The sequence below is a fragment of the Coregonus clupeaformis genome, chromosome 7, assembly GCF_020615455.1.
Source record: "Coregonus clupeaformis isolate EN_2021a chromosome 7, ASM2061545v1, whole genome shotgun sequence".
NCBI lineage: Eukaryota > Metazoa > Chordata > Actinopteri > Salmoniformes > Salmonidae > Coregonus > Coregonus clupeaformis.
In genome coordinates this window covers 4,652,971-4,797,149 of record NC_059198.1, presented here as the reverse complement: position 1 = coordinate 4,797,149, position 144,179 = coordinate 4,652,971, and positions in this window count along the sequence as shown.

The window sequence follows — 144,179 nt, the reverse complement described above, 5'->3', positions numbered from 1 at the left end:
TTCAGCAAGAGCTAGCCTGGCACCTAAGCACTCGGATTTGCATCCCAAATGGCACCCTTTTCCCTAGTGCACTACTTCCATAGGGCTCTGGTCAAAAGTAGTACACTATGTAGGGAATAGGGTGCCATTTGTGATGCAAACAGAGACATCAGAGGATTGAATGAATAACCGCTTAAGTGCCTTGGAGTTTATTCAATCTGCCAATTATAGGCCTTTTGACTGGTTAAATATACAACACACTCCTCATGCAGAAAATCTATTTACCTCATCATGTGCCACACAGGTTCAACCGTGTCGGACGCAGAGCACAGTGTACACGTGTGTGTACACTGTGCTTCTAAAGGCACCACTAACTGGGACAGAATTGAAGAGTTTCACTTGGCTTCTGTCTCTTGTCCCAGAGGCATTTGTGTTCAAGTTCATGCCCCTGCCAGATTTGCGCATCTAAATAAATAAAAGAGGATCTTAAAGCTAACAAGCAAACAAATTGTTCTCCCCAAAGGCGAGCCTGCTGTCCCAATTCATCTTGTGTTTCCAGACAAAACAATTTGGCATGAACAGACGTCTGAGAATCCACTGATGCTAAGCTCTAAGTGTAAAGGTAGTCAATGCCCCAGCTCGCATCAATATGCAATTGACTCTGACTGAGAGAAATAGAGAGAGGGAAATATGTAATGTTTTATTACATCTGAGAAACAATGCTCATTTCAAAGCAGTAGGAACCAGTCTGAACATGTCGTTTTTGAGGACATACATAGTTGATTTCAGCCCTGTACACTTTCTGCATACAAATGGAAGAGAAAATAAAATGTCAAGAATAAAGGGCATTATAATACTTCATAATGCTTCATTTGGCCTTACACAGCCTGTTCATAATGCTTAATTTGGCATTACACAGCCTGCTCATGATGCTTTATGCATGTAGTTACAGGGTTATGAGCAGTTATTAAAGCCTATGTTGTGCATTATAATGCATTATGCATCGCTAATAAGGCGTAATATATGGCATACTTATAATACATGGCATAAGGCATACTTATAATGCATTATGACGAGGGTATTCATCATATGAAGAGTAACTACCATTCCCATTGTTCAGCACAGTCTACCTCTGTTATAAAGATAACAAAAGCCCATGTACTGGAATCTGATAGTTTAAAAGGACAAAGCTATTGTCTGTTGTATGAATATCTTTATTGATGGCCAGGTACTAATGTCAAGCAAGCAACAAAGGATTTGGGTAATATGAATCATGAGATTTTAAAGGGGCAATCTGTGATTCAAGCAACAATAAAGCGAACACCCCGCCACTTGTTTTGGTTAAGAGTTGATGGATGGGGCTGGATAAATGTAACCACTCTCAAATTCATAGGCGGAGCTATAGATTCAAGGATCCATGAAATTAAAATGTAAAAGTAAAAACATTGATGTGCCAACCCCAGATTATCAGTTTAATAAAAGGGTAGAGACTGAAGTCATGAGAGGAGGCAGAAGAACATCAGAGGTACATTTTAAAAGTCTTAAATCTCTTAAAATACATGATGGCTGCCAGTGTGATTTATAGGAAGTGGCATTCATTATTTCACTCAGCTAGGCAGACACCCACTGGGCAGGTATAGAAATGGCATCTATAATAAACTGTAATCACCATCACCCTCGGGCTATTAACGCCAGGACCATGATTTTATTTCAAAAACTTTAGATCTGGTGTACTGACCACTGATTATAATGCTGTGCCATTTACTTAGAAAGAAAGCACACACGTTTTTCTCACACTGAGAGATAGCAGTCGTTCAGACCACTGATTATAATGCTATGCCATTTACTTAGAAAGGAAGCACACACGTTTTTTTCTGTGCCATTTACCTAACCCTAAACCTAATTCTAACCCTAACAATAATTCGAACCTTAACCCTAAACCCCCTAGAAATACCATTTGACCTTGTGAGGACCAACAAAATGTCCCCTGTTGGTCAAATTTCTCTTGGTTTACTATTCTTGTGGGGACTTCTGGTCCCCACAAGTATAGTTAAACATGTCCACACACACACACACACACACACACACACACACACACACACACTCTCTCACACACACACACACACACACACACACACACACACACACACACACACACACACACACACACACACACACACACACACACACACACACACACACACACACACACACACACACCTTGACTTTTTCCACATTTTGTTGTCTTACAGCCTGAATTTAAAATGGATGGTGAAGTTATTCATTACACTTTGGATGGTGTATCAATACACCCAGTCACTACAAAGATACAAGCGTCATTCCTAACTCAGTTACCGGAGAGGAAGGAAACCGCTCAGGGATTTCACCATGAGGCAAATGGTGACTTTAAAACAGTTACAGAGTTTAATGGCTGTGATAGGAGAAAACTGAGGATGGATCAACAACATTGTAGTTACTCCACAATACTAACCTAAATGACAGAGTGAAAAGAAAGAAGCCTGTACAGAATAAAAATATTACAAAGCATGCATGTTTGCAACAAGGCAAAGCAATTCACTTTTTGTCATGAATACAAAGTGTTATGTTTGGGGCAAATCCAATACAACACATTACCTAGTACCACTCTCCATATATTCAAGCATAGTGGTGGCTGCATCATGTTATGGGTATGCTTGTAATCGTTAAGGACTGTGGAATTTTTCACGATAAAAAGAAACGGAATGGAGCTAAGCAAAGGCAAAATCCTAGAGGAAAACCTGGTTCAGTCTTCTTTCCACCAGACACTGGGAGATTAATTCACCTTTCAGCAAGACAATAACCTAAAACACAAGGCGAAATCTACTAGAGCTGCTTACCAAGAAGACAGTGAATGTTCCTGAGTGGCCGAGTTACAGTTTTGACTGAAATCTGCTTGAAAATCTATGGCAAGACCTGAAAATGGTTGTCTAGCAATGATAAACAACAAATTTGACAACTAGAACAATTTTGAAAATAATAATAGCAAATATTACACAATCCAGGTGTGGAAAGCTCTTACCCAGAAAACTCACAGCTGTAATTGCTGCCAAAAGTGCTTCTACAAAGTATTGACTCAGGGGTGTGAATACTTATGTTCATTAGATATTTATGTATTTCATTTTTGATGATTTAGCAAAAAATTCTAAAAACATGTTTTCACTCTGTCATTATGGGGTATTGTGTGTAAATGGGTGAGAGAAAAAAATATATTTAATCAATTTTAAATTCAGGTTGTAACACAACAAAGTGTGGAATAAGTAAAGGAAATTGAATACTTTCTGAAGGCACTGTATATAACCAGTACTCATTTTAAAGTATAGAGTGTACAGTAGTAACACATTATGAATAATAAGGAAAAATTCAGTTTGCAAATTAGCCTTTGAGGGTGGCTCGCACCGGTTGTGAGGATGATCAGCCAACACAACTGGTCTTGAGAATAATAACTAGGGCTTACTGTCACGAGTGTTGAGAGACGGGTCGGACCAAAGTGCAGCGTGAAAAGCGTACATGTTTATTATATAGAATAAACATACAAAAACAACAAAACAAAACAACGTGACGTGACGTGACGTGACGTGACGTGACGTGAAAGTCCTATGGGCTATACAACAACCAGTCTACACGGAACAAGATCCCACAAACAAGGACTGCAACCAGGCTACTTAAGTATGATCCCCAATCAGAGACAACGAGCGACAGCTGCCTCTGATTGGGAATCATACCCAGCCAAACATAGAAGTATAACAACTAGAATCTAAACATAGATATACAACAACCTAGAACTAAACATGCACACCCTGACCAAACTATCTAGAGTTCTATAGGTCAGGGCGTGACACTTACATTTAATTTGATTACAATGCCTGTGGAGGCATCCATCCCTATTTAGCCCAGGTAAACAACACCGACAACACCACGTCAATGTGAAGTTCACCATGGTTAGATTTACCATATTACTATATCGCCCAGACTCTCTCCTCTTCGTGAGTCAGATTTATACCCTCACTGTTGCCCTATGTTGGTAACCCTTGACTCCTAAGAGACGGGGTGAACTCAGACAGGTGTAGTTACCCTCGGCGGGACTGGAATTATTCACACCATTGATTGGTTGGAGCTGAAGAGCTGGAGGACTCAATCTCTCTCAGTTTCTGTACAAAATAAGAGAATAAGGGAGGGAACACACAAACACACTCTTTTTCTGTACAAAATAGAAAATAAAAGAAGGGAGAAATCGATGCATATTCCAGATTCTAGACATTGGTCTGTCAAACAGTGGCTTTTAAAAGGTAGGACTGAGCGCGAGGTTATTTGCGAGCGTACTTATATAGTTTTCTGAACCAAGTTTTTTTTTTTTTGTGTCTGTGTGTGTGTGTGTTGTGTGTGTGTGTGCGTGCATGGGGGTCTGTCCGTCCGTCCGCTTCCTGTGTCTGCTTTACTGTGGGTCGATGATAGGTGGTGTATTCTGTTCATTCTGCTAACCTCTGAAACAGCTCCCATTCAACAAGCTGAACACATCAGTCTGTAGAGGTGTCTGTAGAGCATTCACTGCAATATGAAATAATTCATAAGAAATGACACAGTGTCTGAGGTAAATATGATGCATATTGCAATCCTCAAAGAGGTTGGTAAAGAAAAGACAGAAAGACAGAAAAGAGTCCATCTATTATGTGTCTTCTGATAACAGTCTGAAGGGGACCTTGGAGGAGTGAGGACGACAGTGTCTGTCTGCTACCCAGGGCATTGTGGGTATGATGGATGCATGAGGCATCTCCACCCCAACTCTCAGCTAGAGATGATAGACAGATCTGGATGGATGACAGAAGTGATGTGTTATTGGCATGTGTTGTCTTGTGTGTTTTGTGTGTGTGTGCATGTGTGTCCGCGCACACCTGTGTGTGTGTGTGTGTGTGTGTGTGTGTGTGTGTGTGCATTGCGCTGAGCTATGTCACTCTACCTGTAGGAACCAACGCCTTGCACATGCTTGAAGAGAACCAATGACATCACACCCTAGTTCCCCCTCACATACTAGCCATGCACGTCATGCAATATTCAGAGCAATTCTATAATTACAAAGAACATAACCCAGAGAGTGGTTGTCTTTAGCTATAGTTCCATACCATTTAATCTGCTGCAATTAATGGTCTTTGTGCTGTGCAGACCTATAGAATGACATGTTAAGAATGTGGGCTGATGTATAGAAGGTCTGCGTCCCAAATGGCACCCTATACCCTATAAAACGCATTACTTTTGACCAGAGCCTTATGGGCCAATGGGAATAGGGTTCAGTTTGGGATGCACACAATGTTTCCAAAGTAATGTACAGCGCAGACAAACTAATTAATCTCAACAATTATATATATATATATATATATATATATATAAAAACATTTTAAGTGAGAAGTAGGCATTTACTTGAAGCCGAAAAAGAAAGGAAACTCACATGAGCACCACAATGCCTACTCCACCCATGCTCTACCAAGGTTTTCCAGCACACAGCTTTGACCTACTACAGTAGCTATGTTGGTCTACAGGATTCAAACAGGATTCAAACCTTCTCAAACATTCTAATTCATACTCTTAGAGGAGGTGCTCCCACAATAATGTGATTTATACCGCATACAAGTTCAAGTATTGGATTCTTCACACACCACACTAATCCCATTCCACTAATCCTTTTCTACCTTTTTTTTATTATATGAAAGCAAGCTTTGCTTTTATCCTTACAAGACCAGCATGCTTGATTGAGTGAGCTGTTTTGTCTTGTAGTAATGTGGTGCCTGCCTGTATTTCCTTAATACCTTTATGTTAGCAATACATGTCATTGAGAAAATATATATTTCATAACATATTTTTTTGGTCAGTAGGAGGTGTGTTAGACACAGACACTCATACTATATATAGAGCTCTATAGAGCCTGTCTCCATTCCTAATTTCTGTAACCATTAGCTTACCTGTGTAATATTGATATAAGCTCAGAAACACTTGTTTTGCAAAGATGGTCCTGTTTTATCAATTGCTGTGCTGATCAATGGGCAGTTCATTACATGAATATGTAGCTCAAAGTTGTGTGTATTTGCATTTATTTTTGCAATAAAGATGGTGACGCTACAATAATTATTATTCAGACCGCTTCACTTTTTGTTACGTTACAGCCTTATTCTAAAATTGATGAAATTGTTTTTTCCCTCATCAATCTACACACAATACCCCATAATGACAAAGCAAAAACAGGTTTCTAGAAATGTTTGCAAAAAAACCAAAAAAAACTGAAATATCAAATTTACATAAGTTTCAGACCCTTTACTCAGTACTTTGTTGAAGCACCTTTGGCAGTGATTGCAGCCTTGAGTCTTCTTGGGTATGACGCTACAAGCTTGGCACACCTGTATTTGGGGAGTTTCTCCCATTCTTCTCTGCAGATCCTCTCAAGCTCTGTCAGGTTGGATGGGGAGCGTCGCTGCACAACTATTTCCAGGTCTCTCCAGAGTGGTTCGATCGGGTTCATGTCCGGGCTCTGGCTGGGCCACTCAAGGACTTTCAGAGACTTGTCCCAAAGCCACACCTGGGTTGTATTGACAGTGTGCTTAGGGTCATTGTCCTGTTGGAAGGTGAACCTTTGCCCCAGTCTGCGGTCCTGAGCCCTCTGGAGCAGGTTTTCATCAAGGATCTCACTGTACTTTGCTCCGTTAATCTTTCCCTCGATCCTGACTAGTCTCCCAGTCCCTGCCGCTGAAAAACATCCCCACAGCTGCCACCACCATTCTTCACCGTAGAGATGGTATTAGCCAGGTGATGAGCGGTGCCTGGTTTTCTCCAGACGTGACGCTTGGCAGTCAGGTCAAAGAGTTCTTGGTTCTTGGTTCAATCTTGGTTTCATCAGACCAGAGAATCTTGTTTCTCATGGTCTGAGAGTCCTTTAGGTGCCTTTTGGCAAACTCCAAGCGGGCTGTCATGTGCCTTTTACTGAGGAGTGGCTTCCGTCTGGCCACTCTACCATAAAGGCCTGATTGGTGGAGAGCGGCAGAGATGGTTGTCCTTCTGGAAGGTTCTCCCATCTCCACAAAGGAACTCTGGAGCTCTGTCAGAGTGACCATCAGGTTCTTGGTCACCTCCCTGACTAAGGCCCTTCTCCCCCGATTGCTCGGTTTGGCCGGGCGGTCAACACTAGGAAGAGTCTATGTGGTTCCAAACTTCTTCCATTTAAGAATGATGGAGGCCACTGTGTTCTTGGGGACCTTCAATGCGGCAGAAATGTTTTGGTACACTTCCCCAGATCTGTGCCTCCACACAATCCTGTCTCGGAGCTGTACGGACAATTCCTTCGACCTCATGGCTTGGTTTTTGCTCTGACATATAGACAGGTGTGTACCTTTCCAAATCATGTCCAATCAATTGAATTTACCACAGGTGGACTCCAATCAAGTTGTAGAAACATCTGAAGGATGATCAATGGTAACAGGATGAACCTGAGCTCAATTTCAAGTCTCATATCAAAGCGTCTGAATACTGTAATACTGTAAATAAGGTATTTCTGTTTTTAACATTTAATACATTTGCAAACATTTCTAAAAACCTGTTTTTGCTTTGTCATTATGGGGTATTGTGTGTAGATTGGTGAGAAAATGTTTTAATTTAATCCATTTTAGAATAAGGCTGTAACGTCAAAAAATTTGGAAAAAGGGACATATATCAGTGGTGATATAAAATCTTGACATTTAACCATTGTAATTATATGTCACACAGGCTGACATAGGTGTATGTAGTTAATAAGTAATTAGTTGATAAGATTTAGGCTATTAGAGAAATTATATTATCACACACACTCTCCTCTACCCTCTTACGAGATACCAAGTCCCCATTCCAAGCTAAAAGACTATAATCAATCAAAGCAATAATCCCAATTAAAAACACTACTTCTCAGTTTCACCCCCGGTTCTCATTTGTCACTAACGAGCAATCGAGCTGGTTAATGAAGGTCAAAAGTCCTCCTCACCTACTGATTGCACTTACCCCCATCCCCCTTTCCTCCCTCTCCACATCTCCCTTTCCCCCTCCATCCCTCGCATTGTGAGTGACAGTGACCCTCCTCCACCCCTCCATCTCTGCCATGTAAATCTGAAGGACCAGAGGAGATACTGTCTGACCCAGGCTCTCAGCCTCTTCCTAATCCCTGAAAGAGACAACCCTGAGCAGGGACAGACACACATTTTTACACAACACCAGGCTTATCTACAGCCAGCCCCTACCTACTCTATGCTGTAGCCACGGTGATATTGGAACAGAACAAATCCTCGGCTGTCACAGTGCTATCAGAGAGAGAGAAAGAGAGAAAGAGATAAAGAGCGAGGCCCCCTCCTCCTCCTCCTTCTGACAAGATATTGTCCTCTCACATGGCGTCCGTATCAGTGGCTCATGTCAATGGCCGATAGAGATAAGGGAGCACTGAGGGTGGTTTGATCATTTGGGTGGCTCCCAGGCAATAAAACTGTGTGTGTGTAATGTAATGTAACTCTTAGTAAATTACACGTTAAATGACATGTGGCCTCCACAATAGTATAGGCATTGGTTGAAGCGCAGTGTTAAATTCAAATCTCCCTGTCATTATATCGAAACCAATATGACACCAATCTCGATAGAAATTCGCAAATCAACTTGATTGGAGGTACACAACACACTTCCCGCCTCTCCTCATGAGCCGTCCGGCCGTTACAGAGAACCACATACAAGATGTTTTAACAGGGTCGTTAGCAATTGAGTTTTAAGTGTATTTTCTGTGCCTTCCTAGCTTCTATTCTAGACGTCGGATTAAAACGGGACTATAGCGTCCATAAAGTGACCATTGGACTTAAAAAATGTCATATTGACTAAGTTTGTAGGTGCAACAGTTTTTATCAAATTGATCATTTATCGCTCTCACATGCTCATTTCTGTCCAGTAAGCAAAATTACGTATCAAATACTTATTTTCCCAGATGTTGAAGTTGGCTTCATTTGAGGTTCTGTATGAAATGTGAAAATATGTATTTTCCGGATGTTGAAAATTGGGTTTTTTCTCGGACGTTGAAAATACGTATTTTCCGGACATTGAAAATACATATTTTCCAGATGTTGAAATCAGGTTCATTTTCAGTTCTGAATGAATGTTGAAAATACTTTCTCTACTTTTTTTTACTGGGAGACTATTCAGGAACAGAGTAAAGTACAGAGAGATCTTTGATAAAAACCTGCTCCAGAGCTCTCAGGACCTCAGACTGGGGCGAAGGTTCACCTTCCAACAGGACAATGACCATAAGCACACAGCCAAGACAATGCAGGAGTGGCTTCGGGACAAGAAAAAATAAAAAAATAAAAAAAATATAAAAAATAAAAAAAATATTATAATATGTAAAAAAAATTAATTTAAACAAAATTTTACGTATATATATAGAGAACAAATGAAAATAAAAAATATACTCAAAAAATAAATATATATATATAGGAGAAAAAAATAATAATAATAATAAAACTGAAATAAAAACATAGGAAAATAAATTAATAAAATATGTAAATTAATAAATAAAAAAATTTGTAAAGTGGTTGTCCCACTAGCTATCATAAGGTGAATGCACCAATTTGTAAGTCGCTCTGGATAAGAGCGTCTGCTAAATGACGTAAATGTAAATGTAAGTCTCTGAATGTCCTTGAGTGTCCCAGCCATAGCCCTGACTTGAACCCGATCGAACATCTCTGGAGAGACCTCGAAATAGCTGTGCAGCGACGCTCCCCATCCAACCTGACAGAGCATGAGAGGATTTGCAGAGAAGAATAGGAGAGACTCCCCAAATACAGGTGTGCCAAGCTTGTAGCGTCATACCCAAGAAGACACAAGGCTGTAATCGCTGCCAAAGGTGCTTCAACGAAGTACTGAGTAAAGGGTCTGAATACTTATGTAAATATGATATTTCAGTTTTTTATATGTAATACATTTGCAAAAATGTCTAAAACCTGTTTTTGCTTTGTCATTATGGGCTATTGTGTGTAGATTGATGAGGAAAAAAACAACATTTAGTCCATTTTAGAATAAGGCTGTAACGTAACAAAATGTGGAAAAAGTCAAGGGGTCTGAATACTTTCCGAATGCACTGTATCTCAGTCATAGTAGGTACATTTTTTCAATAAAGTAGCTATCAGCAAAGTCAGTGCTAGTATGGGGAGGGGGGATGTTGAGTGCATATAACTACAATGATAGAATGTCACGATTTTGACATATTCAAATTAGACCGTGTTGTTCTATTATCATCATCGAAGGGGAGCTGAAGATATCCCCAATAAATCAATAGGCTTACAGAGGGTTAAATTGCCAGCTTGTCAACGGCGAGGGTTAAAATGTCAGCCAGTCAAAGTAACGATACAATAACACAGGGTGGAGGGGTGGGTCCTTTCAGTCCACTAGGGCTGAGTCTGAGGATGAGAAGAGTTATTGGGAAGCCCTGTGGTTCTCTGTCATATTAGGAAATAGGGTGCCATTTGGGACACATGTCAGTCGCTTCCCTGGAAAGCAGCAGATCTAGGATGACATCCAGGGAAGCGACTGACATGTGTCTCAAATGGCACCCTATTTCCTATGGGCTCTAGTCAAAAGCAGTGCACTATATAGGGAAAAGAGTGCCATTTGGGACACAATCGTTGAGCCGTTTCTCCAGCAAGAGGGATATTGGATCAATGTGCACCCAAACAAAAGTAACGTGTGCAGACAGATAGGTGATATTGCCAGTAAGATATCATAAAGTATGTCCTGTAATAGATATTTGGGATATTGCCCTGAGACATCAACAAACTGTATTTGATAATAGTATTCCTACCATGGTGTGTTTGGATGTGGTAAAGTGATGCATTTCTATAGCCTGGTCCCAGATCTGTTTGTGCTGTCTTACCGACTCGTAAAGTTATAGTCATGACATGCCAAATATTGACAATGGCTTGACAATGACCATAGTAGATGGCAAGACAGCACAAATAGATATAAGACCAGGCCAGTATTGCTATGCATAAAAAAGCAAATAATTAATCAATAATTATATAAATCTACAGCTAATAAATGGTCAAAGGGTACCATTGAGCGTCACAACACTATCTCATATAGCTCTGGGGTGCTTTCCCTTATCGTAACCTCAACCATTAGTGGGGAAAATGCAAAACTGACCCAAGATCAGCCTCTAGGGGCAACGTCTTCACCCCACTCCATCTCATATACAGTTGAAGTTGGAAGTTTACATACACCTTAGCCAAATACATTTAAACTCAGTTTTTCACAATTCCTGACATTTAATCCTAGTAAAAATGCCCTGTCTCAGGTCAGTTAGGATCACCACTTTATTTTAAGAATGTGAAATGTCAGAATAATAGTAGAGTGAATGATTTATTTAAGCTTTTATTTCTTTCATCAAATTCCCAGTGGGTCAGAAGTTTACATACACTCAGTTAGTATTTGGTAGCATTGCCTTTAAATTGTTTAACTTGGGTCAAACATTTCGGGTAGCGTCCCACAAGCTTCCCACAATAAGTTGGGTGAATTTTGGCCCATTCCTCCTGACAGAGCTGGTGTAACTGAGTCAGGTTTGTAGGCCTCCTTGCTCGCACACGCTTTTTTAGTTCTGCTCACAAATGTTCTATAGGATTGAGGTCAGGGCTTTGTGATGGCCACTCCAATACCTTGACTTTGTTGTCCTTAAGCCATTTTGCCACAACTTCGGAAGTATGCTTGGGGTCATTGTACATTTGGAAGACCCATTTGCGACCAAGCTTTAACTTCCTGACTGATGTCTTGAGATGTTGCTTCAATATATCCACATAATTTTCCTTCCTCATTTTGCCATCTATTTTGTGAAGTGCACCAGTCCCTCCTGCAGCAAAGCACCCCCACAGCATGATGCTGCCACCCCCGTGCTTCACGGTTGGGATGGTGTTCTTCGGCTTGCAATGACCCCCTTTTTCCTCCAAACATAACGATGGTCATTATGGCCAAACAGTTCTATTTTTGTTTCATCAGACTAGAGGACATTTCTCCAAAAGTACGATCTTTGTCCCCATGTGCAGTTGCAAACCTGTCTGGCTTTTTTATGGTGGTTTTGGAGCAGTGGCTTCTTCCTTGCTGAGTGGCCTTTCAGGTTATGTCGATATAGGACTCGTTTTACTGTGGATATAGATACTTTTGTACCTGTTTCCTCCAGCATCTTCACAAGGTCCTTTGCTGTTGTTCTGGGATTGATTTGCACTTTTCGCACCAAAGTACGTTCATCTCTGGTAGACAGAACGCGTCTCCTTCCTGAGCGGTATGATGGCTGCGTGGTCCCATGGTGTTTATACTTGCGTACTATTGTTTGTACAGATGAACGTGGTACCTTCAGGCGTTTGAAAATTGCTCCCATGGATGAACCAGACTTGTGGAGGTCTACAATTTTCTTTCTGAGGTCTTGGCTGATTTATTTTGATTTTCCCATGATGAAAGCAAAGAGGCACTGAGTTTGAAGGTAGGCCTTGAAATACATCCACATGTACACCTCCCTTTGACTCAAATGATGTCAATTAGCCTATCAGAAGCTTCTAAAGCCATGACATCATTTTTTGGAATTTTCCAAGCTGTTTAAAGGCACAGTCAACTTAGTGTATGTAAACTTCTGACCCACTGGAATTGTGATACAGTGAATCATAAGTGAAATAATCTGTCTGTAAACAATTGTTGGAAAAATTACTTGTGTCATGCACAAAGTAGATGTCCTAACCCACTTGCCAAAACTATAGTTTGTTAACAAGAAATTTGTGGAGTGGTTGTGGAATTAATTATTCCTGCCTGGTCCCCTGTCTTGTAACACATTGGTCAGTTTAGGGCAGCTACGTCCACACAGACGCACGCACATGCGCGCGCGCACATACACACACCACTGGAGGCTGGTGGGAGGATCTATAGGAGGAAAGGCTCAAAAGTGGTTTCCATATGTTTGATGTGTTTGATACCATTCCATTTATTCCATTCCAGCCATTACAATGAGCCCGTCCTCATATAGCTGCTCCCACCAGCCTCCACTGACATACACAGCATGTTACAGCTCAGCCTGGATGCTGAAAGAGAAACAGCCAGCCAGGGGGAGAGGGTGTGTGTTTGACCCAGGAACAGGAGCAGTCTGTGTGGCTGTGACTCTGCCTCTCACTGCCTGGTGTTGTGTTTGGCCCTGGCTCTCCTTCCTGAAAGACCATAAGTAGGCCTGCTGGCTGGATGACTGGATGATGACACTCTGGAAGGATGTGGTTACGGATGTGTGTGAGTGTGTGTCTGCGTGCATGTAGGCTATCGGTCTGTTTGCTCTGTGGTTTTGTTTCCATGGGGATGACGACAGTTGTAGGCCGATGAGAGCAGATGAGGGCGGATGACACCCCCATTGGACCAAATTATACATTTCCTCTGATTAAAGGAACTGATCAGCATTGATCCTACGGGGAAGAGATGGGAATTTGAGTTTAATTACATTTGAATAATTCAACATTGATGATTGAAGAGTCTGGTGGCATCCCTGCAGAGAAGCACTAAAGCATGTCAATAACATCAACTGCTATTTCTGCCTGATAGTCAATAACTAGTGTCACTCAAAGAGAAAATGATTGCAATTACCGCTAATGAGTTGTGAAAAACATAAACTACCCATTTAATGAAACAAATCAATCTTATGTGTTTTCTTAAGGTGGCTCTTTCATAATGCGTGGCTTCCAGGCAGTAATACATGTGTGTTTGTGTTTATGTGTGTGTGTGTGTGTTTCTATGAGCTTGCGTGCATGCATGTTTTTGTGTGTGTATGTAAGTGTTTGTGTTTGTTTGTGTGTGTATGTATGTGTTTGTGTGTGTGTGTGTGTGTGTGTGTGTGTGGCGATGTTTGTGTGTATGTGTTTGTGTGTGTGTATTTGTGTGTTTGTGTGTTTGTATGTGTGTATGTATGTGTTTGTGTGTGTGTTTGTGTGTGTGTGTGTGTGTGTGTGTGTGTGTGTGTGTGTATGTGTGATGTTTGTGTTTGTTTGTGGATGTTTGCACCCCTGTCTGTGCCACACTACAGACGTGTTTCTGTGTGATGTCGCTGAAATCTGGCAGGTATGCAGATGGCCCTTCTCTGTCTCCCTATGTGACACCCAATATATAATCTAGCCTAGCCCCAGATCTGTTTGTGCTGTCTTGAGGAGTTGGCAGGACAGCATACACAGATCTGGGACCATGGTTGGCAGGACAGCACAAACAGATCTGGGACCAGGGTTGGCAGGACAGCACAAACAGATCTGGGACCAGGGTTGGCAGGACAGCACAAACAGATCTGGACCAGGGTTGGCAGGACAGCACAAACAGATCTGGGACCAGGGTTGGCAGGACAGCACAAACAGATCTGGACCAGGGTTGGCAGGACAGCACAAACAGATCTGGGACCAGGGTTGGCAGGACAGCACAAACAGATCTGGGACCAGGGTTGACAGGACAGCACAAACAGATCTGGGACCAGGGTTGGCAGGACAGCACAAACAGATCTGGGACCAGGGTTGGCAGGACAGCTCAAACAGATCTGGGACCAGGGTTGGCAGGACAGCACAAACAGATCTGGGACCAGGGTTGGCAGGACAGCACAAACAGATCTGGGACCAGGCTATATAATATAAACACATCTTGACCTAACCCATCTCTGATGAGTTTGTCCCTCCATATTGTCCAAGCTGAAGTTAGTTCCTGCGCCAGTCGATCCCAACACTTATAGAACCTCCAGCTTTGCCAATACAAGCCAAATAAGGTTGGAGTTGATCCTGATTGATGATGAGTTGCCTGACGACCTTCATGTCACTGCGGGCAACGTTATGCCACGATGGGTAACCTCCGTGCATCGACAGGTTTTGGGGTTTGGCATCTGTGTGTGCTGGGCCGGTGGCATTCTATATGGACCATGGAGTCAACTGATCGTCTACTCTCCCCTAAAGGAATAATGTATACAGTACCAGTCAAAAGTTTGGACACACCTACTCATTCCAGGGTTTTTCTTTATTTTTTACTATTTTCTACATTGTAGAATAATAGTGAAGACATCAAAACTATGAAATAACACATATGGAATCATGTAGTAACCAAAAAAGTGTTAAACAAATCAAAAAATATTTTATATAGGAGATTCTTCAAATAGCCACCCTTTGTCTTGATGACAGCTTTGCACACTCTTGGCATTCTCTCAACTAGCTTCATGTAGTCACCTGGAATGCATTTCAATTAACAGGTGTGCCTTCTTAAAAGTTAATTTGTGGAATATATTTCCTTCTTAATGTGTTTGAGCCAATCAGTTGTGTTGTCACAAGGTGGTGTGTGTGTGTGTGGGGGGGGTATACAGAAGATAGCCCTATTTGGTAAAATACCAAGTCCATATTATGGCAAGAACAGCTCAAATATGCAAAGAGAAACTACATTCCATAATTACTTTAAGACATGAAGGTCAGTCAATACGGAACATTTCAAGAACTTTTAAAGTTTCTTCAAGTGCAGTTGCAAAAACCATCAAGCGCTATGATGAAACTGGCTCTCATGAGGACCACCACAGGAATGGAAGACCCAGAGTTACCTCTGCTGCAGAGGATAAGTTCATTAGAGTTACCAGCCTCAGAAATTGCAGCCCAAATAAATGCTTCACAGAGTTCAAGTAACAGACACATCTCAACATCAACTGTTCAGAGGGGATTGTGTGAATCAGGCCTTCATGGTCGAATTGCTGCAAAGAAACCACTACTAAAGGACACCAATAAGAAGAAGAGACCTGCTTAGGCCAAGAAACATGAGCAATGGACATTAGACCGGTGGAAATGTGTCCTTTGGTCTGGATTCCAAATTTGAGATTTTTGGTTCCAACCGCTTTGTCTTTGTGAGACGCGGTGTGGGTGAACGGATGATCTCCCCATGTGTATTTCCCACCATAAAGCACGGAGGAGGAGGTGTTTGTCACGATCGTCTTGAAGCGAAGTAGACCAATACGCAGCGTGTTGCACGAACATGGTGATCTTTATTATCTTTAGAGATAACCTATACACAAAACAATAAACGACTCGTGAAGTCCACGGTGACAAAGACCGACAAGGAACAAAAACCCACAAACACAAAGTGAAACACAGACAGTTAAATATGGCTCCCAATCAGAGACAACCAGCCAAACAGCTGACACTCGTTGCCTCTGATTGGGAGTCACTCAGGCAAACATAGAAACAGACTAACTAGAACCCCCAACATAGACATATACCACATAGAACAAACACACTCTGGCTCAACAAATAGAGTCCATTAGCCAGGGTGTGACAGGGGAGGGCTGGGTGGGCACACCTCCTCGGCGGCGGTTCTGGCTCCGGGCTTGCCCACCACCCTCCAATAAACCCCCCATAGCGCCCCTGGTCCGGTCTGGTCCCGCTGGCTGGAGCTGACCTGGACGTAGCAGGAGCGGCTAGCTTCAGCTCCGTTGTGGAGCCGTTGACCCGTACCTGGTTAGGCACCGGTGACCCAGGCACGGGTTATGCCGGACAGACGACTCGCACCCCTGGCTTGGTGCGTGGAGCAGCAACGGGCCGGACCGGGCTGACGATGCGCACCCCTGGCTTGGTGCGTGGAGCCGGAACGGAACTCACCGGACTGACGACTCGCACCCCTGGCTTGGTGCGAGTGGCAGGAACGGGCTGGACCAGGCTGACGACTCGCACCCCTGGCTTGGTGCGAGTAGCAGGAACGGGCCTCACCGGACTGACGACTCGCACCCCTGGCTTGGTGCGAGTGGCAGGAACGGGCTGGACCAGACTGACGACTCGCACCCCTGGCTTGGTGCGAGTAGCAGGAACAGGCTGGACCAGGCTGACGACTCGCACCCCCTGGCTTGTCCAACAGCCGCGTGGCGACGCGCACCGTAGGCTTGGTGCGTGGAGCAGGGACAGGCCGGCTGGGCTGGCGACGCACACCGTAGGCTTGGTGCGTGGAGCAGGGACAGGCCGGACAGGGCTGGCGACGCACACCGTAGGCTTGGTGCGTGGAGCAGGAACAGGCCGGGCAGGGCTGGCGACGCACACCGTAGGCTTGGTGCGTGGAGCAGGGACAGGCCGGGCTGGGCTGGCGGCGCACACCGTAGGCTTGGTGCGTGGATCAGGGACAGGCCGGTCAGGGCTGGCGACGCACACCGTAGGCTTGGTGCGTGGAGCAGGGACAGGCCGGGCTGGGCTGGCGACGCACACCGTAGGCTTGGTGCGTGGAGCAGGGACAGGCCGGACAGGGCTGGCGACGCACACCGTAGGCTTGGTGCGAGGAGCAGGAACGGGTTGGACCAGGCTGACGACTCGCAGCGTAGGCTTGGTGCGAGGGGCAGGAACATGCCGGGCTGGGCTGGTGGCGTGCACCTTACACTTAGTGCGGGAAGCAGGAACGGGCCGGACCGGACTGGTGACGCACACCACTTGCTTGGTGTGAGGAGCGGGACTGGGTTTCGTCATAACCCCCCGCTCCCTCAGCTGCCTACCGAGTTCCTCTCGCCGTGCCTCCTTTCTCACCCTTTCCTTTATCGCCTCCAAATGCTCCATCCTCTGCAACACTACCTCCTGCTCCCTCGTCGCCCCTGCCGTGTGCCCCCCCCTAAAATTTTTTGGGGGTTGCCTCTCGCCTGTCCGACGTTGACCCTGCTGACGCCGCTGCTCCTCTCTCCGTCGCCTCTCCACCGTCTCAATCCATGGCCGGCGATCCATCCCGGCCAGGATCTCCTCCCAGGTCCAGGACCCTTTCCCATCTAATATCTCCTCCCATGACCAGGCTGCCTGCTCCTGGACACGCTGCTTGGTCCTGGTATGGTGGGTTTTTCTGTCACGATCGTCTTGAAGCGAAGTAGACCAATACGCAGCGTGTTGCACGAACATGGTGATCTTTATTATCTTTAGAGATAACCTATACAATACACAAAACAATAAACGACTCGTGAAGTCCACGGTGACAAAGACCGACAAGGAACAAAAACCCACAAACACAAAGTGAAACACAGACAGTTAAATATGGCTCCCAATCAGAGACAACCAGCCAAACAGCTGACACTCGTTGCCTCTGATTGGGAGTCACTCAGGCAAACATAGAAACAGACTAACTAGAACCCCCAACATAGACATATACCACATAGAACAAACACACTCTGGCTCAACAAATAGAGTCCATTAGCCAGGGTGTGACAGTGTTATAGTGTGGGGGTGCTTTGCTGGTGACATTGTCTGTGATTTATTTAGAATTCAAGGCACACTTAACCAGCATGGCTACCACAGCATTCTACAGCGATACGCCATCCCATCTGGTTTGGGCTTAGTGGGACTATCTCTTGTTTTTCAACAGGACAATGACCCAACACACCTCCAGGCTGTGTAAGGGCTATTTTACCAAGAAGGAGAGTGATGGTGTGCTGCATCAGATGACCTGGCCTCCACAATCCCTTGACCTCAACCCAATTGAAATGGTTTGGGATGAGTCGGACCGCAGAGTGAAGGAAAAGCAGCCAACAAGTGCTCAGCATATGTGGGAACTCCTTCAAGGCTGTTGGAAAGGCTGTGAAGCTGGTTGAGAGAATGCCAAGAGTGTTGAAAGCTGTCATCAAGGCAAAGAGTGGCTATTTGAAGAATCTCACATATAAAATATATTTTGATTTGTTTAGCACTTTTTTGTTATATTCAACTTTACACTAACCAAACCCCTCCCTCCCTCCCTCCTGACCAGGGAACAGTATCATAATGGCGGGTAAGGCTCTGAATGTCAACCTGGCCTTGGGTCACTGTGGCCTGGATATTAACATGGGAGTTCAGGGTAAACAAGTGGTTTTAGTCAGAGGGCGGTTCCTCAGAGCATTCACCCCACAATTCGAGGGTTAGGTTAGGCTAGGTCAGCCAGTATGTCAGCATGTCTGTATGTGGGCATGGAGAGCTTTGGAAAGGCCCACTGCAGGCTAAATCATCAAGCATTTCAGACTGCTAATGACTGATTCTTGTGTGTGTACAGTACCAGTCATTTTTATTATTTTCTACATTGTAGAATAATAGTGAAGAGATCAAAACTATGAAATAACACATATGGAACCAAAAAAAGTGTTAAACAAATGAAAATATATTTTATATTTGAGATTCTTCAAATAGCCACCCTTTGCCTTGATGACAGCTTTGCACACTCTTGGCATATATATTTTGAGTTGTTTAACACTTTTTTGGTTACTACATAATGTGTTATTTCATAGTTTTGATGTCTTCACTATTATTCTACAATGTAGAAAATAGTAAAAAAATAAAGAAAAACCATTGAATGATTAGGTGTGTCCAAACTTTTGACTGGTACTGTACACACACAGTCATTAGCAGTCTGAAATGCTTGATGATTTAGCCTGCAGTGGGCCTTTCCAAAGCTCTCCATGCCCACATACAGACAGGCTGACATACTGGCTGACCTAGCCTAACCTAACCCTCGAATTGTGGGGTGAATGCTCTGAGGAACCGCCCTCTGACTAAAACCACTTGTTTACCCTGAACTCCCATGTTAATATCCAGGCCACAGTGACCCAAGGCCAGGTTGACGTTCAGAGCCTTACCCGCCATTATGATACTGTTCCCTGGTCAGGAGGGAGGGAGGGAGGGGTTTGGTTAGTGTAAAGCTGAATATAGTCTAGTATATAATTATAAATTGAGATTAAATGCAGTCAGCAAATACAAACATGCATATATATTGTTCTGCTGGAGTTGACATGATATATTGTGTAAATATTGTGCGTATATCCCTTAATAATTATACATATACACTACCAGTCAAAAGTTTGGACACACCTACTCATTCAAGGGTTTGTCTTTATTTTTACTATATTTGACATTTTAGAATAATAGTGAAGATATCAAAACTATGAAACAACACATATGGAATCACTTTTTTGGTTACTACATGATTCCATATGTGTTATTTCATAGTTTTGATGTCTTCACTATTATTCTAGTAAAATAAAGAAAAACTCTTGAATAAGTAGGTGTGTCCAAACTTTTGACTGTATGTCAAATCCTTTTACTTAGAAGATCCTCTGTTTGTTCTAATTAAATATATATTGGACTGTTCTGCTGTCTATACTACAGGAACATCTGTAAAAACATATCTCGTCATGTTTTTCTTTTTAGATTGACGTTGGGCTTGCACTTACTTGTGTGCCGTTGGATGGAATTATGTTGTGTTACATCTGACTGTCCACCCTGCGTGGTTATAGCCTGGTTAAACCAGACAGAATGCTTTCCTCAATGGCAAGCACAGTGTTCAGTCTCATTTACCAGGCTAGCATACTCATGACCATACATAATAACAGTGAAAAGAGACATAATTAGCTTGATATAATATGCTTAGCATGACAGTTACAAGTTATGGAATGATGATGATTTGATTTGAATGACGTGACTTCTTTACATGGAATCATTTTGATTGATGGCGATCTGACCGCTCAAACGCGATTTAGCAAAAATGCAATAACCATCACACCAAATGAACATGACAACATTAGGCCATGTCATGTCTCATCCACTCACACACACAATGGCAACGGTGATGATGAACTATGGATGCCCTGGTCCCTTATTGTAATGATATGCTCCGCTACAAGTATGACTGTGTGATGGACCCACTTTGACTGCTGCTGTAGGGTTGGGCAGAGCAGCAGCAATGAGAAAGGATGGATAGGTCCAGAATCAATATCATATACTGTATATGACCCACTGTCAAACAGAGGCTAATGTTGAGAAAATAAATCACACATTGAGGTTGTTATTATACTAGACTAGACTCGACTAGACTATAATATACTATTCTATACTATATTAAACTATATTATACTATACTATACTCTAGTATAATGTAATATACTATAATATACTATTCTATACTATACTATATTCTACTATACTATATACTACTATACCATATTTTACTATACTATAATATACTACATCACACTATATTATACTATAATATAATATACAATACTATATTATACTATACACTACTATACTGTACTATACTATAATATACCATAATATACTATTCTATACCATATTCTACTATACTGTATTCTACTACACTGTATTCTACTATACTATAATATATTCTACTATACTATATTCTACTATACTGTACTATATTATACTATATTATACTGTCCTGTATTATAATATACTATATTATTACAATATACTATATTCTACTATACTATACTATATTATACTGTACTATATTATAATATACTATATTATACTATGCTATACTATATTATAATATACTATGCCATACCATACTATACAACATCCTCTATGTATGTGTGATGAGGTGGTGTTGAAGGAGTCAGGCGCAGGAGGGTAAATCACAGAATAACAGGCTTTAATCCACAAAATACAGGTTTACGCAGAAATGTGTGAAACACACTCCAGGGCACAAAACAGGCGCACTGGAAAATACAAGGCACATGGGAAAATATGATAAATGGATCGGCAGTAGCTAGTAAGCCAGTGACGCCAAATGCCGAAACCTGTTCGAACAAGGAGGGGAGGCAGCCTCGGCGGAAGTCGTGACAGTACCCCCCCCTTGACGCGCGGCTCCAGCAGCGCGCCGACCCCGGCCTTGGGGACGGACAGGAGGACGTGGAGCAGGGCGAGCCGGAATGGCGACGGTGGAAATCCCGTAACATGGAGGGATCGAGGATATCCCTCACGGGACCCAGCACCGTTCCTCCTGAAGGCCCCCCACCCGACGCCTCGAATCCAGGATGGAATGGACAGAGTACGCCGGGCCCCCTCGATGTCCAGAGGAGGTGGAGGGACCTCCCGCACCTCAGACACCTGGAGTGGACCAGCTACCACCGGCCTGAGGAGAGACACATGAAACGACGGGTTAATACGGTAATCAGGGGGAAGTAATAACCTATAAGTGACCTCGTTGACTCTCCTCAGGACTTTGAACAGCCCCACAAACTGCGGGCTCAGCTTCCGGCAGGGCAGGCGGAGGGGCGATTACGGGTTGAGAGCCAGACCTGATCCCCCGGTACAAAGACGGGGGCCTCACTACGGTGGCGGTCAGTGTTGGCCTTCTGACGATGCACGGCGCATTGGAGGTGAACGTGGGCAGCATCCCACGTCTTCTCCACGCGCCGAAACCAGTCATCCACCGCAGGAGCCTCGGTCTGGCTCTGGTGCCACGGTGCCAGAACCGGTTGGTAACCTAGAACACACTGGAAAGGCGTTAGGTTAGTGGAGGAGTGGCGGAGAGAATTCTGGGCATATTCTGCCCATGGCAAGAACACCGACCAGTCCCCCGGCCGGTCCTGGCAGTAGGACAACAGGAACCTACCCACGTCCTGATTTACCCGTTCCACCTGCCCATTACTCTCGGGGTGGAACCCAGAGGTTAGGCTGACCGAGACCCCCAGATGTTACATGAACGCCTTCCAGACCTTGGACGTGAACTGGGGACCTCGGTCAGACACTATATCCTCTGGTACCCCGTAGTGCCGGAAGACGTGTGTAAACAGGGCCTCCGCAGTTTGCAGAGCCATGGGGAGACCGGGCAGAGGAAGGAGGCGGCAGGCTTTAGAAAAGCGGTCCACAACGACCAGGATGGTGGTGTTAACTTGGAAGAGGGGAAGATCAGTTAGAAAATCATGCGTAAAATGCGTAATGCCTGTTCTATATCCGCGTCCATTGCCCATACTACCGGCGCCACAATGCAGGAGGCCGGCAGTATGGGGGTGTTGTCGCTGGGCCTCTCTGCCGTGTCATACAGCTGGGACAGTGCATCTGCCTTCACGTTCTTCGTACCCGGGATGTATGATAGAGTGAAATCAAACCGGGTGAAGAATAGGGCCCACCTGGCCTGGCGAGGATTCAGCCTCCTCACTGCCCGGATGTACTCCAGGTTACGGTGGTCCGTCCAGACGAGGAAAGGGTGTTTCGCCCCCTCGAGCCAATGCCTCCAAATGGTCAAGGCTCGGACAACAGCCAACAGCTCCCGATCACCAACGCCGTAGTTCTGCTCCGCCGGGCTGAGCCTCTTTGAGAAGAACGCACAGGGGCGGCGCTTGGGTGGCGTACCTGAGCGTTGAGACAGGACAGCTCCTATCCCAACCTCGGAAGCATCCACCTCCACTACGAACAGTAGTGATGAATCGAGGTGGGCCAGTACTGGGGCTGAAGTGAACAGACCCCGCAGTTTGCTGAAGGCCAGGTCAGCCTCAGCAGACCAGCGGAGCCTGGACGGCCTACCCTTCAACAGGGAGGTAATGGGAGCTGCGACCTTGCCAAAGCCCCTGATAAACCTCCGATAGTAGTTGGCAAAGCCAAGGAAGCGCTGCACCTCCTTAACCGTGGTTGGAGTCGGCCAATTACGCACGGCTGAAATGCGATCTCCCTCCATCTCCACACCTGAGGTGGAAATGCGGTATCCAAGGAAGGAGACGGACTGCTGGAAAAACATACACTTCTCTGCCTTAGCATAAAGGTAATTTTCCAACAGTCGGGCCAGCACCTTGCGAACCAGGGACACAAGCTCTGCGCGCGTAGCGGAATACACCAGGATGTCATCGATGTAGACCACTACACTGTGACCAATCATGTTCTGAAACACCTCGTTCACAAAGGACTGGAAAACTGAGGGAGCATTCATCAAACCATAGGGCATCACCAGGTATTCATAATGCCCCGTGGTTGTGCTGAATGCTGTCTTCCACTTACCTCCTTCTCGGATACGTACCAGGTTGTACGCACTCCTGAGATCTAATTTGGTGAAGAAACGCGCCCCATGCATTGATTCAATCACTGAAGGAATGAGGGGGAGAGGATAACTAAATCTTATCGTCTCCCTGTTCAGTGGTCGATAATCAATGTACGGGTGCAGACCTGCGTCCTTCTTCTTCACAAAGAAGAAACTCGAGGAGGTGGGTGATGTGGAAGGATGTATATACCCCTGACCTATGTCTCCATAGCCACCGTTTCAGCCTGTGACAGGGGGTATACGACTCCTGGGAGGTACAGCGTCTACCCGGTGGTTTATCGCGCAATCCCCCGCCCGATGAGGTGGTAACTTAGTCGCCTGCGTTTTAGAGAACGCTTACGCCAAATCGAGGTATTCAGGGGGAATGCGCACAGTGGAGGTACTGTCTGGACTTTCCACCGTGGTGGCACCAACGGAAACACCTAGACACCTACCCTGACACTCTCGCGACCACCCCGTGAGAACCCTCTGCGGCCATGAGAAGGTGGGGTTGTGGAGTGCTAGCCAAGGGATACCTAATACCACAGGGAAAGCAGGAGACTCAATAATGAAAAAGTAACCTGCTCACAATGCGTCTCCTGGGTAATCATGGTGACTGGTGCAATAACTTCCTTAACCAACCCGGACTCTAATGGTCGACTATCAAGTGCTCTGATGGGGCGTGGAATGGATAAGGGAATCAATGGACTACCTATACGGTGTGCGAATGCCCTGTCCATAAAGTTCCCAGCTGCGCCTGAATCGACTAGCGCCTTACACTGGGGAACTACCATGTGCTCAGGAAAGGAGATGTGTATTTTACAGTGCGCAGCAGAGGGCTCTGAACGAGTGTGGATGTTTGATACCTGGGGTGATGCGAGAGTGCCCTGCCTGCCGCCTCCAAACCCAGAAGAGCGTTGACGAAAACGTGTGGTGAAATGTCCCTTCGCGCCACCAGTGTGGCACTGGCGCTGTCGTCCTCCGCTCTCTCGGCTAGCGGTTCCACCCATCTCCATCGGTTCTGGATCCGAGTCGGCCGGGATGGAAATGGGCAGACCTCCTCCAGGACGTCCTCTGGTTGCCAGCAGGTTATCCAAACAAATGGCCATGTCCACCAGTTGCGAGAAGGACAACATGGTGTCACGGCAGGCTAGCTCCCGTCGGACGTCCTCTCGCAGATGGTCGATCAGGGTCCGCTCGTTCCACCCGGACCCAGCTGCCAGAGTTCGAAACTCCAATGCGAAGTCCTGCACAGTCCTCGTCCCCTGCCTTAGGTGGACCAGCCGCTCGCCCGCCTCTCGGGCGGGTGATCGAAGACCGCCCGGAAGAGGTGAGCAAACTCCCCGTAGTTCCACACCACGTTGGACCACTCCAGGGCTTTCCCCGAGAGGAAGGAGACGAGGGCGGACACCCTCTCCCGCTCCGATGGGACCGGCCGGATGCTGGAGAAGTAGAGCTCCAGTTGGAGAAGGAATCCTTGGCACAGTGCCGCTGTCCCGTCGAACTCCCGTGGTCGGAATATCTGGATCCCTCCGGGTGCTAGGGTGTAGGTGGCGGGATCCGGTTGGCCAGCTGGTCTCGACGGATCGGGCTCTCTCCTCTCCAGGCATTGGACGACCTGAAGAACCCGATCCATCGCTTCACCCAAGCTGGCTAGCATAGTTGAATGCTCCTGGACCCGTTCCACGACTCCAGGCATGCGCGTCTCTCCCGCTGACTCCATAGTGGGTGGGTGATTCTGTGATGAGGTGGTGTTGAAGGAGTCAGACGCAGGAGGGTAAATCACAGAATAACAGGCTTTAATCCGCAAAATACAGGTTTACGCAGAAATGCGTCAAACACACTCCAGGGTACAAAACAGGCGCACTGGAAAATACAAGGCACACAGGAAAAACTCCTGTCGATACAAAATACACAAGCTCCACCGAGCTTCACTAACCTCCACAATAAACAATAACCCACACAGACAAGGAAGCAGAGGGAACACTTATACAATGACTAATGAGGGAATAAGGACCAGGTGTGTGTGATTGAAGACAAGACAAATGGAGTGATGATAAATGGATCGGCAGTAGCTAGTAAGCCGGTGACGCCGAACGCCGAAACCTGCCCGAACAAGGAGGGGAGGCAGCCTCGGCGGAAGTCGTGACAGTATGGCTCTGGATAGGCCCTAAGAAAGTTGTCCTTCCTTTCCTTGGTGATTGACCAGAGAGAGACAATCCCTCCCTCGTCCCTTCTTTCCCTCTCTCCTCAGCCTCTGTGGCGGTCCCCGGTGTCCACCGCCCTGCTCTCCCAATGTATGCTGTCTCCTCCAGCACCATGTACACGAGCTGTCTTATCGTTACTGCCTAACTGAATGAGCTGTCCCAATCCTTATTGTGTGGTGCCCAAGGGACAGCCTCTGATTTAATGCAAACTGAGTCATGTTGAGCACAATGTGTATTCTTCATGATTTGAGCATGACTGTAATTATGGAGATAACTGTCATTCAGCCATAGTAGGATGCCAACCAGTTGAGGGAGGGGCTGTGCTAAAAGAGAGAGAGAAAGAGAGAGATAGAGAGACAGAGACAGACACAGAGAGAACATCACCTGCCCCTAGTTACTTGGCATCCACTGTATTGTAGAGAGACTCCAATGGCAAAACCTGTAGTGGGAAGTATACGAAAATCACAGGGTTTAGATAGAACTTGACTACAGAGGCGTTTAAATACAGTATTTCAAGTGGTCAATCAGCTTGGGTGGTCATTAAACCTACTCCAAGCCCTTTAAATCCATATTCTTATATTCTCTCAGCCCTACAATGATGCTGTTCATCGATAGTGAGATCCCTGAGATGATACACCAGGGAAATAACAAATACTCTTGGCGCCACAGAGACCCCATGCCACTTCACTGTGCCAGTCTATGCCAGTCTGGCTGTGCCCCAGGCTGCAGCCCTGTCTGCCAAGGCCCAGGAATGGTCAAGAGTAACTCATTAACCCCTGAGCTCACAGCTTTACAGGCTGCCTGATAAAAGTATTGCCAGGGCTAACTGGGCATAGTGCTGCCCAGTGACATGACCCAGCTAGAAGGGCCCTCTGTGTAGGCTGCAGGAGGTGCGTGTGTGTGTGAGTGTGTGTGTGTGTGTGTGCGTGCGTGTGCGTGTGTGTGCATGTGTGCGTGGATGCATACGTGTGTGTGAATAAATGACCAAGAATGCACTACCACTGACTACACAATTAACGGGAAAGCATATTGCTGAAAAAATTAAGTTCATACCTATCAAAAAAAACACTGGCACAGCTAAAGACTTGAAATGCACAATGACATTGAAAGCTATACTGAACACTACAGAAATACATTTAAATAGGATCTATATTTGTACATAATCTACAAACGCTGGAAGGCAAACCACATAGTACATTCCAAGTACATTTGTACCACAACAATGGCTATTGTTTACTGTTTCTTTATTTGAAAACCTGTGACAAACATCTCAGAGGGGAGATAAAGTCATTGTATTGTATTATATAGTATTATATTATGTTCCTATTCTATTCTGTTCCTATTCTATCCTTTTCTATTCTGTTCCTATTCTATCCTCTTCTATTCTGTTCATATTCTATCCTATTCTGTACTGATTTATTATATTCTCTTCTCTACTATATTCTACTAAATTATCCTCTATTCCGCTAACATGTGTTGTGTTAAACCAGTGTTGCATGGAGCGTCTTCATCACCATATCTGGATGTGGCCTGTTGCTACCAACCCTTACAGAAATACACTCAGTACACTGAGGAGTAAGACGAAACAAGGATTAACACGCAAACCATGAATATTCCTTAACCTCGGGCTGATTTCTTCTAATTCTGAAACAAGACGTGGTTGTGAGATAAATTAATTTGGTGCATAAACAAGCGACAATATGTTTCCCGCGGTGGTTTCACCCGCCTTTTTTTCGGTGAGGGCAGAACATGATTAATAAGGCTGTCGCTCTCTGTCGGCTGTGAGAATTAATAAAATGGAACATGATTAAAACGGGTTCTTGTGTATTTTGGGTGTTCCTGGGGGAGAGGGGTGGTGGGTGGTGGGGTGGGAGGTGTTGAGATGCTGAGATCTTGTTGTCGATGAACAGCGAGTCGAAGGCAAAGGCGCAAGGGAAACATTTACGATGAAAGAAAACAGACTCACTCCATTAGACTGCTCCCAGTTCACAGTGAAAAGCTATTATTTTATGTCTCTGTCCCAAAAGGCACCCTATTCCCTACATAACGCACTACTTTTGACTATAGCCCTATTGGCCCTGGTCAAAAGTAATGCGCTACATAGGGAATAGGGTGCCATTTAGGACTTACCCTATGTCTGGAGGTTTTTCTGGCCTCTCTTGTTTCTCCAGAGTGTCCTCTGTACATACAGGCCACATACCCCCGCTACCTCCCACTTGCCCCCAAAAGACGAGGTAATGAGTATATTAATATGTACATACCTGTGCAGCTTAATGCCTGACACTCTAATGCCACGCCATGTTCAGCCCCCTCATCATCGCCTTCTTCCTATCTGATAGATGGATAAACCATGGCCTGGTCAAAAGTAGTGCACTATATAGGGAATAGTGTGCCATTTGTTATGCACCTGAATGTATGATTGACAGCTCGGTGGATACAGAGAATGACTTGTCACATATGAGGGAATGCAACCCAGGTGAGGAAGAAGTGAAAACACGCCACATTGCTCTAGTGAGGAAGACAGGAGAGGAAAAGAACGAGTGGAGGTGGAAAGGTTGATATTAAAAAACACTGACACATGACAATCAGCATTTTGTTCAGAGAAAGGACAACATTCAGACAATGTCTCCACATTACTAGTTTTCACCTCTTCAAAGCTCAAACAACACCTAGGATGCAGAGTACGGTGTCTGCAACATCCTGTTTTTAAGGTATTTTCTGATTTTATTGAACAGATAAAGACACCCTACCCTATCCATATACAACATTTGTCTTCTGTGCGGTTGGTTTACAGATTGGGTGCCTATCAGAGTTAGCTGAGTTAGCTAGCTCTGTCTGTAGGTACAGCTGCATGCCCTGAAGTGATGGAGGGGGTGTTTGAAATTATCTCATTTCAGGAAGATCTGTCAATATTTGGCCTCCATTCAAGAAGCCTTACGAGATACATTTTTTTGATAGTCAGTGCAAATGTCAGAGGATAAAACATCTCCTTTCATGTGGAGTGACAGCGTGTGACATGTGTGTGACAGCGAGAGAGCAATCAGACTGAATGCTGGAAGGATTCAGGAGGCTGGGAGGATTCACATCCTATTAATTCCCCCATCATTTCCATTCTATTTACACTATATATACAAAAGTATGTGGACACTCCCTCAAATTAGTGGATTCAGCTATTTCAGCCACACCTGTTGTTGACAGGTGTATGAAATCGAGCACGCAGCCATACAATCTCCATAGACAAACATTGGCAGTAAAATGGCCCATACTGAAGAGCTCAGTGACTTTCAACATGGCACCATCATAGGATGGCACCTTTCCAACAAGTCAGTTCATCAAATTTCTGCTCTGCCAGAGCTGCCCCGGTCAACTGTAAGTGCTGTTATTGTGAAGTGGAAACGTCTAGGAGCAACAACAGCCCAGCCGCGAAGTGGTAGGCCACACAAGCTAACAGAACGGGACCGCCGAGTGCTGAAGTGCCTAGTGCTTAAAAATCGTCTGTCCTCAGTTGCAACACTCACTACCGAGTTCCAAACTGCCTTTGGAAGCAATGTCAGCACAATAACTGTTCATCGGGAGCTTCACGAAATGGATTTCCATGGCTGAGCAGCCGCACACAAGCCTAAGATCACAATTAACAATGCCAAGCGTCAGCTGGAGTGGTGTAAAGCTTGCCGCCTTTGGATTCTGGAGCAGTGGAAATGCGTTCTCTGGAGTGATGAATCACGCTTCACCATCTGGCAATCACGCTTCACCATCTGACGGACGAATCTGGGTTTGGCGGATACCAGGAGAACGCTACCTGTCCGAATGCGTAGTGTCAACTGTAAAGTTTGGTGGAGGAGAAATAATGGTCTGGGGCTGTTTTTCATGGTTCGGGCTAGGTCCCTTAGTTGTAGTGAAGGGAAATCGTAACGCTGCAGCATACAATTACATTGTAGACGATTCTGTGCCTCCAACTTTGTGGCAACAGTTTAGGAATGGCCCTTTCCTGTTTCAGCATGACAATACCCCCATGCACAAAGCGAGGTCCATAAAAAAATGGTTTGTCGAGATTGGTGTGGAAGAACTTGACTGGCCTGCACAGAGCCCTGACCTCAACCCCATCGAACACATTTGGGATGAATTGTAACGCAGACTGCGAGCCAGGCCTAATCGCCCAACATCAGTGCCCGACCTCACTAATGCTCTTGTGGCTGAATGGAAGCAAGTCCCCGTAGCAATGTTCCAACATCTAGTGGAAAGCCTTCCCAGAAGAGTGGAGGCTGTTATAGCAGCCCATGATCTTGGAATGAGATGTTCAACGAGCAGGTGTCCACATACTTTTTTCATGTAGTGTATGTACAGTGGGGGAAAAAAGTATTTAGTCAGCCACCAATTGTGCAAGTTCTCCCACTTAAAAAGATGAGAGAGGCCTGTAATTTTCATCATAGGTACACGTCAACTATGACAGACAAAATGAGAAAAAAAAATCCAGAAAATCACATTGTAGGATTTTTAATGAATTTATTTGCAAATTATGGTGGAAAATAAGTATTTGGTCAATAACAAACGTTTCTCAATACTTTGTTATATACCCTTTGTTGGCAATGACACAGGTCAAACGTTTTCTGTAAGTCTTCACAAGGTTTTCACACACTGTTGCTGGTATTTTGGCCCATTCCTCCATGCAGATCTCCTCTAGAGCAGTGATGTTTTGGGGCTGTCGCTGGGCAACACAGACTTTCAACTCCCCTCCAAAGATTTTCTATGGGGTTGAGATCTGGAGACTGGCTAGGCCACTCCAGGACCTTGAAATGCTTCTTACGAAGCCACTCCTTCGTTGCCCGGGCGGTGTGTTTGGGATCATTGTCATGCTGAAAGACCCAGCCACGTTTCATCTTCAATGCCCTTGCTGATGGAAGGAGGTTTTCACCATAAATCTCACGATACATGGCCCCATTCATTCTTTCCTTTACACGGATCAGTCGTCCTGGTCCCTTTGCAGAAAAACAGCCCCAAAGCATGATGTTTCCACCCCCATGCTTCACAGTAGGTATGGTGTTCTTTGGATGCAACTCAGCATTCTTTGTCCTCCAAACACGACGAGTTGAGTTTTCACCAAAAAGTTATATTTTGGTTTCATCTGACCATATGACATTCTCCCAATCCTCTTCTGGATCATCCAAATGCACTCTAGCAAACTTCAGACGGGCCTGGACATGTACTGGCTTAAGCAGGGGGACACGTCTGGCACTGCAGGATTTGAGTCCCTGGCGGCGTAGTGTGTTACTGATGGTAGGTTTTGTTACTTTGGTCCCAGCTCTCTGCAGGTCATTCACTAGGTCCCCCCATGTGGTTCTGGGATTTTTGCTCACCGTTCTTGTGATCATTTTGACCCCACGGGGTGAGATCTTGCGTGGAGCCCCAGATCGAGGGAGATTATCAGTGGTCTTGAATGTCTTCCATTTCCTAATAATTGCTCCCACAGTTGATTTCTTCAAACCAAGCTGCTTACCTATTGCAGATTCAGTCTTCCCAGCCTGGTACAGGTCTACAATTTTGTTTCTGGTGTCCTTTGACAGCTCTTTGGTCTTGGCCATAGTGGAGTTTGGAGTGTGACTGTTTGAGGTTGTGGACAGGTGTCTTTTATACTGATAACAAGTTCAAACAGGTGCCATTAATTTACATTTTAGTCATTTAGCAGACGCTCTTATCCAGAGCGACTTACAGGAGCAATTAGGTTTAAGTGCCTTGCTCAAGGGCACATTTACGTCATTTAGCAGACGCTCTTATCCAGAGCGACTACAAATTGGTGCATTCACCCTATAGCCAGTGGGATAACAACTTTTTTTTTTTTGGGGGGGTAGAAGGATTACTTTATCCTATCCCAGGTGTTCCTTAAGGAGGTGGGGTTTCAAATGTCTCCGGAAGGTGGTGAGTGACTCCGCTGTCCTGGCGTCGTGAGGGAGCTTGTTCCATTAATACAGGTAACGAGTGGAGGACAGAGGAGCCTCTTAAAGAAGAAGTTACAGGTCTGTGAGAGCCAGAAATCTTGCTTGTTTGTAGGTGACCAAATACTTATTTTCCACCATAATTTGCAAATAAATTCATTAAAAATCCTACAATGTGATTTTCTGGATTTTTTTTTCTCAATTTGTCTGTCATAGTTGACGTGTACCTATGATGAAAATTACAGGCCTCTCTCATCTTTTTAAGTGGGAGAACTTGCACAATTGGAGCTGCCCAGTGACACAAGCCTACCAGACGAGCTAAACCACTTCTATGCTCGCTTCGAGGCAAGCAACACTGAAGCATGCATGAGAGCACCAGCTGTTCCGGACGACTATGTGATCACGCTCTCCGTAGCCGATGTGAGTAAGACTTTTAAGCAGGTCAACATTCACAAGGCCGCAGGGCCAGACGGATTACCAGGACGTGTACTCCGAGCATGTGCTGACCAACTGGCAAGTGTCTTCACTGACATTTTCAACATGTCCCTGACTGAGTCTGTAATACCAACATGTTTCAAGCAGACCCCCATAGTCCCCGTGCCCAAGAACTCTAAGATAACCTGCCTAAATGACTACCGACCCGTAGCACTGACGTCTGTAGCCATGAAGTGCTTTGAAAGACTGGTCATGGCTCACATCAACAGCATAATCCCAGAAACCCTAGACCCACTCCAATTTGCATACCGCCCCAACAGATCCACAGATGATGCAATCTCTATCGCACTCCACACTGCCCTTTCCCACCTGGACAAGAGGAACACCTACGTGAGAATGCTATTCATTGACTACAGCTCAGCATTCAACACCATAGTGCCTTCTAAGCTCATCACTAAGCTAAGGATCCTGGGACTAAACACCTCCCTCTGCAACTGGATCCTGGACTTCCTGACGGGCCGCCCCCAGGTGGTAAGGGTAGGTAACAACACATCTGCCACACTGATCCTCAACACGGGGGCCCCCTCAGGGGTGCGTGCTCAGTCCCCTCCTGTACTCTCTGTTCACCCATGACTGCATGGCCAGGCACGACTCCAACACCATCATTAAGTTTGCCGACGACACAACAGTGGTAGGCCTGATCACCGACAACGATGAGACAGCCTATAGGGAGGAGGTCAGAGATCTGGCCGTGTGGTGCCAGGACAACAACCTCTCCCTCAACGTGACCAAGACAAAGGAGATGATTGTGGACTACAGGAAAAAAAAGAGGACTGAGCACGCCCCCCATTCTCATCGACGGGGCTGTAGTGGAACAGGTTGAGAGCTTCAAGTTCCTTGGTGTCCACATCACCAACGAACTATCATGGTCCAAACACACCAAGACAGTCGTGAAGAGGGCACGACAAAGCCTATTCCCCTCAGGAGACTAAAAAGATTTGGCATGGGTCCTCAGATCCTCAAAAATTCTACAGCTGCACCATCGAGGCATCCTGACTGGTTGCATCACCGCCTGGTATGGCAACTGCTTGGCCTCTGACTGCAAGGCACTACAGAGGGTAGTGCGTACGGCCCAGTACATCACTGGGGCAAAGCTCCCTGCCATCCAGGACCTCTATACCAGGCGGTGTCAGAGGAAGGCCCTCAAAATTGTCAAAGACTCCAGCCACCCTAGTCATAGACTGTTCTCTCTGCTACCGCACGGCAAGCGGTACCGGAGTGCCAAGTCTAGGTCCAAAAGACTTCTCAACAGCTTCTACCCCCAAGCCATAAGACTCCTGAACAGCTAATCATGGCTACCCGGACTATTTGCACTGCCCCCCACCCCATCCTTTTACGCTGCTGCTACTCTGTTAAGTATTTATGCATAGTCACTTTAACTCTACCCACATGTACATATTACCTCAACTACCTCAACTAGCCGGTGCCCCCGCACATTGACTACTATGCAACGGTACCCCCTGTATATATAGCCTCCCTACTGTCACTTTATTTTACTTCTGCTCTTTTTTTCTCAACACTTTTTTGTTGTTGTTTTATTCTTACTTTTTTGTTTAAAATAAATGCACTGTTGGTTAAGGGCTGTAAGTAAGCATTTCACTGTAATGTCTGCACCTGTTGTATTCGGCGCATGTGACCAATAAAATTTGATTTGATTTGATTTGATTTGACTAAATACTTTTTTTCCCCACTGTATGTGTGTACTATGTGTCTGTTAATGACAAAAACCTGGGAGATACAGTGGCTTGCGAAAGCATTCACCCCCTTGGCAATTTTCCTATTTTGTTGCCTTACAACCTGGAATTAAAATGGATTTTTGGGGGGTTTACATCATTTGATTTACACAACATGCCTACCACTTTGAAGATGCAAAATATTTTTTATTGTGAAACAAACAAAAAAGAAGACAAAAAAAGTATCTTGGGGTATGTCTCTATAAGCTTGGCACATCTAGCCACTGGGATTTTTGACCATTCTTCAAGGCAAAACTGCTCCAGCTCCTTCAAGTTGGATGGGTTCCGCTGGTGTACAGCAATCTTTAAGTCATACCACAGATTCTCAATTGGATTGAGGTCTGGGCTTTGACTAGGCCATTCCAAGACATTTACATGTTTCCCCTTAAACCACTCAAGTGTTGCTTTAACAGTATGCTTAGGGTCATTGTTCTGCTGGAAGGTGAACCTTCCCACTCTCAAAATCTGGAAGACTGAAACAGGTTTCCCTCAAGAATTTCCCTGTATTTAGCGCCATTCATCATTCCTTCAATTCTGACCAGTTTCCCAGTCCCTGCCGATGAAAAATATCCCCACAGTATGATGCTGCCACCACCTTGGTTCACTGTGGTGAGAGGTGTTGGGTTTGCGCCAGACATAGCGTTTTCCTTGATGGCCAAAAAGCTAAATTTTAGTCTCATCTGACCAGAGTACCTTCTTCCATATGTTTGGGGAGTCTCCCACATGCCTTTTGGCGAACACAAAACGTGTTTGCTTATTTTTTCTTTAAGCAATGGCTTTTTTCTGGCCACTCTTCCGTAAAGCCCAGGTCTGTGGAGTGTACGACTTAAAGTGGTCCTATGGACAGATACTCCAATCTTCGCTGTGGAGCTTTTCAGCTCCTACAGGGTTATCTTTGGTCTCTTTGTTGCCTCTCTGATTAATGCCTTCCTTGCCAGGTCCGTGAGTTTTGGTGGGCAGCCCTCTCTTGGCAGGTTTGTTGTGGTGCCATATTCTTTCAATTTTTTATAATGGATTTAATGGTGCTCCGTGGATTGTTCAAAGTTTCTGATATTTTTTTATAACCCAACCCTGATCTGTACTTCTCCACAACTTTGTCCCTGACCTGTTTGGAGAGAACCTTGGTCTTCATGGTGCCGCTTGCTTGGTAGTGCCCCTTGCTTAGTGGTGTTGCAGACTCTGGGACCTTTCAGAACAGGTGTATACAGTGAGGGAAATAAGTATTTGACCCCTCTGTAAAACATGACTTAGTACTTGGTGGCAAAACCCTTGTTGGCAATCACAGAGGTCAGACGTTTCTTGTAGTTGGCCACCAGGTTTACACACATCTCAGGAGGGATTTTGTCCCACTCCTCTTTGCAGATCTTCTCCAAGTCATTAAGGTTTCGAGGCTGATGTTTGGCAACTCGAACCTTCAGCTCCCTCCACAGATTTTCTATGGGATTAAGGTCTGGAGACTGGCTAGGCCACTCCAGGACCTTAATGTGCTTCTTCTTGAGGCACTCCTTTGTTGCCTTGGCCGTGTGTTTTGGATCATTGTCATGCTGGAATACCCATCCACGACCCATTTTCAATGCCCTGGCTGAGGGAAGGAGGTTCTCACCCAAGATTTTACGGTACATGGCCCCGTCCATCGTCCCTTTGACGCGGTGAAGTTGTCCTGTCCCCTTAGCAGAAAAACACCCCCAAAGCATAATGTGTCCACCTCCATGTTTGACGGTGGGGATGGTGTTCTTGGGGTCATATGCAGCATTCCTCCTCCTCCAAACACGGCGAGTTGAGTTGATGCCAAAGAGCTAGATTTTGGGTATTTTTTTCTCCTCTGACCACAACACTTTCACCCAGTTACATTTTACATTTTTACATTTTAGTCATTTAGCAGACGCTCTTATCCAGAGCGACTTACAGTTAGTGAATGCATACATGTTATTTTTTTATACTGGCCCCCCGTGGGAATCGAACCCACATCCCTGCAGGCCAAACCCTCCCCTACCTTGGACGACGCTGGACCAATTGTGCACCGCCCATGGGTCTCCCGGTCGCTGCCAGCTGCGACAGAGCCTGGACTCGAACCAGGATCTCTAGTGGCACAGCTAGCACTGCGATGCAGTGCCTTAGACCACTGTTCTCCTCTGAATCATTCAGATGTTCATTGGCAAACTTCAGACGGGCCTGTATATGTGCTTTCTTGAGCAGGGGGACCTTGCGGGCACTGCAGGATTTCAGTCCTTCACGGCGTAGTGTGTTACCAATTGTTTTCTTGGTGACTATGGTCCCAGCTGCCTTGAGATCATTGACAAGATCCTCCTGTGTAGTTCTGGGCTGATTCCTCACCATTCTCATGATAATTGCAACTCCATGAGGTGAGATCTTGCATGGAGCCCCAGGCCGAGGGAGATTGACAGTTATTTTGTGTTTCTTCCATTTGCGAATAATCGCACCAACTGTGTCACTTTCTCACCAAGCTGCTTGGCGATGGTCTTGTAGCCCATTCCAGCCTTGTGTAGGTCTACAATCTTGTCCCTGACATCCTTGGAGAGCTCTTTGGTCTTGGCCATGGTGGAGAGTTTGGAATCTGATTGATTGATTGATTGCCCCCCCCCCAAAAAAACAAAAAAACAAACAAAAAACATTGTAAAGTGGTTATCCCACTGGCTATAAGGTGAATGCACCAATTTGTAAGTCGCTCTGGATAAGAGCGTCTGCTACATGACGTAAGTGTAAATGTTCTGTGGACAGGTGTATTTTATACAGGTAACAAGCTGAGATTAGGAGCACTCTAAGAGTGTGCTCCTAATCTCAGCTCGTTACCTGTATAAAAGACACCTGGGAGCCAGAAATCTTTCTGATTGAGAGGGGGTCAAATACTTATTTCCCTCATTAAAATCAATTTATAACATTTTTGACATGTGTTTTTCTGGATATTTTTGTTGTTATTCTGTCTCTCACTGTTCAAATAAACCTACCATTAAAATGATAGACTGATAATTTCTTTGTCAGTGGGCAAACATACAAAATCAGCAGGGGATCAAATACTTTTTTCCCTCACTGTATATACTGAGATCATGTGACAGATCATGTGACACTTAGATTGCACACAGGTGGACTTTATTTAACTAATTATGTGACTTCTGAGGGTAATTAGTTGCACCAGATCTTATTTAGGAGCTTCATAGCAAAAGGGGTGAATACATATGCACGCACCACTTTTCCGTTATTAATTCTTTAGAATTTCTTTTAACAAGTTATTTTTTTCATTTCACTTCACCAATTTGGACTATTTTGTGTATGTCCATTACATGAAATCCAAATAAAAATCCATTTAAATTACAGGTTGTAATGCAACAAAATAGGAAAAACGCCAAGGGGGATGAATACTTTTGCAAGGCACTGTACGCCTGTATGTTTCAACGCGACTTGGCCAGCCCTGACAGAGTTGTCTATCTGGCTGATGTCTTTACTATTGGAGCTGTCCATAATGAGTGAAGCTCTCCTCTCCTTCCTCCGATGCTGCCTCTCTGACTCCAGCTGTCACAGCAGATGTACTGAGATGTCTTGATTCATCATAGCTGCTTTTAACTGTTGTTTTACAGGGTAACACCCCACTATGAGTCAGGCCTGCCCTCAGTAGGGTTCTACCACACTGTGGGAATAGAGAGAGAAAGAGGAGGGGAGAGAGGGTGTGGGGGGATGGGGGAGAGAGAGAAGGGGTGGGAAAGAGAGAGAGAGAGAGAGTGAAAGAGAGAGAAAGTGAGATAGAAACAGAGGGGCCGGGGAAAGAGAGAGTTAGAGAATTAGTTGAAACGGGGAGGGGGAAGGAGAGAGAGAGTTTTCCCAATGATGCATCAATGCTGTCAGACTCCATAATATTCCTTCTACAGTCTATGTTTTTAAATAGTTTACAACAACTTATTTCATTCTCCTCTAATTCGACTACTTTAATTCATTGTCATTCCAACGTACAGTACTACTCAGGTATGGATCCTTGGTGTGGCATCTGATATTTTATAATGATTCAGTGTTGTTCCTGAAAAATCTAAGCTGAATTTATAAGAGGGGTTTTGATATTAACCATGTCTGGCATTTTACCCTGACTCTGCTGACATGGGATGCTTCCCAAATGGCACCCTATTCCCTATATGGTGCACTGCTTTGGACCAGAAAATGTGTTTTCCTCAAGGAGTTTGTAAAAAAAAATATCAGACCAAATAGGACAAAATATCTGTCTGCAGTGTTTTCTTGTTCTACCCACACAACCCTGTTGAAGAATACTACATACAGTACAAACTCATACCCCGATTTGGAGACATGAGGTCATCATGATGCTCTTTGCAAACATTCCACTAACAACGTGTAGGATCCTATAGTTACAAAACTGAAGCTGTTTTACCTTCTACCAATAACAGATGGTTTTGTTATTATCGGATGTAGAACATAGCTCTGACTTCTAAATTATGCTTACATCCACAGCGTTTCCTGTGAATACGATCTTCGTGAATGTAATGGAAATACAGTGCCCTTGCCATTGAGCAGACACTTTTACCTAAAGTGACTTACAGTTTTCGTATAGGTTGCCCTAGCGAGAATCAAACCCACAATCCTGGTGTTGCAAGCGTCATGCTCTACCAACTGAGCCACAGAGGACAACAATGCGCCTATGATTGAATCCCGGGCCATATGAATTCTGGCCATCCTGGTGTGGCGGTTGGTGTTTGTTGCCATGGTTGTTCAATACTGTCTGCCAGTCATGAGTGATGAAAACCTGCCCACTCTGTTTCTCTCTGCCAGTCTCTATCTCTATCATTCAGCTCAGGTTTTCAACACAATAGTTGCATTATTCTTGTCTCTGAAACCTCTGCAGGACACAAAGTGAAGGAGTAAACATGTTGTGTTGTTTGCCTTGACTTATTTGGTGATTTATTCCAAATGTCTTTAGGCGAAGAGGAAAGTTCAATAGCGTATAAAACGTGTAAGCATTTGAAATGTCAGGGCCTCGCTCTCTAACTTGTCAACGCAGAGTAACATTCCACTCTATTCTTCCCCTGGCATTCTGGGAAATCAAATGTTGCAGATACAAATATCATGTTTTTTTGTTGGTGTTCGCGAAGAGGCGACAATGGCCAGAGTCAGTATTCAAGGACAAATGCAAAAATGACATTCCTTTGAGGAATACTGTGCCGATGTGTCCTGAATTGCAATGCCTACTCTCGAAGGTCATGTTGGAAAAATATAAATCAAAGCATGCTATTACAGTGCATTCAGAAAGTATTCAAACCCCTTGACTTTTTCCACATTTTGTTACGTCACAGCCTTATTCTAAAATGTATTAAATTGTTTTTTTCCCTCATCAATCAACACACAATACCCCATAATAACAAAGCACATTTTTTTGCTAATTTATTAAACATAAAAACTGTAAAAACAGACCCTTTACTCAGTACTTTGTTGAAGCACCTTTGGCAGCGATTACTGCCAGGAGTCTTCTTGGGTATGACGCTACAAGCTTGGCACACCTGTATTTGGGGAGTTTCTCCCATTCCTCTCTGCAGATCCTCTCAAGCTCTGTTAGGTTGGATGGGGAGCGTTGCTGCACAGCTATTTTCAGGTCTCTCCAGAGATGTTAGATCAGGTTCAAGTCTGTGCTCTGGCTGGGCCACTCAAGGACATTCAGAGACTTGTCCCGAAGCCACTCCTGCGTTGTCTTGGCTGTGTGCTTAGGGTCGTTGTCCTGTTGGAAGGTGAACCTTCGCCCCAGTCGGAGGTCATGAGCACTCTGGAGCAGGTTTTCATCAAGGATCTCTCTATACTTTGCTACATTCATCTTTGCCTCGATCCTGACTAGTCTCCCAGTCCCTGCCGCTGAAAAACATCACCACAGCATGATGCTGCCACCACCATGCTTCACCTTAGGGATGGTGCCAGGTTTCCTCCAGACGTGACGCTTGGCATTCAGGCCATTGAGTTCAATCTTGGTTTCATCAGACCAGAGATTCTTTCATGTGTCTTTTACTGAAGAGTGGCTTCCGTCTGGCCACTCTACCATACAGGCCTGATTGGTGGAGCGCTCCAGAGATGGTTGTCCTTCTGCAAGGTTCTCCCATCTCCAGAGAGAAGCTCTGGAGCTCTGTCAGAGTGACCATCGGGTTCTTGGTCACCTCCCTGACCAAGGCCCTTCTCCCCCGATTGCTCAGTTTGGCCGGGCCTGCCAGCTCTAGGAAGAGTCTTGGTGGTTCCAAACTTCTTCCATTTAATAATGACGGAGGCCACTGTGTTCTTGGGGACCTTCAATACTGCAGAAATGTTTTGGCACCCTTCACCAGATCTGTGCCTGTCTCAGGGCTCCACAGACAATTCCTTCGACCTCATGGCTTGGTTTTTGCTCTGACATGCACTGTCAACTGTGGGACCTTATATAGAGTCTCATAGCAATGGGTCTGAATACCTATGTAAATAAGGTATTTCAAAAAACCTGTTTTCACTTCATCATTATGGGGTATTGTGTGTAGATTGCTGAGGAAAAAATTATAGGGTCTGTAAGGTAACAAAATGTGGAAAAAGTCAAGGGGTCTGAATACTTTCCCAAGGCACTGTATACTGTATATTGTCATCCTACAGGCGTGGTCAAACGTTTTGAGAATGACACAAATACTAATTTTCACAAAGTCTGCTGCCTCAGATTTGATGATGGCTATTTGCATATACTCCAGAATGTCATGAAGAGTGATCAGATGAATTGCAATTAATTGCAAAGTCCCTCTTTGCCACGAAAATGAACTTAATCCCCAAAAAACATTTCCACTGCATTTCAGCCCTGCCACAAAAGGACCAGCTGCCATCATGTCAGTGATTCTCTCGTTAACACAGGTGAGAGTGTTGACGAGGACAAGGCTGGAGATCACTCTGTCATGCTGATTGAGTTAGAATAACAGACTGGAAGCTTTAAAAGGAGGGTGGTGCTTGAAATCATTGTTCTTCCTCTGTTAACCATGGTTACTTGCAAGGAAACACGTGCCTTCATCATTGCTTTGCACAAAAAGGGCTTCACAGGCAAGGATATTGCTGCTAGTAAGATTGCACTTAAATCAACCATTTATCAGATCATCAAGAACTTCAAGGAGAGAGGTTCAGTTGTTGTGAAGAAGGTGTCAGGGCGCCCAAGAAAGTCCAGCAAGCGCCAGGACCGTCTCCTAAAGTTGATTCAGCTGCGGGATCGGGGCACCACCAGTGCAGAGCTTGCTCAGGAATGGCAGCAGGCAGGTGTGAGTGCATCTGCACGCACAGTGAGGCGAAGACGTTTGGAGGATGGCCTGGTGTCAAGAAGGGCAGCAAAGAAGCCACTTCTCTCCAGGAAAAACATCAGGGACAGACTGAGATTCTGCAAAAGGTACAGGGATTGGACTGCTGAGGACTGGGGTAAAGTCATTTTCTCTGATGAATCCCTTTCCGATTGTTTGGGGCATCCGGAAAACACCTTGTCCGGAGAAGACAAGGTGGGCGCTACCATCAGAACTGTGTCATGCCAACAGTAAAGCATCCTGAGACCATTCATGTGTGGGGTTGCTTGTCAGCCAAGGGAGTGGGCTCACTCACAATTTTGCCTAAGAACACAGCCATTTATTTATTTTTTATTTCACCTTTATTTAACCAGGTAAGCCAGTTGAGAACAGGTTCTCATTTACAACTGCGACCTGGCCAAGATAAAGCAAAGCAGTGCAATAAAAACAACACAGAGTTACATATGGGGTAAAAAACATAAAGTCAAAAATACAACAGAAAATATATATACAGTGTGTGCAAATGTAGCAAGTTATGGAGGTAAGGCAATAAATAGGCTATAGTGCAAAATAATTACAATAGTATTAACACTGGAATGCTAGATGTGCAAGAGATTATGTGCAAATAGAGATACTGGGGTGCAAAAGAGCAAAATAAATAACAATATAGGGATGAGGTAGTTGGGTGGGCTAATTTCAGATGGGCTGTGTACAGGTGCAGTGATCGGTAAGGTGCTCTGACAACTGATGCTTAAAGTTATTGAGGGAGATAAGAGTCTCCAGCTTCAGAGATTTTTGCAATTCGTTCCAGTCATTGGCAGCAGAGAACTAAGCCATGAATAAAGAATGGTACCAACACATCCTCCGAGAGCAACTTCAGCCCAACCATCCAAGAACAGTTTGGTGACGACCAATGCCTTTTCCAGCATGATGGAGCACCTTGCCATAAGGCAAAAGTGATAACTAAGTGGCTCGGGGAACAAAACATCGACATTTGGGTCCATGGCCAGGAAACTCCCCAGACCTTAATCCCATTGAGAACTTGTGGTTGATCCTCAAGAGGCGGGTGGACAATCAAAAACCCACAAATTCTGACAAACTCCAAGCATTGATTATGCAAGAATCGGCTGCCATCAGTCAGGATGTGAACCAGAAGTTAATTGACAGCATGCCATGGTGGATTGCAGAGGTCTTGAAAAAGAAGGGTCAACACTGCAAATATTGACTCTTTGCATAAACTTAATGTAATTGTCAATAAAAGCCTTTGACACTTATGGAATGCTTGTAATTATACTTCAGTATACCATAGTAACATCTGACAAAAATATCTCATAACACTGAAGCAGCGAACTTTGTGAAGACCAATACATGTGTCATTCTCAAAATATTTGACCACGACTGTACACACAAGATGGTACACAGAGACACACACACACACACACACACACACACACACACACACACACACACACACACACACACACACACACACACACACACACACACACACACACACACACACACACACACACGCACACTGGACACTAAGTCACCTGACATCTGTCACTGCTCAGTGGAGTTTTTCCTGCATGGCTAGGTGACTTGGTCAGGAAAAACTTCTAGCCATACTTGTACCCAATGATCGACACATTTTAAGAAGATGGGAAATATGCACACTTCTCAAGTGTCAGGAATCGATCTCAAACTTTGATTGGTGCATTGTGCAGTATTGTCAAAGTTATTACTTTATAATGGGTTTATAATGGGTTTGGAAGGAAGTTGGAAGTTATTTTCTGGTTCTGGAGTTCTGCTCTATTTCTCATTGGTTTGTGTTGTGCGTCTCCAGTCCTCCGTGACTGATTGGCCTGCTTGTGATGTCTGCCTTCTCACCCATGGGATTCACATCTTCTCCACACACCAACATCTTTTCCACCTTACTGGAGAAGCTAATGGCTTGTATCACAACTCAAGTGTTTTCTCCTCTCTCTTTAATACCCCCCCCCTCTCTCTCTCTCTCTCTCTCTCCCATCATCTCTCTCTTTTTGTCCTCCTCTCTCTCCCTCTTGCTTCCTCCATCTGTTGAGGAGATGTGAGAGATTCCCTGATGCCTTCATGCAGGTGAGTGTAATTTTCACAAATGGGTCTTTGAAAACGTGTCCGAGGCAGCGAGGAGTGGGGAGGAGCTGGGAGGAGTATCAGGCCCGATGCGGTCTGAGGCTAATGCACATGATTTCCATTGAGTAACACGTTGCCTGGCGGAGCCACCAGAGCCCATAGCCAGGGTAATGGCTTGACAAATCAGATCTGTCAGAATGGCCACACTTTTCTCTTTTCCCCTCCAGATAAAGAGCTAACTCGACAGACTTCTGGGGGATCGCATGTGATTTACTGTACCAAGAACTGTACCGAGTCAGTCACCCACAACAGAGCTGGAGATATTCTGTGATATCGTCTTGGAGGGGAGCTTATTAGCTGTATAATTAGTCATTTTAGTGGTTTTAACTGTGTAGCTCGTAATGAAGGCCCATATTCATAAAGCGCCTAAGAGCAGCTGTGCTGATCTAGGATCAGGTCCTCTCTATTATTCAGTATTATCTACTACAGTCTTGGAAAAAAAGGTTCTACCTGGAACCAAAAAGGGTTCTCCTATGGGACAGCCGAAGAGCCCTTTAGGAACCCTTTTTTTCTAGGAGTGTAGGCAAAAAAGATCAGAGACCAGCTTTCCTACTCTGAGACGCTTTGTAAATGCGGCCCTGGAGTTTTTTTCTGGTCTTGTCAGATTTTACTGTATGTTCAGGGAAAAACTCAGGATCTCACTTATAACTGCATTGAAGTACTATTTTCGTAATGAGTTTCTTAATGAAAGTAATAAGCTATCACTATGGACTCCCTCTGTCTTTGGGTCACACTTTATTTGAAAAGTCCGTATTTTCAATCTGTAGATACTCTAGAGATGGTCATACTATCAACAAACTATCTGTTGATAAGCAACTGCTTGCTAAGGCTACGGTTAGGGTTAGGTTTAGAATAAGGGTAAAGGTTAAGTTTAGGGTTAGGATAAGGGTTAAGGTTAGGGTTAGAGCTAGGGTTAGGGTTAGTAGATATTACTGATAGTCTGTAGAGCATCTACATATGGACTATACAAATAAAGTGTTACCAGTCTTTGCTCTAAAAGTGTGTGTCAGGGATTAGAGAAACCACTGTGCTGCTGGGAGGCTTGAGAGACTGCCATGGAAGAACTAAGGCTGCTGAACAAGCTGAGCTCCTGGGACAGTGGAGCATACAGGGTTAGCCGTGTTAGCTTAACTAGCTAGCTCCAGTTGTGTTAACTAGCTAGCTCCAGCCATGTTAACTAGCTAGCTCCATCTGTGTTAACTAACTAGCTCCACTCTTCCTGGGGTCCAGCAAAAAATGGTATCTGTTTTTTAAAATCTGAATTTACTGCTTGCATGAGTTGTTGTGGAATAGAGCTCCATTTAGCCATGGCTCTATGAAGTACTGTGCGCCTCCCATTGTCTGTTCTGGACTTGGGGACTGTGAAGAGATCTCTGGTGGCATGTCTTGTGGGGTATGCATGGGTGTCCGAGCTGTGTGCTAGTAGTTTAAACAGACAGCTTGGGGCATTCAACATGTCAATACTTACAAAAACAAGTAGTGACAAAGTCAATCTCTCCTCTGCTTTGAGCCATGAGAGATTGACATACATATTATTAATGTTAGTTCTACATGTACATTTAAGGGCCAGCCGTGCTGTCTTGTTCTGGGCCAGCTGTAATTTTCCCTAGTCCCTCTAGAGCTAGCTCCAACCGTGTTAACTAGCTAGCTCCAGCCTTGTTAACTAGCTAGCTCCATCTGTGTTAACTAGCTACCTCCAGCCATGTTAACTAGCTAGCTCCAGCCGTGTTAACTAACTAGCTCCATCCCGTGTAAGAGAGCTAGCTCCAGTCGTGTTAACTAGCTTGGCATGCTAGATAGGCAGCTCCAGCAATATTAACCAGCTCCAGCTGTTTTAACTAGCTGCAGCAGAATGAGCTAGCTAGCTCCAGCAGCCCATATGGAGCTAGGGAAAACTGAAACATAGCTGGTGATGTGACAGGTCAGTTACAAAACAGATTATCTATGGCTGGTTAGCGTTGCATTTCCAGGGCACAGATATATTATTTATACCCTCCCATGCGTGTCCCTGACTCTATTACGGGCCTTAAATCCCTGGGATAAAGGAGCCATTCTCATTTGAGGAGTGTGTGTGTGTGTGTGTGTGTGCGCGTGCGCGTGTGTGCGTGTGTATGTGTGTGTGTGTGAGAGAGAGCAAGAGAGAGAGAGAGAGGAGAGAGGGCTATTTCTCCAATCCCACCGTCACAATGGCGGAGAAATTGAGTGAGGCAGGATTACAGAAGCATTTACTTGTGTGTCCATGTTAGAGAGAGAGGCCCATTTATAGGGAATATGGGCTGTGAGAGAGAGAAAGAGAGAGAGAGAAGGTGGGAGGGGAATTGAGAGAGTACAGCAGAGGGCTGAGAGAGAGGAAGAGAGAGAGGTGGAAGAATATAGAAAAGAGAGAGGAGAGCAGAGCAGAGCAGAGGGTGAATTAGTAAAATAAATTATAAGAGAGCAAAAAGAGAGACAAATAAAGAAGGATATAGTGGGTAGAGTAGAGCAGAGCAGATGGCAGGTAATGCTGCTTTGCTCTCATTACTTTTCTCCCCAGCATTATTGTTTAGGAAATTGATATTACTGGGGACATAATAGCCTTTACCGGCACTTTCCTCTCATTTAATTCCCCCAGTGCTGCAGTTTCAATCAGCTTCAAAGCCAGATTAAACGCTTTGCCGGGTCGGGGAAGGCAGCATCTATGTTCCGTCTACAAGAGAAATAGTACGCCTTGGCAGTCACCGCCCATGGTTTATTCTCCAAGCAGTGTGCAATGCATACAGAATCAATAGAGCAGCCTAAAAATCCATGAGGGGTAAAACTGTACACTGTTTAATGGTGTACCGTAATAAAAAATTAAGGTCGGCTAATGTTCATTCTAAAAAACGAATCTGTCATTGAGGGCAATGTTTCATTTAGAGTTAGTGCAGGTAGGCCAGATGTTTGTCAGTGTATGTGTTATGGGCTACTTGTAAGACCCCATCTTAACCATATGATATGGTGCTTACGGTGTAATGTATCTTTGAGTATAGATCTCCTCAGATGTAGAGGCTATAGTGAAAGCCTGTTTTCAACCCGTTTACCATCCGTCTCTGAGCTTGGCACGATCAATCCCCTAGGCCACCTCCGTTTAATGTATTGTAAGAGCCAAACCACTGGAGATTTACCTTCCAATGCATTTTTTAATCCTGGCCAACCAGTAGTGCTTACAACACATTTTATTTTTCTCATAAGGAAGGAGGATAGGCTAGGTTCCCACTTTCATCAGCAGATTGCTACAAACAGTACACCGCTGCAGGCTTAATTGGAATAATTCAACACTGTACTTTGAAGTTAAAAATATGTGTGCTAGCTGCGTGGGGTTCCAGGGAGGTCACAGTGCTTGAGGTAGTTGCTGGTAGGGAGCCGAGATAAACTAGGTCTATGATGACATCACTACACACAGATAATGCTTACAATGTGTTGTGGTGGTTAGCAGCAGTTAAGGACTGCAACATTTCAGTAACTGTCCCAAATATCCTGGTTGTGTCACGGATTCAGCCGAGGCTGCTCCTCCTCGGGCAGGCTTCGGCGTTCGTCGTCCCTGGAGTACTAGCTGCTACCGATCTATGTTTCGGTGTTTGTCTAGACTGGTCTGTATTGTTTACACCTGTGTCCCATTAGTGTTGATTGTATTCCCTTTAAAAAACCCTGTCTCTCATTTGTTTGTTGTGTGTGATTGTTTTCCGTTAGGTCGGCAGTGCTGGTTGTATTGCGATTATTGTTCCTCCCTGTTTGGAGTTTTTGTTTTGTACTTTCTTTACTGTTTTGAGTAAAGTACGTTCTGCCAGTAGTTCGGTGTCCTGCGCTTGACTTCGTTTCCCGCATACACGTCACCTTGACAGAATCACACACCACACATGGAGTCAGCAGGAGCGGCGGTGCCAGCTGGATCAATGGAAGAACGCGTCGAACAACAAGCGGCCATGATCCAGGCTCTTGGCACCGCCATGGAACGGGTGGTGAGCACTATGGAGCGATGGGAAAGAGGGGGTCTGCCTACACCTCCTCCGACGATACCACCACCATCGGCGATGCCCATCGCTTCACCTCCGGTGTCCACTGGGATTCGGCTCTCGCTCCCGAGGGCTTATGATGGCACAGCTGCCGGGTATCAGGGTTTCCTGCTCCAGGTTGAACTCTACCTGGCAACCATCCACCCTGTGCCCTCGGGATACGAGAGCGTGTCCGCCCTCATCTCCTGCCTGTCCGGCAAGGTGCTGGAGTGGGCCAACGCCGAGTGGGGGGGAATAGACTCCGCTACTGTCAACTATGCAGAGTTCACCCGCCGCTTCAGGGCAGTATTCGATCATCCACCAGAGGGTAAAGCGGCGGGTGAGCGTCTATTCCACCTCAGGCAGGGGAGGAGGAGCGCACAGGAGTTTGCCCTGGACTTCCGGACGCTGGCTGCCAACGCAGGATGGAATGAGAGGGCCCTCATCGACCACTACAGATGTAGCCTGAGGGAGGACGTGCGTCGGGAATTGGCCTGCAGGGACACCAACCTCAGCTTCGACCAACTAGTGGACACGTCCATTCGCCTGGATACCCTGTTGGCTACCCGCGGACGTCCGGAGTCAGGGCCGTCCATTCCATCCCCCAGCACTTCCGAGCCGACCCCTATGGAGCTCGGAGGTGCTGGTGCTAGGGAGACCAGGAGAGAGTCCAGGAGGGAAACCGTCCCCTGCACCAACTGTGGCCACAGAGGACACACTGTTGGTCGGTGCTGGGGAGGTTCTCCTAGGAATCGAGGCAGTAGGCAGCGCACTGATGAGTCATTCCAGGTGAGTAGGCACCCAACTCTCCCAGAGCTCTCTGTTGCGCATATGTGTATTAAAGTTGTGTTTCCCGAGGTTTCTCCTCATTCCCAGCATAAGGCGCTAGTAGATTCAGGCGCAGCTGGGAATTTTATCGATTGCCAGTTCACCTATAGGTTAGGGATCCCTATTGTACCCGTTGATGTGCCTTTCCCTATCCATGCCCTAGATAGCCACCCTTTGGGGTGAGGATTGATCAGGGAAGTCACAGCGCCTCTCAGGATGAAAACGCAGGAGGGTCATGAGGAGAATATTCGGTTGTTTTTGATTGATTCTCCTGCGTTTCCCGTGGTGTTGGGGCTTCCCTGGTTAACATATCATGACCCCAACATTTCATGGCAACAGAGGGCTCTCAAGGGATGGTCTGATCAGTGTTTCGGGCGGTGTGTAGGTGTTTCCGTAGGGGCAACGACGGTGGAAAGCCCGAACCAAGTTCCCACCATGCACATTCCACCTGAGTATGCCGATTTGGCACTCGCCTTCTGTAAAAAGAAGGCGACTCAATTACACCCTCATCGACAGGGGGATTGTGCGATAGACCTCCAAGTAGGCGCTGCGCTTCCGCGTAGTCATGTGTATCCTCTGTCTCAGGAGGAGACGGCGGCTATGGAGACATATGTCGCCGAATCTCTGAGACAGGGATACATACGGCCATCCACTTCCCCTGTTCACCTCGGTTCCGGTGCTGGCACATCCGGACCCCTCTTTGGCGTTCCAAGTTGAGGTGGATGCGTCCGAGGCTGGGATTGGTGCTGTACTGTCTCAGCGCTCAGGTACGCCACCAAAACTCCGCCCCTGTACTTTCTATTCTAAGAAGCTCAGTCCGGCGGAGCGCAATTATGACGTGGGGGACAGGGAGCTGTTAGCTGTGGTTCAAGCCCTGAAGGTGTGGAGGCATTGGCTTGAGGGGGCTAAACACCCTTTTCTCATTCTGACTGACCATCGTAACCTGGATTACATCCGGGCAGCGAGAAGGCTGAACCCTCGCCAGGCAAGGTGGGATGTTTTTTACCCGATTTATATTTAAGCTCACCTATAGACCAGGGTCACAGAACACTAAGGCAGACGCCCTGTCCTGACTATATGACACAGAGGAGAGGTCCATTGAGCCCACTCCCATACTTCCGGAGTCTTGTCTGGTGGCACCGGTGGTGTGGGAGGTTGATGCGGACATCGAGCGGGCGTTACGTACCGATCCTACTCCCCCACAGTGTCCAGAGGGTCGGAAGTACGTGCCGCTCGAGGTTCATGATCGATTGATATATTGGGCTCACATGTCACCCTCCTCTGGTCATCCTGGTATTGGTCAGACAGTGCACTGCCTTAGCGGGAAGTACTGGTGGCCCACTTTAGCTAAGGACGTGAGGGTTTATGTTTCCTCCTGCTCGGTGTGCGCCCAGTGTAAGGCGCCTAGACACCTGCCCAGAGGGAAGTTACAACCCCTCCCCGTTCCACAACGGCCGTGGTCTCACCTATCGGTTGATTTAGTCACGGACCTTCCCCCCTCCCAGGGGAACACGACGATCTTGGTCGTTGTGGATCGGTTTTCGAAGGCCTGCCATCTCATTCCTATGCCAGGTCTCCCTACAGCCCTACAAACTGCTGACGCCCTGTTTACACATGTCTTCCGGCACTACGGGGTGCCTGAGGATATAGTGTCTGATCGGGGTCCCCAGTTCACCTCTAGAGTCTGGAGGGCGTTTATGGAACGTCTGGGGGTCTCGATTAGCCTTACCTCAGATTTTCACCCCGAGAGTAATGGGCAGATGGAGAGAGTGAACCAGGATGTGGGTAGGTTTCTGAGGTCCTATTGCCAGGACCGGCAGGAGGAGTGGTCGGGATATATCCCCTGGGCTGAGATAGCCCAAAACTCACTCAGCCACTCCTCAACTAACCTTACGCCTTTCCAGTGTGTGCTAGGTTATCAGCCGGTCCTAGCACCTTGGCATCAGAGCCAGATCGAAGCCCCTGCGGTGGTCGAGTGGTTTCGGCGCTCGGAAGAAACCTGGAATGCTGCGCATGTCCATCTGCAGCGGGCTATCAGGCGGCAAAAGGCGAGCGCCGATCGCCACCGCAGTGAGGCTCCGGTGTACGCACCAGGAAATCGGGTCTGGCTCTCGACCCGAAACCTGCCCCTTCGCCTGCCCTGCCGGAAGCTGGGTCGGCGGTTTGTGGGGCCATTTAAAGTCCTGAGGAGATTGAACAAGGTATGCTATAGGGGTCGGCGCACGGCTGGAGCCGCGCATCAAGGGGGGGGGGGGTACTGTCATGGATTCAGCCGAGGCTGCTCCTCCTCCTTGCTCGGGCAGGCTTCGGCGTTCGTCGTCCCCGGAGTACTAGCTGCTACCGATCTATGTTTCGGTGTTTGTCTAGACTGGTCTGTATTGTTTACACCTGTGTCCCATTAGTGTTGATTAGTGTCCCTTTAAAAACCCCTGCCTCTCATTTGTTTGTTGTGTGTGATTGATTTCCGTTAGGTCGGCAGTGCTGGTTGTATTGCGATTAATGTTCCTCCCTGTTTGGATTTTTATTTTTTTTACTTTCTTTACTGTTTTGAGTAAAGTACGTTCTGCCAGTAGTTCGGTGTCCTGCGCTTGACTTTGTTTCCCGCATAAACGTCACCTTGACAGGTTGAAGGAATGCAGATTTCCTGCGTATTCCCTCCTCCAACCGAGATGACTGGAAAACCTGCACATTTTGGTAAAGTTACAGGAGTTTTGCAACCTTACAGCAGCTCCATGTGTTTTCCACTACTGGTCTTGAAGTGCCCTTGTCTATGCTGATTTTAGTGTCTTCTGTATATCACCAAGCTATCCGTTTCCACTTGTTACACCATTGAAACTGAGTCTATGTGTTGTAAGTAACATCTCAAGAGATTATTAAATTGGTTGAAATACATGGCGAAAGCATGATAAAGGCCCTACATAACATACTGCCAAGCTAGACGAACTGAGGCGAAGATCTTCAATGTGCTGTAGCTTCTCTGGCTTCATTTTCATAGGTTTATTACCAATACAGGGGTGAACCTTCAGCGTGACACCCATGACAATAACACATGTACAGTCGTGGTCAAAAGTTTTGAGAATGACACAAGTAATGGTCTTCATAAAGTTCGCTGCTTCAGTGTTATGATATATTTTTTGTCAGATGTTACTATGGTATACTGAAGTATAATTACAAGCATTCCATAAGTGTCAAAGGCTTTTATTGACAATTACATTAAGTTTATGCAGTGTTGACCCTTCTTTTTCAAGACCTCTGCAAACCGCCCTGGCATGCTGTCAATTAACTTCTTTGCCACATACTGACTGATGGCAGCCCATTCTTGCATAATCAATGCTTGGAGTTTGTCAGAATTTGTGGGGTTTTGTTTGTCCACCCGCCTCTTGAGGATCGACCACAAGTTCTCAATGGGATTAAGGTCTGGGGAGTTTCCTGGCCATGGACCCAACATTTCGATGTTTTGTTCCCCGAGCCACTTAGTTATCACTTTTGCCTTATGGCAAGGTGCTCCATCATGCTGGAAAAGGCATTGGTCGTCACCAAACTGATCTTGGATGGTTGGGAGAAGTTGCTCTCGGAGGATGTGTTGGTACTATTCTTTATTCATGGCTGTGTTCTTAGGCAAAATTGTGAGCGAGCCCAGTCCCTTGGCTGAGAAGCAACCCCACACATGAATGGTCTCAGGATGCTTTACTGTTGGCATGACACAGGACTGATGGTAGCGGTCACCTTGTTTTCCGGATGCCCCAAACAATCGGAAAGGGGATTTGTCAGAGAAAATGACTTTACCCCAGTCCTCAGCAGTCCAATCCCTGTACCTTTTGCAGAATCTCAGTCTGTCCCTGATGTTTTTCCTGGAGAGAAGTGGCTTCTTTGCTGCCCTTCTTGACACCAGGCCATCCTCCAAACATCTTCGCCTCACTGTGCGTGCAGATGCACTCACACCTGCCTGCTGCCATTACTGAGCAAGCTCTGCACTGGTGGTGCCCCGATCCCGCAGCTGAATCAACTTTAGGAGACGGTCCTGGCGCTTGCTGGACTTTCTTGGGTGCCCTGACGCCTTCCTCACAACAACTGAACCTCTCTCCTTGAAGTTCTTGATGATCCGATAAATGGTTGATTTAGGTGCAATCTTACTAGCAGCAATATCCTTGCCTGTGAAGCCCTTTTTGTGCAAAGCAATGATGACGGCACGTGTTTCCTTGCAGGTAACCATGGTTAACAGAGGAAGAACAATGATTTCAAGCACCACCCTCCTTTTAAAGCTTCCAGTCTGTTATTCTAACTCAATCAGCATGACAGAGTGATCTCCATCCTTGTTCTCGTCAAAACTCTCACCTGTGTTAACGAGAGAATCACTGACATGATATCAGCTGGTCCTTTTGTGGCAGGGCTGAAATGCAGTGGAAATGTTTTTTGGGGGATTAAGTTCATTTTCATGGCAAAGAGGGACTTTGCAATTAATTGCAATTCATCTGATCACTCTTCATGACATTCTGGAGTATATGCAAATTACCATCATCAAAACTGAGGCAGCAGACTTTGTGAAAATTAGTATTTGTGTCATTCTCAAAACTTTTGACCACGACTGTACTGTACTTGCATGCGTGTGTGTTGTATTTGTGTGTGTGCGTGTGCAGTGTGTGTCTCTCTGTGTGTGTGTGTGTGTGTGTGTGTGCTGTGTGTGTCTCTGTGTGTGTCTCTCTGTGTGTGTGTGTGTGTGTGTGTGTGTGTGTGTGTGTGTGTGTCAGAGAGCCAGAGAATGCTCTGAGCCTGCATGTATGTATTCATGCATGAGCAAGTGGATGCGGACTTGCAAAAGCATGCATATTTCATGTGGTACTCCTCACTGTGTGTCTATGGATGAAGATGCTGTGCCTTAGTGTACTTGTGTCCAGTCCAGAGAGTTTTCTGCATGTTTCAGTATTTATGAGAACCAGAGAAGAGTGTATATTTATGTTTATGTATTTGTAGGAGTAGATGAAGTATTTATGCATTTATGGAACTGAGGGAGGGGTGGACGGTAGTGTGTGTGTGTGTGTCTGTGTGTGTGTGTGTGGCAGACAGGTATGTCTTATTGTGTCTCTGTGTGAGTGTGTGTATGTGTGTCTGTGTGAGTGTGTGTGTGCGTGTGCGTGCGTGTGTGTGTGTGTGGCAGGCGGGTATGTTATTGTGTGTGTGTTATAGTGTGTGTGACGTGTACTCCCAGGGTCGTGTTGACTTGCTGTGGAGGTTTGAGGTTGTGCTCTGGAATGCAGACAAGTGGGTGTGAGCGGTCAGCTTTGGTGGATTTCTCCCCTATGTTAAGGAACAAACTGAGCTTTACAGAAACCACACTTACTTCTCTTGGACAGTAGCCACTATAAAGGAAAAACACTCCCTCAACGAACTACAGTCACCTTCTTTTTTATTTTCATTCAATATGTCTGGCAGGAAATTGATCAGCCTGGTCTGGTTGGTACCTTCTGTAACAATACACTGTACCAATAAGATTTCCTGTTTCAGAAACCCTGAAGCATATAGAAGCTTATGGAATAACATGCCGGTGCCAGAGTTAATGGAATAACATGCCGATGCCGGAGTTAATGGAATAACATGCCGATGCCAGAGTTAATGGAATATAACATTTTCCGTCTAGATAGAACTGTCAAAGGGGGTGGAGTTGCAATCTACTGTAGAGATAGCCTGCAGAGCTCTATCATACTATCCAGGTCTGTGCCCAAACAGTTTGAGCTTCTACTTCTAAAAATCCACCTTTCCAGAAATAAGTCTCTCACTGTTGCCGCTTGCTACAGACCCCCTCAGCCCCCCAGCTGTGCCCTGGACACCATATGTGAATTGATTGCCCCCAATCTATCCTCAGAGTTCGTACTGCTTGGTGACCTAAATTGGGATATGCTTAACACCCCGGCCATCCTACAATCTAAACTAGATGCCCTCAATCTCACACAAATTATCAACGAACCTACCAGGTACAACCCTAAATCCGTAAACATGGGTACCCCTCATAGATATCATCCTGACTAACTTACCCTCTAAATACACCTCCGCTGTCTTCAACCAGGATCTCAGCGATCACTGCCTTATTGCCTGCGTCCGTAACGGGTCCGCGGTCAAACGACCACCCCTCATCACTGTCAAACGCTCCCAAAAACACTTCAGCGAGCAGGCCTTCCTAATTGACCTGGCCCAGGTATCCTGGATGGATATAGATCTCATTCCGTCAGTAGAGATGCCTTTTTCTTAGTAATTTCCTCTCAATCTTAAATAGACATGCCCCATTCAAAAAATACAGAACTAAGAACAGATATAGCCCCTGGTTCTCCTCAGACTTGACTGCCCTTGACCAGCACAAAAACATCCTGTGGCGTACTGCATTAGCATCAAATAGCCCCCGCGATATGCAACTTTTCAGGGAAGTTAGGAACCAATATACACAAGCAGTTAGGAAAGCAAAGGCTAACTTTTTTCAAACAGAAATTTGCATCCTGTAGCACTAACTCCAAAAAGTTTTGGGACACTGTAAAGTCCATGGAAAATAAGAGCACTTCCTCCCAGCTGCCCACTGCACTGAGGCTAGGAAACACTATCACCACCGATAAATCTACAATAATCGAGAATTTCAACAAGCATTTTGCTACGGCTGGCCATGCTTTCCACCTGGCTACCACTACCCCGGCTACCAGCTCTGCAACCTCCGCTGCAACTTGCCCATGCCCCCCCCGCTTCTCCTTCACACAAATCCAGACAGCTGATGTTCTGAAAGAGCTGCAAAATCTGGACCCCTACAAATCATCTGGGCTAGACAATCTGGACCCTTTCTTTCTAAAACTAGCTGCCGAAATTGTCGCAACCCCTATTACTAGCCTGTTCAACCTCTCTTCCGTAACGTCTGAGATCCCCAGAGATTGGAAAGCTGCCGCGGTCATCCCCCTCTTCAAAGGGGGTGACACTCTAGATCCAAACTGTTACAGACCCATATCCATCCTGCCCTGCCTTTCAAAAGTTTTTGAAAGCCAAGTCAACAAACAGATCACCGACCATTTCGAATCCCACCGTACCTTCTCCGCTATGCAATCCGGTTTCCGAGCTGGTCATGGGTGCACTTCAGCCACGCTCAAGGTCCTAAACGATATTATAACCGCGATCGATAATAGACAGTACTGTGCAGCCGTTTTCATTGACCTGGCCAAGGCTTTCGACTCTGTCAACCACCGCATTCTTTTTGGCAGACTAAATAGCCTTGGTTTCTCAAATGACTGCCTCTCCTGGTTCACCAACTACTTCTCAGATAGATTTCAATGTGTCAAATCGGAGGGCCTGTTGTCTGGACCTATGGCAGTCTCTATGGGGGTGCCACAGGGTTCAATTCTTGGGCCGACTCTTTTCTCTGTGTATATCAATGACGTCGCTCTTGCTGCTGGTGACTCTCAGATCCACCTCTACGCAGACGACACCATTTTGTATACATCTGGCCCTTCATTGGACACTGTGTTAACAAACCTCCAAACGAGCTTCAATTCCATACAACACTCCTTCAGTAGCCTCCAACTGCTCTTAAACACTAGTAAAACTAAATGCATGCTTTTCAACCGAACGCTGCTTGCACCCGCCCACCCGACTAGAATCACTACTCTCGACGGGTCTGACCTAGAGTATGTGGACAACTACAAATACCTAGGTGTCTGGTTAGACTGTAAACTCTCCTTCCAGACTCACATTAAGAATCTCCAATCCAAAGTTAAATCTAGAATCGGTTTCCTATTTCGCAACAAAGCCTCCTTCACTCATGCTGCCAAACATGCCCTCGTAAAACTGACTATCCTACCGATCCTTGACTTCGGCGATGTCATTTACAAAATAGCCTCCAACACTCTACTCAGCAAATTGGATGTAGTCTATCACAGTGCCATCCGTTTTGTCTCCAAAGCCCCATATAATACCCACCACTGTGACCTGTACGCTCTTGTTGGCTGGTCCTCACTACATATTCGTCGCCAAACCCACTGGCTCCAGGCCATCTATAAATCACTGCTAGGCAAATCCCCGCCTTATCTTAGCTCATTGGTCACCATAGCAACACCCACCCGTAGTCTGCGCTCCAGCGGGTATATCTCACTGGTCATCCCCAAAGCCAACACCTCCTTTGGCCGCAATTCCTTCCAGTTCTCTGCTGCCAATGACTGGAACAAATTGCAAAAATCTCTGAAGCTGGAGACACTTATCTCCCTCACTAACTTTAAGCATCAGTTGTCAGAGCACCTTACCGATCACTGCACCTGTACACAGCCCATCTGAAATTAGCCCGCCCAACTACCTCATCCCTATATTGTTATTTATTTTGCTCATTTGTACCCCAGTATCTCTATTTGCACATCATCTCTTGCACATCTATCATTTCAGTGTCAATACTAATTGTAATTATTTTGCACTCTAGCCTATTTTATTGCCTTACCTCCATAACTTGCTAAATTTGCACACACTGTATATATATGTATTTCTGTATTTTTTTTTTTTTTTTTTTTTTTGTGACTTTGTTTTGTTTTACCCCATATGTAACTCTGTGTTGTTGTTTTTATCGCACTGCTTTGCTTTATCTTGGCCAGGTCGCAGTTGTAAATGAGAACTTGTTCTCAACTGGTTTACCTGGTTAAATAAAGGTGAAATAAAAAATTTAAAAAATAAAAAAAATGCCACAGTTAATGGAATAACATGCCGATGCCAGAGTTAATGGAATAAGATGCCGATGCCAGAGTAAATGAAATAACATGCCGATGCCAGAATTAATGGAATAACATGGCAGTGCCAGAGTTAATGGCAATGAAAGGAGCCAGGTACTCACTGAAAAGTATCTTCTTCACCCATCCTCATTTTTCTTACAGTGTGTGTGTGTGTATGTATTTGTGTGTATGTGTTTGTGTGTATTTAGTATGTACACACGTGTGTGGGTGTGTGCTAGTGTCTGGTTGAAAGGGAACAGGACGTTGTGCAGTAATAACTCCTTGGCAGCAGCCGTGCAGTCCATTGCCCAGGCAGTAGCCTTTTCCTTAATTACACAGCAGAGTGCAGAGTGAGTGACGTGCCTCACCCCTGCAGCCTGGCATTTCTATCCCACGCTCAGTGCCTCCCCCTGGCTGGCCCACGCACGGTGGCCCCTGGCTTTGGGCCTACAGAACCAGGCAGGCCCAAATGTCACAGTGTGTTTTTCTCCAGGGAGGTGAGGTGCTGGGGCACACTAACTGACAAGCCCACTCACTTTGCAGCGGTTGATGTGGGAAGAAGGGAGAGAGGGATGTTTGATGATGGAAATTAGACTCAAGGTGTGACCGGTGAAAATTAAACAGTACATTCTAAAAAGCCATTTATCTCTAAGTGTATGCCATGTCAAGCTGTGTCTGAGAATCTCTGGGATGCTTTTAAATACTCTGAGTTTCCACAGAGGGTTCTACATAAGAGTTAACCCATAAGAGTTCTCCCTGGAATCAAGAAGGGTTCTACCTGGAACCAAAACAGGTTCTCCTATGGGTACAGCTGAAGAACGCTTCTGGAACCCTTTTTTCTAAGAGTGTATGATATGGGTGAAATCACTGGACATTCATTTTGTCGTGGCAATATTATCTGGCTCTTCAGTGTGTGTGCGTGTGTGTGTGTCTGTGTCTGTGTGTGTGTGTACGTACATGGTCCTCCCTGGTCTAACTGAGAAGAAGAATGGTTCTCATAAGGGGATGTGATGGCGGTATTGGTATAATTTGATAATGTTGTGGTCCCATGAAAAGTTGTATTGCTTACATTTCTGCAATGATGGGTATAGATTTACAGCAACATCATTATAGGCCAGTCTAAGAGAAGACTAAGCTCCTATATTAGTTTCATATAGAATTAATGCCCTTGATATGTGCCAATAAAGCCTTTAGTTTAACAATGTGTGAGAAGTGTTAAGGCACGTTAGTGTGTCTTTCACCTTCGAGGGCACAGATAACTCCTGATTAAAGAACAGAAAGTGTATCTATAACATGATTTGGAATGGGGTACAGGACGAAAGTATAGCTACCTCCATTAACTGTGTTCAATGGAGCGACTTGTCAATACATTGTGAGGTATGATGTATTGGACCCGTTGTAGATGAGGGTGAATTCCTGTATTTGTGACAGATGTACAATGTCTTTTAATATTACACTGTGAATTATATAAGAAAACAAAACAAAAACACCTTCCAAATCCAGGAGGCCATCATTTTTTGGGGTAATTGAAAGACACTTCAATAGTAAACTACTATCTTGAAAGAGCTTATAAGATACTGCGTAGCTCAACAGGATCAATGTCTCCATCTTTGTTTATTGTCAGATACCAGACTTGCTTTGAAAACAGCTGTCATGTCCTGACAAGAAAACACACACTGTTTTCAATCTGCTACATCTAGACGAGCATGCGGCCGCAGCACAATTTAAAATTATGCTCCTCAAAAGTAGCGATAGTATGCTTGTTTGTTAGGCTTGTATCACTACATTTCAATAGTCTGTCTTAGAGAAGAGATTGGAACATCGCTGCCTGGAGAGGCTCAGTGGCTGGATCCTGGTTTGACTGACAGGTTGGACAATCAGATATGTCTTTGGGGCCTCTGTCAAATTACGTTGTGTTCGTTTCACTCCAGTCCATTCATACGACTCCAATGTTGGAGTTAGAAAGCAATTGGACATAGAATTGGTGGCGGAGGAGTGTGAAAACACAAAACTTCACATTTTAGAGTGGCCTTTTATTGTCCCCAGCACAAGGTGCACCTGTGTAATTATCATGCTCTTTAATCAGCTTCTTGATATGCCACAATTGTCAGGTGGATGGATTATCTTGGCAAAGGAGAAATGCTCACAAACTTGGATATAAACTTGAAATAAGCTTTTTGTGCGTACAGAACATTTCTGGGATCTTTTATTTCAGCTCATGAAACAACACTTTACATGTTGATATTTTTGCTCTGTATATATCAGCTCAAGAAGTCTTTCATTCCAGCACGGAAAGCAGATTAGATTTGTGTAGCTTGAATTGAGAGAAGCTCTTAGATTTTTCCATTGGAAATCAGGATTTGTCTCTGTGGTCCTCAGGGATATATACATGTTTCCGTTTATATATTAGTTCAGTGTAGAACCCTCTATGAAGGGTTCTACCAATAACCATTTTATAATCTAAAGGGTTCTATGAAGGGTTCTACCGAGAACCCTTTTATCTTTGGAGGGTTCTTCCTAGAACCCTCTATGAAGGGTCCCACCAGCCTTATTAGCCTTTAAAATGTTATTATTTATGACAAAACATTACATATATCATAAGACTTTTCTTTGAGGACCTAGTTATACCCTAACAAAGAGGTGTTGGGAATCTCCTGGTTTACAGGCCACATCAGGCCTGCAAGTCACATTATGCTGGCTTGCAAAGTGATGTGTAATTCCTATTGGAATCCAGCCAGAGTTAGGATGTCCAACAAGTGGAATTGTTAATGACTCGCAACCTGGATTCCGAATGACTGGCAGGGTAGGGAAGATTTAATACTGTGACTACCTCAATCATCTAAACTGGAACAACCATCTCAGTAACGGGTGCAATAAATCCAATTACTATAACAGATTGAATTAGTTTAGAAAACTGTATGTTATTTATCTTTGTGTAGCTTCAAATTAATCAACCAATCAATGTACATCCAAAAACACAGATGTTACATTATAAGAAGCATACTGGGAAATATTATATATGGTTCAATGTAGATCCCTTCTTGACTTCCAAAGAATTCTTCTTGCCTTCCAAAAAATCCTTCTTGACTTCCAAAGAATCATCAAAGAACCCTTTCTTCCAAAAACGGTTCTTAGGATGTTAAAGGTTCTAGGTAGAACCCTTTGCCTTACAAAGAACCCTTTCCTACAAAAGGGTTATTGTGATCAAAACGGTTCTTGGTTGAAATCTATCCCTCCGCAAATAACCTTTTTGGAACCCTTTTTTCTAAGAGTGTAGTGTAGGCTACATTATACACTGAGTGTATGAAACATTAAGAACACCTACTCTTTCTATGACAGAATGACCAGGTGAATTCAGGTGAAAGCTATGATCCCTTATTGATGTCACCTGTTAAATCCACTTCAATCAGTGTAGATGAAGGGGAGGAGACAGGTTAAAGACGGATTTCTAAGCCTTGAGACAATTGAGACATGGATTGTATATGTGTGCCACTCAGAGGGTGAATGGGCAAGACAAAATATTTAAGTGCCTTTGAACGTATGGTAGTAGGTGCCAGGCGCACTGGTTTGAATGTGTCAAGAACTGCAATGCTGCTGGGTTTTTCATGCTCAACAGTTTCCCGTGTGTACCAAGAATGGTCCACCACCCAAAGGACATCCAGTTGTGGGAAGCATTGGAGTCAACATGGACCAGCATCCCTGTGGAATGCTTTCGACACCTTATAGAGTCTATACCCCGACATATTGAGGCTGTTCTGAGGGCAAAAGGGGGTGTAACTCAATATTAGGAAGGTGTTCCTACTGTTTTGTACACTCAGTGTATACTTTCCCACACCTGGCTGCAGGGCCAGTGAAAAGCAAGATCGCTGTTGGTTGTGCTCCACTCTCCTTTGAGTGGGCAGAAAGCGTATGTTTCCGGTTTTCAGGGATACAGTATTTTCAACCTAACTTCCGTTTCCCCTGAAAACCGGATGTGGGGACTCCGCTCATTGTCAATGGCGACGTGTATGCGGTGAGCGAAGTCAAGCGCAGGACACAGAGCTACTGGCAGACGTACTTTACTAACCAGTAAAAGAACATACAAAACAAAACCTCCTAACAGGGAGAAAACAAATACACGCATACGAAACAGCAATGCCGACCTTACGGGAAACAAAACAATAACACACAATTTACCAAATGAGAGACAGGGGTAAATATAGGGACTACAATCAAACATAATAGCGAACAGGTGTAAACACTCAAGACTAAACAAGACAAACACCGAAACATCGATCGGCAGCAGCTAGTACTCCGGGGACGACGAACACCGAAGCCTGCCCGAGCAAGGAGGAGGAGCAGCCTCGGCAGAATCCGTGACACTCATGCGTCTTTTTAGGCCTGCCACGTTAGATTAGTTGTGCTCAGAGCCATGTGTTTTGATCTATATACATGGCTCTGATGAATTAAAGTATGTCACACCCAATAGGTCAAAAACCACTTTGTGACAAAGTCTTAAAAAGCCATCTAATTTCCATTTGACCTCAAACACAAATGCATATAGTTCAAACCCAACTCATTGAGCGAATGCAATTAATTTCAATTCAGTTGTGACGAATTGTACCTATAGAGAGGCTTAGGATGTACAGGCACACAGAACAGAAAAAATACAAGGCAGTGTGGAGTGTATGGCCGGACACTGACAGTCAGGCAATGGGCTCTAATGCTCTGATCAGCTGTGTCACTCCCAGTCTCTCACTAGCTGGAGGGAAGGTTAGAGACAGCTGCGCAAAGGCTGCACAAAATCACTCCTCTGATTGAAGAGGAAGTAGGGTCTTCTGATGCTTAATGGCCTTCCTGGAGTGGCATACTGCTGAGTGCATAGGGCCCACGCAGCTAGCTCCGGCTATAGTTGCACAAGCATATTAAGGAAACAGGGTCTGAAACATCCCATTACGAGGATGTGTTTTATGTTTTGTTCAATTGTTTGTTTTAAGCTCATTTTAGCAGACGCTCTTACCCAGAGCTACTTAGAGTAGTGATATACTTAGGCTATAGTGTAATTAAGTTGTAAACCCATTTGTATACAAATTCTTGGTGGGCTATGATGGTACGATCCAACCCTGTACAACCCTGATGTGTAAGGTGGTACATTTCAACAACCCCAAAAGGCCTCTGCTTTTTTCTGAGGCAAACATGTCCAGCAACATTCAGGTATTCCTTTTCTTACTCATAGTCCCCAATAATCTCCCTTTAAGAGCACAGAGATAATTGATTTAATTTGTGCTACACAAGCTAATATTCCATCACTGCAAGCACCTGACCTTTGGAGTGTGAAACACTTAGCTCTGTTAATTCCGTCGCCATTAAAGAAGCAACGTTCTCTTCGGAGGCAGCCAGCCTTCTGCCACTAAGAAATAATGGGTTATCTGCTTAGCCTGCTAAATGAACTGTAAAATTAAATGGCACATGATTTGCTTTCCATACTTCCAGGTATCCTTTAAAGGTCGAATGCAGCCGTTTTTTCAGTATCTCAATATCAATTATAAACTGGGTGGTTCAAGCCCTGAATGCTGATTGGCTGAAAGCTGTGGTATATGAGACTGTATACCACAGGTATGACAAAACATTACTTTTTACTGCTCTAATTACTTTGGTAAGCAGTTTATAATAGCAATAAGGCGCCTCGGGGGTTTGTGGTATATGGCCAATATACCACGGCTAAGGGCTGTATCCAGGCATTCTGCGTTGTGTCGTGCGTAAGAACAGCCCTTAGCATGGTATATTGGCTATATAACACACCCCCTCGTGCCTTATTGCTTAATTATACCACAGCATTGTTGAGTACTGGTTTCTGATTGGCTAGAAGGGCATTCTAGAATGGGCATTAAAACCATATAACAGGACAGTTGGAAAAGATATCGGGACACCTTGAAATCATGACGCAATATGCACATACACATGTAGACCATACTTGCTACAAAGTTACAGAAAGCTAAACCAACAAACACACAAACCGAAATTGGATACATTGTAAACGCCGGTTCAAATAATTTCTGGGTAACAATTAAGTAACCTTACTGTGATTGTTTTGAATTAAAATGGTCAAAATTAAACAAAAATAGCTTCTTAGCAAAGGGCAATTTCTCAAACAAGAATTTAGCCAGAACTGTCTGGGAATGGTTTGAGTTGGGAGGGGAAAACTGAAATGTAGCCATGGAAATGTAGCCAATGTCACCATGGAAGGCCAAAACTCCACCCAACTAAACAGGCTGAAATTTCAGGCAGTATTTTCAAACAGCTCTTACACTAAAAGGTTATTATCATAATTTTCACAAGTTCACAGTATAGTTCCAACTTCATAGTATGGAAATGTATATAAACACAGGAACATCACGTTTTTGACTGCACTGGGCCTTTAAGTAAAAGGTGGCCATGTTGGTTTCAGGAATCAAAATGAATGTTGTTTCTATGGGAAAACTCTGCTATTGACTCAAGTTAATCACAATTCGCTTCAATGAGGGATGTAAAGGGATAGTGCTGGATCAGGCTGTTATTTCTATGTGACTGTCATGTTTCGTTCCCGTTTTAGAGCAGGGATAGTAAATGCATCGTGAAGTCATGCCTCACAACTTGACTTCCTTTGTAAATATTCATTGAGACCATATAATATCATATTCAACCTGATATTTCATTAAGTTAACCATTTTAAATAGCAAGGCCTGTCAGTATATGATTTCAAAAGCGTTGAAACCTGAACGTCCTATTACCGCAATCAATAACTTAAAGGACAACTGCACAAGGCGAGGTGTACAATTGCTGCTATTGAAAAGCCATCAGTTGACCAGGCCAGGTTCTGAGGCCGATGTATTTATAATATAATGTTTAATGCACATGTCAGATGAGGGACGAGGCGGTCAATACAGAAGAAATATGATTCTTCCATCTCTGTATCTTCCCACGCCAGAGTCTGTCTGGCAGCCTTTCGCCTCTGAAGAACATGAGAAATGTCTTGATAACACCCCTTACGGTTTCCAAGACTTGATTTCCTGGGAGAGAGGGAAAGGTTACAGTGAATTGCCAATGTAGGGCAGTGACACGTGAAAACAAACCAACTGGCTTGTCACCTGAGACATATAGCTAGTACCTTGTTCCTAACATAAGAAGCAACGGTAAATCCGGCCAGGTTGGTGCAACAAAACGTGGACCTCTGCTCTCCTTCAATCTGAAAGAAAAGGAATGGTCTTGCAATCAGTTGTTGTAAACTTGATGAGCATGTTTTATCTTGAAATCTACTCGGGGTATGATAGTGTTAGATGTAGTCATGAATGATGCATGCACTGAGTCAGAGAGAGAGTCAGAGAGTGGGACCCAAGATAGTAGAGAACAACACGTGTTGAATAGAAATGAATAGAAAAACGACTGGATGAGAATGTTTTATGCACTGCATAAAGGAGGGGGCTCACATACTGTATATTGCCCCTTTCACTGTAGTAAAAAGCTTGTATCCTGATTTTCAGGGATGAGGAGGATTTGCTGTACATAATGTGTTTTGAGAGTTTAGAATAATGTGTTACCAATGCCAATGTGTAGTTTGACCTTGTTTTGATAAAAAATGTTACCCTCCCGTTGTCCTAGGGTCAAAATGACCCGCCACTGTGTTGAACCAACTTTATTTAATTTTTATATTTTTTGGATCATTTGTGAGAAGGAGGCAGTGATACTTTCTTTAAAGTCTCACTGCCTCCTTCTCACAAATTATCCCAAAAATATAAAAATTAAATAAAGTTGGTTCAACACAGTGGCGGGTCATTTTGACCCTAGGACAACGGGAGGGTTAAGTGGAAAATGTGTTGACATCGACAGCTAGCTTTGAATTACTGCTGCCAAGGACGTTATGAAGTACACATGGAAGTCACAGTGTTAATTATTATATTCTATCAGGTATATTGTTGTCGCTATGACAGTTTCTTTAAAAAAAATAGTGAGCTAGGGGCTACGGCCAAACAATCCCAAAAAAATCTTTTCCTATTCTTTAATAACATTAGACAAGAAAAGGATGCCATTTAAGAGTATCGGGACGTGATCCGTGTGTTGAGTCACCCAGCAGTGCACCTCACCACCTGTCTCCCCTCTCACCCCTGTCTCCTGACATCCAGCTCCTCTCACCCCCAGGGAGTCCCCACCCCCCAGCCCCACCACCCCCACCCCCCAGCCCCAACCCCTTAGCCACAACCCCCCAGCCCCTACACAGCACCCCTGCTGCTCAACAGAATGTCACCCTGAGGCAGAGCCTAGGCCTCTGACTGGCTCACATTGGTGCCCATGTTTCTGCTCCAGTGGAAGGTTAAAGAAATATCCCGCCGGCCCCACACAAAGTGCTTTCGGCCCCGCTCGGCTCTGCAGTCTAGGGTATAACATTCTACAGGTATAACACACACTGCAAGGCTTCACAATTGAGGACATGTTGACTGCTAAGCAGAGCCTTGGAGAGATCAATTACCTGCCACAGTGACATTCACAGCTCTTGTCAACACTTAACTGTAGGTAGGTACAACACTGATTCAGGTGGAGCAGGGGGACTATAATATAATTATGTGGCCTAATGTGTCACAGTTTGAGAGAGGTAAGGAAATAGTATTAGTTTAACATAATGTGGATGCTACCATGGTTACGGTTAGTCCTGAATGAATCGTGAATAAGGATGAGTGAGAAAGTTACAGAGGGTCAAAGATAATACCCCAAATGCTAACCTCTGTTATTGGTAATGGTGAGAGGTTAGAATGGTTTGGGGATATGATCTTTGACCCGCTGTGTCGTTCATTATTCACAATTAATTCTGGATTATCCGTAATCATGGTAGCATCCACATTAATGTTGAAGTGTTTAAAAACATATTCTATTCTTATTTAAAATAAAAGTGACTCCAAAATGACACATTAGATCTGGTATAAGATAATACAAACAAAAAAAACATGGGTTTTTCTTTAGTTTTTGTTCCATCATCTTTGAAATGCAAGAGAAAGGACACAATACTATTAAGCAGTGTATGTGCAAAGTTTCAGATTGATCCAGTGAAGCATTGTAATACTGGACTATTTTGTATCAAGTCTGCCCAAATGTGCCGAATTGGTCAATTGATACCTTTTCAAGTACGTAACTATAGAGAACATACAACAATGATATGGTAATACAAAATGTAAGTTTACACACTCCCAGGAATGTCATACATGATGGATCTTTAGTTTATACACTAACTTTCACACATCTAGATGGCCGGGCGGGGTGGGTGTGGAGCCAGAGACAGCAGGAGTTCAAACTGTAGAACCCAGTTCCTACATTTGAATATAAAAATAGATTTTATCAAACAAAACTATGCTACATTTTATCTCTGGGACCCTTAGGATGACAAATCAGAGCAAGATTACTGAATGTAAGTACATTATTTACCCTCAGAGGTGAATGTATCAAACCAGTTGCTGTGATACTTTTTCTGTTGTTGTGCACTGTCCTCAAACAATAGCATGGTATTTTTTCACTGTAATAGCAACTGTAAATTGGACAGTGCAGTTTCAGTGTCAATTTGAAGCATGGTGGTGGACGTGATTTGTTCTGGGTTGTCAGATGGTTCCTTCCACCCAATAGGAGTCTGCTCTCTCTCTGTTGGTGAGCCAACCCTTTCAAACATGTTGTGTTGCACACTATCTGACACTCTTCCCTCTCTCTTCTCTCCTCTGGGGAAAGATCTGTCTCTCCTCTGGGTTATTTAAATCAGTATCGGTTCGTACTCATTCAACCAGAAAGGCTTTTTTGCTTTTACTTAAAGCCCTGAACTAAGTCAATGTGTCCCTCCGCTGTTTTGTTTAAAGTAAGACCTGGAAATTAATGAGGAAGACACAGGCCAAAGGCCCTTCCGGCTGCCATGTTTTCTTGAGTCGCTGTGACATGTTTGTGTGTATGTGTGTGTTCACAGAGTTGCTGTAGCTATATCTTAAAGCAGAGCTCACATCGTGCTATGAACATGAGCGAACAGGAGATCTGCTGCAACATAGCTACAATATAATACCATGACAAAGGATTTCTCTACATCACCTTTGTAAAGTTGCTCTGGACCCCTTTGACAAAGCGTTGTTGAAGCTATAGCAGTCACAGAGTCAGAATTTCCAATCTGAAACCCACCAATGGAGCCTTGACAGATATTGTGCAGTCCGATAAAACAAATAGTTTCTTGTGCCTTCCATCTGACAATACCAAGTACTCATGTGTCCTTCTCAAGGTTTCCCTCTGTTTCACTATGTAGCCAATGGATTACTACTCCCCTCCCGGGTAGACGAGTGAGAAATAGAGTGTGAGAGAGAGAGAGAGAGAGAGAGAGAGAGAGAGAGAGAGAGAGAGAGAGAGAGAGAGAGAGAGAGAGAGAGAGAGAGAGAGAGAGAGAGAGAGAGAGAGAGAGAGAGAGAGAGAGAGAGAGAGAGAGAGAGAGAGAGAGAGAGAGAGAGAGAGAGAGAGAGAGAGAGAGTCGAAAACAGCAGCTCCGAGACAAGGTAGCACATCTGGTGAACAGGTCAGGTGTGTCACTGAGAATATTAGCCTCCAAAGTCAACTGGCGCTGTGCATCAAATTGGACATGCACTCCTCAGCGGTAAAAGCGTGCCGACAAGCACGTCCTGTCTTTACTATCTCTAAGACGAGAGACAAGAGTGATGGGGGTCCCGGTTCTGTGCTCTGAAGATAAGTCCCCACTCCATCCTGGGCATGTGAAGTCGTCCTCTCACACAAACACACACACATACACACGCACGCACGCACACACACTCGTACATCCCCCCCACACTTCACCCATTCAAACCAGGCTTGAAGGACGTGCCAACATCCAACAAACAATCACCCACATGCTCTTAAGGAAATTGTGAATGTCATGGATACATTAGAACTAGTAGATATATGGAGGCTTAAATATGCTGATCTAGTGAGATATACATGGCGGAGACTGAATCAAGCTAGTCGTCTTGACTTCTTTCTTATCTCATTCTCGTTGGCACCAAAAGTAAAAAAAGTGTTGATAGGGGACAGAATGCGGTCGGACCATCATATAATAGGCATATACATTACTCTGACTGAATTTCCACGTGGGCGAGGATATTGGAAATTTAATCAAAGCCTATTGGATGATAATTTATTTATAATTAGAACAAAGGAATTTATAACTGACTTTTTCCAACATAACATAGGTACAGCGAATCCCCTTATTGTATGGGACACCTTTAAATGTGCCTTTAGAGGCCATGCAATTCAGTACTCATCTCGAAAACAAAAGCAATTTAGGTCAAAAGAGTTTATACTAAGAAAGGAAATAGAAAGTCTAACAGAACAGATAGATGGCAATAAAAACTGTAACATAGAGGCTCAGAATAAATTAGAGGAAAAACAAAAAGAAATGGAAAAACTTATTCAAGAAAGATCAAGTGTAATATATTATAAAAATAAAGCAAACTGGATGGAATATGGGGAAAAATGCACAAAATTCTTTTTTAATCTTCAACATAGGAATGCTACCAAAAAGAACTTAATGCAACTGGTTACAATTGATGGAGTTACCCATAATTCACCTAATGATATTTTGAAGGAAGAAACAAAGTACTTTAAGCATATGTTTTCTTTTCAGTCGCCTCCATCTCCTCTAACTGAAGCTAATTGTAGAGATTTTTTTTCTATTGATAATGTCAAATTAACAGCCACACAGAAAGACTCATGTGAAGGTGAAATTACAGAGGAGGAACTTCTGGATGCAATTAAAGTCTTTAAGTCCGGGAAAACTCCAGGGTTGGATGGCATACCAATCGAGGTATACCAAACCTTTTTTGATATACTAAGAGGACCGTTATTAGCATGTTTTAACCACTCCTATGTAAATGGTAGATTATCTGACACTCAAGAAGAAGGTCTGATCTCATTATTACTGAAACAGGATACAAGTGGAAAATATAAAGATCCAGTCCATTTACAAAATTGGAGGCCCCTTACACTTCAGTGTTGTGATGCAAAAATCCTAGCAAAATGTATAGCGCATAGAATTAAAAAGGTATTGTCGGATATTATTCATTCTAATCAGACAGGTTTTTTACATGGAAGATACATTGGAGATAATATAAGGCAAGTATTGGAAACAATAGAACACTATGGAAAATATGGGAAACCAGGCCTGCTATTCATAGCAGACTTCGAAAAGGCATTTGATAAAGTTCGACTGGGATTTATATATAAATGCCTGGAGCATTTCAATTTTGGAGAATCTCTTATAAAATGGGTCAAAATCATGTATAGTAACCCTAGGTGTAAAATAGTAAATAATGGCTATTTCTCAGAAAGTTTTAAACTGTCAAGAGGAGTGAAACAAGGTTGTCCACTATCGGCATATCTATTTATTGTGGCCATCGAGATGTTAGCTATTAAAATCAGATCCAATAATAATATCAGAGGATTAGAAATACAGGGCTTAAAAACAAAGGTGTCATTGTACGCAGATGATTCATGTTTTCTTTTAGATCCACAACTAGAATCCCTCCACAGCCTCATAGAGGATCTAGATACATTTTCTAACCTCTCTGGATTAAAACCAAATTATGACAAATGTACTATATTACGTATTGGATCACTAAAAATAAAAATTTTACATTACCATGTAGTTTACCAATAAAATGGTCTGATGGTGATGTGGATATACTCGGAATACATATCCCAAAGGAAATAAATGATCTCACTTCAATAAATTTTAATAGAAAGTTAGCAAAAATAGATAAGATCTTACTACCATGGAAAGGAAAATACCTGTCAATTTGTGGAAAAAATCACCCTGATTAACTCTTTAGTATTATCCCAGTTTACCTATTTGCTTATGGTCTTGCCTACGCCTAGCAAACAGTTTTTTAAATTATATGAGAAAAAAATATTCAATTTTATTTGGAACGGCAAGCCAGACAAAATTAAAAGAGCATATTTATATAATGAATATGAATTCGGAGGACAGAAATTATTAAATATTAAAGCATTAGACCTATCACTAAAATCTTCAGTCATCCAAAAGTTATACTTAAATCCGAACTGGTTCTCAAGCAAATTAGTAAGATTGTCTCACCCACTGTTCAAGAAAGGCCTTTTTCCCTTTATTCAGATTACAACCTCTCACTTTCAGTTATTTGAAAAGGAAATAATCTCCCAAATGTCACTATTTCTAAAACAAGCCATAGAAAGTTGGTTGCAATTTCAATTTAATCCTCCAGAAACGACAGAACAAATAATGCAACAAATATTGTGGTTAAATTCTAATATACTAATGGACAAAAAACCTTTATTTTTTGACAGAATGTTTAAAAAAGGTATAATCTTCGTAAATGATATCATCAGTAGGACTGGTGGAGTTATGTCACACATGCAGCTAACAAAAACATATGGAAATGTCTGCTCTACCCAAAATTACAACCAAATAATTGCAGCCTTACCGCAAAAGTGGAAGAGGAAAGTTGAAGGGGGAGAAAGTAAGGAACTTGTCTGTCGGCCTTGCATTAAAGAACATAATTGGTTAAGGAAAACTGTGATAAATAAAAAAGTATATCAGTTTCACTTAAGGACCAAAGGATTGACAGCCGTCCCATATAGATTGCAAAATAGTTGGGAAGAGATCTTTGACGTACCGATCCCATGGCATAGTGTTTATGAACTGACACGCAAAACGACACCGGATTCAAAAATTAGAATCTTTCAATTTAAATTATTATATAAAATTCTTGCTACCAATAGAATGTTATTTATATGGGGATACAATCTTCCCAGCTCTGCAGATTTTGCTGTGAAGAGATAGAATCATTAGATCATTTGTTTTGGTTCTGTCCATTTGTAGCTTGTTTTTGGACACAGGTCCAGGAATGGCTAAAGGATTGCAATATTTACCTGGAACTAACCTTGCAGATAGCATTACTGGGTGATCTGAAAAGTCATAGTCAATCAATCAATAATATAATAATACTTTTAGCAAAAATGTTTATTTTTAATTCACAATCTGTAGAAGCAATGAGAATAGAAAGGTTCAGAACTTTTGTAAAACATCACAGTACGGTTGAAATACAGTGGGGAAAAAAAGTATTTAGTCAGCCACCAATTGTGCAAGTTCTCCCACTTAAAAAGATGAGAGAGGCCTGTAATTTTCATCATAGGTACACGTCAACTATGACAGACAAATTGAGGAAAAAAAATCCAGAAAATCACATTGTAGGATTTTTTATTAATTTATTTGCAAATTATGGTGGAAAATAAGTATTTGGTCACCTACAAACAAGCAAGATTTCTGGCTCTCACAGATTGGTAACTTCTTCTTTAAGAGGCTCCTCTGTCCTCCACTGTTACCTGTATTAATGGCACCTGTTTGAACTTGTTATCAGTATAAAAGACACCTGTCCACAACCTCAAACAGTCACACTCCAAACTCCACTATGGCCAAGACCAAAGAGCTGTCAAAGGACACCAGAAACAAAATTGTAGACCTGCACCAGGCTGGGAAGACTGCATCTGCAATAGGTAAGCAGCTTGGTTTGAAGAAATCAACTGTGGGAGCAATTATTAGGAAATGGAAGACATACAAGACCACTGATAATCTCCCTCGATCTGGGGCTCCACGCAAGATCTCACCCTGTGGGGTCAAAATGATCACAAGAACGGTGAGCAAAAATACCAGAACCACATGGGGGGACCTAGTGAATGACCTGCAGAGAGCTGGGACCAAAGTAACAAAGCCTACCATCAGTAACACACTACGCCGCCAGGGACTCAAATCCTGCAGTGCAAGACGTGTCCCCCCTGCTTAAGCCAGTACATGTCCAGGCCAGTCGGAAGTTTGCTAGAGTGCATTTGGATGATCCAGAAGAGGATTGGGAGAATGTCATATGGTCATATGAAACCAAAATAGAACTTTTTGGTAAAAACTCAACTCGTCGTGTTTGGAGGACAAAGAATGCTGAGTTGCATCCAAAGAACACCATACCTACTGTGAAGCATGGGGGTGGGAAACATCATGCTTTGGGGCTGTTTTTCTGCAAAGGGACCAGGGACGACTGATCCGTGTAAAGGAAAGAATGAATGGGGCCATGTATCGTGATATTTTGAGTGAAAACCTCCTTCCATCAGCAAGGGCATTGAAGATTAAACGTGGCTGGGTCTTTCAGCATGACAATGATCCCAAACACACCGCCCGGGCAACAAAGGAGTGGCTTCGTAAGAAGCATTTCAAGGTCCTGGAGTGGCCTAGCCAGTCTCCAGATCTCAACCCCATAGAAAATCTTTGGAGGGGAGTTGAAAGTCCGTGTTGCCCTAGCGACAGCCCCAAAACATCACTGCTCTAGAGGAAATCTGCATGGAGGAATGGGCCAAAATACCAGCACCAGTGTGTGAAAACCTTGTGAAGACTTACAGAAAACGTTTGACCTGTGTAATTGCCAACAAAGGGTATATAACAAAGTATTGAGAAACTTTTTGTTATTGACCAAATACTTATTTTCCACCTTAATTTGCAAATAAATTCATTACAAATCCTACAATGTGATTTTCTGGAAATGTTTTTCTCATTTTGTCTGTCATAGTTGACGTGTACCTATGATGAAAATTACAGGCCTCTCTCATCTTTTTAAGTGGGAGAACTTGCACAATTGGTGGCTGACTAAATACTTTTTTTCCCCACTGTATATATGGCAAATAGAAATCCTATATGGATGGGGTTAAGAGATAGATGGGAGGTATTGAATAGAGTTGAAGGATGGGACTAATAACAAATAACAACAAATAATAACAAAGATAGCTAATAATGTAAGCATACTGTGTCCATAATAAGTATATAGGTTGTATGTTGGGAGCTTTTGGGAAAGAGCACAGTTAGAAAGATATGGCATTTAGAAGCAAACCGGATAGACATCATGAAAATGATCGGAGAGGTTGAGAGTAGAAGAAGTTCAGGAGCAAAAAAATAAATAAATAAATATATATATATATAGAATTATTGTAAAATTAACTCTGTCCATAAGGTGTAGATAGTAAGTATAGACCGGAAGTAGAGGCCTGGGCGTTGTTGTTCACTAATTTACTCCAAGTAGGGAAAGGATGGTGGGGTTGAAAAGTAATAAAGGGGAAAAAAAAACAAAAAACATGGGGGATTGGAAGTGATGCAGACAATTACATTGATAGAAGATACAATCTATCTGCAATATTAAGCTGATCCATTCCCCCAAATATATATATATATATATATATATATATATAAAATAAAACATCCAACACGCCAAACTGCATGGCAGTAGGTGGTGGGAAGATCGCAATTATGAGATAGTTGCGTAATCTTGTCAGGGTGGTAATGGTGGGTTTTGATGTGCAATAAACCCATTATTTCACTTGGGCTGATAGGGCCCTTAATTAGAAACATTATGAATCTGCCGTACATCAGACAAGCCTAATTAAGCCTGACTGAAATGCCTGGATAATTGAGTTTTTAGTTCAGCCAACAAGGAACATGGACCCTGACTGTCTCCCCGATCCCTAATACAGGTCCCCAAGTCCCTGAGCTGCTTACACCAGCCAGACTGGATGGATGTTGTGATGTCAGAAAGTCTGGTCAGCAAATTATGGGATGGACGAGCACACAGCACAGAACAGCACAACACAGTACAGCACAGTACAGTATAGTACAGCCCACAGACTTATCCATCGTGATGTTGTTTGTGTGCTTCCTTCTCTCCCTGTCCTGTGAGTGGAGTGTTTTGCTATAGCTTTGTGCTCCTCATGGCACTATACGATGCCCTTTATAATCCTGTTAAATCCATTGTCTGCAGCTTAGCTCTCTCTCTATCTTCGCTGGAGGGGACTGGGAGGAAGAGAGGGATATTGTTTAGCTGGAGAAGCTAGCCGAGCAGGCCTGCCTTGTCTCTGCTAACCCACCCTCTGCCAGGAAATGGAAAGAGATCCTGTGACTCAACTTCCGCTTTTGGATGTTAACAAGGCGATACTCAATCTTAAATCCTCTTGGATTGATTCAACAGTGCAGAAGAGAACCTCCCCAAAAACGTGTTTTGTTTCTCGTCAGGACCAGAAAGAAAGAAACGTCTGCTACGTTAGGTTACTGCTTACCTAATCAATATGTTTGTGGGTATAGATAGACTATGACAGGAAAGGGCTGGTCAGGATGTGTCATCCTCCATAATGATACAGTTATTTTGCAGTGCTCAGGTAGTTAGTAACAAAGCTATTAAAATATGAATTGCAATGCTGTTGTTGTATTTGTATACAGCTGTGTAGTATTGTAGTATGTAATACTATGTGTTCAGTGTTGGCCTAACAGTTTGTTTTGTTTCAAAGTCACCCAATATGGTGTCCATGGACATGGACATGTGACTGTCCTAATATGGACACTGTACACCATATCACCAAATCACAGCACAGTAATAGCCTGGGAACACTTATCATTACTTAGCTCAAGAGTGATCAATCGTTGTCAATGGACACAGTGACGCAAGTCTACAGAGTTCCTCTGAGATGGAGGGTGAGAACATGGCTTGTTGAAGAGGCAGGGCAGTGAGAGGTTTGTTTCAATGGAGGAGCACGTCTGAGAGAGAGAGAGGTATATATATATATATATATATATATATATAGAGAGAGAGAGAGAGAGAGAGAGAGAGAGAGAGAGAGAGAGAGAGAGAGAGAGAGAGAGAGAGAGAGAGAGAGAGAGAGAGAGAGAGAGAGAGAGAGAGAGAGAGAGAGAGAGAGAGAGAGAGAGAGAGAGAGAGAGAGAGAGAGAGAGAGAGAGAGAGAGAGAGAGAGAGAGAGAGAGAGACGGATAGAAAGAGAAAGAAATGGAGTGAGAGAGAAGGCCAGGGAGAGACATACAACGAGACTGAGAGAGGGATAGATAGAGAAAGGGAGAGATCAAGAAAGAGAGGGAGAGATAGAGAAAGAGAGGGATATATAGTATAGAGAGCGAGCCCTGAGAGGCAGGTCTCGACAGCGTGGCAGTGACAATAACAGGCAGATAATCACAGCTGCACAGGTGACAGCCTGCCGTGATTAACGCTAATGTCTGCAGCTTTATGAGCCTCCATAAAGACAATTATCCCCTCATCTTCTCTCTGGGGCGGTGTGTGTACACCTAGCACACACACCCCTCCACTCCTCCTCACTCCCCCTATCAACCCCTGCAATCCTCCTCACTCCCCCTATCAACCCCTCCACTCCTTCTCACTCCCCCTATCAACCCCTCCACTCCTTCTCACTCCCCCTATCAACCCCTGCACTCCTCCTCACTCCCCCTATCAACCCCTCCACTCCTTCTCACTCCCCCTATCAACCCCTCCACTCCTTCTCACTCCCCCTATCAACCCCTGCACTCCTCCTCACTCCCCCTATCAACCCCCTCCACTCCTCCTCACTCCCCCTATCAACCCCTCCACTCCTCCTCACTCCCCCTAGCAACCCCTCCACTCCTCCTCACTCCCCCTATCAACCCCTGCACTCCTCCTCACTCCCCCTATCAACCCCTGCACTCCTCCTCAACCCCCCTATCAACCCCTCCACTCCTCCTCACTCCCCCTATCAACCCCTCCACTCCTCCTCAATCCCCCTATCAACCCCTCCACTCCCCCTATCAACCCCTCCACTCCTCCTCAATCCCCCCTATCAACCCCTCCACTCCTCCTCACTCCCCTATCAACCCCTCCACTCCTCCTCACTCCCCCTATCAACCCCTCCACTCCTCCTCAATCCCCCTATCAATCCCTCAAGGACTCCTTACTCACCCTGTTTATGACAGACTGTTCCTAGATACCACTCCCTCTATCAACCCCTCAGTCCCTCCTGCCCCCTCTCACCAGCCCTGTTTACCCCTCACTCCTTCTATTGTAACTCTCACCCTCTATCAACCCCTCATTCCTCCTAACTATTGTAACACTCACCCCCTCTATCAACCCCTCATTCCTCCTAACTATTGTAACACTCACCCCCTCTATCAACCCCTCATTCCTCCTAACTATTGTAACACTCACCCCCTCTATCAACCCCTCATTCCTCCTAACTATTGTAACACTCACCCCCTCTATCAACCCCTCATTCCTCCTAACTATTGTAACACTCACCCCCTCTATCGACCCCTCCTGACCCCTCACTCCTGACTCCTCCCCCTCCTGACACCTCCCCCTTCTGACTCCTCCCCTCCCACACTTGTCTTGTCTACTCCTCATACTCTCTCTCTCTCTCTCTCTCTCTCTCTCTCTCTCTCTCTCTCTCTCTCTTTCTTTACTCCCCAGGCCCCCTACAAAAACAGGTTTCCCACATCAGAGGCCATACAAACATCCAACTTTACCTTATGGACAGTATGTGGATAGAATATATAGTGTGACGTCACGAGAGGCTACACAGCTTTCAGCGGGATTGCTCAAGTAGTGCAAGGAGACCAGGTTCAACCAAAACAAGGATTTTATTAAAGGTCTTGGGAAACTAACGAAAGTATAACACAATACTGTTCTCTGGTGGCTCTTAAGGGTTAACAGTTCAGGGATGTCTCTTCCACATCCAAAATCATAACTCTCCCTCGCTCAAATAACTTTTCCCCAGTCTTACTGTCTTCCACGTTGCAGCTAGTGGCCAACCCAGCAAAACGTCCTTCCAAATGTCCCACACGTATTTCCACCGGTGCATATATCCAAAGGTGAGTATTTCCCAAAGGTAAGTATCTCCAAATCCTTATATTCCTCATGGAAGTGGACGTGCAGCACTCTTGTCCTCCAGAGAGCCCAGGTTGGAGACTGTGTCTCTTCCCTTCCCAAACCTTCAGCTCATCAGCTCCTCATTTGTTTCAGCTGCGTGGGAAGATTGGCCATAGAGGGTTGGAGTTCCCGACCATACCAGCAGATGGAGCCATAGCTGTCTGGGTTTGCAGCCACCTCAGGGGATGTAACGTCCCTCCAGGACACAGCCTCTCGTGACATCACACATCCCCTCCTCGGGACCGACGTCCTCGTGGGTAAAGGCAGCGAAGAAGGCATCACGCCGGGAGAGGGCGTCCGCATTGCCGTGGTGCTTGCCAGACTGCTCTCTCTTCAACTCCTCCAACTCTAGGACCAGGGACTCAGCCTCCTGTTGTCTCTCCTTGAGTTTCTTACTGAACGCATCAGCCTTGGTTTTAGCAGAGTTTAGCTTCTGTTGAGCAGCTTTCAGTTCCTTCTCTCTCTCTGCCTCCGCATTCTTCATCTTGTTCTCCAACACCTTGTACTTCTCCTCTGCCTTCTTCTGGACCTCCTTACTACTGCGCAGGGTCTCCTCACACTCCTCGATGGTCCTGCGCAGCCTCTCCAGCTCCTCCTGTTGCTTAGGGAAGGAGCTCTGTTGGAGTTTAGCCTGGAGGATATCTAACTCTTCTGTCTTCATGTCTAACTGTTGCTTTAACAAACGATACCTCTCAGCGGTCCCCCTTCAGACCAGACAGTTCTTTGTCCAGATTCTGTAGCTCCGTCTCTGTGTCGGTCTGGGCACCTGCCATCCCTAGCAGAGCCCGGGCGGGAGTGAGTAACTCGGAGGATTGCACCGAGCCTTCCCAGGATGAGTCTTGCCTCTCCGTTTCCGAGTACTCGGGTTATCCTCTCCTGAGACTCTCTCTCCAGAGTGGGTAAAAGGCTGGGCAGTCTCGCCCAATTAGGACAGGGACGGGGAGGGAATCAACCACCCCCGCCGTCGTGTGTATGGTTCCCCGTGTGCTGGTCATTGTAAGTTCAGTAATGGGGTATTCTCTGGTGTCCCCATGGACACAGGAAACTGGGAGGACTTTCCCCGGGGTCAGACACGTTGGGCCCACCAAATCCTTACGCACCAGGGTGGCCCGGCTACCAGAATCCAGTAAGGCCTCCACATCATGGTGATTCACAGTTACCGGGCAGGTGGGGGTCGATCTGGGCCCGCCATCTACGACTCCCAAGAGCGAGGCAAAACGGTGTGTGGGTGCTGAGCTGGAGGACTCCGCAGTGGGCATAGGTTCATCGGCTGGTTTCCCACACTGCCAGGAGATATGTCCCATCTCCCCACACCGGTAACACTGTCGAGTTTCCCCCTCCTGGTGTACTCTTCTTGGACCCGCCTGGTTTCTGGCTCCCCCTGGAGCCGGGATAAGTCCTGACGTGGCTGGGTTCGAGACCTTGGGGTCCTTTTGGACGGGTTCTTCCCATTTGTGGTGGGGCCGCCCTCCTGGGGTCTTTTTCGGGAAGCATTCAGCATCTCCGCTGTGGCCTGGTACTTTTCCACAGCTTCCACGGTCAGATCAGCCGTGGTCAAGGCCTGTTGACTGATGAACCGTTTTGCCTCATAAGGCAGGGCGCGTAGGTAACGATCCACCACAACGGCCTCCACCACCGCCCCCGCTGCTGTATTCCTCTGCGGATCCAGCCATTTCCTTGCGATTCGGACAAGTTCATGCATCTGCGCCCGAGGAGGTTGGTCTGGTTGGAAGGTCCAGCTGTGAAAGCGCTGGGCCATACCAAACTTTGTGAGTCCATATCTGCTGAGGATCTCAGACTTCAGGGCATCATAGTCAGTAACCTGGTCAGGGCCCAGGTCCCGGACAGCATTCAGCGCTTCCCCGGTTAGAAAGGGGGGCTAACAGACCAACCCACTGTTGCTTGGGCCAGGCTTCCCTAGTGGCCGTGGCCTCAAATGCATGCAGGTATGCCTCAATGTCATCGGTAACTCCCATCTTAGATATAAAGTCACTTGCCTTTATTGGGCGGGTATTTTGGACCACCCTCTGTCTCTGCAACTGCAATTCCTCTGCCTTCAGAAGGTTGGCTTTCTTTTGCTCCTCCAAGAGAGCCACGTTTGCTTGCATCTGGGCTTGCTGGCCAGCAACAAGGGCTTTCAATATGTCCTCCATTTCAGTCGGCGGGGAGCCTACGGCCAACTTGGAAAACTGGGTGATCAAACCTTCGGTATCCTCCTCTGACATGCACTATTAACGCTTGAGCGTGCCCGTATTCTCCACCATCTGTGACGTCACGAGAGGCTACACAGCTTTCAGCGGGATTGCTCAAGTAGTGCAAGGAGACCAGGTTCAACCAAAACAAGGATTTTATTAAAGGTCTTGGGAAACTAACGAAAGTATAACACAATACTGTTCTCTGGTGGCTCTTAAGGGTTAACAGTTCAGGGATGTCTCTTCCACATCCAAAATCATAACTCTCCCTCGCTCAAATAACTTTTCCCCAGTCTTACTGTCTTCCACGTTGCAGCTAGTGGTCAACCCAGCAAAACGTCCTTCCAAATGTCCCACACGTATTTCCACCGGTGCATATATCCAAAGGTGAGTATTTCCCAAAGGTAAGTATCTCCAAATCCTTATATTCCTCATGGAAGTGGACGTGCAGCACTCTTGTCCTCCAGAGAGCCCAGGTTGGAGACTGTGTCTCTTCCCTTCCCAAACCTTCAGCTCATCAGCTCCTCATTTGTTTCAGCTGCGTGGGAAGATTGGCCATAGAGGGTTGGAGTTCCCGACCATACCAGCAGATGGAGCCATAGCTGTCTGGGTTTGCAGCCACCTCAGGGGGATGTAACGTCCCTCCAGGACACAGCCTCTCGTGACATCACAATAGTATATCTGAAGAATACTTGGATAGAATAGTATATGTGCAACAATAGTTAAATAGAATAGGCCTTAACTAGAATACAGTATATACATATGAAATGGGTAAAACAGCATGTAAACTTACTGACTTCTACTGTGTTATTGATGGACAGGTACATCCATGCATCATCCTTCATCTTTATCTGTGTTCATACATTGAGCTTCGTATTGACATGGGGATCTCTCTGAATATATGGATTATATTTCCGTCTCACTTCGTATAGATGACCTAGAATACATCATCAACGGTGCAAGTCACGTCCACAATAAGACGGATTTGTGCTCTTGTGAACATTGAAATAGAGCTACAACAGGAACAGCACTTCTATGTTGGTCTTTACTCTCTGTGGTTATCTACTATTGCTTGTGGCTTGTAGTGGTGCAATCCACTTTAAAAAAAAAGAAATGTCTAAAACTTGTGAAATCAATCGCTCCAGCCTGTATAACCAAATGACAGGCACACTGCCCATTTCGACATGGACTCTTTACATGTCCGTTTGTTAGCAGCGACTCATATAATGTAAGAGACTGTCTTTGGCTTTTACTATAAAATACCTTATGGTAATCCCTGCATAATCTAAGCGTAAATCGTTCATTCACATCAATGTACAGTAGGATTTACAACAAACCTGAAGTTAAGCGCACATTTCTCCAATTGGATTTAGCCCAAAGTAGTGTACAACAAGGGGACATCTAGAGCAACAGCCATGGGGAACTCATCAGCAGGGGCAGTTTAGCCTACCTCTATTGGACCATGACAGCTTCTCAGTGCCATTGTTTTTCCCCCTCTGAAAGTGGAGAGTGGAGAGCTTGCTAATGTTAACCTCCTGACTGTTCTCGTGTTCAGGCTGACTATTCTAGTGTTCAGGCTAACTGTTCTAGTGTTCAGGCTGGCTGTTCTAGTGTTCAAGCTGACTGTTCTAGTGTTCAGACTGACTGTTTTCATGTTCCGGATGACTGTTCTCGTGTTCAGGCTGACTGTTCTCGTGTTCAGGCTGACTGTTCTAGTGTTCAGGATAACTATTCTAGTATTCAGGCTGACTGTTCCAGTGTTCAGGCCCCTCTGCCACCAAGTTCTAATCCCCCTGTTAGGACCGTGCCAACAGGTCCATGGTGCTGAACACGGCTCCTCTGACTTTTATCGGCATGTAATTAGCAAAGCTATTGAGTCTCTGAGCTTCGGCTCTCGCCAGTGAGGTATTGCTCCAATTTATCTTATATTCCCAGGGTTGCACTGAATTAAGGGACGTGGCAAAGGTTGGTGTGGGGGGGTGGAAGGGTGTGTGTGTGCGTGCGTGTGTGTGTGGTAGTGGAGGTCTTTCACAATCCATTAATGAGTGTGTGTGTTTGTCACCACTTCCTATCAATACCTGATAAAGGAGCCTGCTTCTAGGACTGCTTAGGGACAGAGAATATCCATTGGCCAATGAATTCAAGGGGAAGAAATGCATAACAGGAAATCAATGCAGCTTTCCTATAGGTTTTTACAATGCCAACGTTGACCATGATAAGACAGCTACAAAGGGTAATCATTCAGTTGTAAAACACAGTAATTCTATTTTTTACAGCTTCATGGGACTATAATATAAGTATATACTGTATATAGTCATTAGCAAAGTACACATAGACATTCTATCTATTTAGCTTCACCTTATTTAATATTACAACCACTGCTGAGACTAAGGATGTCCTAATATGAACACCGTATAGCTTCAACTATCAGAATATTTTATTAATAAACATGGAAAAGGGAGTATACAGTATTTGCCCTCTAATCTCTTGCACTGACGAAGTTGTCGACACTTAGTGTCTTTTCCTCACTTCGTCTCTATTTTCTAAACCAATCATGTATTTGGGTAAGAACATTATCCTTGCAGACAATGTAATTAGACCAAGATCACATTCCCACCATCAACGTGGCTTTGATATGAATCACATGAGTTGGATGTCTTTGGTGTAGGGGAATGGAGAGTTAGCAAGACTGCGTTGCCCACTGTGCAGTCTAATAAGTTACTGCCTTGATGCCAACCAGCTTCATGAGGAATGCTTTTCCAACAGCCCTGAAGTAGTTCCCACATATGCTGAGCACTTGTTGGCTGCTTTTCCTTCATTCTGTGGTCCAACTCATCCCAAACTATCTCAATTGGGTTGAGGTCGGGTGATTGTGGAGGCCAGGTCATCTGATGTAGCACTCCGTCACACTCCTAGGTCAAATAGCCCTTACACAGCCTGGAGGTGTGTTTTGGGTCATTGTCCTGTTGAAAAGCAAATGATAGTCCCACTAAGTGCAAACCAGATGGGATGGCGTATTGCTGCAGAATGCTGTGGTAGCCATGCTGGTTAAGTGTGCCTTGAATTCTAAATAAATCACTGACAGTGTCACCAGCAAAGCCATCACACCTCCTCCTCCATGCTTCACGGAGGGAACCACAAATGCAGAGATCATCCGTTCACCTACTCTGCATCTCACAAAGACACAGCGGTTGGAACCAAAAATCTCAAATTTGGACTCATCAGACCAAAGGACAGGTTTCCACCAGTCTAACGTCCATTGCTCATGTTTCTTGGCCCAAGCAAGTCTCTTCTTCTTACTGGTGTCTTTTAGTAGTGGTTTCTTTGCAGCAATTTGACCATGAAGTCCTGATTCAGGCAGTCTCCTCTGAACAGTTGATGTTGAGATGTGTGTTTTACTTGAACTCTGTGAAGCATTTATTTGGGCTGCAATCTGAGGTGCAGTTAACTCTAATGAACTTATCCTCTGCAGCAGAGGTAACTCTGGGTCTTCCTTTCCTGTGGCGGTTGTCATGAGAGCCAGTTTCATCATAGCACTTGATGGTTTTTGCGACTGCACTTCACGAAGGTTCTTGACATTTTCCGTATTGACTGACCTTCATGTCTTAAAGTAATGATGGACTCTTCGTTTATCTTTGCTTATTTGAGCTGTTATTGCCATAATATGGACTTGGTCCTTTACCTAATAGGGCTATCTTCTGTATACCACTCCTACCTTGTCACAACACAACTGATTGGCTCAAACACATTAAGAAGGAAATAAATTCACTTTTAAGAAGGCACACCTGTTAATTGAAATGCATTCCAGGTGACTACCTCATGAATCTGGTTGAGAGAATGCCAAGAGTGTGCAAAGCTGTCATCAAGGCAAATATATTTTGATTTGTTTAACACTTTTTTGGTTACTACATGATTCCATATGTGTTATTTCATAGTTTTGATTTCTTCACTATTATTCTACAATGTAGAAAATAGTACAAATAAAGAAAAACCCTTGAATGAGTAGGTGTGTACAAACTTTTGACTGGTACTGTATGTGAGATGTCCATGTATGAAAGAGAGAGAGCCTGCCTCAACCCCCAAGCGTTTAGCTGAGGTTATGCCGAGCATAAGGGTTAGAGAACCTGGAATACCTTTCATTACTTACACTGAAACAGTGACTCTCACCCCCACTATTCCAAACTTGCTTCTTTCCATTATGCCTCTCGCCTTTCTCTAGTGTCCAATCAATAACGCATTCCCCATCGCTCCCACTGTAGCACCTAGACTGTGTCCCAAATGACACCCTATTCCCAATTTAGTGCACCAATTTTGACCATGGCCCATAGGGAAAAGGATGCCATTTGCGAAAAGGGTGCCATTTGGGATGCACCCTTAATGCCCTGATCTAGACCATGGCACAAATGTATTATATACCTGAAACTGACAGGAATCCACAACTTAAAGTGTCAGTGTTCCAATGTACTTTACTGTTGAAATCTAAAAGTGCCAGTCTATGTCTCATGTGTACGGGCAGAACAGTAACGATTTCCTGGAATCCTATGGATAACCAAAGGGCACACAAAAAGCATTCACAGGTCTGTTGAACTGTCCTTAGTTATATGGTTTATATGTACTTACTAAGCCTGTGAGATTTCCTTCAAAAGTTCATAGTGGTTTCCCAATATGGACCCCGTAGTGGTGGATGACCCCTGCCCTAGTCTACCTGGGCCCTTAGCTAGGTGTCTCTGCATTCTTAAAGATACACCTCACCACTTTTTAACCACATTACTGATTTTTTAAAACCTTTTCTTCGTATCTTTCTGACTACATACCACAGAAAATTACACTTTGTAGAAACAGGTATACTCCTGGAGATAACGTGCCTTTAGAAAGTATTCACGCTCCTTGACTTTTTCCACATTTTGTTGTGCTACAGCCTGAATTGAAAATGTAATTGAGATTTTGTGTCACTGGCCTACACACAATACCCCATAATGTCAAAGTAGAATTATGTTTTCAGAAATGTGTATTAATGAATTAAAAATGAAAAGCTGAAATATCTTGAGTCAATAAGTATTCAACCCCTTTGTTATGGCAAGCCTATACACAGGAGGTTGGTGGTACCTTAATTGGGAAGAAAGTGCTCATGGTAATGGCTGTAGTGGAATACAGTGGGGAAAAAAAGTATTTAGTCAGCCACCAATTGTGCATGTTCTCCCACTTAAAAAGATGAGAGAGGCCTGTAATTTTCATCATAGGTACACGTCAACTATGACAGACAAAATGAGGAAAAAAAATCCAGAAAATCACATTGTAGGATTTTTTATGAATTTATTAGCAAATTATGGTGGAAAATAAGTATTTGGTCAATAACAAAAGTTTCTCAATACTTTGTTATATACCCTTTGTTGGCAATGACACAGGTCAAACGTTTTCTGTAAGTCTTCACAAGGTTTTCACACACTGTTGCTGGTATTTTGGCCCATTCCTCCATGCAGATCTCCTCTAGAGTAGTGATGTTTTGGGGCTGTCGCTGGGCAACACAGACTTTCAACTCCCTCCAAAGATTTTCTATGGGGTTGAGATCTGGAGACTAGCTAGGCCACTCCAGGACCTTGAAATGGTTCTTACGAAGCCACTCCTTCGTTGCCCGGGTGGTGTGTTTGGGATCATTGTCATGCTGAAAGACCCAGCCACGTTTCATCTTCAATGCCCTTGCTGATGGAAGGAGATTTTCACTCAAAATCTCACGATACATGGCCCCATTAATTCTTTCCTTTACACGGATCAGTCGTCCTGGTCCCTTTGCAGAAAAACAGCCCCAAAGCATGATGTTTCCACCCCCCATGCTTCACAGTAGGTATGGTGTTCTTTGGATGCAACTCAGCATTCTTTGTCCTCCAAACACGATGAGTTGAGTTTTTACCAAAAAGTTATATTTTGGTTTCATCTGACCATATGACATTCTCCCAATGATCTTCTGGATCATCCAAATGCACTCTAGCAAACTTCAGACGGGCCTGGACATGTACTGGCTTAAGCAGGGGGAAATGTCTTGCACTGCAGGATTTGAGTCCCTAGCGGCGTAGTGTGTTACTGATTGTAGGCTTTGTTACTTTGGTCCCAGCTCTCTGCAGGTCATTCACTACGTCCCCCCCGTGTGGTTCTGGGATATTTGCTCACCGTTCTTGTGATCATTTTGACCCCACGGGGTGAGATCTTGCGTGGAGCCCCAGATCGAGGGAGATTATCAGTGGTCTTGTATGTCTTCCATTTCCTAATAATTGCTCCCACAGTTGATTTCTTCAAACCAAGCTGCTTACCTATTGCAGATTCAGTCTTCCCAGCCTGGTGCAGGTCTACAATTTTGTTTCTGGTGCCCTTTGACAGCTCTTTGGTCTTGGCCATAGTGGAGTTTGGAGTGTGACTGTTTGAGGTTGTGGACAGGTGTCTTTTATACTGATAACAAGCTCAAACAGGTGCCATTAATACCGGTAACGAGTGGAGGACAGAGGAGCCTCTTAAAGAAGAAGTTACAGGTCTGTGAGAGCCAGAAATCTTGCTTGTTTGTAGGTGACCAAATACTTATTTTCCACCATAATTTGCAAATAAATTCATTAAAAATCCTACAATGTGATTTTCTGGATTTTTATTTTCTCAATTTGTCTGTCATAGTTGACGTGTACCTATGATGAAAATTACAGGCCTCTCTCATCTTTTTAAGTGGGAGAACTTGCACAATTGGTGGCTGACTAAATACTTTTTTTCCCCACTGTATGTGGAATGGTATCACATACATCAAACACATGGTTTCATGCCATTCCATTAACTCCATTCCAGCCATTATAATGAGCTGTCCTCCCCTCAGCAGCCTCCTCTTAGCCTAAATAAGTTCAGGAGTAAAAATGAGCTTAACAAGTCAAATAATAAGTTGCATGGATTCACTCTGTGTGCAATAATAGTGTTTAACATGATAATTGTATTTAACATGATGTTTGAATGACTACCTCATCTCTGTACCCCACACATACAATTATCTGTAAGGTCCCTCAGTCGAGCAGTGAATTTCAAACACATATTCAACCACAATGACCGGGGAGGTTTTCCAATGCCTCGCAAAGAAGGGCACCTATTGGTAGATGGGTAAATAGAAGAAAAAAAGAAGACAGGAAGGAAGAAAGGAAACCCCTCAGAGATTTCACCATGAGGCCAATGGTGACTTTAAAACAGTTACAGAGTTTAATGGAAACTGAGGATGGATCAACAACATTGAAGTTACACCACAATACTAACCTAAAGGACAGAGTGAAAACATGCATCCTGTTTACAATAAGGCACTAAAGTAAAAGTGCAAAACAAATCTAAATAAATTAACTTTATGTCCTGAATACAAAGCGTTATGTTTGGAAAAAAATCCAACACAACACATCACTGAGTACCACTCTTCATATTTTCAAGCATGATGGTGGCTGCATCATGTTATGGGCATGCTTATCATCAGCAAGGACTTGGGAGATTTTTAGTATAAAAATAAACAGAATAGAGCTAAGCACAGGCAAAATCCTAAAGGAAAACATGGGAGAGAAATTTGCCTTTCAGCATTTCTAAAAACGTGTTTTCACTTTGTCATTATGGGGTTGTGTGTGTAGATGGGTGGAAAAAAAAATATATTTAATACATTTTAAATTCAGGCTGTAACACAATAACATGTGGAATAAGTCCAGGGGTATGAATACTCTCTGAAGGCACTGTAGTTAATATGATGTTAAAAAGTGGTGAAGTGTCCCTTTAAGATTATAGGGCTGCCATGGTAACAGAGTTAGGGAGCTTTATCCCGATGATGCTGATAGGGTAACAGCAGGTGTGATGGATCAAATTAATCTCAAATGAGAAGACACAACTCCCCTATTATACAGAACCTGACAGCTAAGAATATTCCACAGTTCTCCATTTTCTTAGAGGAAAATATTACCTGTAACACAATTTGCCGTGAGCTTCAATCATTGTAACATGTCAAAAAATGTCTGGATCTTCATCTTCAATAAATACTGTATGTTTCAGAGATGTGGCGATGGTACAGAGGGAGTGAAAAGCGAGAACTTCCAGAGCCTGAGCCTTGCCTATACTTAAACGTGGCACCCTTTCATCCAGTCCATTACAGGGATCTACTCCAACACCCCAAAATAGTCATTTGGGTAACAGCAACACGAGCTATTTGGCTTCAGCTGGCAAGTAAGGTACTCCTCTCCTCATCGCTTCTCTCCTTTCAAAAGTCCATTTAAAATGCTCTAACCTCGCTATGACACACAGTGCGGCTCTATACAGGTGTGTATGTGGTATGTGTGTGTGTGTAAATGTGTCTGTGTGTACACAAACCTTATGGAGACATACCCACTAAGCCAAGTCGCTCTCTCTCTTTGACAAATCCTGATGAGTTTCCAGTGCTGTGAATAAAAGACAGAGGCCGCATCCCCAATGGCATCCTATTCTCTCATTTAGTGCCTATGGGCACTGGTCAAAAGTAGTGCATATATAAGGGAATGCTGTGCCATTTGGGACGCAAACCAATAATTCTCCCCTACCTCAATAACATCTCCACCTGTGAATAATTCCCCAGTCAAATCTACTGCCCATAAAGTTTATAGGAAATACATTTCCCCCTGCCCTTTATTCCAACACATAAATCCGTCAGCAAATGTTCAGTATGTTTAGCCTGCCGTGACATACGTTACTTTTGTCTCATTATCATTCACTATGAACCATCGCATTGACTTTTTTATGACCTCACTCCTCTGTCGGAATGGATAGAAGTTTCTAATCCGCACTCCCCTTCGAGGGATCCTCAGTATCTTCATGAAACACAATGCTGCCAACAAAATAACCCATAAACAACTCTCGCATTGGGGCCGTCATGTGATGTGCTCTTGTAACGGCAAACTAAATACATTTCTCCCTTTCTCAAAACTAGATGGTCTCAACAAAGATAAATGACCACTGAGACACTGGGTTGGAGTACAGTCTTTTTTATTTGTCTGCTTAGCACACAGGGGAGTTGAGGATCAGAATAAAGTCCCAAATGGCACCCTATTCCCTTTCAAAAGTAGTGCACTACATAGGGAATAGTGTGCCATTTTGGATGCAGAAATCTCTAGCAACAGGACATCTCGGGCTGCAGGGAGATACTTCATAACCCAGTAAGCTAGGTGCAGAACAAGGCTTGGTGGTCCTCCGGGGACATTACACAGAGTCCTGTAAGTAGTATATCAGAGAAGCGTAATGTGGGGGGGTGCGTGCATGTTTGTGCACTCGTGTTTGTGCATGTTTGTGCACGTACATGTGTGTGTCCACAACTGCATTTGAGTGTTTGAGAGAGGGGTTGGGGGGGGGGGGGTCTGTTAGGGGGCCAAACCGCAGTCCCACAAGGCTAGACCTCACAAAACGAGCACTGGATGTAATGGGATATTTATCAGCCGAGGACACTCGGTCGACAACAAGGGGAAACAAACAACCATGTCCAAACAGAGCACCCCTCTGCATTATGATAAACAACCACAGTGTTTGCAAGTCTGATGACCACTCACTGAACTGGGTTCTGCCGAGTACCCTTCAGGAGTTACCAACTTCTCAGATCAGGTATTATCTATATAGAAGGAGAAGATTAATTAGAAGATGATTCTGAAGAAGAATTTAGAAGAAGATGAATCAGAAGATGAATCAGAAGATGAATCAGAAGATGAATCAGAAGAAGACTTTAGAAGAAGATGAATCAGAAGATGAATCAGAAGAAGAATTTAGAAGAAAATTAATCAGAAGATGAATCAGAAGATGAATCAGAAGAAGAATCAGAATCAGAATTTTGGAGAAAACTTGAAGAACTCTTCATTCATTGTGCTCTTTAACCTCCACCAGCCAGACTGTTGTTAGTTTGCCAGCTATCGATCAGAACACATTAAGTGGTATCTGCTGGAAGATTACAACCAGACTCCACAGCTGGCAAGAATTGATATTTGGATAAAATAAACGCCACTCCTTCCATCCAATTTTGTTATCTGTCTAATTTCATTGACAGAGGTCCCTTCTCACTCTCTTGACAGACCCATGTTAGCATTGTGTTTCTCAAACTGACTTCCCACTGGGAACAGATGTCAGTTCAACGTCTAGTTTTGATTTACATTTGGTTGTGTTGTCAACTAATGTGAATTCAACATGAATTTTGCAAATCCAAAAATGTCACTTTTAACAAATCCAATCAGTTTTCCACTCTGATTCAATATCATCAGATATATTTTTTTCGTTGAAATGACATGGAAACAACGTTGATTCAACCAGTTTTTGCCCAGTGGGTTTGTTGTTGGCCTGATGAGGAGTAGTTCTTACAGATGGGCAAGGAACATAACAGGCCTTAAAAGAGATAAAGAAGGGCAAGACCTTGAGAGAAAGAGAAACCTAGAGAGATAAAGAGAAACCTAGAGAGAGAGACAGAGAAACCTAGAGAGATAAAGAGAAACCTAGAGAGATAAAGACAAACTTAGAGAGATAAAGACAAACCTAGAGAGATAAAGAGAAACCTAGAGAGATAAAGAGAAACCTAGAGAGATAAAGAGAAACCTAGAGAGATAAAGACAAACCTAGAGAGATAAAGACAAACCTAGAGAGATAAAGACAAACCTAGAGAGATAAAGAGAAACCTAGAGAGATAAAGACAAACTTAGAGAGATAAAGATAAACCTAGAGAGATAAAGAGAAACCTAGAGAGATAAAGAGAAACCTAGAGAGATAAAGAGAAACCTAGAGAGATAAAGAGAAACCTAGAGAGATAAAGAGAAATCTAGAGAGATAAAGACAAACCTACAGAGAGAAAGAGAAACCTAGAGAGATAAAGACAAACCTAGAGAGATAAAGAGAAACCTAGAGAGATGAAGTGTCACGGATTCGGCCGAGGCTGCCCCTCCTCCTTGCTCGGGCAGGCTTCGGCGTTCGTCGTCACCGGAATACTAGCTACTGCCTTTCCTACACCTCCTCCAACCACTCAACCACCCATACCACTGTCCACCCCTTCGCCACCTGGGTCCAGTGGGATTCGGCTCTCGCTCCCGAGGGCATATGACGGTACACCAGCCGGGTGTAAGGGTTTCCTTCTCCAGGTAGAGCTCTACCTGGGAACTATTCACCCGGCGCCCTCGGGATACGAGAGCGTGTCCGCCCTCATCTCCTGTCTGTCGGGGAAGGCGCTCGAGTGGGCCAACGCCGAGTGGGGAGGAATTGATGCTACATCTGTCCGCTATGAAGATTTCACCCGCCGCTTCCGGGCGGTATTCGATCATCCACCGGAGGGGAGAGCGGCGGGCGAGCGTCTGTTCCACCTAAGACAGGAGAGGAGGAGCGCCCAGAATGGAATGAGAGGGCCCTGATCGACCACTATCGTTGTAGCCTAAGGGAGGACATTCGGCGGGAACTGGCCGAGGAGTCGAGGCAGTAGGCAGAGCACTGGTCGACCATCTCAGGTGAGTAAGCACCCGACTCACCCAGAGCACCCTGTAGGTCAGCTGTGTATTGAGGTTGTTTTCCCAGAGTTTTCTCCTCATTCCCAGCATAAGGCACTAGTAGATTCAGGCGCAGCTGGGAATTTTATTGATCGTCAGTATTCACTTAGTTTAGGGATTCCTACTGTTCGTGTTGATGTGCCCTTCCCTGTACATGCATTAGATAGTCGCCCGTTAGGGTCAGGCCTAATCAGGGAGGTCACCGCACCACACTTAATGAGGACACAGAGGGGTCATGAGGAGAGGATTAGTCTCTATCTGATTGATTCTCCTGCGTATCCTGTGGTGTTGGGACTTCCCTGGTTAACCACTCATGACCCCACTATTTCTTGGCAACAGAGGGCTCTCAAGGGATGGTCCAGTCAGTGCTCAGGGAGGTGTGTAGGGGTTTCCTTAGGGGCTACTACGGTGGAGAGTCCAAACCAGTTCTCCACAATGCACATTCCTTCCGAGTATGCCAATTTGGCTCTCGCCTTCAGTAAAAAGAGGGCGACTAAATTACCACCCCATCGTCTGGGGGATTGTCGATAAATCTCCAGGTGGGCACTGTACTTCCCCGGAGTCATGTGTACCCTCTGTCACAGGAGGAGAAGGCGGCTATGGAAACATATGTCTCCAAATCTCTGAGACAGGGATACATTCGGCCTTCCCCTCTACCTGTTTCCTCAAGTTTCTTTTTCGTGAAGAAGAAGGATGGTGGGTTACGCCCATGCATTGATTACCAATGGGTTAATCAGATCACCGTCAAGTACAGCTATCCATTACCTCTGATCGCTTGTATGACGGAGTCATTGCACGGGGCGTGCTTCTTCACGAAATTGGATCTCAGGAGTGCGTACAACCTGGTGCGTATCCGGGAGGGAGATGAGTGGAAGACGTCATTCAGTACTACCTCAGGACACTATGAGTACCTCGCCATGCCATACGGGTTGATGAATGCTCCATCAGTCTTCCAATCCTTTGTCGATGAGATTTTCAGGGATCTGCACGGACAGGGTGTAGTGGTGTATATTGATGACATTCTCATATACTCCGCAACACGGGCTGAGCATGTGTCCCTGGTGCGTAAAGTGCTTGGACGACTGTTGAAGCATGACCTGTATGCCAAGGCGGAGAAATGCCTGTTCTTCCAGGAGTCCATCTCCTTCCTAGGGTACCACATGTCCGCGTCTGGGGCGAGGATGGAGAGTCACCGCATTTCGGCCGTGCGTAATTGGGCGACTCCAACCACGGTGAAGGAGGTGCAGCGATTTTTGAGGTTTGCCAATTACTACCGGAGGTTTATCCGGGACTTTGGTCAGGTAGCTGCTCCCATTACTTCGTTGCTGAAGGGGGGACTGGTGCATCTGTCGTGGTCAGCTGAGGCGGACAGGGCATTCAGTCATCTGAAAAACCTGTTTACCTCGGCTCCAGTGCTGGCTGAGAGATCCCTCCTTGGCTTTCACAGTTGAGGTGGACACGTCAGAGGCTGAGATAGGTGCTGTACTTTCCCAGCGCTCAGGCACACCACCCAAGCTCCGCCCCTGTGCGTTCTTTTCGAAGAAGCTCAGCCCGGCGGAGCGCAACTATGACGTGGGGGACCGGGAGCTGTTGGCTGTGGTCCAAGCCCTAAAAGCGTGGAGACATTGGCTTGAGGGGGCTAAACACCCTTTTCTCATTTTGACTGACCACCACAATCTGGAGTACATCCGGGCAGCGAGGAGATTAAACCCTCGCCAGGCAAGGTGGTCCATGTTTCTCGCCCATTTTGTTTTCATACTTTCTTACAGGCCAGGTTCCCAGAATGCTAAGGCAGATGCTCTGTCCCAACTGTATGACACGGAGGAGAGTTCCGTGTCATGTCTGGTGGCACCGGTGGTGTGGGAGGTGGACGCGGACATCGAGCGGGCGTTGCGTTACGAACCCACTCCTCCCCAGTGTCCAGAGGGTTGTGTGTACGTCCCGCTGGAGGTCCGCGATCGTTTGATCTATTGGGCTCACACGTCATCCTCCTCTGGTCATCCTGGCATCGGTCGGACAGTGCATTGTCTTAGTGGAAGTACTGGTGGCCCAACTTAGCTAAGGACGTGAGGGATTATGTTTCCTCCTGCTCGGTGTGCGCCCAGTGTAAGGCTCCTAGACACCTGCCCAGAGGGAAATTGCAACCCCTACCCGTTCCACAACGACCGTGGTCCCACCTATCGGTGGACTTCGTGACGGATCTTCCCCCTCACAAGGGAACACCACGATCCTGGTCGTTGTGGATCGGTTTTTTAAGTCCTGCTGCCTCATTCCTCTGCCCGGTCTCCCTACGGCCCTACAGACTGCTGAGGCCCTATTTACACACGTCTTCCGGCACTATGGGGTACCTGAGGATATAGTGTCTGATCGGGGTTCCCAGTTCACCTCGAGAGTCTGGAGGGCGTTCATGGAACGTCTGGGAGTCTCGGTCAGCCTGACCTCAGGGTTTCACCCCGAAAGTAACAGGCAGGTGGAGAGAGTCAACCAGGAGGTGGGTAGGTTTCTGAGGTGGTATTGCCAGGACCGGCGAGGGGAGTGCTCGGTTTTCCTCCCCTGGGCAGAGATGGCCCAAAACTCCCTCCGCCACTCCTCCACTAACCTTACTCCATTCCAGTGTGTATTAGGTTATCAGCCGGTTCTGGCACCTTGGCATCAGAGCCAGATCGAGGCACCTGCGGTGGATGAATCGAGTGAGGCTCCGGTGTATGCCCCGGGGGACCGGGTCTGGCTCTCGACCAGAAACCTGCCCCTTCGCCTGCCCTGCCGGAAGCTGGGTCGGCGGTTTGTGGGGCCATTCAAAGTCCTGAGGAGATTGAACAAGGTATGTTATAGGTTACAGCTTCCTCCTGATTATCGTATTAACCCCTCGTTCCATGTGTCTCTCCTCAGGCCGGTGGTAGCTGGTCCACTCCAGGAGTCTGAGATACGGGAGGTTCCTCCGCCCCCACTGGACATCGAGGGGGCACCGGCGTACTCGGTCCGTTCCATCTTGGATTCGAGGCGTCGGGTGGGGAGGCCTGCAGTATCTTGTGGAGTGGGAGTGGTACAGTCCGGAGGAACGGTGCTGGGTCCCTAGGAGGGACATCCTCGATCCCTCCATGTTGAGGGATTTCCACCGCAGTCATCCGACTCACCCTGCACCGCGTCCTCCTAGCCGTCCCCGAGGCCGGTGTCGACGAACGGCTAGAGCCGCGCGTCGGGGGGTACTGTCACGGATTCGGCCGAGGCTGCCCCTCCTCCTTGCTCGGGCAGGCTTCGGCGTTCGTCGTCACCGGAATACTAGCTACTGCCGATCTATGTTCTATGTTTCTATGTTCTACCTGTTGTTGTCTGATTGGCACACACCTGTTTCCCATTATGTAATTACTCCTTCCCTATTTACCCGGTGGCTCCCATTGTGTCTTGTGCGTGTTTGTTTTTCGTTTCGTGTGTCGTTTGGTGAGCGGGTTTGTTCCTCCCTGTGTGGAGGTATTTTGTATTGGTTTCTTTACTTATTCAGTAAAGTACATTTTCATAGAGTTCTGTGTCCTGCGCCTGACTTCGATCCACCGCATTACACTGACACTCGTGACATAAAGAGAAACCTAGAGAGATAAAGATAAACCTAGAGAGATAAAGAGAAACCTAGAGAGATAAAGATAAACCTAGAGAGATAAAGAGAAACCTAGAGAGATAAAGAGAAACCTAGAGAGATAAAGAGAAACCTAGAGAGATAAAGAGAAATCTAGAGAGATAAAGAGAAACCTAGAGAGATAGCTGATGAGTACAGTGAGTCAAGATGGAGGTGGGCAGAATGACAAGCAGCCTTGAGCTGAGGAAGATGCACAGAGAGGTAACAGTAGTGTAAGTGTCAGTGTGCATGCAGTGGAGAAATGGTTTCTTTACACTAAGAGCAATAAGTAGATAGACCCATATTAATTTTGATACATTAGTTACCAGGGTGACAGACTGTGGTTGGACTAAGAGCAATGACTAAAATAAAAATATTTCAGTCTTAGTGTTCAAGTTATAAAGACAACCACAGACCTATTTTCCCATGATGTCAGTTGTGTGACTAAGAGTTGGATTCAATCAAAAGTGCTTAAGCCTTTTACTGCAGTGAGCTAAATCAGGGTCACACCGAGTGTTTCATGGTAGTCTTAAACAAATCCACTTTGAAACAAAAGCATACACCTCACACACATGGTTATGGACTTTAAATAAATAAGTCACCTGAACCATGTCAGATATAGAGTTAAAATGTATTCAATTTTGAGTTTGCATCCCAAAATTACCATTTATATACATCACAGAAGACTGAAATATAACAAAACCTTTTGACATAGAAACAAAATAATGTTTATTGATTATGAAATTATGAAAAATATTAGTAACATTCCACCCATGAGGCCAGTAGTGTGGGATTTGGTCATTTGACTGCAGGAACTAGTATTGTTTATCTAATGTGTTATTTCTCTACCCACCTACATCCATCTGATAAACTGTAACCATCTACCAGTAAATGGTGATAGTACCAAAAAACATCCTGTGATGGTATTTGACCACAGGAAATATGCATTTACTTTGTTCATAGTGAAATGTGCATTTGCTATAGTGGAAATACTATAGGCTTCCAGCCTATAGCTGTGGCTACGGTAACCCGGTCCTGTGGTGGAGTCTGTACAAACTGAAAAACATGATAGCCAAGGAACAGGGGTAATTGATTAATCCCGCATATCACCCTAAAACCATGGTATGGCCCATTAGCTTAGCTCATTAGCCAGTTACAATGGGTAAATCTAATTTCATGGGTTACTGATGACTGCCTCTGGACGCAGCACCAGTGTATGTATAATTGATGTAATGCACACAAACATGACCTTTGACCCCAGATCTCCCACTGAGAGGTAAACCAACATTTCAAGGTCAGATCATGGAGAAACTGAGGCGTGGTTTGAATCCCACTTCTGACACCAACTTATTTCGCTCTGGATGACATAAAATATTGGCTTTTGTAGTTGTGCCCCTTAAACTGACACAAAGGCATAATTAAAAGATTAGGCCCATGTTACACTTAGTGTGTGTCCCACGTGGTACCCTATTCCCTATAGAGTGCACTACTTTTGACCAGTGCCCTATGTCTTGTCAAAAGTAACGCACTATATAGTGAATAGGATGCCATTTGGAACGCCTCACTACTGTCTTTATTACTACAGTATACAGTACAAAAACATCCTGCAGACTGAATTGCCTCCACAGGAGCATCAAACAGTATGATCCAGGCCGCTACAGCTGCAGGACTTATATTACATTACAGTTTTTCTCAGTCGCTTTGGTGCATTTTTCACATCATCCCTAACATGTGCAAAATAATAAATGCATTTCTCAGAACAATTTGTACAAACTGCAATATACAATAGATATGTTTCTAAAGCTAGTCAGTCACTAAAAATCCTTAGTACATCTCTCAAAAGTAAATATTCATGCCAATGATCATGTCAGTGTCATCAGAATGATAAGTCATTGAGTCATTGTTCACGAACAAGGTTGTCAAAATGTTTAGGCATGTTGTCAATGGAACTGTGTACTTTGACAGTATTACCTGATGTAAACTTAGGCTACAGTTTGGATGACAGTTACTGTATTGAAAATGCACAAGGCTGCACTTCTATGGCATATATCAATTTCAACAGTACTATTTACATATTACTGTATGTGGGTTATTGATTGAAAGAGACTGGACAACCCAAGGGGCACAAAGGAAAAAAAACTAAATTAGAAAGAAACACAGGAAACCACCCCTAAGGCACAACTTTGCCCACAGCACTGTTCTAGTGCTGTCTCTACACATCCAGACGTTCCTGTCTGTCAGCCCACATATTCTCATCCACATCACACCGGATATTTTCCCTTCCAATGCAACGTGGAAAGAATCTTTTGGAATGCCTTATCCATCCTCTGCAGGCGTCTACTGTGGTGTCCTCACATGCTGCATCCATTGCAGCCAGCAGGGTCATCTGTGTGTGTGGCTGACGATCGTACACCTTCCACCTCCATGCTGAAAAGAACTCCTCAATTGGGTTAAGGAATGGTGAATAAGGTGGGAGGAATTCTATGAGCATCCTCGGGGGGTCACAAACCATTGCCTTATGATGTTTGATCGATGGAAACTCACATTATCACAAATGACCACATACTTTGGCAAATCCTCTCTAAACAGACCCCTCTCATCATCAGGGATGAGAGCCCTGTAGAGAGTCTCTAAAAAGTTGAGTAGATGCTGGGTGTTGTATGGCCCTAAAAGGGGGATATGGGTTAGGACACCATGCTCCGAAATAGCAGCACACATGGTGATATTTCCTCCCCGTTGGCCTGGCAAATCCACAGTAGCTCTGTGACCGATGATATTCCGACCCCGCCTTCTGCATTTGGTCAGGTTGAAGCCAGCCTCATCCACGTATACAAAGTTGTGAGAGGGTTCACTTGATTCCAACTCCATTATACGCTATATCCCAGAACACACAGTTGAATTTGTTTTGGTAAGGAAGAGTGACATAAAATGTACATATATTGCATGTTCCTTCCACAGCAATGGAAATGTGTGCAGTTTATGCTTACTGTACTATGTAACACTATAAAATGTTGCTGTAAAGTAGTTACATAGATATATGTTTTACCTGTACATACTGGTACCGTAGCTCCTTAACTCTGTCCTCATTCCTTTGGAATGGTACACGGTACAGCTGTTTCATACTCATCTGGTTTCTATGCAGCACCCTGTCGATGGTTGAGATGCTAACCGTATGGATGTTTTCAAAGACATCGTTGTCTTCTATAATGGTCCTTTGTATTTCCCTGAGTCTCATGGCATTGTTTGCTCGGACCATGGTGCAAATAGCCTCCTCCTGTTGAGGTGTGAAAAGGCGTCCTCTGCCACCGGTTTGAGGTAATCTTGCAGTCCTATGTGTGGAAAAATGCAGTGATGCATCGCACACTTTCACATAGACAAAAACTATGCGAACACACATTTTACTGTAAAACATACAGGTGGGTGCATGTAAGGTGCAGTATGTATCTGTATAGAGTATATTTCTGTATGCTGTGAAATACAAGTGGACTACTGTAATATGAAGCATTGTAGGAAGTATACAGTATACTGCTTATATACAGTAACAGTGCACTGTACATTGGTGGACATACCTGTTCTCTCTTCGAAACGTTTGTACTATTGAGGACACGGTTGATCTCCCAATATTCGGCTGCACCCTTCGACCCGCCTCAGCCATTGTAAGGCCATGATTGACAACATGGTCTACAATAGTGGCCCTTATGTCATCAGATATGCGCCTATGTCCTCTTCTGCCTCTTCCTCTGTTTTGCCTTCCACCACGCATCCTTGCTCCTCTTCTTCCTCCTCTTGGCTGTTGACCCTGTTCGTTTCCTGGTCCATCCATTATTGGAAAATTGCAACTCTGTATTGTGGTCTGTCTATATATGCTTGCCAATTGATTCTTGATGAGATGCACCTTTGAGCAATTTAGACAACTGGTTGATTGTTGGTTGAACTAACACTTTACATTCCTTCATGAGTGAGGGTTAATTTCACCTGCACGATTCAGCAATTTACGTTTTTGTACAAAAGGTCTAATAGAAATGTGTAAAACTATGCTTGACAGTTTATGACAAATAGTTCAACAATTTTGCATGTAATGGCTTATGCAAGGAACTAATGCCTAGATGTTTTGAGGGGTAAGACTATTCAACAGAGAACCATCTACTATATTTTGATCAACATGACATGAGCAATTGAAAATGTGGAAAAAAGCTGACACTTGTACATTATCAATTGCAATATGTACAAAAGCAATTGCAATTTGTTCAAAGGAATAAGAAATTGCTTTAATGATGTGCACAAGTGACTAGATGATTTGGAATTTGTACAAGTAGTATCAAGAATTGCACTTTTGATCTAAGAAATGCACCAAAGCGACTGAGAAAAACTGTAATGCCAGCTGTATAATTGGAGCAGCTCTAGGAGGCTGTTTATTAGGCCACAGAACGACCTTGTGTTGACGAGGAATATTATTCACTCATAATGAGCCCCGGTTGCGATTCTCCCACATCAAAATCTCCATGAATTTTTACGATTAAGATGGAAGGAAAGAGAGAGAAAAAGGTCAAGAGCCTCCTCCAGTGTGATGGTGATGTCTTTCAGGGGAGAACGCTGCAGACCCTTCCTCCTCTTCCTCTTCCCCCTCCTCCTCTTCCTCCTCCCCCTCTTCCTCCTCCTCTTCCTCCTCCTCCTCTTCCTCCTCCCTCCTCCTCTTCCTCCTCCCCATCTTTCTCCTCCTCCATAATACACTAGATGCCACTCAGTTTTCTGTCAGTCATATTCCATGTATCACAGGAGAAACAAATTGATTTACCATGTATTGATTACCATTCAGGCAACATTGTTCATCAGAATTGGTCAACAAAACATAACAATTATAGAAATAGTTTCATTACATTCATAACTGCATGTCAATATGATCTACATATGTAAACTTTAGCATGAACTGTTGACATACATACAAATGATTTGATTAGATGACATTCAGGCTGACATGTAATTTTCATAAAACAGGAAAGCCCAAGGGTATGATTAAAACAACATCTGACTGAATTAATTGAGAATACAGTCGTAGACTACTTTCACCGACTCTAAATGTCACGCTCTGTACAAACACAACGTATGTTTTTTTTGTCATATGAAAAACACACTTTTTCAACACAAAGAAGAGGATAGATATCTGACATGTCTTTTGTACGTATGTCCCTGCTCTGTTCATAGCCAGACTCAACCTTTAGATTTGGTCTTAGATTCTGAGGGGTTTCTGCAGTTTGAAAACAAATTCACTTTTGCATCGTGCTTGGCTCCCACTGATTTTGCAATCCAGTCTGATAGTATTGCAAAGGACAGTTCATCTAGAAGCTCCTGAGATAGAAGAGATGAGCCTCTCCATGCATGGCCTACCACAGATATACTGGGAGAGAGATTCAAAGACGGGCCAAGATATCGACGCTCTGCCCAAGAACCAGACTTTTAAACGAATCCAAGTAAATAAAGATTGACAATAACAAGCGTATCTGAGGCACGCTGAGCTACCCACAAATTAGGGAAGACGCATACGGAGTAAAGTAGCTTACAATATACAACGTGTATTAACTTTGTTGGAATAGTCATCTGCTTTGGAGGAGTGGAGAATTACAGTATATGTCCACCGAAAGGTCTTGAAAATCAACAGACAGCCTACCCATGCAAAACAATCAACTGACAGCCTACCCATGCAAAACAATAAACAGATAGCCTACCCATGTATCACAATCAACAGACAGCCTACCCATGCAACACAATCAACAGACAGCCTACCCATGCAACACAATCAACAGACAGCCTACCCATGCAACACAATCAACTGACAGCCTACCAATGCAACACAATCAACAGACAGCCTACCCATGCAACACAATCAACAGACAGCCTACCCATGCAACACAATCAACAGACAGCCTACGCATGCAACACAATCAACAGACAGCCTACGCATGCAACACAATCAACAGACAGCCTACCCATGTATCACAATCAACAGACAGCCTACGCATGCAACACAATCAACAGACAGCCTACCCATGTATCACAATCAACAGACAGCCTACCCATGTATCACAATCAACAGACAGCCTACCCATGTATCACAATCAACAGACAGCCTACCCATGCAACACAATCCACTGTGTTGTCACTTTCCTCCCTCCTTCATCCGTTCCATCCATACATTCCTCTTTTGCTCTATCAAGTGTTTTAACCTATGCTCATATTCATTTCATTACATGTAGTATAGTTCCACAGTCTGACTTCATCACGATGAAGGCCAACTACGATCACGATCAAGCACTTTGAATTCCTGTGTTCTAAAAGACCAAGCCCCTTGAGCCCCAACAAAGCTTGTGACTTTTCGAAACCAGCCGTTGAGAGCTGCTTGATGAAGAAGCTTTTGAGGATGCCAAGGTCGGCCATTGTAGTGTTTGTCAATAAGATGGCATTCTGCCTGGTTGCCCCTCTTAGGGAACTATGGGTGCGAGAGGTGCACTCTGTCACTCAAAATAAAATGTCATCTGCTGTCAATGGAGGTGGGGGGTGTGTGTGTGGGGGGGGTGGTACGGATACGTCACTCATGGCTGAAATGGTGGTGGGCTTCTTGGCCAAGGTCAGGTGTCCCTCTAGAACTGAGCCTGTCACTGGCCCTGTTATAGGGTCATCACAATCTCCCATGGGCCCAAAGGCTGAGGCTTATATAATCACTATTAGAGCAGACAGCAGAGAATTAGAGAAAGAGGGAGATAGAAATGGAGAGGTGGAGAAAGAGAGAGATAGAGATGCAGAGAAAGAGAGGTACAATGTATTTATAAAGCGCTTTTTACATTAGCAGTTGTCACAAAGTGCTAGAAAGAGAAAAATGGAGAGGGAGAGAAAAAGGGAGAAATGGAGACAGATTGAAAGAGAGAGAAATGGAGAGGGAGAGAAATATATTGAGCAAAAATATAAACGCAACATGTAAAGTGTAGGTCCCATGTTTCATGAGCTGAAATAAAAGATCCCAGAAATGTTTAATACACTCAAAGATCTTATTTTCCTCAAATTTGATGCACAAATTTGTTCTCATCCCTGTTAGTGAGCATTTGTTTTTTGCCAAGATAATCCATCCACCTGACATGTGTGGCATATCAAGAAGCTGATTAAACAGCATTATCATTACACAGGTGCACCTTGTGCTGGGGACAATAAAAGGCCACTCTAAAATGTGCAGTTTTGTCATACAACACAATGCCACAGATGTCTCAAGTTTTGAGGGAGCATGCAATTGGCATTCTGACTGCAGGAATGTCCACCAGAGCAACTGCCAGATAATTTAATGTTATTTTCTCTACCATAAGCCGCCTCCAACGTCATTTTAGAGAATTTGGCAGTATGTCCAACCGGCCTCACAACCGCAGACCACGTGTAACCATGCCAGCCAAGGAATTCCACATCCGGTGGGGTTATGGTATGGGCACCCATTGAGCATGTTTGGGATGCATGTTTGGGATGCTCTGGTTCGACGTGTACGACAGCATATTCCAGTTCCCACCAATATCCAGCAACTTCACACAGCCATTGAAGAGGAGTGGGACAACATTCCACAGGCCATAATCAACAGCCTGATCATCTCTATGCAAAGGAGATGTTGCGCTGCATGAGGTAAATTGGTGGTCACACCAGATACTGACTGGTTTTCTGATCCACACCCTTACCTTTTTTTTAAGGTATCTATGACCAGCAGATGCATATCTGTATTCCCAGTCATGTGAAATCCATAGATTAGGGCCTAATGAATTCATTTCAATTGACTGATTTCCTTATATGAACTGTAACTCAGTAAAATCTTTGAAATTGTTGCACGTGTAACCGGTGTGAAATGGCTTGCGTTTATATTTTTGTTCAGTGTAAATGGAGAGGGAGAAAGAGAGGAAAAAAGTGAGGGAGGGAAATATTCAACAGCCTTTCTCCTTCAACGCCTGTACCTGCTCGACTGTAATGTGATGTCGTTCTGGGAATGTGCTCTTTCTTAGGTAACATAAAACACTTCTCTAAGGGCTTTCGCCACATTTAAAACCCGGGAGGAAAGCACATTTTAGTGTAAGAAAAACTGAGAATCCAAGAGAGAGAAGGAGAGAGAGAGGGAGTACGAGTGAGTAAGAAAACAAGAGAATAAGAGAGGGAGTGAGTGAATGAGTAAGTGAGAGAGAACGAGAAGGGAGAAGAAGAGTGGGGGGGATGATCGCCGGGAGGGTGAATATGTTTTTACTTAGTTCGTTCTCTGGGCTCTGAGTGCTGCCATTTCAGGAACCCGTCAGAATGGGTACGTTTCCGGCCAATCAACTCACCTCCAAAAGTAGTTAAAGCGTAGAAATAACCTACCATTTGCCGTTCTATTCTCGTCCGCTGTCATATTCTACAAGACCTGATATAGCCTTGGCTTTCAAGCCATCGATATGTTACCTGGGCAACCTTGTGTTAAGCGTCAATCACCATCGGCATAGCATTAAAATTGCATACAACTAGCTATTTAGGCCTAACTCCAGCATTAAAAGTGCACACAACTAGCTATTTAGGCCTAACTCCAGCATTAAAAGTGCACACAACTTGGGAGAAAAGTATTGTGACTACACCACTCAGACAGCCTCAAGATTTGAATTGTTGCAATCGCACTAAATTATTCATGCTTTGGGGAAGCTGATTCTCTGCTTTGTGGGCAATCTACTGTTTGGTTTTCATTGTTTTAGCCGGCTGTGTTTTCAATGACACTCTCCTCTGTGTTGCTTGAGCAGCGTACAAAATACCCACTTGTCTTTAGTTTGTTTGGAAGAGTGCTGTGGACATGGATGGAGCAATATGAAAATGAATAGTTAAAGGTGTTTGCGGGACACATTTTGAAACAAACAAATTATTTCTAAATTTTGTGCTGCTTCAGACACTGTCATCAACTCTCTTCTAGGGTTTTTGTTACTGAATATTTCCTTTAAAATCGTATCATTATGACCTCTTAGCATTGAAGGGCAATGCACTACAGCGCTACACTGTATGACAGGGAATCTTATGACTCAGACATGACTAGGACATGAACATCGAACACAGAACATCCCGTAATTCCTCACCCAAGAACCTCTGGAATGATCGAGAGAGAGACAGAGAGAGAGAGAGAGAGAGAGAGAGAGAGAGAGAGAGAGAGAGAGAGAGAGAGAGAGAGAGAGAGAGAGAGAGAGAGAGAGAGAGAGAGAGAGAGAGAGAGAGAGACTCAGTCACAGTGTTAAGAGGAGTCCAAAGTGCATTGGGCTATAGGACTGAGCTGATTGGCTGAAAGATGGGCCAATAGAGTGCTAACAAATGCTGTGGATATCATGTCGATCATGAACCGTCCCGGGCCCATTTTTAATTGGCTGGAATTGTTTGGGACAGACAAATTTGCAGTCTAGCTTGTAGATTTAGCTGGGTCAGAGCACTTGATGTGTGAGCAGTGAATTCAGAGCTGACACCTGACAGGGCCTGTGCACTCACTCACTGAGGGGTGAAGTGGGGTGGAAGAAAAACCTTTTGAGTATTATACCATAGTTAAAGTGCCAATCCTGAGTTGCTACATTCATTTCGGGACTGTTAAATTAATCATGCAATAGCCATTGATTCTTGAAGAATATAACTTATAAATGCTTCATGAGCTTAGTTCAACTGTCGTACCCCATCAGAACCCAAAATATAAGCTTGTTTTACTCCAATGTTTGCAAACAAAGTCAATGTAAACGAACACTGTATAGCTTCAAAACATGGTTAAAACTATAATTTTGATGTCATGGATGGTCAGTCCTTGCATCCATCGCTTTGTCTATGAATTTGAGAGTGGTAATAATTCTCAAGCGCCTTTCCTCAGGTGCTTACCAAAACAAGTGGTGGGGTGAACAATTTGTTATTGTTTGAACTCCGGATTGTCTCTTTAAGCTATAAGCATGGAGAGTGAATAGATGCTCGTCACAATCTGCAAAATTGTAATAATAACTTTAAAAAATCTATTGTCACATACACCAGATTGGTGTTGTTTTACAGGGTCAGCCATACAGAACTGGAGACACCTCTTCATTTTTGGCAGCACCATGGTAGTTAGCAAAAGAGTGTGTGAGCAGTTGCTAACTAATTGTAAACAACTGTAGGTAGCTAGAAAAGCACATTGGCTAACTGTGGTGAGAAGCAAATCACCTACAGTGCTGTGAAAAAGTATTTGCCCCCTTTCTGATTTTCTATTTTTTTGCATATTTTTGATACTGAATGTTATCAGATCTTCAACCAAAACCTAGTATTAGATAAAGGGAACATGAGTTTGCAAATAATACAAACAAATTGATATTTATTTCATTTATTTATTTAACAAAGTTATGCAACACCCAATTCCCTTGTGTGAAAAAGTAATTGCCCCCTTACACTCAATAACTGGTTGCGCCACCTTTAGCTGTTCCACAAAGGAATGAAGTGTGCCCTCAACATTTTCAAAGACTCCAGCCACCCTAGTCATAGACTGTTCTCTCTGCTACCGCACGGCAAGCGGTACCGGAGCGCAAAGTCTAGGTCCAAAAGGCTTCTCAACAGCTTCTACCCCCAAGCCATAAGACTCCTGAACAGCTAATCATGGCTACCCGGACTATTTGCACTGTCCCCCACACCCCCATCCCATCTTTTTACGCTGCTGCTACTCTGTTAATTATTTATGCATAGTCACTTTAACTCTATCCACATGTACATATTACCTCAACTAGCCGGTGCCCCCGCACATTGACTCTGCACCGGTACCCCCCTGTATATAGCCTCCCTACTGTTATTTTATTTTACTTCTGCTGTTTTTTTCTCAAAACTTTTTTGTTGTTGTTGTTTTATTTTACTTTTTTATAAAAAAATTAATGCATTGTTGGTTAAGGGCTGTAAGTAAGCATTTCACGGTAATGTCTACACCTGTTGTATTCGGCGCATGTGGCAAATAACATTTGATTTGATGAGTCTCCTGATCTAGGTACAGATCAAATGCATATCTGTTTGAACTGAGTTTTGCTGTTTGTCTCTTTTTATTGGTCTCGCATGTCAAACATGTCTGAGCTGCTGTGTGTCTGTGCCAATTATTCTCCAAGCAGAACCCAAACACCTCATAAAAAAGATGGTAAGCAAACGTTGGTGTCAAGCTTACATGGTTCAACACTGTAGTTATTACATTTTATGCTCCAGGTTAGACCTCTGTTTCAATGTATATGTAAAAGTAATGGTAAAGAAACTGGTTTTGAATAGGATTTAACTGATACATTGCAAATGGAGACTACAGGCTACAATGAGAGAACCTTCGAGAAATGTGATATGAAAAGATAATAGTCTATTTTGATATGAACTCCATAGGACTCAATTTACATGCATTTCACTTTTTATTTTCCCAATACATAATCTGTAGCCATTTTGTAAATGAGGGTCTTTTCATTATTAAAGAAATTACCTCCCATAATGAGGAACTTATGAATCGAAAGACTGATTTGGAAGTTAATACATCTACAAAAGGCTGAATACTGAGAGGGTGACTTTTTTCTCCCTGCTCGGTAGCAATGCCTACCCTGTGAAATTATCATGTCTGTTCAGCATGAGTACAAAGCTACCACGGCTAATAAACGTTGATTGATAGAAGCCAACACTAGGTTATTCTCCTCGCACAGAGAGTCCTTTGGAATTCAAGTCTAGGAAATATAATTTGGATAGATTTTTGCAATCTTGTATTGCTCCATTCATATCATTCCTAAGAATGTAATATACTTATCTTAGGATTTTCAAAAGCCATTTCAGATTCAGGGCATATTGGTTATATCTTTCCAATCTTCATCTTCGTGCTGCGGTTCAGTTGATATCATACTGTATTAAATTATGAGCTGTTCATTTGATGTCTTTGTCACTTCATAAATTCTTAAGTCTATTTGAAAACATATATATTTCATGCTTTGAGGCTGTCTCTTTGTTTTTTCCTCCCTGTCATCATTGCATTTCACATGGCACAGCAACACATTACAATGTAATGCTCTACAATGATTATGGGGCAGACAGAAAAGCAATGCCTTTCTCTACACTCTAGAGCACCAGCAGGTCTCTTCAATCAGACTAGAGCAGCCTCTCCAACCCTGTTCCTGGAGAGCTACCGGGGTTGGAGCAAAAACCTACAGGAGGGTAGCTCTCTAGGAACAGGGTTGGAGGTAAAACCTACAGGAGGGTAGCTCTCCAGGAACAGGGTTGGAGGTAAAACCTACAGGAGGGTAGCTCTCCAAGAACAGGGTTGGAGGTAAAACCTACAGGAGGGTAGCTCTCCAGGAAAAGGGTAGGCGAGCACTGGTATAGAAAATAGATAGACTACAAGTTGTCCCACTGAGATTGAGGTTGTCCTAATATGGACACCATACACATGTTGTCCCGTTGAGATTGAGGCTGTCCTAATATGGACACGGTACACGTGTTTGCATCTGTGAACCTGTGATTGCACCTTTGCAAAGTTATCTTCCTGAGTGTATGAATGCACATCTTTCTTCTTTGTATTTGTTTAATTTTTATGTTTTATCTCCTTCCCCAAAACACACAGGTACAAACGTTCCACAGTGCAGATGCTGAGCTGATAAAAATTCTTTTTTGAATTCCTATTCTGAAACCAAACACACTTGAATGAAGTTGAGACGCCGCAGCAGAATCTATTCACGATTACATTCAGTGGAACTGTTGAATATTTCATCTAGCCACCACTTCCTGCCTAACAATAAAGCTAATGACAAATCCCAGCCTTCCGACAGACAACAGCAACACACACACACTCACACACACACGCACACACACACACACACACACACACACACACACACACACACACACACACACAAACAAACACACACACGCAACAATTTTATTAGGCCTGTACCCGAGGGTGATGTCTCCTATAGCAGCAAACTGTGTGGGAATGATCCATCTATCTGCCCTCCAACCAATCAGCCATTTACTAACTCATCTCTATAGTCAGGTTGGAGATCTCTAGTCTAGTATAATGGAGAAAGGCGCTAGCACAACAACATTAGAACATTGTTTTACCTTTGTATTTAACCATTGTAGTTATGTCACCAAAGCTGACATATAAGTTGTCACTTCTGGTTATATTTGACCAGTGTTGTAGCAGGTGCTTGTATGCGGTTGTACTTGTAACTCCTCCCAAAAGTGATCATTTGTTGTCTTAAACTGTGAAGCCAGTGATGATGTGACCTGTGGTCTTTTCTGAATAACCTCATCAGTTTACAATATGTTCTTCAACATCTACAGTATGTCCACTGTGCACTCTCTGGGTCTGTAGGTGCTGTACTGCTACTCTATGACCTGGAGGTCCTTGAAGGTTGTGTTGTGAGATTTGGTCAAATGATGACCACTCATGGTCCACACTTCATGTGGGACAGAGCTTAAAAATGTCTCTTTGGTTGTGTCCTTTTTTTATTCACTTGTGTCTGAGCACAATGCATCTGCCTTGCAACATTGTATCACGATCACACACGCTAGCACACGCACTCTACACACATGTACAGTTGAAGTCGGAAGTTTACACCTTAATACACCTTAGCCAAATACATTTAAACTCAGTTTTTCACAATTCCTGACATGTAATCCTAGTAAAAATTCCCTTAGGTCAGTTAGGATCACCACTTTATTTTAAGAATGTGCAATGTCAGAATAATAGTAGAGAGAATTATTTATTTCAGCTTTTATTTCTTTCATCACATTCCCAGTGGGTCAGAATGTCACGCCCTGATCGAGAGAACTCTTGTTGGTTGGGTCAGGGTGTGAGTTTTCTGTTTAGATTCTATGTTTAGAGTCTAGTATTTATATTTCTATGTTTGGCCGGGTGTGATTCCCAATCAGAGGCAGCTGTCACTCGTTGTCTCTGATTGGGGATCATACTTAGGCAGCCAGTTTTCCTGCCTGGGTTGTGGGATCTTGTTTGTGTTTCGGTGAAGTTTGGCTTGTTTGTGTATAGCCTTCCAATGTCATGTTTCGTTGCCTTTTGTTGTTTTGTCAGTGTGTATTCAGTTTAATAAACATGTTCGCATACCACGCTGCACCTTGGTCTAACCCGTCTCTCAACGACCGTGACAGAAGATCTCACCAAAAATGGACCAAGCAGTGTGCCCAGGAGCAGACACCCTGAACACAGGTGGGGAAGTCATTTTGGACTTGGGAGGAGATATTGGCTGGTGGAGGACCCTGGGCGAAGGAGGAAGCCCAGGTAGGAGAGCAACACAGAAGGCGCCGGCCGAGGAAGAAGCCCGAGAGACAGCCTCAATATTTTTTTTTGGGGGGGGCTAAAAGGGTGGTCGGGGATCGATAAAGAAGAGCCCCGACCACTGCACTCGTGGGGGCTCAAGGAGGAGTCCTCACTGCAGGAGGACTGGGCGTGGAGAGTAAAAGACTGGTACAGTCGGAGATCTCTAACGTCAGTTCCCAGTCCGGTACACCTCGTGCCTGCGTCTCGCACCAAGCTAGTGGTGCGTGTACCCAGTCCGGTACGGCCCGTGCCTGCTCCTCGCACCAGACCAGTGGTGCGTGTCCCCAGTCCGGCCCGGCCCGTACCTGCTCCCCGCACCAAGCCAGTGGTGCGTGTTCCCAGTCCAGTACGTCCCGTACCTGATCCCCGCTTCAAGCCAGTGGTGCGTGTTCCCAGTCCAGTACGGCCCGTCCCTGCTCCTCGCACCAAACCAGTGGTGCATGTTCCCAGTCCAGTACGGCCAGTCCCTGCTCCTCGCACCAAACCAGTGGTGCGTGTCGCCAGCCCAGTACACCCCGTACCTGCTCCCCGCACCAAGCCAGTGGTGCGTGTTCCCAGTCCAGTACGGCCTGTCCCTGCTCCTCGCACCAAACCAGTGGTGCGTGTTCCCAGTCCAGTACGGCCCGTCCCTGCTCCTCGCACCAAACCAGTGGTGCGTGTCGCCAGCCCGGTACGCCCCGTACCTGCTCCCCGCACCAAGCCAGTGGTGAGTGTCTCCAGTCCGGCACCGCCCGTTCCTGCTCCTCGCACCGGGCCAGTGGTGCGTGTTCCCAGTCCGGCAAGGCCCGTGTCCGTTCCACCGGTGCTTAGTCCAGCTCCGGTCAGCAGCTCCACTCCGGAGCCAGAGCAGTCCGCTCCACCGGTGCCCAGTCCAGCTCCGGTCAGCAGCTCCACTCCGGAGGCAGAGCAGTCCTCTCCACCGGTGCCCAGTCCAGCTCCGGTCAACGGTTCTACTCCGGAGCCAAAGCAGTCCGCTCTACCGGTGCCCAGTCCAGCTCCGGTCAGCGGCTCCACTCCAGAGCCAGAGCAGTCCGCTCCACCGGTGCCCAGTCCAGCTCCGGTCAGCGGATCCACTCCGGAGCCAGAGCAGTCCGCTCCACCGGGGTCCAGTTCAGCTCCGGTCAGCGGCTCCACTCCAGACCGAGAAGTCAGCCCCTCTCCAGGTTCGGGGTGTCCCACACCAGGGTCCAGACAGGGCTTGGTGCATCATGGGAGGAAGGAGAGGGGAAGCATCGCGCCGAGGTCCAGACCAGACCAGGGGCGCAACGGGGAGCCAGAGAGGGAGAGGTCGTCACGCCCGGAGCCGGATCCGCCTCCGAGGTTGAATGCCCACCCGGACCCTCCCCTAATGAGTCAGGTTGGTGCGGCCGGAGTACGCACCTTTGGGGGTGGTACTGTCACGCCCTGATCGAGAGAACTCTTGTTGGTTGGGTCAGGGTGTGAGTTTTCTGTTTAGATTCTGTTTAGAGTATTTATATTTATATGTTTGGTCGGGTGTGATTCCCAATTAGAGGCAGCTGTCGCTCGTTGTCTCTGATTGGGGATCATACTTAGGCAGCCAGTTTTCCTGCCTGGGTTGTGGGATCTTGTTTGTGTTTCGGTGAAGTTTGGCTTGTTTGTGTATAGCCTTCCGATGTCATGTTTCGTTGCCTTTTGTTGTTTTGTCAGTGTGTATTCAGTTTAATAAACATGTTCGCATACCACGCTGCACCTTGGTCTGACCCGTCTCTCAACGACCGTGACACAGACGTTTACATACACTCAATTAGTATTTGTTAGCATTGCCTTTAAATTGTTTAACTTGGGTCAAACGTTTCGGGTAGCCTTCCACAAGCTTCCCACAATAAGTTGGGTGAATTTTGGCCCATTTCTCCTGACAGAGCTGGTGTAAATGAGTCAGGTTTGTAGGCCTCCTTGCTCGCACACGCTTTTTCAGTTCTGTCCACAAATGTTCTATAGGATTGAGGTCAGGGCTTTGTAATGGCCACTCCAATACCTTGACTTTGTTGTCCTTAAGCCATTTTGCCACAACTTTGGAAGTATGCTTGGGGTCATTGTCCATTTGGAAGACCCATTTGCGACCAAGCTTTAACTTCCTGACTGATGTCTTGAGATGTTGCTTCAATATATCCACATAATTCTCCTTCCTCATGATGCCATCTATTTTGTGAAGTGCACCAGTCCCTCCTGCAACAAAGCACCCCCACAGCATGATGCTGCCACCCCAGTGCTTCACGGTTGGGATGGTGTTCTTCAGCTTGCAAGTCCCCACCTTTTCCACCAAACATAACAATGGTCATTATGGCCAAACAGTTCTAGTTTTGTTTCATCAGACCAGAGGACATTTCTGTATGATCTTTGTCCCCATGTGCAGTTGCAAACCGTAGTCTGGCTTTTATATGGCGGTTTTGGATCAGTGGCTTCTTCCTTGCTGAGCGTTCTTTCAGGTTATGTCAACATAGGACTCGTTTTACTGTGGATATAGATACATTTGTACCTGTTTCCTCCAGCATCTTCACAAGGTCCTTTGCTGTTGTTCTGGGATTGATTTGCACTTTTCGCACCAAAGTACGTTCATCTCTAGGAGACAGAATGCGTCTCCTTCCTGAGAGGTATGACGGCTGTGTGGTCCCATGGTGTTTATACTTGCATACTATTGTTTGTACAGATGAACGTGGTACCTTCAGGCGTTTGGAAATTGCTCCCAAGGATGAACCAGGTGGTGGTCTACAATTTCTTTTCTGAGGTCTTGGCTGATTTCTTTAGATTTTCCCATGATGTCAAGCAAAGAGGCACTGAGTTTGAAGGTAGGCCTTGAAATACATCCACAGGTACACCTCCAATTGACTCAAATGATGTCAATTAGCCTATCAGAAGCTTCTAAAGCCATGACATCATTTTCTGGAATTTCCAAGCTGTTTAAAGGTACAGTCAACTTAGTGTATGTAAACTTCTGACCCACTGGAATTGTAATACAATGAATTATAAGTGAAATAATCTGTCTAGTAAATAATTGTTGGAAAAATTACTTGTGTCATGCACAAAGCAGATGTCCTAACCGATTTGCCAAAACTATAGTTTGTTAACAAGACATTTGTGGAGTGGTTGAAAAACGAGTTTTAATGACTCCAACCTAGTGTATGTAAACTTCCGACTTCAACTGTACATTGTAATATTGTATGGTGGATTGTGCATTTTGTATTGTAGATATGTACAGTGATTGAAAAAAGTATTTGATCCCCTGCTGATTTTGTACGTTTGCCCACTGACAAAGAAATGATCAGTCTATAATTTTAATGGTAGGTTTATTTGAACAGTGAGGGACAGATTAAAAACAATAAAATCCAGAAAAACGCATGTCAAAAATGTTATAAATTGATTAGCATTTTAATGAGGGAAATAAGTATTTGACCCCCTCTCAATCAGAAAGATTTCTGGCTCCCAGGTGTCTTTTATACAAAAGGGAGTGCTCCTAATCTCAGCTTGTTACCTGTATAAAAGACACCTGTCCACAGAAGCAATCAATCAATCAGATTCCAAACTCTCCACCATGGCCAAGACCAAAGAGCTCTCCAAGGATGTCAGGGACAAGATTGTAGACCTACACAAGGCTGGAATGGGCTACAAGACCATCGGCAAGCAGCTTGGTGAGAAGGTGACAACAGTTGGTGCGATTATTCGCAAATGGAAGAAACACAAAATAACTGTCAATCTCCCTCGGCCTGGGGCTCCATACAAGATCTCACCTCGTGGAGTTGCAATGATCATGAGAATGGTGATGAATCAGCCCATAACTACACGGGAGGATCTTGTCAATGATCTCAAGGCAGCTGGGACCATAGTCACCAAGAAAACAATTGGTAACACACTACGCCATGAAGGACTGAAATGCTGCAGCGCCCGCAAGGTCCCCCTGCTCAAGAAAGCACATATACAGGCCCCTCTGAAGTTTGCCAATGAACATCTGAATGATTCAGAGGAGAACTGGTGAAAGTGTTGTGGTCAGATGAAACCAAAATGGAACTCTTTGGTATGAACTCAACTCGCCGTGTTTGGAGGAGGAGGAATGCTGCCTATGACCCCAAGAACACCATCCCCACCGTCAAACATGGAGGTGGAAACATTATGCTTTGGGGGTGTTTTTCTGCTAAGGGGACAGGACAACTTCACTGCATCAAAGGAACGATGGACGGGGCCATATACCGTCAAATCTTGGGTGAGAACCTCCTTCCCTCAGCCAGGGCATTGAAAATGGGTCGTGGATGGGTATTTCAGCATGACAATGACCCAAAACACACGGCCAAGGCAACAAAGGAGTGGCTCAAGAAGAAGCACATTAAGGTCCTGGAGTGGCCTAGCCAGTCTCCAGACCTTAATCCCATAGAAAATCTGTGGAGGGAGCTGAAGGTTCGAGTTGCCAAACGTCAGCCTCGAAACCTTAATGACTTGGAAAAGACCTGCAAACAGGAGTGGGACAAAATCCCTCCTGAGATTTGTGCAAACCTGGTGGCCAACTACAAGAAACGTCTGACCTCTGTGATTGTCAACAATGGTTTTGCCACCAAGTACTAAGTCATGTTTTGCAGAGGGGTCAAATACTTATTTCCCTCATTAAAATGCTAATCAATTTATAACATTTTTGACATGCGTTTTTCTGGATTTTTTTTGTTGTTATTCTGTCTCTCGCTGTTCAAATAAACCTACCATTAAAATTATAGACTGATCATGTCTTTGTCAGTGGGCAAACGTACAAAATCAGCAGGGGATCAAATACTTTTTTCCCTCACTGTAGTGGTGTAATGATGTTATGTGATGTACTGTTTTATATTTTGTTTTATGTGTGATGTAAGTGCCTTAATGTGTTTGGACCCCAGGAAGAGTAGCTGCTGCCTTAGCAGCAGCTAATGGGGATCCTTAATAAATACAAATACAAATTGTCTATGTCCCATAGCTCAATATTCAGTGGCATTTTACAGCTGGGTATTTCTAAAAGTTGCAGTTACTTTACTTATCCATAAATCTTTTTTTTTTACTTGTCACATTAACACCCTAATCCTGTGCCTGGATACTAAAATCCTAATGTTCAACAACGAGGGTGTTCTCCAAATCAGAACGTCTCCATTTCACATGACTATATCCTCTGTACATTCTGTGTTTTCTATTGAGTTGTATACTGCTGCTAATCATTGGCATTCAGACAAGCACCATGTTTATATGGCCCTTCCATCTGCCCTTCCAAGTGTGTGGGATTTATTAATATTGATTGAGATTTATACTGATAGTTTTGTTTGCATGCCAAATGGCACCCTATTCGCTATATAGTCCCATAGGGCTCTAGTCAAAAGTAGTGCACTATGTAGGGAATAGGGTACCATTTGGGATGCAGCCTTAGATTGATTTTCTGCTCATGTAAATGCCATGCTTTAACCAGACAAACAAGGCAGACAATTGTGTATTTCCAGCCCAGCCCAGCCATCCTGGTGTCAGGCTTGATGTTAAAGAATGAACCACTTGCCCTGTGCTGCCCCACCGCTGTCAGAGAAAACAGGGGAAATTGAGTTTATGAAGGCAGGCAGAAAGAGGGATGGAGGGATGGAGATGGAGGAGGGGAGCGCCTATCTATACAATATAAATGTCAGGTGGAAGGCACTGGCAATGTCACAAATGGCACCCTATTCCAAATAAAATAAAATAAAATAAAATAAAATTGATTTATAAAGCCCTTTTTAGGTCAGCAGATATCACAAAGTTCTTATACAGAAACCCAGCCTAAAACACCAAACAGCAAGCAATGCAGATATAGAAGAACAGTGTCTAGGAAAAACTCCCTAGAAAGGCAGGAACCTAGGAAGAAACCTAGAGAGAAACCAGGCTCTGAAGGGTTACTAGTCCTCTTCTGGCTGTGCCGGGTGGAGATTATAAGAGTACATGGTCATTAAGGCCAGATCATTCTTCAAGATGTTCAAACGTTCATAGATGACCAGCAGGGTCAAATAATTATCACAGTGGTTGTAGAGGGTGCAACAGATCAGCACCTTAGGAGTAAATTTCTGTTGTCTTTTCATAGCCGAGTATTCAGAGGACAATACAGCAGGTGCGGTAGAGAGAGAGAGAGAGAAAGAGAGCGAGAGAGCGAGAGAGAGAGAGAGAGAGAGAGAGAGAGAGAGAGAGGGTCGAAAACAGCAGCTCCGAGACAAGGTAGCACATCTGGTGAACAGGTCAGGGTTCCATCGCCACGACCAGGTGGACTGGGGACAGCCAGGAGTCATCAGGCCAGGTAGTCCTGAGGCATGGTCCTAGAGCTCAGGTCCACCAAGAGAAAGAGAGTGAGAATTAGAGGGAGCATACTTTATTTTTTTTATATATTTTTTTGTTAGTAATTTAGCAGACGCACTTATCCAGAGCGACTTACAGTTGCATACATTTTTCATACTGGCCCCCCGTGGGAAACGAACCCACAACTCTGGCGTTGCAAGCGTCACGCTCTACCAACTGAGCTACAGGGGACTATTTAAGTTCACACAGGACACCAGATAAGACAGGATAATTTCACCAGACAGGACAGACTGACCCTAGACCCCCGCCACATAGACTATTGCAGCATAGATACTGGAGGCTGAGACGGGGGGGTCACTTTGGCCCTGTCCGACGATACCCCTGGACAGGGCCAACCAGGTAGGATATAACCCCACCCACTTTGCCAAAGCACAGCCCCCACACCACTAGATGGATATCAACAGACCACCAACTTACTACCCTGAGATAAGGCTGAGTATAGCCCACGAAGATCTCCTCCACCGCACGAGCCCGAGGGGTGCAAGACCGGACAGGACGATCACGTCAGTGACTCAACCCACTCAAGTCGAGTATAGCAAAAAAAGCCTGGCACGACATGACGCACCCCTCCTAGGGATGGCATGGAAGAGCACTAGTAAGCCAGTGACTCAGCCCCCATAGTAGGGTCAGAGGCAGAGAATCCCAGTGGAGAGAGGGGAGCCGGCCAGGCAGATACAGCAAGGGTGGTTCGTCACTCCAGTGCCTTACCGTTCACCTTCGCACCCCTGGGCCAGACTACACTCAATCCTTGGACCTAATGAAGAGATGAGTCTTCAGTAAAAACGCAAAGTTTGAGACTGAGTCTGCGTCTCTCACATGGATAGGCAGACCATTCCATAAAAATTGAGCTCTATAGGAGAAAGCCCTGCCTCCAGCTGTTTGCTTAGAAATTCCAGGGACAATAAGGAGGCCTGCGTCTTGTGACCGTAGCGTACGTGTAGGTATATACGGCAGGAGCAAATCAGAGAGATAGGGAGGAGCAAGCCCATGTAATGCTTTGTAGGTTAGCAGTAAAACCTTGAAATCAGGCCTAGCCTAAACAGGAAGCCAGTGTAGAGAGGCTAGCACTGGAGTAATATGATATATTTTTTTGGATCTAGTCAAAATTCTAGCAGGCAGATTTAGCACTAACTGAAGTTTATTTAGTGCTTTATCCAGGTAGCCGGAGAGTAGAGCATTGCAGTAGTCTGATCTAGAAGTGACAAAAGCATTGATTAGCTTTTCTGCATAATTTTTGGACAAATCATTTCAGATTTTTGCAATGTTACAAAGATGGAAAAAAGCTGACCTTGAAATATTATTGATATTCCCTATTGGCCCTGGTCAAAAATAATGCACTATGTATGGAATGGAGTGCCATTTGGGCCGCCGCCACTGTGTCTCTACCTCTGGTCCATCGCTGGCTTCTTTCCCATGCATTGTGATGTGTTTTTCCTGCTGATGGCTTCTTTCCCATGCATTGTGATATGTTTTTCCTGCTGATGGCTTCTTTCCCATGCATTGTGATGTGTTTTTCCTGCTGATGGCTTCTTTCCCATGCATTGCGATGTGTTTTTCCTGCTGATGGCTTCTTTCCCATGCATTGTGATGTGTTTTTCCTGCTGATGGCTTCTTTCCCATGCATTGCGATTTGTTTTTCCTCTCTGCTCCAAAACAGTTTCTTCAGGCAGTCAGGTATGAACAAGTAGGGGATTGAGCAATTGTTCAGAATGTATTGTGCGAAATGAAGCTATGGAAGTGGTGTTAAGTGGCCGCCCAGGAAATATCTTCAACTAGTTGTTTTGATTTAAACAAAATTTAAATGAGGAGAATAAATCTGGAATGTTGAGGTCAGTATATGTCATTGGATATTCAACAAATATAATCGTTTTGGGACTATTGTATTGGTGCATTAAGCCAGGCAAGCTCAATCAAGCACAGATACAGTGTTTGAAATGATTTCAAATAGTATTTAAATCCCAGTCTGTTTCTCACAGCAATAAATCATAATCATCCATCCCCCCTCCATCATGCTCCACAGTTGGGTTTTAGGTATACAACTGGAGCACCTGGAAACATCATTACCTGGCTGTAGGGGCTAACAGAGACAATGGAAACACACTGCCACAGCAAAACGTTTAGCATCACAGCACAGCCAGTTCTATTATACAACATATTTATCTCCAACACCTACCCAAACCCTAGTCCTTCCCAGCCTTATATCTAACGCCTATCCAATAGCTATACCATGTCTATCCAAAGCTTACCCACACCCTTGTCATAGCCTTATTGCCAACCCCCTGTCTTATCTGACCCCTATATCAAACCCTAAAACTAGTCCCTGTCTTATCCAACCCCTAACCAAACCACTGACTATCTAAAACCTAACCCTAACCCGTGCCTTATCTAACCACTATCTATCCAAACTCTAAAACTATATCCCAAAGCCAACCCCTATCCAAACTCCAAAATTATATCTCAAAGCCAACCCCTATCCAAACTCTAAAACTATTTCCCAAAGCCAACCCCTATCCAAACTATACAACTCAATCCAAAAGCCAACCCCTATCCAAACTATAAAACTATATCCCAAATCCTCATTATTCCACGTATTACACTTACTTGATAGTCTCCCTTTGTCACGACAACAGTGCCTCTGTAAACTTAATAAAAGAGAATGTGTACACAGTATGGTGACAACAAGCATTTTATATTCTGGCATATAGTGAAACCGGGCCAGTGGCCAAACAGATGGACCCAGGTTGCTAGAGAAACAATGTGCACCTGAGTGTGAGAGAAAATGACGCAATCTCTGGATAATTGACTCATAGCTGAGAAAATCTGTGGGGGCTCGCGATATTAGCATAAATCTTTTTTGTGTTTTGGAGTGAGACGTGGGGTGGAGTGGGAGCGAGCTTGCTAGCAACTCAATTAGAGTCTCTTTTTTTTTTACGGTTGTACTTCATTGTATTCTAAATAATACAAATCTCCACAGAAATCTATGAAGATGGAATCAGGGGATGGTGGGATGAGAGGGAGGTGGGGAGATGACTTTGAAGGTATACAGGAGCGAGAGATAATGTATTTGGAATGAAAGGGGGACCCCTGAGAGGAACAACATGGTGAAGAAGACAGGCAGCATCTCTAAAGAGTTTTAAAGTACCCAACAAAACTGTCTAATGGAGAAGAAAGAAAAAGCAGCGACCGTTCAAAGAGATTTCCCTGCCGGTTTCCATCTGGCAGTAAAACAACATTTAATTCACTCGTCTCCTCAGACAAATGATCAATTTGGAAGAAAAACACAAAAAATGTCGACAAGGGATTTGAACTATCAACTGAAGTTAAAGCTGAAGCCAAATGGGCCTTAACGTTCACAAATCCACTTTGAGTTTTCGCACCAATGGTCAGGCTATGTGTGTGTGAGTTCCACACGTGATCCATGTCACAAAAAATCCCAGACATACAATCAAAAGCTACTGCATAAACGCTTACGTCACTGATATGTGTTGCTGTGGCATAATTGATCCTTATCAAATCAATACAAATAATTCTGATAATTACCAGCTCCCCTGTTTACCATTATTTTACTGACATTGGCAATGTGAATCAGTGGAGCATTCTTGAGCTGTAGCAATAGGCAACATTTCATTATATTGTAAGTCTCAGTGCCACTGTCATCAAAGATGTCTGCAAGAGAAGGAACCCAAACAGACCTAACTGAGACTGCCAAACCATAAGCTCTACTATCCACCTGTTGCTGAGTCATAGCTATGCATGCCAAGGAGATTTCACAAGGTCCTATATGAATTGCCATTTGAATCTGGGTCATATTCACTATAGCCACAAAACAGAAGAAAACATACTGACATGGACATACCTGAGCTTGTCCAATAATTTTAGTTTTCTGTTGCAACGCATTTTGCTATAGTGCGTACTATGGAGTACGAGCCTGGAGAGCCTCTGTAATAAAAATCAGGAAGTGGAAGGTTCCGGACAGAATGGCATCTGTTCCCAAGGGGTTAGGAAGTAACCCGCTGCCCAAGATACCTCACCACAGGAACTTCCTGAGAGGAGGAGGGACGAGTCAGAGAGGTTTGACACTCTATATTGTGCGTCCCAAGTGGCACCCTATTTCCTATATAGTGCATTGCTTTTGACCAGAGACCTATGGGCCCTGGTCAAAAGTAGTGCACTATATAAGGAACAGAGAGGTTTGAGACACTATATTGAGTCTCTTTGACAGAGCGCTTTAGAGGTTGTACCAGGTAACAGCACCATATAAGACTTTCAGAAAGAGGGTGGAATGATTACTCCTGTTGAGTACCGGATGTGGTGTGTCCGGTGTGTGTGTGGTGTATGGTGTGTGGTGTGTGGTGTGTGTGTATGTGTGTGTGTGTGTGTGTGTGTGTATGAGAGAGAGAGTATGTGCTTACAGTACTGTGTGTGTTTGCATGTATCTTGTGTGTGTGTGTGTGTGGTGTCTGGTTTGTCCAGTGTGTGTGTGTGGTGTGAAGAGTAGCACATCCAGTGATTGAGGAACTCTTCCTGATAGCTGAGGGGACAGAGGGATAGAGAGATCCGGCTGTGTCCCAAATGGCACCCTATTCTCTATACATGCCCTATTGGCCCTGGAGAAAAGCAGTGAACTGAAAAGCAGTGAACTATATAGAGAATATGGTGCCATTTGGAAACGCAGACTGGTGCTTCATTCAGCTGGAGTGTTTACTCTCCCCTGTGGATCAAGGTGTTGAGGTCAACATAACCCTTTTTCACATCTGCGACCCTATCTTCTCTGTAGTTCCATCTCTCTTCCCTCTCCTCTTGCTCCCTCTTTCATTTTGGTCACTCTCTCCTCTCTCCTCTCTCTCCTCTCCCTCACTTCGACTCCTTTCTCTTGCCCTCCCTTTCCTTTCACTTGTTTTCTCTCTCCTTTCACTCCCTTTCCTCGCCCTCTCTCCCCCTCCTCTCTCCCCCCTCTCCTCTCTCATTCCATCTAAAGTGTTTGGCAGAGGTTCAGCCTCACAGCGTGTTCCTAAAAGGTATCTGGGTCTAAATGTACTGTGATATATATCTTGATTCAGGTGAGTCCATACAAGCAACAGGATAAAAGGAAAATGGGAGCTCTCCTGTCTGCTTCTGCAATTGAAGGTTGTAGATATGAAATGGGCAGATCAGAGGGAGAGAGAAGATCCTTTTACATTAAATGTAGAACCCATTCTAACATAAGAATATGGGCCAATTTATGTGGATTCAAAGAGGACATCTTGCGTGTATGAAATAACAGTAGTGTGTGTGTGTTTTCCTGGTCCCTGTAATTTCTCCTGTCAAAGGAGAAAACACCTAGTGCTTGCATCCCAAATGGCACCCGGTGCACTATAAAGGGAATAGGGTGCCATTTGGGACTCAGCCAGTTAGCGTCTAACCTTGGGCTCCTAGGATTTAATTGGCAAATGATGATGGCCTGCTTGTGTGATGGCGTGTGAGCGCCGAACGTGCATTTGTGAATTGTGTGCTTTTTTAAGCAATTCAATAACTGACATCAACTCAAGAGGTAATTGTCGTGCGCTTCGTCTGATGTCACTCTCTCTACCTCCTTCATGCTCCAAATAGAAAGTGGTGCTCGGGAACCACATCATTGTGGGCCTTTCAAATTCCACTGACAGCGAAGAGCATTCAGAGTCAGTGGTGGTCAGAAAATCAAGGACAGGTTTGAGGACTGAGTGAAAGAATTGTAAAAGAAAATAGAAGAAAATCGCCCGTCAGAACACACAATAGGTAAATATGAATTATTCACGGTGTATCGCCATGACGACACCAAGAGTTGCTCAAACATTTACCCAAAATACGATGCTGTCCATCCAGCTCGGGCACAGGGTCTGTGTGGGAAAGTGTCTAAGGCACTGTAGTGACAGTATGGAACAGCTTGAGCCTAGGCTAGAGAACACTGGAAGGAACTATGGGAATACAGGATGTATGGACCATGAGCCTCCCTATAGTGGGTTGTGAAGGGAAAAGTCTTCACAAGCTTCTGGAGTAATTTTGGGCTTAGTTTAGACAGTAATGAAATCACAGAGGGGGAGATGGGAAAACAGTATGAAGGGTTCGAGCGGGGATTGAACCCCAGTCTCCGGTGCGGAGAGGAGTATGTGTCTAGAGCCAGGAGTGTTACTGCTAGACCACTGGCTCTGCACGACTCATCACTAGGTTGGCTATCTTTTGGCAGGGATGAATTGGTAAGCTGAGCAGGATCGACTTTGCCTTTACATTCAGTAAATATTTATGAATGAATATACTGTGAATGAATGAATTCATGCATTAATCATCAATTTGGGTATAGAGCATATTCCAATGCAATATGTCTGTAATATGCTTACAATGTGCTATGATCATAAGTTGTTCATTAAAAAGCACTCAAATAGTGCTCTTTGATAAACAAGCAAAGGAGCAATCAAAATAGTTCAATGTATTTACACCCGGTGAAAATGTTTGAACAAGAGAGCAACCTCACATTACCCTTAGGAAGTATGATAAGTGATACAAAGTAGGAGGATATTGACTGCAAAGATCGCAAAGTCTCCGTCTATAACATGATTCAAAGGTTGCAGAGGATTGGACTACGCGAGCAGTAACCGCAATCGGGGCGCCATGCAGGCACTATATACTTGACGGTGCTGTGGGCTGGGGAGAGGGAAAGATGGAGACAGCTTTATCTAGGCTCTGTGTCGTTTCTGCCAGTGTCCCAAATGGCACCCTATTACCTATAGTGTACTACTTATAGGGGCCAGGTCAAAAGTAGGGCACTATAAAGGGAATAGGGTGCCATCCTCTGTATCTTGTGACTGTTGTACTGTACTGTTACTGTACTGCACTGTAGTAGTCTCTGTGGTCCTGGGAGATCCAGCCTGCCCTTCTCTCCTGTCCCTCCAGGAAGGCCTGAGGAAAGGATCGATCCTCCCAGGCCCTCTGCCAAATAAAAACTATTTATAAAGAAGGCCCTCCTTTTGCTCCCTCTTTCATTTTGGTCCCTCTCTCCTCTCTCTCCTCTCTCTCCTCTCTCTCCTCTATCTCCTCTCTCTCCTCTCTCCTCTCTCCTCTCTCTCTTCTCCCTCACTTCGACTCCTTTCTCTTGCTCTGCCTTTCCTTTCACTTGTTTTTTCTCTCCTTTCACTCCCTTTCCTCACCCTCTCTCCCCCCTCTCCTCTCTCCCCCTCTCTTCTCTCCCCCATCTTCTCTCTCCCCCCTCTCCTCTCTCCCCTTCTCCTCTCTCCCCCCTCTCCTCTCTCATTCCATCTAAAGTGTTTGACAGAGGTTCAGCCTCACAGCGTGTTCCTAAAAAGTATCTGGGTCTAAATGTACTGTGATATATATCTTGATTCAGGTGAGCCGATACAAGCAACAGGATAAAAGGAAAATGGGAGCTCTCCTGTCTGCTTCTGCAATTGAAGGTTGTAGAGATGAAATGGGCAGACCAGAGGGAGAGAGAAGATCCTTTTACATTAAATGTAGAACCCATTCTAACATAAGAATATGGGCCAATTTATGTGGATTCAAAGAGGACATCTTGCTTGTATGAAATAACAGTAGTGTGTGTGTGTGTTTTCTGGTCCCTGTAATTTCTCATGTCAAAGGAGAAAACACCTAGTGCTTGCATCCTAAATGGCACCCTATTCCCTACATATTGGGCCTTTTTCCTTATATAGACCCCTAAGGGCCCTGGGCAAAAGTACTCCCTCCCTCCCTCTTTCTCTGCTCCTCTAGTTCTACGTTTCTCTCTTTCACATATGTTCTGTTAGACTCATCTTCCTCTCTTACTCCCACCCTGTTTCCTGTCACAGTCTCTCTTCCATCCTTTCTTTCTGCCCTTCTCTCTCTTTCTCCATTTCTCTCTCTCTCTCTCTGTCTCTCTCTCTCTCTGTCTCTCTCTCTCTCTCTCTCTCTCTCTCTCTCTCTCTCTCTCTCTCTCTCTCTCTCTCTCTCTCTCTCTCTAACTCTCTCCTTCTCTCTCTCTCTCTCTCTCTCTCTCTCTCTCTCTCTCTCTCTCTCTCTCTCTTTCTCTCTCTCTCTCTCTCTCTCTCTCTCTCTCTCTCTCTCTCTCTCTCTCTCTCTCTCTCTCTCTCTCTCTCTCTCTCTCTCTCTCTATCTCCATCTCTTTCTATCTTCCCCTCTCATACACTCAGAAAACCAGCTAGCAGCACAATGCATTCTCTGTGTCTCTCAGTCTCCAAATTGTATCTTCCACTCCTCTCACCCTGAAGTGCCCCTAAACAAAACAACATGGCGTCAGAGGCAGAGAGAGACAGGGCTGCTGAGGGTGTGAGGGTGGTTACATGCTCTCTACAACTCCCTAGGCATCCTCCACAATTATCCTCCACACTGGAACAGAAAGGTCACAGAGCCACCGGGGTCCCTGGAGGACCTGGAGCAAGCTCTCTCTCTCTCTCTCTCTCTCTCTCTCTCTCTCTCTCTCTCTCTCTCTCTCTCTCTCTCTCTTATGTCAATGGAATGCCTCTATCTCTCGCTCTCTCTCTACAAGGTTGTCCACTATCGGCATATCTATTTATTATTGCCATCGAGATGTTAGCTATTAAAATCAGATCCAATAATAATTTTAAGGGATTAGAAATCCAGGGCTTAAAAACAAAGGTGTCATTGTACGCTGATGATTCATATTTTCTTTTAAATCCACAACTTGAATCCCCCCACAGCCTCATAGAGGATCCAGATATATTTTCTAACCGCTCTGGATTACAACCAAATTATGATAAATGTACTATATTATGTATTGGATCACTAAAAAACACAATTTTTACATTAACATGTAGTTTACCAATAAAATGGTCTGATGGTGATGTGGATATACTCGGAATACATATCCCAAATGAAATAAATGATCTCACTCCAAAAAAATGTAATAGAAAGTTAGCAAAAATAGATAAGATCTCGCTACCATGGAAAGGTAAATACCTGTCAATTTGTGGAAAAATCACCCTGATTAACTCTTTAGTATTATTCCAGTTTACCTATTTGCTTATGGTCTTGCCTACGCCTAGCGAACAGTTTTTTAAATTATATGAGAAAAAAAGATTCCATTTTATTTGGAACGGCAAGCCAGACAAAATTAAACGGGCCTATTTATATAATGAATATGAATTAGCAGGACAGAAATTATTAAATATTAAAGCATTAGACATATCATTAAAAGCTTCAGTCATACAAAAATTATACTTAAATCCGAACTGGTTCTCTAGCAAACTAGTAAGATTGTCTCACCCAATGTTCAAGAAGGGACTTTTCCCCTTTATTCAGATTACAACCCCTCACTTTCAGGTATTTGAAAAGGAAATAATCTCCCAAATATCATTATTTCTAAAACAAGCCATAGAAAGTTGGTTGCAATTTCAATTTAATCCTCCACAAATATTGCAACAAATATTGTGGTTAAACTCTAATATACTAATTGATAAAAAAAGCGTTCTTTTTTGAGAAAAAAAATAAATAAGGTATAATCTTCGTAAATTATATTATCATTATCGGTAGGAATGGAGTTATGACGCACATGCAGCTAACAAAAACATATGGAAATGTCTGCTCTACCCAAAATTACAACCAAATAATTGCAGCATTACCGCAAAAATGGAAGAGGAAAGTGGAAGGAGGAAAAAGTAAGGAACTTGTCTGTCGGCCTTGCATTAAAGAACATAATTGGTTAAAGAAAATTGTGATAAATAAAAAAGTTTACCAGTTTCATTTAAGGACCAAAAGTTGACAGCCGTCCCATATAGATTGCAAAATAGTTGGGAAGAGATTTTTGACGTACCGATTCCATGGCATAGTGTTTATGAACTGATACGCAAAACAAATTTTTCAATTTCAATTATTATATACAATTCTTACTACCAATAGAATGTTATTTGTATGGGGGATACAATCTTCCCAGCTCTGCAGATTTGGCTGTGAAGAGACAGAATCATTAGATCATTTGTTTTGGTACTGTCCACTTGTAGCTTGTTTCTGGACACAGGTCCAGGAATGACTGAAGGATTGCAGTATTTGCATGGAGCTGACCCTGCAGATAGCACTACTGGGTGATCTGAAAAGTCATAGTCAATCGATCAATAATATAATAACACTACACGGCAGGACCTGGTCAATGACCTGAAGAGAGCTGGGACCACAGTCTCAAAGAAAACCATTAGTAACACACTACGCCGTCCTGCAGCGCACACAAGGTCCCCCTGCTCAAGCCAGCGCATGTCCAGGCCCGTCTGAAGTTTGCCAATGACCATCTGGATGATCCAGAGGAGGAATGGGAGAAGGTAATTTGGTCTGATGAGACAAAAATAGAGCTTTTTGGTCTAAACTCCACTCGCCATGTTTGGAGGAAGAAGAAGGATGAGTACAACCCCAAGAACACCGTCCCAACCGTGAAGCATGGAGGTGGAAACATCATTCTTTGGGGATGCTTTTCTGCAAAGGGGACAGGACGACTGCACCGTATTGCGGGGAGGATGGATGGGGCCATGTATCGCGAGATCTTTGCCAACAACCTCCTTCCCTCAGTAAGAGCATTGAAGATGGGTCGTGGCTGGGTCTTCCAGCATGACAACGACCCGAAACACACAGCCAGGGCAACTAAGGAGTGGCTCCGTAAGAAGTATCTCAAGGTCCTGGAGTGGCCAGTCTCCAGACCTGAACCCAATAGAAAATCTTTGGCGGGAGCTGAAAGTCCGTATTGCCCAGCGACAGCCCCGAAACCTGAAGGATCTGGAGAAGGTCTGTATGGAGGAGTGGGCCAAAATCCCTGCTGCAGTGTGTGCAAACCTGGTCAAGACCTACAGGAAACGTATGATATCTGTAATTGCAAACAAAGGTTTCTGTACCAAATATTAAGTTCTGCTTTTCTGATGTATCAAATACTTATGTCATGCAATAAAATGCAAATTAATTACTTAAAAATCATACAATGTGATTTTCTGGAGTTTTGTTTTAGATTCCGTCTCTCACAGTTGAAGTGTACCTATGATAAAAATTACAGACCTCTACATGCTTTGTAAGTAGGAAAACCTGCAAAATCGGCAGTGTATCAAATACTTGTTCTCCCCACTGTATGTATATATATATATATATATATATGCGGAAAAAAAACAAAAAACATATGGGGGATTGGAAGTGATGCAGACAATTACATTGATGGAAGTTACAATCTATCTGCAATATTAAAGCTGATCTATTCCCCCCCCCCAAAAAAAAAAAAGTATCTCTCTCCTTCAGAATCTCTCTCTCTGTTTGTCGATAGAATGACTCTCCCTCCCTCCCACCCTCGCTCTCTCTCCCCCATTGGCGTGTATTCATGAATGCCAAGGGAAGCCAGGCTTCCCCCCAAAATAAACAAAAAATAAAACATCTCTGTGTTTCATAATTTTCCATCAATTCGCAAGAGGCTAAATGTATCTCACAGGAGAAAGCATCCAAGCGAGTGAAACAGCGCCCCTCTGTCTCTCTATGTGTAGGCCATCTATCTGATGCTGTCTGTTCTAAATGAGTATGACATTGGTACCACCAGTAGCATTGAAGACAAGGGAAGCCAGCGAGCATCTGGCCTCCCTTGACAAAAAAAGTATAACAAATTAGCCAATCAGCATTGAACTGTGAATGGTCCTTACGCATAAAAAAAAAGTGTCAAGGGAAGCCAGATTGGATTTGGCGTCACTCCTATCAAATCCCATTGAGAGCATACGTCATTGACAGAAAAACTTGAATTGTTCCATCTCATTGTGTTGTTGTCCTCCGGTGGCTAGCTATCTAAAATTGGCCCTTTCCTAAATTAGCCATGGATGGAGATAGGGATTTGGACTTGTGGTTTTACTTAATTCTCCGTACTGGCCAATGGTTATAACGGCGATTCTGATCCAACCATTAATTCATATATTGTTGTGCTCCTGGCCTGAGAGGATGGAAGTTCAATATGTAGCTAGATGTAGAAGGCTAATGTTAACTAGCTAATGTTGCCCATGAATGGAAGTTAGTCTAGCGATTTTTCTATCCGGTCGAATAAACACTCCAAACAGCCTACCCGACGTTCCTAGGCGTCCACAAAGTCCTAAAGCACACCGTCGCCTCGTTTTGTATCACATTCCAAATATAAAACTGGGGGGGACAAAAATGCAAGTTCAGAATGTGTGGGGGACATGTCCCCCCCCCGTCACCAGTGAAAAAATGTTGATTAACATTAACTTGCTTGACCATGTCACTGTCTGTTACTGTACATGCAATATGCTTTGTGGACTTCACTGGACAGAGGTTGCTATCCGGTTTTATGATAAAACAAAGGTGTGGTCGAATTTATTCTGCTACTGTGTCTTCTTATTGTCTCGGCCTTTAGGCCTACATATCACGGTTGCAAGGTATATGAACTAACAAGTTATAGAGCAAACAACGCAATTATCACAACACATAGGTTGTAATATGGCTTGGCTTCCCCAGTGATTTAACCCACACACCGCTACTGCTCTCCCCCTCTCTTTCTGTTGATGGTTATACCCTCCCTCCCTCCCTCCCTCCCTCAGACTCTCTCTCCCTCTCTCTGTAGCTCCCTGTCTCTCTCCCTCTCTCTGTGTTGAGGGGAAGACAGGGATTACCAGACTAGGTTTCTAGCCCTGTTCCCACTAGTCTCTTTCTCTTACATAATGTGTCTAGTATCTAGTTAATTCAGCCATCGTGCCATCATGTTTATATCTGTGCTTGACTGTAGGCTACTAGGTCTGTGTAAGAAGCAGGAACTCAGTTCCTGATTTTACCGTGTAATTGCATGATTATCGTGATTTGTGAGTTGTTTTTATCAATGCGAGCTAAATCAATAAACAAAACACTCTCAAACGTGCCAGACATGACTTTGAATACTGCTGATGTTACATTTATTTAATAAACATAAGATGCATTTGAACGCTGCAGTCAAGGATTGAGTCATAAATGTCCTCACATCAACCTCGGCACACACACACACGCACGCACGCACGCACACACACACACACACACACACACACACACACACACACACACACACACACACACACACACACACACACACACACACACACACACTGTCGAGACTACACACTGACAATCGTATATAGTGCCTTCGGGAAAGTATTCAGACCGCTTGACTTTTTCCACATTTTGTTACCTTACAGCCTTATTCTAAAATGGATTAAATAAAAACATTTCCTGAGCAATCTAGACACAATACCCCATAATGACAAAGCGAAAACAGGTTTTTAGACATTTTTAGAGTGGCCAGACGGAAGCCACTCCTCAGTAAAAGGTACATTACAGCCCGCTTGGAGTTTGCCAAAAGGCACCTAAAGACTCTCAGACCATGAGAAACAAGATTCTCTGCTCTGATGAAACCAAGATTGAACTCTTTGGCCTGAATGCCAAGTGTCACGTCTGGAGGAAACCTGGCACCATCCCTACGGTGAAGCATTGTGGTGGCAACATCATGCTGTGGGGATGTTTTTCAGCGGCAGGGACTGGGAGACTAGTCAGGATCGAGGGAAAGATGAACGGAGCAAATAACAGAGAGATCCATGATTTGAACCTGCTCCAGAGCGCTCAGGACCTCAGATTGGGGTGAAGGTTCACCTTCCAACAGGACAACGACCCTAAGCACAGAGCCAAGACAACGCAGGAGTGGCTTCGGGACAAGTCTCTGAATGTCCTTGAGTGGCCCAGCCAGAGCCCGGAATTGAACCCGATCGAACATCTCTGGAGAGACCTGAAAATTGCTGTGCAGCAACGCACCCCATCCAACCTGACAGAGGATCTGCAGAGAAGAATGGGAGAAACTCCCCAAATACATGTGTGCCAAGCTTGTACAGTCATACCCAAGAAGACTCGATGCTATAATCACTGCCAAATGTGCTTCAACAAAGTACTGAGTAAACGGTCTGAATACTTATGTAAACTTTAATAAATTTGCAAACATTTCTAAAAAAACTGTTTTTGCTTTGTTATTATGGGGTACTGTGTGTAGATTGATGAGGGGAATAAAACCATTTAATCAATTTTAGAATAAGGCTGTAACGTAACAAAATGTGGAAAAAGTCAAGGGGTCTGAATACTTTCCGAAGGCGCTGTATATTTAGTTTTATTGTAAATACTGAAGGTTACCGAGCTGACTTCGACAATGGTGGTGTATTATTAATAATGTTGTCGTGACGTAGCCTACTGAATGTTGTTTGTAGTATCACTACACTTCACATCAGTATCTTTGAAGGTCCTTAAAACAGACACGTTCAGAAATGGATGATATTGAAGTCACGTCAACTACATCTAACTCTTGTATTTTTCTCGAAGATTTTGTCATTTTCTAGAAGAATTTGTCATTTTCTATAAAACAACATTAAATCGTTATCTAATCAAACATATAGCCCAGCTGAATTCACTCCAGTATTGTTTTCCTGCCAAGGTAATGAGGAATTGTATCAGTCATTTGTTTCTTTATCTCCATTTGGCAAATAACCCACAGTCAATAAACCCAACTCTTAACGTTAGCAACACGTGGCCATGTTTCAAGGTCGTGTACACAGTGAAATCCAAACCACATAACCACATAACCACCTAACCACATGACGGATAGATATGAAACTGAGGTGAGAGTATTATTTTTCTCCCACCCAGTGACAGCGTCACGGCATCAGAACTGCATCATTTTCTAAAATTGTCCATGGATTAACATTAAGCCAGAGTCTATATAATTATAACAAAAACTGACTGAAGCTCCCATACCCTCCCCTTAGCTCAGTGAGGAGGAAAAAAACGAATCAGATTTATTGCAGGGTAGCTTTATAATTATTTACTCCATTAGCCATTAGTGGTCGACACAAAGTGCACTGGCTCGCAAAATTAGAATCCTTATCTGAATGTTCCAGAAACTTCACTGTATCCTCCAATAGAATGTGTAAATGGAATAGGATAGCTGCCTACCCTGTACAGGAAGTGGTAGAGGAGTATAAGGACACATCGAGGACATTCCAATATCAGGATGTTTTGGGACGTTTAACTGTGGTGGCATTTAACAGAGTTGCGGAGTGTTGAATGCACCCCTACTGCTGTACTCACCCATGAGAAGCCAGTCGGGACATTGCCTATTGAGAAACCAGTCGGGATATTGCCTATTGAGAAACCAGTCGGTACATTACCTATTAAGAAACCAGTTGGGATATTGCCTATTCTCTACAGCATTCTGTTCACTAGGTCGTATTCACTTAAAGTAACATAGTGCATGTTTCTTTATAAACTTATCCAGGGAACACGGTTAACGGATTTGATTGAACAGTATCTTCTAACTAATGCTCAGTGGTTGCCTTTTCCACCGCAGTCACGAGCTGTGATGTCTACATATTACATCATCAACACCATGAACCATGATTTTGCATAAGGGCAAAAATCATTCCACTATAGAGAGACCATTTCTATTTCCAATCTCATGCCTGTCTTTTTATTTTTTTATTTTTTATTTCACCTTTATTTAACCAGGTAAGCCAGTTGAGAACAAGTTCTCATTTACAACTGCGACCTGGCCAAGATAAAGCAAAGCAGTGCGATAAAAACAACAACAACACAGAGTTATATATGGAATAAACAAAACGTACAGTCAATAACACAATATACAGTGTGTGCAAATGTAGTAAGTTATGGAGGTAAGGCAATAAATAGGCCATAGTGCAAAATAATTACAATTTAGTATTAACACTGGAGTGATAGATGTGCAGAAGATGATGTGCAAATAGAGATACTGGGGTGCAAATGAGCAAAATAAATAACAATGTAAATAACAATATGGGGATGAGGTAGTTGGGTGGGCTAATTACAGATGGGCTGTGTACAGGTACAGTGATCGGTAAGCTGCTCTGACAACTGATGCTTAAAGTTAGTGAGGGAGATAAGTGTCTCCAGCTTCAGAGATTTTTGCAGTTTGTTCCAGTCATTTGCAGCAGAGAACTGGAAGGAATGGCGGCCAAAGGAGGTGTTGGCTTGGGGATGACCAGTGAGGTATACCTGCTGGAAAGCATACTACGGGTGGGTGTTGCTATGGTGACCAATGAGCTAAGATAAGGCGGGGATTTGCCTAGAAGTGATTTATAGATGACCTGGACCCAGTGGGTTTGGCGACAAATATGTAGTGATGGCCAGCCAACGAGAGTGTACAGGTCACAATGGTGGGTAGTATATAGGGCTTTGGTATCAAAACGGATGGCACTGTGATAGACTACATCCAATTAGCTTAGTAGTGTTGGAAGCTATTTTGTACATGACATCGCCGAAGTCAAGGATTGGTACGATAGTCAGTTTAAAGAGGGCATGTTTAGCCGCATGAGTGAAGGAGGCTTTGTTGCGAAATAGGAAGCCGATTCTAGATTTAACTTTGGATTGGAGATGCTTAATGTGAGTCTGGAAGGAGAGTTTACGGTCTAACCAGACACCTAGGTATTTGTAGTTGTCCACATATTCTAAGTCAAACCCGCCGAGAGTAGTGATTCTAGTCGGACGGACGGGTGCAAGCAGCGTTCGATTGAAGAGCATGCATTTAGTTTTACTAGCGTTTAAGAGCAGTTGGAGGCCACGGAAGGAGTGTTGTATGGCATTGAAGCTCGTTTGGAGGTTTGTTAACACAGTGTCCAATGAAGGGCCAGATGTATACAAAATGGTGTCGTCTGCGTAGAGGTGGATCTGAGAGTCACCAGCAGCAAGAGCGACATCATTGATATACACAGAGAATAGAGTCGACCCTGTGGCACCCCCATAGAGACTTCCAGAGGTCCAGACAACAGGCCCTCCGATTTGACACATTGAACTCTATCTGAGAAGTGGTTGGTGAACCAGGCGAGGCAGTCATTTGAGAAACCAAGGCTATTTAGTCTGCCAATAAGAATGCGGTGATTGACAGAGTCGAAAGCCTTGGCCAGGTCGATGAAGACGGCTGCGCAGTACTGTCTTTTATCGATCGTGGTTATAATATCGTTTAGGACCTTGAGCGTGGCTGAGGTGCACCCATGACCAGCTCAGAAACCAGATTGTATAGCGGAGAAGGTACGGTGGGATTCGAAATGGTCGGTGATCTGTTTGTTGACTTGGCTTTCAAATACTTTTGAAAGGCAGGGCAGGATGGATATAGGTCTGTAACAGTTTGGATCTAGAGTGTCACCCCCTTTGAAGAGGGGGATGACCGCGGCAGCTTTCCAACCTCTGGCGATCTCAGACGATACGAAAGAAAGGTTGAACAGGCTAGTAATAGGGGTTGCGACAATTTCGGCGGCTGATTTTAGAAAGAAAGGGTCCAGATTGTCTAGCCCAGCTGATTTGTAGGGGTCCATATTTAGCAGCTCTTTCAGGACATCAGCTATCTGAATTTGGGTGAAGGAGAATCGGGGGGGCATGGGCAAGTTGCAGCGGAGGGTGCAGAGCTGGTGGCCGGGGTAGGGGTAGCCAGGTGGAAAGCATGGCCAGCCGTAACAAAATGCTTATTGAAATTCTCGATTATTGTAGATTTATCGGTGGTGACAGTGTTTCCTAGCCTCAGTGCAGTGGGTAGCTGGGAGGAGGTACTCTTATTCTCCATGGACTTTACAGTGTCCCAAATATTTTTGGAGTTAGTGCTACAGGATGCAAATTTCTGTTTGAAAAAGTTAGCTTTTGCTTTCCTAACTGATTGTGTATATTGGTTCCTGACTTCCCTGAAAAGTTGCATATCGCGGGGGCTGTTCGATGCTAATGCAATACGGCACAGGATGTTTTTGTGCTGGTCAAGGGCAGTCAAGTCTGGGGGGAACCAGGGGCTATATCTGTTCATAGTTCTGAATTTTTTGAATGGGGCAACCTTATTTAAGATGGAGAGCAAAGCACTTTTGAAGAACATCCAGGCATCCTCTACTGAGTGGAATGAAGTCAATATCCATCCAGGATACCCTGGGCCAGGTCAATTTAGAAAGGCCTCGCTGAAGTGTTTTAGGGAGCGTTTGACAGTGATGAGGGGTGGTCGTTTGACCGCGGACCCATTACGGACGCAGGCAATGATGCAGTGATCGCTGAGATCCTGGTTGTCCAACGGGACATTAAAAACTGTAATATCCTATGTTTCACCGAGTCGTGGCTGAACGACGACAATGATAACATACAGCTAGCGGGCTATCCGCTACATCGGCAGGATAGAACGGCTGACTCCGGTAAGACAAGGGGTGGCGGTCTGTGTATATTTGTAAACAACAGCTGGTGCACAAAATCAAATACTAAGGAAGTCTCGAGGTTTTGCTCGCCTGAGGTAGAGTATCTTATGATAAGCTGTAGACCACACAATTTACCAAGAGAGTTTTCATCTATATTTTTCATAGCTGTCTATTTACCACCACAAACTAATGCTGGCATTAAGATTGCACTGAATGAGTTGTACAAGGCCATAAATCAACAGGAAAACTCCACTTTACTCCACACACAGAGACGCATACAAAGCTCTCCCTCGCCCTCCATTTGGCAAATCTGACCATAACTCTATCCTCCTGATTCCTGCTTATAAGCAAAAACTAAAGCAGGAAGCACCAGTGACTCGGTTAATAAAAAAAGTGGTCAGATGACGCAGATGCTAAGCTACAGGACTGTTTTGCTAGCACAGACTGGAACATGTTCCGGGATTCTTCAGACAGCATTGAGGAGTACACCACATCAGTCACTGGCTTCATCAATAAGTGCATTGATGATGTCGTCCCCACAGTGACCGTACGTACATACCCCAACCAGAAGCCATGAATTACAGGAAACATCCGCACTGAGCTTAAGGGTAGAGCTGCCGCTTTCAAGGAGCGGGACTCTAACCCGGAAGCTTATAAGAAATCTCGCTATGCCCTCCGACGAACCATCAAAAAGGCAAAGAGTCAATACAGGACTAAGATTGAATCGTACTACACCGGCTCTGACGCTCGTCGGATGTGGCAGGGATTGAAAACTATTACAGACTACAAAGGGAAGCACAGCCGCGAGCTGCCCAGTGACACAAGACTTCCAGACGAGCTAAACCACTTCTATGCTCACTTCGAGGCAAGCAACACTGAAGCATTCATGAGAGCACCAGTTGTTCCGGATGACTATGTGATCACGCTCTCCGTAGCCGATGTGAGTAAGACTTTTAAGCAGGTCAACATTCACTGACTGAGCACGCCCCCATTCTCATCGATGGGGCTGTAGTGGAACAGGTTGAGAGCTTCAAGTTCGTTGGTGTCCACATCACCAACGAACTATCATGGTCCAACACACCAAGACAGTCGTGAAGAGGGCACGACAAAGCCTATTCCCCCTCAGAGACTGAAAAGATTTGGCATGGGTCCTCAGATCCTAAAAAAATTCTACAGCTGCACCATCGAGAGCATCCTGACTGGTTGCATCACCGCCTGGTATGGCAACTGCTTGGCCTCCGACCACAAGGCACTACAGAGGGTAGTGCGTACGGCCCAGTACATCACTGGGGCCAAGCTTCCTGCCATCCAGGACCTCTATACCAGGCGGTGTCAGAGGAAGGCCCTCAAAATTGTCAAAGACTCCAGCCACACTAGTCATAGACTGTTCTCCCTGCTACCGCACGGCAAGCGATACCGGAGTGCCAAGTCTAGGTCCAAAAGACTTCTCAACAGCTTCTACCCCCAAGCCATAAGACTCCTGAACAGCTAATCATGGCTACCCGGACTATTTGCACTGCCCCCCACCGCATCCTTTTTACGCTGCTGCTACTCTGTTAATTATTTATGCATAGTCACTTTAACTCTACCCACATGTACATATTACTTCAACTATCTCAACTAGCCGGTGCCCCCGCACATTGACTCTGCACCGGTACCCCCCTGTATATATAGCCTCCCTACTGTTATTTTATTTTACTTCTGCTCTTTTTTTTCTCAACACTTTTTTTGTTGTTGTTTTATTTTTTACTTTTTTTTTGTTAAAAAAAATGCACTGTTGGTTAAGGGCTGTAAGTAAGCATTTCACTGTAATGTCTGCACCTGTTGTATTCGGCGCATGTGACCAATAAAATTTGATTTGATTTGATTTGATTTGAAGACAGCGGAGGTGTATTTAGAGGGTAAATTAGTCAGGATGATATCTATGAGTGTGCCCATGTTTACGGATTTAGGGTTGTACCTGGTAGGTTCCTTGATAATTTGTGTGAGATTGAGGGCATCTAGTTTAGATTGTAGGATGGCCAGGATGTTAAGCATATCCCAGTTTAGGTCACCAAGCAGTACGAACTCTGAGGATAGATGGGGGGCAAGCAATTCACATATGGTGTCCAGGGTACAACTGGGGGGTGAGGGGGGTCTGTAGCAAGCGGCAACAGTGAGAGACATTTCTGGAAAGGTGGATTTTTAGAAGTAGAAGCTCAAACTGTTTGGGCACAGACCTGGATAGTATGATAGAGCTCTGCATCTCTACAGTAGATTGCAACTCCACCCCCTTTGGCAGTTCTATCTAGACGGAAAATGTTGTAGTTCAGGATGGACATTTCTAAATTTTTGGTGTCCTTCCTAAGACATGATTCAGACACTGCTAGAACATCAGGGTTGGCAGAGTGCGTTAACGCAGTGAATAACTCAAACTTGGGGAGGAGGCATGCAAGAAACCAAGGCTTTTACGGTTACAGAAGTCAACAAATGATAGCGCCTGGGGGGTAGGAGTGATACTGGGGGCTACAGGGCCAGGGTTAACCTCTACATCACCAGAGGAACAGAGGAGGAATAGAATAAGGATACGGCTAAAGGCTTTAAGAACTGGTCTTCTAGTGCGTTGGGTACAGAGAATAAAAGGGGCAGATTTCCGGGCATGTAGAATAGATTCAGGGCATTATGTACAGACAAGGATATGGAAGGATATGAGTACAGTGGAGGTACACCTAAGCATTGGGTAACGATGAGAGATAGCATCACTGGAGGTACCGATTGAGCCAGTCTCTGCGTGTATGGGGGGTGGGACAAAGGAGCTCTCTGAGGCTGGTTGAGCGGGACTGGGGGCTCTACAGTGAAATTGTATAATAGGAACTAACCCAAACAGCAATAGGCTAGGCATATTGACATGGGAGAGAGGCATAACGCAATCACAGGTGTTATTCGAGAGGGCTAAGACAACAACTGTGGTCCTCTGTAGCTCAGCTGGTAGAGCACGGCGCTTGTAACGCCAAGGTAGTGGGTTCGATCCCCGGGACCACCCATACACAAAAAATTTATGCACGCATGACTGTAAGTCGCTTTGGATAAAAGCGTCTGCTAAATGGCACATTATTATTATTATTAACTGGTAATGGCGACGAAAAGTTTGGGCTGAGGCTAAACAAATAAACAGGATGGGGTACCGTGTAAAGGTACAGTCCAGCAGGCATTAGCTTTGTAGCTGAGTGATCATACGGTCCAGTGAACAGCAATAGGTAAGTCCGGGAGCAGTTCGTAGGCTGCTACAGCTCAGGCCAGTAGGAGGCACGGCTGTTGATTGCTAGCTGGCTAGTTTCAGCCATAGGTACTTGATAAAAATAAAGAAATAATAGAATCCGTTCCACATTGGGTGAGGCGGGTTGCAGGAAAGTATATTTAGTTGAAGGATGGAAAGTGAGATTGAGAAATATATACGAAAAAAAAACTAAAAAACTAAAAAACAGGCTATTTACACGAGGTCACAACAGAATACACAACCGCACTGCTACGCCATCTTGGACATGTCCCATCCCTCAACTCCTATATAGTCCATCTCTTTGATAGTCCTTTCCATATTTGATAGAGCCATATGCCCTAGGTGAACTTACTCATTTTAAGCATGTTGTGATGTAATGCCCATATAATCTTCCAGTCACTTGAAACCCCCATAGGCAAGGTTTCTCAGATGCATTGCAGGTCAGGGCGCCCTTGTATTTTATTCTTTGTTGGGTGCTCTGTAGCACTTCAGCCTCCAACAAAGACTAGTCTATAGTGCTTTATGATAGTAGCTGGAGGAGGTTCCTAAAGTGCACCTGCAGCATGCACACAACCCCAGGAAAGAGATAGAAGATGGTTGCATGTTATGACATCCTTTCACGCATGAAGAGAGCAGAACATCTATTCTGTATTTTTAAGTAGGCTTTTATTGAGGTAACTAAAAACGTATACACTGAGGCTTTAAGAAAGCATAGAAACTGAAAATCTGTCCATGAACTGTACGTTCCTTTTGGGGTAAGAGTCCAAATGATGCATTTAATGAAAGCACGATCAATTCTAATTCATACAAATGACAAAAAACTTTGTAAGTCTCTCTTTCTCTCCTGGAATTCTGCTTCAAATATGTTACTTTTGGGCTGACTCCACACCATGTTTAAAATGTATGATGTTTAACAGCTAGAGTTTAAAACTCATTAGTGTACTTGGTAACCAGAATAATCACCCCAAGAACTTGACTCTGATGTAGCGAGTCTGAAGCAGGCCTTGGAATTTGCAAGGCCTTTGTAATGTATTGGATGTATTTGCGCACGGCCACTCTTTACCCTTCAGCCGTGCTTTGAGTCAATCAAAACTTGAATCAAGTCAAGTTTTTTGGGGGAGAGAAAAATATAGTTTTCAAATTTCACTTGACACGTTAGCAATTAGCATTCAGGCTACGGCGCGCGTTGACTCACTTCATCCGAGAAGAATGGAGCCGCAAACGTTGAAGAGAAGATGGAATTATACAGCAGACTGAGACTAATGAGTGCATGTCCCACGTCTGAACCTACCGCTGAGGTCTCAACTGACACAGGCTCCCATTTTAACTCTGATATCTCATGTTCTAGATTGTACAAATCAACTGCTAATCTTCAATATATACTAATTCTCACTGAAAAGTTAGATATAATGATCGTTTAACATGACTGCATTGAAGGGTAAATAGCAAGACATTTGGCAGCGCTGTAATTAAAACAGATATCACAAGTAGTTATTTATTAACCGATAAGTCAATATAATCCCTTACAAATGTGTAACAGCCATGTTCACTGTGCCCAGTTGAAATGGATGAGCATCTGCCTCAATAGACACAAATCCCAGGCAGTTCAGACACTAGGCTAGGGGCTACACGTTATTGACACAACCCCAAGGTATATCTTGTACTGCAATGATTTCACCAAGTACACAAAGAGGTCAAACATCTTGCTGTTGTCTCCTACTTGTCTTGCATCTTTTTAACTTTGCAGTAAATGTAAAACTTGTGGTGTATTTTAGGTTTTAAAAGGCTTTTAAAGTTTGAAATTTCTACTTTGAAATGTCAGACTTGCTTTTCCCTTACGAGTAATGTACAGTGAGGGAAAAAATTATTTGATCCCCTGCTGATTTTGTACGTTTGCCCACTGACAAAGAAATGATCAGTCTAAAATTTAAATGGTAGGTTTATTTGAACAGTGAGAGACAGAATAACAACAAAAATATCCAGAAAAACGCATGTCAAAAATGTTATAAATTGCTTTGCATTTTAATGAGGGAAATAAGTATTTGACCCCCTCTCAATCAGAAAGATTTCTGGCTCCCAGGTGTCTTTTATACAGTTAACGAGCTGAGATTAGGAGCACACTCTTAAAGGGAGTGCTCCTAATCTCAGTTTGTTACCTGTATAAAAAACACCTGTCCACAGGAGCAATCAATCAATCAGATTCCAAACTCTCCACCATGGCCAAGACCAAAGAGCTCTCCAAGGATGTCAGGGACAAGATTGTAGACCTACACAAGGCTGGAATGGGCTACAAGACCATCGCCAAGCAGCTTGGTGAGAAGGTGACAACAGTTGGTGCGATTATTCGAAACACAAAATAACTGTCAATCTCCCTCGGCCTGGGGCTCCATGCAAGATCTCACCTTGTGGAGTTGCAATGATCATGAGAACGGTGAAGAATCAGCCCAGAACTACACAGGATAATCTTGTCAATGATCTCAAGGCAGCTGGGACCATAGTCACCAAGAAAACAATTGGTAACACACTACGTCATGAAGGACTGAAATCCTGCAGCGCCCGCAAGGTCCCCCTGCTCAAAAAAGCATATATACAGGCCCGTCTGAAGTTTGCCAATGAACTTCTGAATGATTCAGAGAAGAACTGGGTGAAAGTGTTGTGGTCAGATGAGACCAAAATCGAGCTCCAAAACACACGGCCAAGGCAACAAAGGAGTGGCTCAAGAAGAAGCACATTAAGGTCCTGGAGTGGCCTAGACAGTCTCCAGACCTTAATCCCATAGAAAATCTGTGGAGGGAGCTGAAGGTTCGAGTTGCCAAACGTCAGGCTCGAAACCTTAATGACTTGGAGAAGATCTGCAAAGAGGAGTGGGACAAAATCCCTCCTGAGATGTGTGCAAACCTGGTGGCCAACTACAAGAAACTTCTGACCTTTGTGATTGCCAACAAGGGTTTCACCACCAAGTACTAAGTCATGTTTTGCAGAGGGGTCAAATACATATTTCTCTCATTAAAATGCAAATCAATTTATAACATTTTTGACATGCGTTTTTCTGTTTTTTTTTGTTGTTATTCTGTCTCTCACTGTTCAAATAAACCTACCATTAAATTATAGACTGATCATGTCTTTGTCAGTGGGCAAACGTACAAAATCAGCAGGGGATCAAATACTTTTTTCCCTCACTGTATCAACCCCTACAAAAATGTCCATTAATTATAATCCACATAATAATTCAAATTTCTTGTTCCTGCAGGATTATTTTCCTTCTCTAGCAAACTGGCTCAAATTAAGACCCTACACCTGTAATTAGGCTAACAATTATTGTTATCTCATCAAACTTAATTTCAAAGTTCCTATCTCACTTCATACACCCCACAACAAAAACCCAGCCAGCGGGCATTGATACACTCCACAGGTGTGTTCAGGTATTGAGCTGTTGCTAAGCTACAAATCTAGAAAGAAGTGAGTCATCGGCCCTGGCAACAATTCCCTAGAGTCAGGCCCAGGATCAATTCCTTTTCGTCTGCTTGATGTGAGGAGTCAAACCCAGAGCGGTTTTTGTGAGTGAAATCTGAGAATGTTAGATTGGATCTGAACTGTTGTCTGTCGCTCCTGAAACTCTCAGATTGATTTGACAAAGTGCTTCTTCTATTCTCGTGTGATCAATTCCATTTTAAGTAGAATACATTTTGTATGGATGATTTGAGTCTGATTATTACATTCCCATTGATAATCATAAAACTCAAATGATATTCAGTATTATGTAATTACTAGCACACAAGCTATTATTTTCACAGTAAGTAAATACACAATTTCTTCTTAACGTTCCTCCTTATCTTTTCCAAGAACAGGCCCACATATGGAGCACACGAGTATCCCGCATCACAAACACCTATCTTCAAAGCATCAAGCAACACAGGTAGTCCTCCAATAATAAAGGGCAATTTTTTTTTTCAAAGCAGAAAGTAAGCATTGAAGCAGATAGAGGCAATTATCAAAAAAGCCCCCCTGTAGAACTGCCAGCAAACGATGCCTTTGACAGCAGTTTGCCCCAGGGCTCAAGTTTAGGCTACACAATATGTTTTTACATCTGATTCCTTATTGTGCTAATGACAAAACTTGGTCTCTCCTTACCTTGGAGACAATAAACACCTGTCAAGTATTTATCCCGGCGATATCAAGGAGGCGTCACATGAAAGAGGTTTGAAGACGTCCTGAAGAGAGGAGAAGAGAAGAAGAGAGAGAACTATGGAGGCATCAAGGACATGACCAAGTACAGAAGAACAGTGAGGAGAGAAGAAGAACAAGTAACTCACACTTTACTTTTAGACACTTCAAACGGTCGAAGAAAGGAGGGAATGAAGGAAGGAAGAAAGGGAAGGTAGAGATATGTATTCATGGTGTCTGATCATCTGCGTTTATATCGGGTCCTCTTCAAAGTTTACCTTCAAATTGTCACTGGGTCGTTCCATTTCATTTCAGCAAGCCATGACACCAACCATCTCAGATTGTTCTGTTGTTAGAAACAGATCAAATAAGCATTCCTGCAACATTATTTTGTTGAACGACAATTTGAAACCTGAGAAATTAAGCTAATTGATTTCACCCAAATTGGCCATTTCAATTTATAGGATTCATATAATATTCAATAAATATAGTACCCAACATCCGATTTGGACGAAACCTCTTCTTAACAATGATTAAGACGTGAGGAATCAAAATAAATGGTCAAAAGCCACCCACAGACCCCCCAAACCCCACACCAAGCCCTCCCCAATGACTAGTACACAGTATTAGTTCTCTATGTTTGACAAGTATTAGCTGGGTTTCAAGCTGCGACTTGGAGCATTGTTTTTTATAGTATAATTTTTTCCCCCACACAATTTAGCATGAGCAAAAGCTATTGGTTTTCTACCCAAAGTTGCAAAGAAAATGTTGTGATCCATGTAATAAACATGAGACCAGCAAAATGGATAAAAGGGTGTGACAATGTCAGAAAATAGGCATTTAGTTGGGAAAAACCTGTTAATTTCACACTAATTTATGGGTGGAAATTCAAGTTACTTCAATGGCTAATTTCTCTGAACAGGGGGGAAAAAACATCACCAAATTCACTGAGATTAGAATACATTGTATGAATAAATAATACTCCATTTGTCAGGTTACATATTCAAATGTACTTCCTGTTTTGAGTTGTTCCCGATTATTCCAGCGTATTCCCGCAGTAATTAGGGTCCATATCGCAGGAATACGGCCAGGTCTTGCGCTGACACGGCCAAAAACAGGGAGAAAAGTAGTGAAATCATATTTTTTTTGTTGCTGTTTCCATAAAATTCGTTTTTCACAGGAACCTAACAAATTACCAATGCTAAATATATTAAACAAAATTGATATCAAATTCAAGGATGGAGAACAAGACATGTATAGCTAGCTTAGGAGTTCACCTTGCACATTTGAAGTAGTTTGTGCTAGTCTTAGCTGGTGTTTATTATTTTCATTCCTTCTGGGAATCAAGACTCAAGTTTGTTTCAAGGGATGAATTATCCCTTACTGAGAGTGGATAATAATAATAATATAATCAGCCGAGCATGAACGTTTACAGAGATGAGTAGTCACACTGTAGCCAAACATGACCTGATTGGAGGAGTTCTGGACAGAACTGTCTTGTGCTCGCCTAGTGTAGCAAGAAAATCAAGAGGCCAAAGAGTGTTATCGAGCTGCAGGCTTTGTCCACCTACTCAACAACACACACACACGCACGCACACACACATGCACGCACGCACACACGCACGCGTGCACACGCCCATTCGCACATACACACACAAACTCTGCCCACTCAGCAGTGGACTATGCTATCCGCTGCAGCATAATTTATCCCATGTGTGGATACATACAGAGTCTGTGATTCACATGAGAGAGAAAGAGAAAGTAAACAATAAACACTTCACCATGTAGCATAAACTCACATTATCTCAACCTAGTGCATTTTTCTTCCTGTAAAACAATATTTTACTATTTTCCCCAGGGAGAGCGGGCTGCTTTTTAGACACAGTTAATGGCGTCTTTCTCTGGGGAGAAGAGGAATACATACACCCTAGTCTCCTTTTGATGTTTAATTCATAGAAATGATTCAGATGGAAATGTTTGTGTGGTGTGTGTTTTGGTTGTTTTGTCAGTTGAGAGTGTTAACAGTGCTCAAACCTCAAAACATCAATTCACAGGAGGTAGGGAGAAACTCATGTGGCAAGGAAGAAGTACAGTAGACTGACTGTCCTTGCAATAACCCAAAGACTGTGCCCTTATCTAGAGGTTCAGCAATCAATCTGTACCAGCTCAACAAATGACTGCTGACTTTAGATGATGTATTTGGGATTGTTATATAACAAGGAGAAGGCCACTTTAAGTCTGACTGAAAACACAAAATGTAAGTTATCTGGACTTTGTGGTAGTGATAGCGAGGAGACTAGTTGAGTTACCTCCACTTCAGGTGCATCCTGTATGAAATCAGGAGAGATTAATGTACTGTAGAGAGTTCTTCTGCATGACATGTTAGCATATCAGTAACAAGCCACTGGGAAAGAGGTAAACATATCAGATGAACACTACCTATGGCTGGTGTGCTCTTAAGCAAGGCACTTTAGCCCTGATTGTTCCAACAGCAAAAAATATAATAATAATAATAGTAATAATAATGCAATTGGCCTAATGAAGGTAGCATTGCATTGTGTACCATTGTGTGGTATTGTGTAGTATTGTGTGGTATTGTGTAGTATTGTGTGGTATTTTGTGGTATTGTGTGGTATTGTGTAGCATTTTGTAGTATTGTGTGGTATTGTGTAGAATTGTGTAGTATTGTGTAGTATTGCGTGGTATTGTGTGGTATTGTGTAGTATTGTGTAGTATTGTGTAGTACCGTATGGTATTGTATAGTATTGTGCAGTGTTGTGTAGTATTGTGTAGTATTGTGTAGTATTATGTAGTATTGTATAGTATTGTGTAGTATTGTGTAGTATTGTGTGGTATTGTGTGGTATTGTGTGGTATTGTGTAGTATTGTGTAGTATTGTATAGTGTTGTGTGATATTGTGTGGTATTTGTGGTATTGTGTAGTATTGTGTAGTACTGTGTGGTATTGTGTAGTATTGTGTGGTATTGTGTGGTATTGTGTGGTATTGTTTAGTATTGTGTAGTATTGTGTGGTATTGTGTAGTACTGTGTGGTATTGTGTAGTATTGTGTAGTATTGTGTGGTATTGTATTGAAATGGTAATGCTGACTTCTGTTAGTCAGTCTCGCCCCCATACTGTATGAGAAAAGAGACGGCACTCACACTCCAGGTAAAATATGGATGCCCTTGAACACAGACCACAGATCTTGAAGGGATAGTTTGCCAAGATACTATATCGTAATTTCACTCACTTAGGGTGCTGTTGGTTCATTGAAAAATGTACCCAGGAACAGAAGATAAGGGACACTTCTACCTAGTTCTTTTAGATCAGGCAGAGAGACAGGCAGCCACAGGGAGAGGGTTATTGGGAACCTTGATTTTGGCCAGGCATGCTTATTTCTGGGCATAATAAACAATTGATTGAAGCAACCGAGAGAGCCAACACTCAAGCTGCCCTGAATCCTGTATTGTTTCTCAAGGTTCAGAGGGAAACTTATCTTGAAGAAAATTTTACCATGTAAGGAAATGGAGATGGCTCATGTTCCATTTCTACTGAAGTACAGTATGTTATTATACAGTATATCATGTATGTAATATTATAAACTGGGTGGTTGGAGCCCTGAATGC